The sequence below is a fragment of the Leptodactylus fuscus genome, chromosome 3, assembly GCF_031893055.1.
Source record: "Leptodactylus fuscus isolate aLepFus1 chromosome 3, aLepFus1.hap2, whole genome shotgun sequence".
In the NCBI taxonomy this organism is placed as follows: Eukaryota; Metazoa; Chordata; class Amphibia; order Anura; family Leptodactylidae; genus Leptodactylus; species Leptodactylus fuscus.
The window spans coordinates 142,768,771-142,890,666 of NC_134267.1; the positions used below are offsets into that span (position 1 = coordinate 142,768,771).

The following is a 121,896-nucleotide window of genomic DNA, read 5'->3' on the forward strand; positions in this document are numbered from 1 at the left end:
ATTAAACTACACCCCCCCCCCCCCCCCCGTTTTAAAATAATACCCTAAAAAAGAATGTGATCTACTTACGGATCGTGCACGCTGGGCGGGCATTCAGGGTGTCTTCTTCATCCACACCTCTTCTTCCTCCGATGTCCTCCGGTCCCGTCCTCCTCCGGCGCTCGCGAGCGGACACTGATATAAAAAAAATGGCCTGGGCACATGCGCAGTAGCATGCGGCTTCTACTACAGCTACTGCGCAGGCGCCCAGGCCATTTTTTTTTTATCAGTGTCAATTCGTGAGCGCCGGAGGAGGACGGGACCGGAGGACATCGGAGGAAGAAGAGGCGTGGATGAAGAAGACGGCGCACCCTGAATGCCAGCCCATCGTGCACAATGCGTAAGTAGATCACATTCTTTTTTAGTGTTTTATTTTAAAACGGGGGGTAGTTTAATATAACATTTACGGTGCCTGAATAGCCTTTTTAAAGGCTATGCACGCATATGTGGGGCTCTATCAGCATGATTTTGCTGATAGAGCCCCTTTAAAGAGGACCTTCCATCCTCATCAATGTGTGGTTTTATACATTGCTAGAAACCCAGCATTGCATTGAATTCAGCGCATGGTTGGCTTTCCGGGTATGTGCCTTGATGCTGGAGATATCAGTACTGTTAATTTCGGCAGTGATACAGTCCTATGAAAAAGTTTGGGCACCCCTATTAATCTTAATCATTTTTCGTTCTAAATATTTTGGTGTTTATAACAGCCATTTCAGTTTGATATATCTAATAACTGATGGACACAGTAATATTTCAGGATTGAAATGAGGTTTATTGTACTAACAGAAAATGTGCAATATGCATTAAACCAAAATTTGACCGGTGCAAAAGTATGGGCACCTCAACAGAAAAGTGACATTAATATTTAGTAGATCCTCCTTTTGCAAAGATAACAGCCTCTAGTCGCTTCCTGTAGCTTTTAATCAGTTCCTGGATCCTGGATAAAGGTATTTTGGACAAACAATTCAAGTTCAGTTAAGTTAGATGGTCGCCGAGCATGGACAGCCCGCTTCAAATCATCCCACAGATGTTCAATGATATTCAGGTCTGGGGACTGGGATGGCCATTCCAGAACATTGTAATTGTTCCTCTGCATGAATGCCTGAGGATTTGGAGCGGTGTTTTGGATCATTGTCTTGCTGAAATATCCATCCCCGACGTAACTTCAACTTCGTCACTGATTCTTGAACATTATTCTCAAGAATCTGCTGATACTGAGTGGAATCCATGCGACTCTCAACTTTAACAAGATTCCCGATGCCGGCATTGGTCACACAGCCCCAAAGCATGATGGAACCTCCACCAAATTTTACAGTGGGTAGCATGTGTTTTTCTTGGAATGCTGTTTCTTTTTGGACGCCATGCATAACGCCTTTTTTTATAACCAAACAACTCAATTTTTGTTTCCAAAATGAAGCTGCCTTGTCCAAATGTGCTTTTTCATACCTCAGGCAACTCTATTTGTGGCGTACGTGCAGAAACGGCTTCTTTCTCATCACTCTCCCATACAGCTTCTATTTGTGCAAAGTGCGCTGTATAGTTGACCGATGCACAGTGACACCATCTGCAGCAAGATGATGCTGCAGCTCTTTGGAGGTGGTCTGTGGATTGTCCTTGACTGTTCTCACCATTCTTCTTCTCTGTCTTTCTGATATTTTTCTTGGCCTGCCACTTCTGGGCTTAACAAGAACTGTCCCTGTGCTCTTCCATTTCCTTACTATGTTCCTCACAGTGGAAACTGACAGGTTAAATCTCTGAGACAACTTTTTGTATCCTTCCCCTGAACAACTATGTTGAACAATCTTTGTTTTCAGATCATTTGAGAGTTGTTTTGAGTAGCCCATGATGCCACTCTTCAGAGGAGATTCAAATAGGAGATCAACTTGCAATTGGCCACCTTAAATACCTTTTCTTATGATTGGATACATCTGGATATGAAGTTCAAAGCTCACTGAGGTTACAAAACCAATTTTGTGCTTCAGTAAGTCAGTAAAAAGTAGTTAGGGGAATTCAAATCAATAAAATGATAAGGGTGCCCATACTTTTGCACCGGTCAAATTTTGGTTTAATGCATATTGCACATTTTCTGTTAGTACAATAAACCTCATTTCAATCCTGAAATATTACTGTGTCCATCAGTTATTAGATATATCACTGAGATCACATAGATCACTGAGCAGTGCAAAAACATCACCTGGTTAGAAGAAGCCAGATTTCTGTTGCACCATACTGATGGTAGAGCAGTGGTTCTCAACCTTTCTAATGCTGTGACCCCACAATACAGTTCCTCATGTTGCGGTGACCCCATTCAGTTTGGAACACGCGTCCATAACGGCATGTGTTCCAGCTGAATAGCGCTGCTGCAGACAGTAGTGTGGCTTCTCAGTGGCTAAATACCACACCACCACATACCTCGCAAGCTGAGAATAATTAATAGCAAACACCAAACTACAACACAAACGTCTCAGCTGAACAATAAAGAACAAATATATAAAAATCAATAAATATTTATTAAATAACATCAAAATTGATTACAAACATGGACTAACTAACGACATTAGAGCAATAAAGCAATTGTGAAACACTGAAAAAGTATCAGGGAACAGATGATATGTGTCATAATAAACACTACAATAGTGATTCTGACATATCATACACAAGGTGAAACAAACCGCAATTAAACCATAACACCATGGTAAGGGCCTAATGAATAACAGGTATTCATATATTAGTCAAAAAGAAATAATTATGAAGACTGGCTAATGAATAGAATGACATAGAAGGCCCAAGGTTGTATACATATACACAGCCAGAGAGATAGCCACCATAAAGTTAAGTTAAAGTGATATACCTGTAGACATGGTGTATGGAACAGAGCCCAGTGTCCCTGGTACAGCCTCAGCGCGTTTCGCCGTGTAGGCTTCCTCAGGAGGCATAAAAAATGTATATGTGTATGATATATCAGAATCACTATTGTAGTGTTTATTATGACACATATCATCTGTTCCCTGATACTTTTTCAGTGTTTCACAATTGCTTTATTGCTCTAATGTCGTTAGTTAGTCCATGTTTGTAATCAATTTTGATGCTATTTAATAAATATTTATTGATTTTTATATATTTGTTCTTTATTGTTCAGCTGAGACGTTTGTGTTGTAGTTTCTCAGTGGCTAAAGCCATCGGACATATGTATTTTCTGATGGCTTTAGGCATACCTCCCAACTTTTGAAGATTAGAAAGAGGGAGAAAATATGTGGGGCACGCAGCGAATTTAGCTCCGCCCACTTTTATGTTGACTCCGCCAATTCTCATTAATTTTTCATGTGCTCCCACACAGAATAATCCTCCTACAGTCACCAGGACATTATATGTCCCCTCGCCATCTCTTCCCCAGTTTCATATAACCCCTTCATCTGCCCCCAGTTTCATGTCCCCCCATCTCTGCCCCCAGTTTCATGTCCCCCATCTCTTCCCCTGTTTCATGTCCCCCCATCTCTGCCCCCAGTGTCATGCTGTACCCCCCCTTCATCTGCCCACAGTTTCATGTCCCCCATCTCTGCCCCATTTCATGTCCCCCATCTCTTCCCCAGTTTCATGTCCCCCCATCTCTGCCCCCAGTGTCATGCCGTCCCCCCACTTCATCTGCCCAGAGTTTGATGTCCCTCCATCTCTGCCCTCAGTGTCATGCCGTCCCCTCTTTCACCTGCCCCTTCATTATGTTCCACCTTAATGTTTAAAACGAAAAAACCTCTTATACTCACCTTCCAACGCTCCCCTGCCGCCCGCTCAGTCTCGCTTACTCATATAGATGTGGCCGCGATGTGACGTCATCACATCACGGCTACACTGCAGAAGTCGCAGCGCAGCGTTTAAAGCAGGAGCTGGTTGTGACAGCTCCTGCTTTAATCACTTGTGTGTTCAACTCATCGGCGTCCTCCGGGCGCTGATCAGTTCAAACCGGGACATACCTCCCACCGACCGGGACGGTTGGGAGGTATGCTTTAGGCAACCCCTGTGTTTTGGTCGTTCGACCCCCGCCGGGGTCGCGACTCACAGGTTGGGAACCGCTGTGGTAGAGTCTGAATTTGACTCAAGTGTCATGAATCAATGACTCCTCCTGCTAGGTGAAAAACAGTTCATGGTAGTGGAGATGGACTAATGGTGTTTGGTAGAATATTTTCTAGTGATACTTTGGGTTCACACTGGCCCACAGAGGAGCTGGTAAATCCCCTGGGTGAGCCCCTGACCCAGGGGCTGAGTGGGCCCCTAGCCCACCAATTCCTGGATGAAGTAGAAAAAAATGCAGAAGCAGCACAGCATACAAACCGGGTGCAAAGCCAAACTAGAAGATGGCTAATCTTCAACTTTATATCGATGAGTGATGACTGGCACACTACACTTATTGCATTATATAGATATAGGCTATAGATATAGTTTTGGAAATCGTAGCATTTCTGCTGCAGGTATTTTTCTGCAATGTGTGGATGGGATTTGCTAGAATCCTATTGACTTTCAGGGACTGGGACTGTAAAACATTGCAGTTTTTGCTACATGGGGCTTCAGCCTCAAGCAACAATTCATATGTTTATATACGTTCATTATGCTAGTGGAATACATTTCCTTTTAGAACAGACAAATGCCAACAAAAAAGGAGGTGCCACCGCCCATAGTTGTTACTCTTATCATTTTGTAAACTATTTGACTCCAGGAACTACTGTTCAGTATTTTCTCTATGAAGCATTAATTATAGTGGAAGGAAAAGTTCACACCCTTCCTGCTGTTGTAGAAAGTGCAGGAATATATGCCAGGGAGTAGCACGGTACAAGTACATTTGGATGTGTGTATGGCACAAAGGTCTGGGGCTGGCAAGGTAAGTGACAAGGGTATGAGTAAAGTGGAGGATTGAGTGATGGCTGAATGACACATTCTCAGCACTTGTTGCGTTCTTGCGATTCCTGTTGGAATACAAAACTGATGACATTATTTTTCTCTTCTACAGAATAAAGAACAAGCATATTCACATCAGAATGACAACATGAAAAGCCAGAAGTGAGAACAGTACAGTTTTGACTTAAACATACTTGTAAGTGTCAGTGCTTAAATACCGTACATTCAATGTATTGCTGGCATATCTTGTCTGTTCCTTTTCCAATATCTTGATGCTTTGTATGTTTTTGTGCTTATAGGGATTTCCTAATCCTTAGGCTAGGTCATCAGTATAAGATTAGCAGGTGTCAACACTCCCAGTGCTCAGTTGATATCTGCACAGCATACAGAGCAGGAAGCAGATGCCTCTGTATACCGTGTAGTGGCCATTCACCTGGATGGCAACTGACGTGCAATAGCACAACACACCCACTTCATAGTGTACAGAGTTGTATACTTCTGGCTCTGTACACTGGGCTGATATCAGCTGATCGATGGGGTGACAGGTGTTAGATCTCATACTGAGGTCTTATCCTAAGGATAAAAATGTCATGACTATAACGTTGCAAAGAACATGGTTTGCAGATGTAAATCAACATATAATCCTATGAAACAGCCATGGTAATTGATCAGTGGATTATTTTTTGCACAACCATTATGACTCCCATTGACTTCAATGACATTTTACACGTGTATTTTGATGTGTATTTTGATGTGTATTTTGATGTGGTTTTTTTACACGTGTAAAAAAAATGTAATTGAAGTCAATGGGAGTCTTATTTTTACATGTGTATTTTTTAATTTTTTTAATGTAGATTGTGAGCCCCCACATAGAGCTCACAATGTACATTTTTCCCTATCAGTATGTCTTTGGAATATGGGATGGAAATCCATGCAAACATGGGGAGAACATACAAACTCCTTGCAGATGGTTTTTTGCCCTTGGTGGGATTTGAACACCAGGACTCCAGCGCTGCAAGGCTGCAATGCTAACCACTGAGCCACCGTGTGGCCCCCTTTGTGTATTTTTGCCAAAATAAATGCGTGTTTACTCCGTGTGAATGGGCCCTTAGTTATATTATTCTAAAGTAGGGAATATCAATGTAAAATATAGATAACTTGCACAAACTACAGCTGTGACTGGATTGTTTTTCCTCCTTGGTGCATTCACTATGATGAAGCACACTAATGTGTCACAAATGACTTCTTAAATCCCCAGTACCTACATTTAGGAAAATGCTTTAAAGGGAGTCTGTCAGAAGTAAATTTGTCACAGGACCTTGTAGAGTTGATTCTACAGTTTCCAACTATGCCTCTGTCATTCAACTTTGGAGCTCAATTTTCATGTAAATCAATATTTTATTAATATACAAATGAGGGGAACATGTGATAGGGACATGCCATATTTTATATGAGCTTTGGTCTCTGCTCTAGATTATTCCTCATGTGGATACAAATAAAACAACAATTGAATGAAAATGAGGCTCTGAAGCTGAATTACAGTATATTTGTAAACAGTAGGTTCACCTCCACAAAGTCCTGGGATTACATTTATAATGCATTTACTAATGACAGACTCCTTTTAAAATTGATGACTGGCAAACTTAATAAGGGCTAGTTCACACAGATTTTTGTGCAGGCAGATTTTGACACAGCATCCATCTCAAAATCTGGCTGCGAAGAAGGCTCCCTTTCATTTGAATGGGAGCCCTTCACTTTTTTTTCCCGCTAGCGATTTTTTTTTCCACTAGCGGGAAAAAGAGGCAACATGACCCTTCTTCCAGCAGATTCTGCGGCTAAGACAGTTGCGGCGTCTGCGGCTCGAGACTCAATCCCGATTAGGCCCATTCATTTGGGCCTAATCAGGAGTGGCATGCCGGTGCGCTACATCAGCATCCCGTCGCAGCTAGCCATGTGGGAGAGTTCACATGGTGGAAAAGGTTTCTGCCGTGTGAACATACCCTTAGTTTGTACCTTAAAGATAAATGTCAAGAGCATGTGACATGAATAAAACACAAGTAACTCGAAGTCATTGACCTGTGTTCTGGACTTTTGTCTTTCCCTGATGTTTCTTATATAATATGGAAATGTAGCATATTATATTATATTGTATTGCTTATATAATGATACGCTAGTTTTTGTTATTATGTTTTTACATTTTTATTGTTTCTTTCTGATTAAATGGTAGGCATTTAGCCAAATTATTATTATTGGGGAACCAATATTTACATTTTTTTTCAGGCTAGGTTTACTCTATCACTCAGTCTCCGCTCAGGAAATCCATTCCCTGTTCCGCTCAAAAAATACGGAGAGAAAAACCCTACAAGCAGGACTTTTCTCTCTGCATTTTTCTGCTCTTTTTGGGTGGAAACCTGGTAGACCCCATTATAGTCTATGGGTCCACAGGTTTCCGAGGTTAACCACTTTTTTTTAGCAGATTAGGTTTCTGTTTGGGGGTCACCAAGCAGACATTCCGAATTGAAATTTGAGAAGAGGTGTGAACCTAGCGTCAATGATATGTGATTTTTTTCCTAAGTGCGAAAGAAAAAATGTATGTAGAGTAAAAGAAGTTACCTCTGCGGTTACCATGCCCACAAGCTACAATTACAAGAGTATAAAAGCTAAAAGTAAGAAATGTTAATTTTTTTAGAGTCACACGTAAATATGCTGAAGACAAGCTATTGTTTTCCTCCATGTAATTCTATAATTAGTTGCATACATGTTCCAGGCACGGTAAAGAATTACTAGTCGTACGTACATTGGCGTATCACCACAAGGCTGCTGCTGCTTGCATTGCTGTAGTACAGTTTATCACCATGGTAAGTGCTTACAGTTATTACTAGATTCACTACGTCAATCTTTTTATCTGTAGTATTTGTGTTTTGTTTTTTTTTTTCTGTCATCTGGCTTTCTCCATCCTCTTAATCTAGCTGCACTCTTTTCTTCTTTACAAATTATCTATAGTCTGTTTTTCTTCTTCCCCCTCCCTGTAACATCTGATGCTCTCCTGTCCTTCCTGTTGAAGGATACAATAGGGTTTTGTCATGGTAACCAGAGCGTTCCCAGTTAGCAGCCCCAGCTTCACTCCCTCCCTCCTTCGCCCTGCCTCTCCCTCCCCCTCTCTCAGGCCTTATCTCCCTGCAGTTTGCCAAGGCTAGCTAGGATCTGTAGGGTGATCCGGGGATGGGCAGCGGGCACTGTATCCCTTGGCTCCTGCGCATGGCTCTGGATTTCTTGGCTTGGCTCATGTAGATGCTGCTCCATCATCACCAGGATGAACGTTGCGCTTCAGAATCTCAGCAACAGCGTGAGTGTCAAGGGAGATCTATATACACTGGATGCACACTAATTTATTTCTGATCATCCATATACACTGACGTACAAATGGAGGTGTCTACTAGCCCATATGTAACATGTACTGATGTAGGCGTGGATTTATGCATAATGTATAATAATAGCTTTCCTTTTCCTAGTGTTCACATAAAAATATACACATTTGCAACACGCATACATCAGTGAGATCATTTATTAATCTGTCTGTCTCATCTATTTATGTCATGCATTAATTCTTTGATAATATATATAGTAATCTTTATCTTTGGAAGACTATTGCGTCCATCTCACCTCCTCTTTGTAAAGTCTTCTTAGGATCAGTATCATCCTCTACACGGCCACAGGCCTGTAACATTTTCTTCTGTTTGAACTATGAGCTTTCTCTTGACAGTTTGAAAAGTTTCTTCATTTCGTCCATTCTTTTATATTTGTCTAGTACGTTCTACACATAATGTTATAATCTGGATTCTAAATGCTAAGTGTATGTATTGTTTTTATCCTATCTGTAGAACAAAATGTAAAGCCGACAAATAAAATGAAAATGTATTTTTAGTGAGTCACATTTACTTGTGAACACCTTCATACATTTTCTAAGGTAGTATTGTCAGCAGCTGGTCATGAAATATCATATGAGTATTATATGTGTCAGTCCATATTGTACACTATTTAAAAACCTATAGTGCATAATAGAATAAGCTCCAGTTCTTGTTTTAATGGCTTTAGAACCATGAAGCAATGTTGGCTGAGAATACAGGGACTGCTATGTCAGTTTTCTTTCTTCCAGCAATTGTTTTACTATTTTCTTTTCAGTTCATAAATATCTTTATTAAATGTTATACAATAACTGATATAAAGGTCATCATCCATTCACAACACCATCATAATATCAGCCAGGAGGAAGTCGTCACAATCTCCTGCTATAAAACACAGCAAAACAAAGTAACATGTATGGTGAGTGGTACCTGACAGCAGACCAGCCATCTTTGAGCCCAGTATGTGTGTTATTACTCATAGACTGTGGACAAAATATGACATATCTTCCCATTTGTTCACTCCCTGTATCCTTCAGGCAGCTCCGGCCAGGGCAGCCACCAGGCAATAGGCACCAGGCAATCCCCACCAAATACAAAAAAAAAAAAAATCAAGGAATCCCCAATAAAGAAATGCAGGGCAACAGCACAAGCTCCAGTAAGAGAAAGATTAAAATGTGACTAATAATTCATCTTGGATACTGGTTTTCTGATGAATTACCTATATATTAATATTATGTAGAATGCATAATTTTGATGAATATCAATATTTTTCCTATGTAAAATTTAGTTGTTTTTTTTTACAGCATCTTTGATAAGATGCCTAAATATCTTTACATTTTAATGTAGATAGGGTAAAGTATCAAACATTATATAGTCATACAAGTTACATTATTATGTGTGCAGAAATGAGGATCGGATAGTTTTCCTATAAATTGTGCTATTTTACCATTATTACACTCAGGGGCGTAGCTATAGGGGTATAAAAGTAGCAATCGCTACAGGGCCCGGGAGCCTAAGGGCCTCTCTATACTCTGATTACACTCTATATTTCTTTAAAATCTAGATGAAAGGGGTTGTCCAGTTTAAGCAAATAAATATTACACTTTATAGAATGAAAAATTACACAATTTTCCAATGTACTTTATGTATGTATGGTTGTCTAGATCTCGTCATGCTATGATTCATTGTTTACTACCAGTGTATAAAAGTCAGTCCATGGTCATGTGATATACGGTCCATGGTCATGTGATATACGGTCCATGGTCATGTGATATACGGTCCATGGTTATGTGATATACGGTCCGTGGTCATGTGACGGACGCACAGGTGCATAGCTCCTTACAGTCACAGCACAGTAATCAGACATCTGTCTTTTAACGAGCCGTAAACCTGTGTCCTCATTAGAGATGAGCGAACACTAAAATGTTCGAGGTTCGAAATTCGATTCGAACAGCCGCTCACTGTTCGAGTGTTCGAATGGGTTTCGAACCCCATTATAGTCTATGGGGAACATAAACTCGTTAAGGGGGAAACCCAAATTCGTGTCTGGAGGGTCACCAAGTCCACTATGACACCCCAGGAAATGATACCAACACCCTGGAATGACACTGGGACAGCAGGGGAAGCATGTCTGGGGGCATAAAAGTCACTTTATTTCATGGAAATCCCTGTCAGTTTGCGATTTTCGCAAGCTAACTTTTCCCCATAGAAATGCATTGGCCAGTGCTGATTGGCCAGAGTACGGAACTCGACCAATCAGCGCTGGCTCTGTTGGAGGAGGCGGAGTCTAAGATCGCTCCACACCAGTCTCCATTCAGGTCCGACCTTAGACTCCGCCTCCTCCGGCAGAGCCAGCGCTGATTGGCCGAAGGCTGGCCAATGCATTCCTATGCGAATGCAGAGACTTAGCAGTGCTGAGTCAGTTTTGCTCAACTACACATCTGATGCACACTCGGCACTGCTACATCAGATGTAGCAATCTGATGTAGCAGAGCCAAGGGTGCACTAGAACCCCTGTGCAAACTCAGTTCACGCTAATAGAATGCATTGGCCAGCGCTGATTGGTCAATGCATTCTATTAGCCCGATGAAGTAGAGCTGAATGTGTGTGCTAAGCACACACATTCAGCACTGCTTCATCACGCCAATACAATGCATTAGCCAGTGCTGATTGGCCAGAGTACGGAATTCGGCCAATCAGCGCTGGCTCTGCTGGAGGAGGCGGAGTCTAAGGTCGGACCTGAATGGAGACTGGTGTGGAGCGATCTTAGACTCCGCCTCCTCCAGCAGAGCCAGCGCTGATTGGTCGAGTTCCGTACTCTGGCCAATCAGCGCTGGCCAATGCATCCCTATGGGAAAAAGTTTATCTCACAAAAATCACAATTACACACCCGATAGAGCCCCAAAAAGTTATTTTTAATAACATTCCCCCCTAAATAAAGGTTATCCCTAGCTATCCCTGCCTGTACAGCTATCCCTGTCTCATAGTCACAAAGTTCGCATTCTCATATGACCCGGATTTGAAATCCACTATTCGTCTAAAATGGAGGTCACCTGATTTCGGCAGCCAATGACTTTTTCCAATTTTTTTCAATGCCCCCGGTGTCGTAGTTCCTGTCCCACCTCCCCTGCGCTGTTATTGGTGCAAAAAAGGCGCCAGGGAAGGTGGGAGGGGAATCGAATTTTGGCGCACTTTACCACGCGGTGTTCGATTCGATTCAAACATGGCGAACACCCTGATATCCGATCGAACATGTGTTCGATAGAACACTGTTCGCTCATCTCTAGTCCTCATCACATGACCATGGATTGCTTTTTATCCATTGGAAGAAACAAGAATGACAGAAAGCAAAGATCTAGAAGAGAAGAACAGCGAGGAAAACATACAGAAAGTATATAGGAAAATGCTGTAACTTTTCATTATACAAACAATACATTTTTTTTTATTTTTTTTCTGAAACTGGACAATCCCTGTAAATTAAAGTGCTAGTTCAGTATTAAAAATGTTGCAGCACTGTATATACCACAGTGTATACAACAATAACTGGTAACTATGTGTTTTGTGTCAATGTCTGTGGTCCATACTGGACAAGATAAGCAAATGGGTCTGTGCTATACAGCTGGTGACTAGTATCAGATTAGAGATTAGGCTAGTCAGCCTCCTACCAACCAGTATGTGTTAGCATTGTCTAGCAATATGGCATCATCACTTACTCTCATGGCAATACCCCTTTAACAGCTAAAATTAGACCAATTCCCTCAAATAGCAATACTTCATACAGTTGCATAGGTATAAAAGTATTTCAAATTAAGAAAAAGCTAAAAAATGTAAAATTCTGATTTCGATTTAGCCCAACTACATGATCAGCCATTATTTTCAAAGGTTAAGAAGTGGCTGTAAAAATCTAGGGCCAGACGCAAGTTCCTGGATAGCCATAGTTGGTTCCCAGGATTTTTCACAGGAATTAGCTGATTATTGGTTTTGTTAATAAAATGGTTGTCATGTTTTTTGCTACTATTGAGTTTTTACACTTAGCATACGTCTCTGTTAGACCTAAAATAAAATAAGTTTTGACTTGTTGGTCTGGTTGACCACTGCTTTCCCTAGAAATCATTGGACAACCATTCATTTGTTGGGTCTACACAATGGGACCCATATTCTTCTTACTCTCTGACTAAAATGTAGGAATCAGATTAACAAATATGTTGTTTCATAATCCTTTCATATTTGCTGCATTTGCCCTCACACTATGTACAAATGCTGCTCGACATTATAGTATGTATTCCTTTTGCAGATGTCCGACTACAAACGCGCCACATTTCATGATGAAGATGTTCCGGACCCTACAGGGGAGACAGCTTCATCTCCTGATACAGTAGAGGTAAGAGACAATGGACTATAATTATAAAGGCTGGCATTGAAAACGCCAGCGGTGGAAACCAAATTCCGCTGTGTGCACTGAGATGCCGATGCAGTGCACTGGGATTCAATCATGGTATTTCACTCCTGATTAAGCCTGAATGAATGGGCCTAATCAGGAGGGAGTCTCGTGCTGCAGACCCCGCAGTTGTCTCAGCCGCGGAATCCGCAGGAAGAAGGGGCATCTCGCTTATTTTTCCAGCTAGTGGAAAAAAACGCTAGTCGGGAAAAAAAGTGAGTGGCTCCCATTCAAATGAATGGGATCCTTTTTTGCAGGCGGATTTTGAGGCAGATTCCACGTCAAAATCTGCCTGCAAAAAACTTCATGTGAACTAGCCCTAAGGGTGTCCAAAAACTTCTCTACAACATAAGAAAACACCTGTATTATAGATAATACATGGTAAATGGGGACGCTGATACAAATTCTGTACTGGGACCCGAGGGCTTCACATTATGACTATGTTTAGTGGTGTAAATGATACTGACAAAACCTCACTATGCCCCTTTTACAGGAAAGTGGTGTGGACGCCGCAAAAACACCCTAGGTTTGCAACTGTTTAACAACAGAAAACTGGTGTAGAATAATAATTAATCTTTACTGTGTCCAGCTCAGTAAATGTGTGGAAGTGGACAGGCAGAATTCCACAGAGTAAGCAGAGGGATCCTTGGTAAAGTGAGACAACTGCCTCTGAAGTTGTTTCTAGTTTTTCTAAGTGTCAGAGGAGATACTACGCTATTAAATTATCCCATCTCCAACAAACCGAGTTAGCTGATGGTTACATTCAGTAAAGGTTGGAGGGAACTTGGTGCCATCAGTTTAATAGTTTATACCCTGTGGTTTGATATTTCATGGCTATAGAGGGCTTATGGGTGCAGATATTAGTATTATTAGGGTTTGAAATTTTAAAGAGGAATTTCATTTTGGTCCAGATTCATTACAGACCCGATGGAATGGGGGCTGAGGTCTATACATTTTTCCAGGGATAGAAGACAGGATAAAAAGTAGGAGACATGTAGAGACCAAGGACATAATGGGGGCAGGGTCAAGTATGACAAATAATTCAACATAGGACAGCCAGTGTTCTCCAGATTTGAAATGAAAGGTTTGATATGAACTAGCTATTGGCAAAGTTTAATTGGTCAGAGGACACACAAAAGTCTCTGGGAAATAGCTTCTTAGAGTGCATTCACATGGAGGAAAATGGTGAGGAATTTGGTGTGCAATTTTCCATGTGGAAAAAAAAAGCTAACAGAACCCATTGAAATGGGAGGCTTTTTTTCCACGTGGAAAATTCCTCACCATTTTCCTCCATGTGAATGGACCCTTACAGGCGTAGAGTTTTGGGTCTACAGTGGGATGAGATCTCAGCGCTAAAAGCGGCACAGAATTTATACACTGAATCAGATTTAGAGGAAAGGGTAAGAAAAGCTGTTATAATGATACCCTGTGTTTCAGAGTTCAATATCTACATGAAACCAGTGAGTTGGGTCTTAGAATTGTAAGTGATAGACTTGTTTGGTTTCCATTAAAAAAGAGCTAATGTACTATCTTAGCTGGCTTCAGGGCCGCCGATAGGCCAGTACTACTGGTACTGGCGTCAGGGGCCTGGCCAAATTGAAAAATGGGGGGGGGCCCGGTTTTGGCCCGCTACCGTGTGCCGGCCCCCTGGCGCCCGTAGCAGTCATTGTGTATGTCCTATTTCAACTCAGATCTGCATCCAGAGGACGCAAATCTGAGTTGAAGACATACGCGGCTGAAGCAAGGAGCTGACACAGGTCAGCTCCTCGCTTCGCTGCTGCGCGCCTCTCTCGCTGACACATATGCGGCTGAAGCGAGGAGCTGACCTGTGTCAGCTCCTTGCTTCGCCGCCGCCGCTGCTACTGGCTTGTAGACGCGATGTGATCACATCGCGTCTAAAAGCCAGTAGCCGGCGGCAGCAGCGAAGCGAGGAGCTGACACAGGTCAGCTCCTCGCTTCGCCGCCGACTACTGGCTTCTAGACGCGATGGCTGAAGGTCAGCTCCTTGCTTCACCGCTGTGCACCTCTCTCGCTGTCACATATGCGGCTGAAGCGAGGAGCTGACCTGTGTCAGCTCCTCGCTTCGCCGCCTCCGCTACTGGCTTGTAGACGCGATGTGATGACGTCACATCACGTCTATAACTGTGCGCCAGTGAGAGAGAGGCGCGCAGAGAGCTGCGAGGGAACGAAGGAGAAGGTAAGTCAGTCAGTGTAATGTGGAACGTGAAACTGGGGGCAGAGAGAGGGCGGCATGACACTGGGGGAAGAGATGGAGAGGACGGCATGACAATGGGGGCAGAGATGGAGGGACATGAATATGGGGCAGAGATGGAGAGGATGGCATGACAATGGGGGCAGAGATGGAGGGACATGAATATGGGGGCAGAGATGGAGGGGACATGAATATGGGGGCAGTGATGGAGAGGACGGCATGACAATGGGGGCAGAGATGGAGGGACATGAATATGGGAGCAGAGATGGAGGGGACATGAATCTGGGGGAAGAGATGGAGGGGACATGAATCTGGGGGCAGAGATGGAGGGGACATGAATATGGGGGCAGAGATGGAGGGGACATGAATATGGGGAAGAGATGGAGGGGACATGAATATGGGGGCAGAGATGGAGGGGACATGAATATGGAGGCAGAGATGGAGGGGACATGAATATGGGGGCAGAGATGGAGGGGACATGAATATGGGGGCAGAGATGGAGGGGACATGAATATGGGGGCAGAGATGGAGGGGACATGAATATGGGGCAGAGATGGAGGGGACAGGAATATGGGGGCAGAGATGGAGGGACATGAATCTGGGGGGCAGAGATGGAGGGCATGAATCTGGGGGTAGAGATGGGGGACATGAAACAGGACAGAGATGGAGGGGACATGAAACTGGGGGCAGAGATGGAGGGGACATGAAACTGGGGACAGAGATGGAGGGGGACATGAAACTGGTGGCAGAAATGGATGGGCGGACATGAATCTGGGGGCAGAGATTGGGTGGCAGACATGAAACTGGGGGCAGATGAAGGGTGTATATGAAGCTGTGGGAGAGACGGAGGGGGGACATATAATTTACGGGTGACTGTAGGAGGATTATACTGTATGCGGGCACATGAAAAATGAATGAGAATGGGTGGAGTCAACATAACAGTGGGTGGGGCTAAATTTGCCGGGCGCGCAAAGCGTGCCGCACATTTTGTCCCTCTTTTGGTTCTTCAAAAGTTGGGAGGTATGGGTACAGGGGGCAGTGGAAAGATGTTAGAAGGTGGACGGGGGGGGGGAAGGGGGATTGTTGGGGCATCGGGTGTGCAGCACTGCGGAGAGGGAACTGGGGCAATAATATATAATATATAAGTTTTTAGCTGGAGAACTACAAAGCACACAATAGCTCCAAAGGTATGTGTGCTTTGTATTAATAATGATGTAGGCTATGTTACTAGCATAGCAGCCTGTTTGGGGGTGGGACTTTCACTTTAAAGGAGTGTTCACATTGCGTTTTTGGCCTCCCTTGCCGGGATACATTGGTAACCAGTCACAATCAGCTCCCCACTTATCCCTGCACGGAGAACTGCAGGCCCCCCTTTTTTTTTAATGGCCAGTTCTTCGTGCAGGGATAAGTTGACAGCTGATTCTGACTGGTTACCAACGTATCCCGGCAAGGGAGGCCAAAAATGCAATGTGAATAAGCCCTGAGGATTTATTAAGAGAGCTCTTATAGATGGTGTTGGCTCTCTATAGGGGCTGTCACATGTAGCAGATTGTACCTGCAAATAGAATCTGATTAAGCCTTGTAAAGCTGCTAAATAAAGGGAAATGTAATACATAATGGGTATGTCGCAAATTAAAGTAGTTTTAAAATGGCGGGGGGGGGGGGGGCAGACACTTAGGCTGTATGGGGCCCCAAAATTCCTGATGGCGGCCCTGGCTGACTTGTTTGACCAGATAAATAAACTTAGATCTTTAAATAATAGTTTACAAATATGGCTGTATAGTATAATTTAAAAAAAAGTTAATGTCAAAGAGTTGTTTAGAAATTTACTGAAAAAAATAATGGCTCAAAAAACAACTGCAATTTAATTATTTTTATATTACATTTTATTGAAAAAAATATAAAAAAATTAGTAAATAACATGGACATATTTGGAACACACTGGAGAGGGAAGATTTATTAAGACTGCGCAAGATGCATCAGAATTATTTAAAGGCTTCAACAAAAGAAAGGAAATCCATGACAGTCCAGGACTGACAAATTTCAAGTATAATTCACTCCAATTTTCACCTCTGCACACCTTTTGCTGTCATTACCGTTCGCCATTGTTTTAGTAAATTTCTTCGGCCAAGGTATCCCTGGCCCGCCTTAATCTGCCCATTCCAACCACTATTGTAAAATGTGGGAGCGCCATCCAAAGAGCATAGTGGTGTATTTTTATCATAAAAATGGGCAAAGGGGCCATTTCTAGCCCATCCATACCAGTTTTCTGGCATAGCTGGAACAGTAAATGTCTTCCCACTAGTAATATTGAAAATGATCCAAAAATTTTTTTTTCTGCATTGAACCCATAATAAAAGTTAATAGAAATGAAATATCTACTTATATGTTTGGGAAAATAATACCTAAAAAAACCCTACAGCTCATTTCTTAAAAACAGGACATCATGATGCTGATGGGAAAATGTTTGAGGGTATAGCTATGCATGTGGAACAGCAAAAACTATTCAGGATGGCGAAAAATTTCAATCAGTAAAATGTCAAATTACTGTGGCATACAGTTATCTTTCTCTTTTTGATGGGATGTCCACAGATGCTAGTTTTTGTCATTGGTAGAACTAACAAGTAAATATATTAATTTAAAATGCAGGAAAAACTGTAACAACAATGTTAGTCCCAAAAGAGGGCAAAGTATAATGCAATTATAATACACAAAATGGAACACATTCAGGACCGTCACTGTATTGTCATAAGCTTTATTGGTGGACATGAAACCAACATAACCTCCTCAGACCCAGAAGTCTTATAATAGAGTTATTTTATGTTCAATGTAAAAATATAATAGAACAAGGCCAAGTAACATTATCTACAGTCTTGAAATTTAAAAAAAAATGTTCACATGGCCATGACTGTGCACCATAGTGCACCACAGTGCACAGTGGGTCCTACTCGGATAAAATTATCCACAACTAGCTGTTACCCGCGACTTCGTCAGCGTTGATTTGAGAATTGGGTGGATACAGATTTGTTAAATGTTTGCGTACTTGAAAAAGTGGAGCGGATAGCAAATTCTCCAGGTTATATTGAGTATGTAATGATACAGAGAATTGTTGGAGTGTTTTGTTGAAGTTCTTTATTATTTGAGCTGTTATATGTTAATTTTGAAATGTCCATAGTTTATTTTGGACAGACGTGTTTCAAGTGAATATACTTCGATAGACGACATTGTATGATTTGTTATTTTCGGCCAGGACGTGTAAGTTTTGGGCATTGGATACTCTGGAGCAAGCGCCATAAAGCTGACCATGTGTGAAAATGTATTCCTGCCACTGTTAGCGTTAGTCCTTGGGACTTATTAATGGTCATTGTAAATGCCAACTTGAGGGGAAAATGTATTGGGGCACATTTAGTAGTTGCATTTCGTGGAGGAAGTTAGGATATATTCAGGGTGTAGGTGCTAGTGGCTGGAGTAACTAAGTGAATGAAATGTGCCGTGCATCTGCGTTGAAAGGCTGTGGGAAGAGATGATGGGGGCTGCTTTGATGTAGAGTCACAGTTGACCAAACAGTGTTTGTTTTGCCACTGAACGCTGTCCCTACCTGTGCAGAGAGCCTGGAAAGCTGGAAGATAGTGCAATAAGTCACACTGTCAAAGTAAGTGCCGGGTGGGAGATGAGTGCATTAGAGGCTTGAATAGACGGCGCGTCCCAGATAACAGAGCGTAAGTAGGAAGTGTGCGTCTGGCACTTTTATTGCAGTGTAGTTGCTGTCCGTGGCCGAGTGGGGGCGAGGGGGGGGGGCGTATTGTGCTGGTCTTCGTCAAACATGCCATTCCTGGAGCGTGGGGGAGGTAGGCTGCTGCAGTATGTAACCCGAATCTCAGTCTGAAAGGTCTGTAAATATCAGTAAATGTCATTCAGTGAGGTTAGGGGCTACCTGAGAGGCGACAATACAGAGTTTGTGGGTGGAACTACTAAGAAGTGTGTGTTATTGTGGAGCTGCTGTAATCTGTCCTGGTTTTGTGACCCTCCTGGCAAGAAGCTATGTCCTTTAGCCTCCCGAAAAGTAGCCTATGTTTCAATCCTGACTATAAAGTATGTTTGTGGAAAATTTTAGCAAAATCCGTTCAGCCGTTTTAGCGTGATTGAGGAACAAACATCCAAACATCCAAACACTCAAACCCACACACATCCAAACACACAAACATTCACCTAAGTAGGATAGGATGAAATGATATCATTTAAAGCTGTTGTACACTACAGTGTACGTGAGGTCTGAGGAGGTCAAACAGTGTGTAAGAGCAAACCTTTAGTCATATTTCCAACTGTAAAAATGTTGTTTAAAAGAAACATACCTGATTGGGCTCACCCCTTCCTGTTTGCTCACAAACTGCCGCTGCCTTGTAGTGCCTAGGAAAAAAATTTTTAATTCCTGACCCGCTGGTATCAGTGCCCAAACTTCCTTCACAAGGTTTATCCCACTGTCTCTGATAATTGTTGGTGCTGTGGTTGCCACTGTGGGCTCTCTCTTCCACATTTGGTGGGAGTGCAGGGAGATCCAGACCTTTTGGTCCTCCGTGTTCTCTCTATACACAAAAGTCTGCCATGTGGTTCCCTCTCCCCAAATGGCTGTCCCCTCCCTCATCCCAAGTAAGATGTCCAAGGTTGAGGGAGATCTTCCATGTCACTTTCTCACAGCCGTCAGAACAGTTATTCCTCGACACTGGCGAAGCACTTCCACCCTCTCATTGGTGGAGTGGCTACAGGAGTTTCTTCTCATTAAGAGGATGGAGGTTTAGATCACAGAGGATTCTACAGCCTTCTCTAAGTTCGATGCCATCTGGCGGCTGTGGGTAGTGTTCCAGGAATCTTCGGAGTTTACCAATCTCTTTTCATAAGTGTTTCTGGTTTTGCAAGACCCATACTTCCTTGGCGATTTCTGCCTCCCGCCCCGACACACTCAACCCCCTCCCTCCTCTTGTCTCTGTTATGTCAGTCCAGGTAGCTGCAACGGGGCTAAGGGATTGCAGTAGGGAATCTCGCCCTGCACTACTCCCACTAGCTAACCCGGTCCCTGCCTCACGGGTGTAGGTCGGCTGTTCTCAGGCTAAACCTGACCCCGACAGCTCCTCTCTCACTGACACCGTAGGCCTAGAGGGAAGTGGGAGAAGGAATGCCCTATAAGATCTCTAGGGACTGGAGACTAAAGGGGGTCACCCCTAACGAACAAGTGAAGCTGCTACTGACAGGGACTGACAAGGGTGTGCGCTGACTAACAACACAAGCAGCACACAGGAAACATGTAGGAAAGGATTCCCCAAACCAATATGGGAAGGAACCGTACACTAGGAAACAAACACAGGGAAACTGAGTAGAAATCAAAGGATAAGGCAATTCACTCACACAGTCAATTATACACGGAGGGAGGATTGGTGAACACAGAAGGGAAAACACACAAACCAACTTGTTCACCCAAAACCTCCCAAAAACCAACCACGGAACTTCCTCTATCCAAGATAACCACCTACTCCTCCTGCTAAGGCCTAGCTCTGTAAAAGCGACACTCAGCACAGAACCATGGGAGGCATGGGTTTAAATACAGAGTAGAGACCACTCCTCCCAGGTGCAAATGGGAGGACAGACTAATGAACCAGGAAATCAAGCTGCCTACCAACAGTGCGTGCGAGCAAGTCAGAAGGTGTGCACCAATACCCACGACACAAAATACTCCTAACAGGATCCTCCCCTCAAGGAGAAGACTCCGGATTCTCTAGGAGCATCCTTCTTCGGGAACTCCTTGTAGAATTTCTCCACGAGTCTGGGGGCTGACATATCCGACTCCAGAACCCAAGAATTATCTTCAGGACCGTATCCCTTCCATGCCACCAGATACCGTAGCTTCCCCCGAACATATTTGCTATCCAGAACTCGGGATATCTCATACTCCCCGGACTCAGAAACTGGTGGAACTTTAACTGGAGACGTTCCCTTCTTGGCCTTCTTTAACAAGGAGACATGAAACACCCGGTTTATCTTCCACCTTTTAGGTAGTTGCAGCTGCGCCGCCACTTCATTTACCATCTTGATGATCTTAAAGGACCCACAAACCTGGGACTCAGCTTCTTGCTAGGAACCTTCAACCTGATATTCTTGGTGGACAACCAAACCATCTCACCAGGGAAGAACTGCAACTCCCCTCTCTTCCTATCCGCCTGGACCTTAGCCTGGTGCGACGCCCGCACCAGATTCTCTCGGATACGGGACCATACCCCTTGCAGCTTTTTAGAAAATAGCTCCTCCTCCGGAACTGGGGACGAAATGGAAGAAAATACTCCGAAAACAGGATGTCTACCACCGGAGCAAAAAAAAGGTGTGGTACCTGTGGCGTTGGAATCATGGTTGTTTAAGGAAAATTCTGCCAGGGGAAGAAAGTCAGCCCAATTATTCTGATTCTCTCGAACAAAACACCTCAAAAACTGTTCCACATCCTGATTCTTCCTCTCTGTTTGCCCGTTAGACTCCGGGTGAAACCCGGAGGAAAACGACAGTGTAACTCCCAACCTGCTGCAAAAAGCCCGCCAGAATTTAGCCACAAATTGCGGACCCCTGTCCGAAACGATCTCCTCAGGAAGACCATGCAACCTTACAATTTCTTTAATAAATGACCCTGATAGTGTCTTGGCACATGGCAGCCTGGAAAACGGGATCAAATGGCACATTTTCGTGAAGCGGTCAACGACTACCCAAATGACCGTGAAACCCTTAGACACTGGAAGGCCCGTGATGAAATCCATAGACAGATGAGTCCAAGGTGCCTTAGGAGGTTCTAACGGATGTAGAAGACCGTGGGGACGGGTATGCGACGCCTTGGCTCTTGCACAGACCGAACAATTTTGAACAAACTGCAAGACATCCTTACTCCACCCTGGCCACCAAAAATTCCTAGACACCAATCTCATGGTCTCTGAAACCCCCGGGTGACCAGCAAGAACCGACTCGTGACACTCCCTCAGTAGACTTTGTCGGAGAGTAGTTGGGACAAACAGCTTGTTTCTAGGTATCTTGGAAGGTGCAGCGTGTTGCGCTTCGATCAAGGCTTTCTCCAATTTCGTGCCCAATACTGCTACCACCACTCCATCCCCAGGAATAGTGGCCGGAGCCTCTCGTTCCTCCTCAGTCGACATATACCGGGATAAAGCATCAGCCTTAACATTCTTTGAACCCGGCACATAAGTCACGGTAAAATGGAACCGCGCAAAAAATAGAGCCCATCTGGCCTGCCGTGCATTTAATCTCTTCGCCGACCCAAGATAAACCAAATTCTTGTGATCGGTAAATACCTGGACTGGCCTTCTGGCCCCCTCCAGGAAATGACGCCAATGTTCGAACGCTAGTTTTATTGCCAGTAGTTCTCTATCTCCGATGTCATAATTCCGTTCAGAGGCAGAGAATTTCTTAGAAAAGAAGGCACAGGGATGCGTACCCTCCTCGAACTCCTGAGAAAGTACTGCACCCACCCCCACCGAGGAGGCATCCACCTCCACTCGGAAGGCCAACCTCTCATCCGGCTGTCTCAAAATGGGAGCGGAGGAGAATCGCTTCTTCAATTCTTCAAACGCGGCTAGCGCCTCTGGCGACCACTTAGCACAGTCAGCCCCCTTCTTAGTCAAGTCCGAGATGGGTTTCACAACCTCAGAAAATCCCTTAATAAACTGGCGATAATAGTTGGAGAATCCCAAGAACCGTTGGACCGCCTTTAGGTTCTCAGGTCGCGGCCACTCCAAGACTGCCCTGACCTTCTCAGGATCCATCTCGAACCCCTTGTCCGATAGGATATAGCCAAGGAAACATAATTTATTGACCGCGAACACACATTTCTCCAGCTTAGCACTTAATTGGTTAACCCTCAGGAGATTTAAAACCTCTCTCACTCTCTCCCAATGAGTCTCCAAATCCGGGGTGTAAATGAGTATATCGTCCAGATAGACCACAACCCCCCTCCCTATGACGGCACTTAGTACATCATTAATAAAATTCTGAAAAAACGCGGGCGCATTGGTTAGACCGAAAGGCATCACCAGATTCTCAAAGTGTCCTAGGGGTGTGTTAAACGCTGTTTTCCACTCATCCCCCTTCTTGATTCTCAGCAAGTTATACGCCCCACGTAAATCTATTTTACTAAACCAGCGAGCTCCCGTAATCTGGCTGAAAAGATCCGAGATCAACGGGATGGGATAGGGATTCCGCACCGTGATTTTATTAATCTCCCTAAAATCCAAACAAGGGCGCAACCCTCCATCTTTCTTCTTTACAAAGAAAAACCCCACTGCTACTGGGGACTTAGATGGGCGAATATGCCCCACCTCTAGACTCCCCTCAATATACTCTTTGAGCGCCTCCCTCTCCGGAATAGTGAGATTGTACAACCTTGTCTTGGGTAACACTGCATTAGGTATAAATTTAATCGAGCAATCATAGGTGCGATGTGGTGGTAATGTCTTGGCTGCCCTTTCCTCAAAGACCTCCCTGAACTCACATATTTCTTGAGGCAAATTGTCTATAGACAAAGACATCACGGATATGGGCAGACATCGACCATTACACCCATGCCCCCAAGAAACTACTGTCTCGGTCTCCCAGTTGATAATAGGGTTATGCTGCTTCAGCCAGGGCCACCCCAACACTACTTGTGCTGGTAATTTAGACAACAAGAACAAGTCAATCTCTTCCCTGTGGCCACCCACAATAAACTCCAGACCCTCCACCTGTTTGGAGATGACAGATTGCTGTAGAGGGGTCTTATCAATAGCCCACACCGGTATCTGAGACTTCAAGACCAAAGGACTCACCCTTAGTTGCTCGCAAAACTCTGAGTCAATAAGGTTGACTGCCGAACCACAATCAACCAAAATCCGGCACTTCTGCCCATTTACCCATCCATCAAGGGTCAACCCGGCAGTCTGAGTACAGGAAATATGCACACCTCCCTCCTTAGTAGGTTTTCTCCCCTTACTCTCAATAGACCTGGGGTTATTACCCTCCTTGGCGAACCATTCTCTGGAGGGGCACACCCTTGCTAAATGTCCCATTCCTCCACACACAAAACAGCGTACTGTGCGGGACCCTTCACTCTTGGGTCTAGCACTTCGCACAGTGGCCCCAATCTGCATGGGTTGGTCCCCCGGGTCCTCTCCAAAAACAGAGAATTGAGGAGGGCTAACCCCCCCAGGACTCTTGTCTCCACGCTCCCGGAGGCGCCGTCCAACTCTAATTGCCAGCTGCATGGCCTCATCTAGATCTCCCGGAACAGGGTGAGAAACTAGATGGTCTTTAACCTGGTCCGAGAGCCCTGTCTCAAACTGACTAAGTAGAGCGGGGTCATTCCAGTGTACTTCTGCTGCCCACCTACGAAACTCTGTGCAATATTTCTCTATAGCGTGATCCCCTTGCACCACACGTCGTAGGTTATACTCAGCCGTGCGTACCCTGTCTGGGTCGTCATACAGTAACCCCATTGTGGAGAAAAACGCCTCTACAGTTAGTAAGCAAGCTGAGTCGGCTGGTAACGAATGTGCCCAGATGAGGGGATCATCTCTCAATAAAGTAATAATAATCCCAACTCTCTGTACCTCAGAACCGGAGGAAAACGGCCGTAGCCGGAAATACAAAAGACAGTCCTTTTGAAATCGGAAAAAATCTGACCTCTTACCTCGGAAGGGTTCAGGTAAGCTGACTTTGGGCTCCAGAGGCCGACCCACAGGGGCGCTACTCACCTGCCTCTGTATGCCCTCCACCTGAGAGGCTGTGTGTTGAGCCAACTGCTGTACTTGAGATACGCCAGAAGCTTGGATGGCATCCATTCGTAGCTTGATCCCCTCCATCTCAGTGGAGATCTGCTGCACCGCCTGGTACAACTGTTTCAGGTCCGTCATAATGCAAACGAACCTTTCCTTTTTTTTTTTTTTTTTTTTTTTTTTTTACCGGCTGAGTGTACTGTTATGTCAGTCCAGGTAGCTGCAACGGGGCTAAGGGATTGCAGTAGGGAATCTCGCCCTGCACTACTCCCACTAGCTAACCCGGTCCCTGCCTCACGGGTGTAGGTCGGCTGTTCTCAGGCTAAACCTGACCCCGACAGCTCCTCTCTCACTGACACCGTAGGCCTAGAGGGAAGTGGGAGAAGGAATGCCCTATAAGATCTCTAGGGACTGGAGACTAAAGGGGGTCACCCCTAACGAACAAGTGAAGCTGCTACTGACAGGGACTGACAAGGGTGTGCGCTGACTAACAACACAAGCAGCACACAGGAAACATGTAGGAAAGGATTCCCCAAACCAATATGGGAAGGAACCGTACACTAGGAAACAAACACAGGGAAACTGAGTAGAAATCAAAGGATAAGGCAATTCACTCACACAGTCAATTATACACGGAGGGAGGATTGGTGAACACAGAAGGGAAAACACACAAACCAACTTGTTCACCCAAAACCTCCCAAAAACCAACCACGGAACTTCCTCTATCCAAGATAACCACCTACTCCTCCTGCTAAGGCCTAGCTCTGTAAAAGCGACACTCAGCACAGAACCATGGGAGGCATGGGTTTAAATACAGAGTAGAGACCACTCCTCCCAGGTGCAAATGGGAGGACAGACTAATGAACCAGGAAATCAAGCTGCCTACCAACAGTGCGTGCGAGCAAGTCAGAAGGTGTGCACCAATACCCACGACACAAAATACTCCTAACAGGATCCTCCCCTCAAGGAGAAGACTCCGGATTCTCTAGGAGCATCCTTCTTCGGGAACTCCTTGTAGAATTTCTCCACGAGTCTGGGGGCTGACATATCCGACTCCAGAACCCAAGAATTATCTTCAGGACCGTATCCCTTCCATGCCACCAGATACCGTAGCTTCCCCCGAACATATTTGCTATCCAGAACTCGGGATATCTCATACTCCCCGGACTCAGAAACTGGTGGAACTTTAACTGGAGACGTTCCCTTCTTGGCTTTCTTTAACAAGGAGACATGAAACACCCGGTTTATCTTCCACCTTTTAGGTAGTTGCAGCTGCGCCGCCACTTCATTTACCATCTTGATGATCTTAAAGGACCCACAAACCTGGGACTCAGCTTCTTGCTAGGAACCTTCAACCTGATATTCTTGGTGGACAACCAAACCATCTCACCAGGGAAGAACTGCAACTCCCCTCTCTTCCTATCCGCCTGGACCTTAGCCTGGTGCGACGCCCGCACCAGATTCTCTCGGATACGGGACCATACCCCTTGCAGCTTTTTAGAAAATAGCTCCTCCTCCGGAACTGGGGACGAAATGGAAGAAAATACTCCGAAAACAGGATGTCTACCACCGGAGCAAAAAAAAGGTGTGGTACCTGTGGCGTTGGAATCATGGTTGTTTAAGGAAAATTCTGCCAGGGGAAGAAAGTCAGCCCAATTATTCTGATTCTCTCGAACAAAACACCTCAAAAACTGTTCCACATCCTGATTCTTCCTCTCTGTTTGCCCGTTAGACTCCGGGTGAAACCCGGAGGAAAACGACAGTGTAACTCCCAACCTGCTGCAAAAAGCCCGCCAGAATTTAGCCACAAATTGCGGACCCCTGTCCGAAACGATCTCCTCAGGAAGACCATGCAACCTTACAATTTCTTTAATAAATGACCCTGATAGTGTCTTGGCACATGGCAGCCTGGAAAACGGGATCAAATGGCACATTTTCGTGAAGCGGTCAACGACTACCCAAATGACCGTGAAACCCTTAGACACTGGAAGGCCCGTGATGAAATCCATAGACAGATGAGTCCAAGGTGCCTTAGGAGGTTCTAACGGATGTAGAAGACCGTGGGGACGGGTATGCGACGCCTTGGCTCTTGCACAGACCGAACAATTTTGAACAAACTGCAAGACATCCTTACTCCACCCTGGCCACCAAAAATTCCTAGACACCAATCTCATGGTCTCTGAAACCCCCGGGTGACCAGCAAGAACCGACTCGTGACACTCCCTCAGTAGACTTTGTCGGAGAGTAGTTGGGACAAACAGCTTGTTTCTAGGTATCTTGGAAGGTGCAGCGTGTTGCGCTTCGATCAAGGCTTTCTCCAATTTCGTGCCCAATACTGCTACCACCACTCCATCCCCAAGAATAGTGGCCGGAGCCTCTCGTTCCTCCTCAGTCGACATATACCGGGATAAAGCATCAGCCTTAACATTCTTTGAACCCGGCACATAAGTCACGGTAAAATGGAACCGCGCAAAAAATAGAGCCCATCTGGCCTGCCGTGCATTTAATCTCTTCGCCGACCCAAGATAAACCAAATTCTTGTGATCGGTAAATACCTGGACTGGCCTTCTGGCCCCCTCCAGGAAATGACGCCAATGTTCGAACGCTAGTTTTATTGCCAGTAGTTCTCTATCTCCGATGTCATAATTCCGTTCAGAGGCAGAGAATTTCTTAGAAAAGAAGGCACAGGGATGCGTACCCTCCTCGAACTCCTGAGAAAGTACTGCACCCACCCCCACCGAGGAGGCATCCACCTCCACTCGGAAGGCCAACCTCTCATCCGGCTGTCTCAAAATGGGAGCGGAGGAGAATCGCTTCTTCAATTCTTCAAACGCGGCTAGCGCCTCTGGCGACCACTTAGCACAGTCAGCCCCCTTCTTAGTCAAGTCCGAGATGGGTTTCACAACCTCAGAAAATCCCTTAATAAACTGGCGATAATAGTTGGAGAATCCCAAGAACCGTTGGACCGCCTTTAGGTTCTCAGGTCGCGGCCACTCCAAGACTGCCCTGACCTTCTCAGGATCCATCTCGAACCCCTTGTCCGATAGGATATAGCCAAGGAAACATAATTTATTGACCGCGAACACACATTTCTCCAGCTTAGCACTTAATTGGTTAACCCTCAGGAGATTTAAAACCTCTCTCACTCTCTCCCAATGAGTCTCCAAATCCGGGGTGTAAATGAGTATATCGTCCAGATAGACCACAACCCCCCTCCCTATGACGGCACTTAGTACATCATTAATAAAATTCTGAAAAAACGCGGGCGCATTGGTTAGACCGAAAGGCATCACCAGATTCTCAAAGTGTCCTAGGGGTGTGTTAAACGCTGTTTTCCACTCATCCTCCTTCTTGATTCTCAGCAAGTTATACGCCCCACGTAAATCTATTTTACTAAACCAGCGAGCTCCCGTAATCTGGCTGAAAAGATCCGAGATCAACGGGATGGGATAGGGATTCCGCACCGTGATTTTATTAATCTCCCTAAAATCCAAACAAGGGCGCAACCCTCCATCTTTCTTCTTTACAAAGAAAAACCCCACTGCTACTGGGGACTTAGATGGGCGAATATGCCCCACCTCTAGACTCCCCTCAATATACTCTTTGAGCGCCTCCCTCTCCGGAATAGTGAGATTGTACAACCTTGTCTTGGGTAACACTGCATTAGGTATAAATTTAATCGAGCAATCATAGGTGCGATGTGGTGGTAATGTCTTGGCTGCCCTTTCCTCAAAGACCTCCCTGAACTCACATATTTCTTGAGGCAAATTGTCTATAGACAAAGACATCACGGATATGGGCAGACATCGACCATTACACCCATGCCCCCAAGAAACTACTGTCTCGGTCTCCCAGTTGATAATAGGGTTATGCTGCTTCAGCCAGGGCCACCCCAACACTACTTGTGCTGGTAATTTAGACAACAAGAACAAGTCAATCTCTTCCCTGTGGCCACCCACAATAAACTCCAGACCCTCCACCTGTTTGGAGATGACAGATTGCTGTAGAGGGGTCTTATCAATAGCCCACACCGGTATCTGAGACTTCAAGACCAAAGGACTCACCCTTAGTTGCTCGCAAAACTCTGAGTCAATAAGGTTGACTGCCGAACCACAATCAACCAAAATCCGGCACTTCTGCCCATTTACCCATCCATCAAGGGTCAACCCGGCAGTCTGAGTACAGGAAATATGCACACCTCCCTCCTTAGTAGGTTTTCTCCCCTTACTCTCAATAGACCTGGGGTTATTACCCTCCTTGGCGAACCATTCTCTGGAGGGGCACACCCTTGCTAAATGTCCCATTCCTCCACACACAAAACAGCGTACTGTGCGGGACCCTTCACTCTTGGGTCTAGCACTTCGCACAGTGGCCCCAATCTGCATGGGTTGGTCCCCCGGGTCCTCTCCAAAAACAGAGAATTGAGGAGGGCTAACCCCCCCAGGACTCTTGTCTCCACGCTCCCGGAGGCGCCGTCCAACTCTAATTGCCAGCTGCATGGCCTCATCTAGATCTCCCGGAACAGGGTGAGAAACTAGATGGTCTTTAACCTGGTCCGAGAGCCCTGTCTCAAACTGACTAAGTAGAGCGGGGTCATTCCAGTGTACTTCTGCTGCCCACCTACGAAACTCTGTGCAATATTTCTCTATAGCGTGATCCCCTTGCACCACACGTCGTAGGTTATACTCAGCCGTGCGTACCCTGTCTGGGTCGTCATACAGTAACCCCATTGTGGAGAAAAACGCCTCTACAGTTAGTAAGCAAGCTGAGTCGGCTGGTAACGAATGTGCCCAGATGAGGGGATCATCTCTCAATAAAGTAATAATAATCCCAACTCTCTGTACCTCAGAACCGGAGGAAAACGGCCGTAGCCGGAAATACAAAAGACAGTCCTTTTGAAATCGGAAAAAATCTGACCTCTTACCTCGGAAGGGTTCAGGTAAGCTGACTTTGGGCTCCAGAGGCCGACCCACAGGGGCGCTACTCACCTGCCTCTGTATGCCCTCCACCTGAGAGGCTGTGTGTTGAGCCAACTGCTGTAATTGAGATACGCCAGAAGCTTGGATGGCATCCATTCGTAGCTTGATCCCCTCCATCTCAGTGGAGATCTGCTGCACCGCCTGGTACAACTGTTTCAGGTCCGTCATAATGCAAACGAACCTTTCCTTTTTTTTTTTTTTTTTTTTTTTTTTTTACCGGCTGAGTGTACTGTTATGTCAGTCCAGGTAGCTGCAACGGGGCTAAGGGATTGCAGTAGGGAATCTCGCCCTGCACTACTCCCACTAGCTAACCCGGTCCCTGCCTCACGGGTGTAGGTCGGCTGTTCTCAGGCTAAACCTGACCCCGACAGCTCCTCTCTCACTGACACCGTAGGCCTAGAGGGAAGTGGGAGAAGGAATGCCCTATAAGATCTCTAGGGACTGGAGACTAAAGGGGGTCACCCCTAACGAACAAGTGAAGCTGCTACTGACAGGGACTGACAAGGGTGTGCGCTGACTAACAACACAAGCAGCACACAGGAAACATGTAGGAAAGGATTCCCCAAACCAATATGGGAAGGAACCGTACACTAGGAAACAAACACAGGGAAACTGAGTAGAAATCAAAGGATAAGGCAATTCACTCACACAGTCAATTATACACGGAGGGAGGATTGGTGAACACAGAAGGGAAAACACACAAACCAACTTGTTCACCCAAAACCTCCCAAAAACCAACCACGGAACTTCCTCTATCCAAGATAACCACCTACTCCTCCTGCTAAGGCCTAGCTCTGTAAAAGCGACACTCAGCACAGAACCATGGGAGGCATGGGTTTAAATACAGAGTAGAGACCACTCCTCCCAGGTGCAAATGGGAGGACAGACTAATGAACCAGGAAATCAAGCTGCCTACCAACAGTGCGTGCGAGCAAGTCAGAAGGTGTGCACCAATACCCACGACACAAAATACTCCTAACAGTCTCCCCCTTTCTTGTCTGTCCCCCTGGATGTCTTTGTTTTCCCAGATGCTATCTGTTCTACTTTCTACTGATCTTACTTCCTTACCCTTCTTCCGTGTTTTATGACTTTTGTTGAATTCTTTGATTCTTGTTAACCATGGGCAGGTTTTTGTTTTGCCGCCTTTCACTCTTCAAAACGCTTCCACTCACACACACACCTACAATCCACGAAGGGATAGATGCCTTATATTCCAAATGATACACATGATAATATAGGGTGTACAATGCTGGCTTACTCCCTATTAGTCACACCCATACTTTTTAGGCTAAGCCCCACTAGTACCAGCTCCTCAAACATAACAGGGCCTGGCTGCATCTAGAGTTAATAGTCATGACATCTTTGCTGATATTTTGGCGAAAATACGTAAGCTCGCAAATTGTGTCAAAGGTCCCCATTTTTTGCAAGTACCTATGATAAAATGAAAAGTAATTAACCGAACAAAACATCATCATCAATCCTATCACTGAAAAAAGGACTCATTCACCTGGTATTGAGTGACGCAATGGTTCACAGCAGGATGCAGACAGGCTTAAATAGTAATGGAGGAAATTGTACAGGTGCACCATACTGATAGCACATCCACTCAAACAATCCATGACAGGGGTGGTTGCCTAGTATTCCAGATTTGTAAAGATAAGGTCTCAATATTGAAATTACAACACTGCAAAGGAAAAGTATTTTAATTATGGAAATCACAGGATTGATAGACATTTTAATTATATGCAAATTATAAACAAAGGAATCAAAATATTCAAAACATCTCTCAAGTGTGAGCACCATACGCAGGCATACACATACTTACACTCCTTGGCACATGGTTATTAATACTTGTCTGAGGAATGTTATACTACACTGAACGCACTTGGGCACGCAAATCATGAAGATTGGCTGTTGGCAGCTCTCTTTGCAATTGCTGAACAATAATGATTCCAAATATGCTCAAATGGAGACATGTCCAGAAACGCTGAATGCTATAGTAGTACATTTAGGCCACACAGGTGCTGAGGTAGCACAAACAACATGCTTCATGGAGTTGTCCTGTTGAAACTGGGACACTCTGGATAAACGACTGTTCCACTGGTTCCATGACCAAATCAGTGTAATGTAATTGGCTAAGCTACAGGAGTCGATCAGTATGATCATCCCATATGAAGATTGCCAATGTCTCCAGATCAATCTATGGCTATAATTTCATCCAAGACAAAAGCGGGACACCTTCCTGAAGAATATAGACTTCCATTTCAGCTTCTGCTGCCATCTTGCTGTACACTATGATAGACTTTGAGAGCAGGAGAGTGAGGATAGTGGAAGACTGGTGGCTGAATGTCTGGCTTGTAGTCCTATATTGTACAAAAGCCTTCTGATGGTTTGTGTCAACACTGTTTGCAACCTTAGGTTTGGGAAGTGAAGTCTAAGGCCAGGTTCACACAATGTCTTTTGGCACGTAATGTGGTACGTAGACGCCGTGGGAGGTTTTGCGGGCCGTATACGCTCCCATTGTTTTCAATGGAAGCCGGTACCGTATACGCGGCGCTATTTTGCGGCCACGTATACGGTACCGGCTCCCATTGAAAACAATGGGAGCGTATACAGCCCGCAAAACCTCCCGCGGCATCTACATACCACATTACGTGCCAAAAGACATCATGTGAACGCGGCCTAAGGCCGGGTTTACATGCGGCATTTTGGACCGGAACCTAAGGCGGAGGCCAGCTCCTTCCGGTCCAAAATACGAGTAGCCGCGACTAGATGCTGGTGCTGGCGAATACGGCCTCAAAATCCTGACCAAAATACCCCGTGTGAATCTGCTATTTAAACCATGGTTCACACCATTCCAGATTTTTTTTCTTCAGTTCATGGGATAACCCCTTGAAATAGCAGCATGGAAATTTTTACAGTTGTCATGTAGTATCTTTTCAAACTGGATTATGCTATGTTGAATTTGATATGTATTAAATTCACAACTACCTAACAAGGCTCCTAGGATTAGTCAATCGATGCTATGGGAATTATAATAGTTCTAATAATTTACATGATTATGCTAAGCTTGAAGCATAGCTAAACTTTTGGACAACTTTTGATTTTCTGGCAGTATTTGTGTCATTAATGAATTTTGTCAAATATTTTATTAAGAAATTCCATCTCCTGCCTCTCACTGAATTTTCAAATGTACAAACTCATGTATCTGAATTATTTTCAGAAATATCACTAGTTAACCGTTTCTCGACATCTGCCATACTAGTATGGTGTACTATAATGTCTGAGATATGACTGTTTGAAATGACTCTCTCCTACCCTCACTTTCACATAGTCCTGTACTCCTATACACAGTAAGGCTGGGTTCACACAGAGTTTTTTGGACCAGATTTTGATGCGGAATCTGCCTCAGAATCCAGTCCAAAAAAAAACGCCTTCCATTGACTTCAGTGGCAGCCGTTCACTTCCTTTTTACGTGAGCGGTTTCTTCCCGTTCAGAAAAAAAAGACCTACCCTTTCTTGCTGCAGATTCCATGGCTGAATCAGCCGTGGGCGTCTGCTGCACGACACTCCCTCCCGACTAGGCCCATTCATTTGGGCCTAATCTGGAGTGGATTCCTGTGTCAAAATCCGGTCCAAAAACCCAGTGTAAACCCAGCCTAACATTCAGTGAGAGGCAGAAGAGCTCTCAATACAGAAACAAGGGATAGAATAATGAGATGCAGGGTTTCACGGAAAGTAGACAAAATTTGTTAATAAAGTACATTACAAAATTTATTAAGGAGCCAACATTTGTTAATAATAATTTTCCACCGTGTGAACCAGCCCTTACAGAAAATCGCTGGCACCTCGAGCCAGATCCAGATGCGGCATCCCATTACCATAACAGCTTGGAGCCTTTTGAAGTCTCCTAGGCTCTAAGCAGCCCGCAATAGAAGTGCCAGCAATTTGCCATGCATTGTAGGGGGTCTAATGAATGCAAAAATAAAAAATAAAGTAAAAAGAAATATAAATATATATATATATATATATATATATATATATATTAAAAATTCAAATCACCCCTTTCCCTAGAACACATACAAATCTATAAAAATATGTTTCCCATATGTTAAACACTGTAGCAGGAAAAAAACAAAAGTACCAAACCGAGGTTTTTTTTCACTGTTTCGCCTCTGATTAAAATTGATGAAAGTAATAGCAATTTCCCAAAATGGTATAACTAAAATTACACATGACGCCGCAAAAAAAAAAAAAGATGCCTTATGCATCCCCATACACAAAAGAATAAAAAAAGTTGTGGATGTCAGTTTTAGATTTATGTTAAGGGGTTGAAATAGAAACAAAACCTTATAAATTTGGTATCCCTAGAATTGAACTGAAACATAGAATACAGAGAACTTGTCATTTTGGCTGCAGAGTGAACGGCATTCACATGGAGCAAAATGGTGCAGATACCGCGTGTATTATGGCTCTTATCCGCGCGGTATCCGTGCGGGATCGGCGGCAGACTCCACACGGTAAAAAAGCCTTCCCATAGAGTACCATGCAGAATCTGCCACCGATCCCTCACAGATAATATGCGTGGTATCCGTACCATTTTGCTCCGTGTGAATGGCCCCTAAAAGAAGCTTGTAAGAAATTCGCAAAAATGCACTTTTTCTTCAAATCCTCCCTATTCTATTTTTCAGCTTCCCAGTACATTGTACAGAGTAATTAATGGTTGCATCATGAAGAACAATTTGTCCGGCAAACACTAAGCCTTCATATGCCTCTGAGAATGGAAAAATAAAAAAGTTATGGGGTTTGAAAGAGGAGGAGTCAAAAATGAAAAACTAAAATTGAAAAAAATCCTTCAATGGGAAGGGGTTAAAGTATAGACGGGCTTATTACTACCTGTCACTTTATTTCTATTAGCGGTAAATTAAGTTTAATAAATGCAACTACAGTATGTGGACTTGTGTGCTTGTTTTGAGGTGCTAAACAGTAGACCTGGTAGCGTGGGTCTTTGTAATCCAAGAGACAGCAATTAGCTGATACTTTGAACAACGTTTACACTATCTTGAGTGCTTATGGGATATCCACTGGATATGCTATAAATGCTTGATATATGTGGGACCACTGCCTCATAGTCCCTAATGCAAAGCAGCTATTTAAGATGCTTTGTGTATGATCTCAATACGCAATGAATACTCAATATTGGTATACCCCTTTAATCTCTATAATTAACTGGCCATATCTTATATGTAGTGAGTTTAATTATATATATATATGCTATACTGTGTAGTTATCAATTTGGTCTAGTTATGTTTTTTCGTTCCATGTTATAACCGAATTCTGCTTCAATGTTTCAGTAAGTCTGGCTGAACTGAGCGTTTCCTGAGTATAGTAATTCTAATTTGTATGGTAATTTCCCATACCATAACCCTTTCCACAGGATTCAGGTGATCAGTTGTGATTTCAGTGCAGCATGTGTCAAAAACATGGATGTCGTGCCTTCATAAGTGGCCCAAATTATTTGTCTGGGGAATGAAGTATAATTTCTTCATGTTTGGTATACCTGGACTTGTAAAAGTGTGTAGCATCACTTGACAGGTATATCATACCTATATGTGGTCTTGACAGGCATATTATACCTATATGTAGTAACCATTGAAATAAATGGCATGTTCCCAAAATGATCAGCCCGTTTAGTCACAGATGAGAAGTTCCAGTAAGGGGGCTGGGTGAGGGTCTTTTAAAAAGGATGATGTCAGAATACCTAATTGTCAGTTTGGAGACACAGCCTGGCATGTCATCTGTCCATTTCTTCTGCTGCTCTGCAACGACCAGACTGTAAGATGTCTGTTTTATTTTATTGTTTTTTTATATTGCATTGTTTGCACGTATATGTCTTTTTTAATGACATCTTTTCCTGTAAGCACTGTACTTTTTTGTATGTTTCTTGTAAGCACTGGACTTTTTTTGTGTATGTTTCCTGTAAGCACTATATTTTTCTTGTGCATATTAAATCTAAAATTTAATAAGGTTGTCCTTGGCTCTAAACATCCTCACAATTTTGAAGATAGTATATCATAAAGTGGCAGCAGCTGTTTGTGCGGATTTGTGCAAATGTGGATTTGTTTTAGGCTGCTTGCAAACGACCATGTTGCAACTGGCCTGCCATGAATTAAAAGCATGTGCTGCACATGGGGGACACAGGGATGTCCCCTGTGTGTCGCCCATGCATGGACCATGCTTCTGTGGCTCTTTTAATTAAATGAATAGGTGCCACAGAAGCATGGGTACAAAATAGGACAGGAATAGGATCTGGATTGTTAACCCAAATAGAGGACCGTGAAAATCACAGCCATGTGTAAGGGCCCATAGAATAGAATGGGCCAATGTGCTATCCGTGAAATACAGAGCTAGCACACTGACCCACACCACGGTCGTCTGCAAGGGGCCTTCCTCCCATGTAGCCTAGTGTGGAAGCATATTGTGCCTAGGTGGTGAATAGGGTATACGATCTGTGACTGAATTTATATACAACAAAATGGATATATTTTCTATTACAGCAATTCATCACGTAGGCTTTCTTATTTTGATTAACAATTACTATGAAATTGGACATTGTGATGGAAACTTTCTTTATTATGATATAAATGCAATGGTGGAACAAAGTTATCAGATAGTCAGGAGCCTGCCTCCTGGCATCCTAGACAATAAGCTGACTGATCATCTGGTCTTCCATTGAATTCATAAAGTGATACCTTTGCTTCATTGTTTAGGCACAGTTCTGTAGTTGTCCTGGTGGCTCTGTCTGGTACTACAGATCAATCCTCTTTACTTGAATGGAACAGGGCCCATCATAGTGCCATCCTGCCTTCATCATTCATTGGCCCTTTTTCTCAGTTTATCTCTGGTGGTTCCAGAAATTAGACTACTTATAATTCAAAGGATAGGTCATCAGTGTTATATCCTCCAAATAGTTGGCTGGAAGTCACCCTGGTTATACATCTTTGGTTTACTTACCGTATATGATATGAGTTTAACATCTGAAACACTTGGTTAATAGGAAAATAGGTTGGTCATTTTACAAATGTTTTCCAATGCCATGCATCTTATATATTTTGCATCTGTGATCTACTTGTTTTTCCAGGTTGGCTTTCGGAAGGGACGAGGGCATATCTTTAGTTCCCTTGGAGGTAGATCTCAGCCTGAAGTTTTTCTGGGAGCCCTAAGTGCAGTTCTAGGATTGTTACTCATTGGAAGTCTCATTGCTTTAGGAGTTCAGCAAGTCTCAGGTATCAAGATACTAGTTCTTTTTAATTTTGTATGACCTAAGCACTTGCATGTGATTTTGCATAATAATAATTGATTCTTGGCAACAATACTAACATATGTCCAGGGGTGTAGCTATAGGGGGTGTAGAGCTAGCTACCGGGCCCTAGAGTCTGAGGGTCCCCAAAGGTCTCTGCACAATTTACGAGGACACCAATAGCACATGGTAAGTGGGGGCCCTGTTACAGATCTGACATTGAAGCCCCAGACCTTCAAGTTACCCCTCTGCATATTGTATGTCTAAATTCTCATCAAATATAGAACAAGGATTAATCCTATAGAAGTAGTAGGAAAGCAAGAGTAAAGCATAGCAGTGATGAGTGACAGAATGGGAAATGTATAAAAGGATATCTCCATTGAAAAATAAGAACCTCTCAGTGCTTACAACCTTAAGTGTTGTACTTTTTTCCTTCAACGTATGAAGAATGATAGCTCACATTTCACTTGACACTCCTCTACTAGTTCACTCCTACAGAGTACTGAGAGTAGTTAGAATTACTTAGCAAATTCTGTCTACAGACATAGAAATAATTTGCAATTGCTTGGAAGTTATTTTAGCTAAAACTTTATTTGCCTATCTATTTCTGAAAGAAAGTGCCTATAAGTTCCCATATAATTAATGGACTGGTTAAAACATCCTGCGCCTTTAAGTACGGTAATGAACATCAACATTACAGCCCCCTTTTGAAGATTAATGTTTTGGTAAGAAACACTATTCCATACTGCCAAATTTAGTCATCTAAGAATAAGGCTCCATGCTCTATAGTTATTATTGTATTAACTATGTACCGCAGGAAATACACTTTTCTTAGATAACCGCTCCCATTAATATACTTTAGAGGGGACGACTGCTGAACACCCCATTGTTACCTGATTCTGTGAAAACTATTCTGTTTCTGAGCCAGAACTGAGTTTGTGACAAGTGAGGCCCCAGCAGGGTGGTAATGGGAGCAGGAATGTTCTTGTCACTCATTGTGTACTTTAAAATCACTTGTCTTCTAGAACATAGGGAAAGAAGGAATGAAGGATGGATAGATAGATAGATAGATAGATAGATAGATAGATAGATAGATAGATAGATCAGTAGATAGATAGATAGATAGATAGATATTAGATAGATCAGTAGATAGATATTAGATAGATCAATAGATAGATATCAAATAAAGATACTGTAGCTAGATAGATTGATTTGCCTCTGGGTCATTAAAAATAGCATTACCTTTTTCACTTTTATTATGGGAGTACTGTCTAATTTTTATTTTTATTCATTATTGGCACAAGTATGTTTGTTCCCTGGGGCTGCTACTCTGTTCCCTTGCCAGTGCAGTTTCTATATTTGGATAGAAACATAGCTGGAGTAGAAGACCCACGGCCAGATGGAGAAGGCTGGGGCCCTGCAGCATAATGGCAGCGGATGGGGAAAGCCTGATTCCCCAACCACTGTCTCCTATGTAAAGCTAATATACCTCCGGCAGCAGAGTCCTGTGGAGGTCACTGCTGAATTCTCCAGGCAGCAAAGATTATATCTGGTTTTTCCCGATCATCGAGCAGGGATCGCTCTAGAAGGGCATTGCTGTTACCTGTCATTGATGATCTAGCTTTAGGATAGATCATCCATAAGAGATCAGTAGGAATCCAACACCTGGGACCGCTTCTGATCAGCTGTTTTAAGGGACCACAACGCTTTTGAGAGCACTTCGACCCCTTCATTATTTATATTGTGCAGTGCTGCTCACTCACCATATTCTTGATAACAGCAGTCCTGGAACTTTATTGTATCCCTTTCAAGTCTCTGGGATACCTGCAGAACCCTTAACCACTGCTATCACAAATACGCTGTAGGGATGGGGCAGGGGAGCCCGCTCAAAGTTTGCATTGGGGACACAAGACTTTAATTATGCCATAGATTAGATCTATAGCTAGACAGATGTTAGATCAGTGAATAGATAGATGGATAGATAGATAGATAGTTTTTTGTTGATTGTACCAGCCTGAAGAAGGAGATATCATTACGATTTATTACTTGCATCAGCCCTTATTGGTATTTATCATTTTATTCAGCATTTTAGTGACATTTCTCTCCTTCATGGCAATCTTGTTTTTTTCAGTTCCTCTTATTTTCTAAACCTATAAGTAAAATACAGTATATAAGGGCCTCTAAAGGTGGATTTTCACTTTAAATACTTGTTGTTGATGATAAACCTTTCAATTCTATGTCTCTTGGTGAAAAAATCCACTTCAAACTGTTGGCTTTGCTTGTGGCTCCCTGCCCAGAGTTTGGTCTGCAGTAATGCAGAGACTAGGATGCAAACTGTGCCAGGTCCGCACTTATATGTAAAATATGTGTTTACTGCATGCATACGAATAAAACTAAAAATGCCAACACTAAACATGGAGGCACAGCCCATTTCCCCCTACGCCTAACAGCAGCACAACTGGGGTATTCCTGCCCCTATGAGCTGTTAGGACAGGTGGAATTTTTAATTACCTAACAGCTTTTGACCTCTATAAGAGGCCGGAAGACCTGCTCCTCCCTTGTGTTTTTTTCTGTCCTGTGGGACAGGACAGGTGGTCAGGGGGGGAGCAGATGTTCTGACCTCCTATAGGGGTCCACTACTCTCCCCCACCGGTACCTGACAGCAGAAGATCTTTTTCTGGACATCCTCTTTTTTCAGCAGAGGTCCCCTTCTCCCGGCGGGGACCCTGCCGGCTCGTGCACGCTCCTGTCTGACTGGGGCACCGGGTCGGGGCTTTCCCCTAGGAACGCTAGACCTAGGAACCTTTCTCAGGTTCCTCCGGTCCGCCGTCTAACAGGGTCCGCCGCGCAGTGCGCGGGTCTCGCGGCGGACGGGAAGAGAACAACCCCTAGACATGAGCATTGCACGGTAGTTCGGGAGGGGGGTCCCCCGGTCCTGGGGACCATACCTGGGTCAGATCCCCCTCCCCCTGTCTTCTCCCCTCCCCTTTTTTTTTTTTCATGAGATTCTGGCTCCGTTGTAGCCCCTACCCCTTGGGCGGGGCTCCAGGCAAAACCCCGCCCCTGGCCTATTTAAGTCCCCTTAGAGCTTCAGTTAGTGCTTGTCGCTCCGGTTGCAAGCACATCAGTTGGTGAAGCTCCCTGGTCAATTTCTGTGCTGGAGAACTGTCTTTATTGACTAAGGTTTGGTGGACATGGCCGGGGGGGGAGGAGGGAGGTTGGAGAGTTGCATCTCTGAGTGCAGTAAGTAGTTAGTGTATCCTTTTTCTTCTTCCTCAGAATGTCTTCTTCTTCCTCCACTGTTCCGCCTAGAAGGAAGGCTACTTCCAAAAGGAAGCATCTGGCGTGCGCTTCTTGTAGAGTGCCGCTGCCTGATGACTCCCAATATCGCTTCTGTCAGGGGTGCAGGGCCCCCTCTGTTGAAACAACTCCCATGCGAGAGATGGTGTCCTGGGTGAAGGGGTACGTCCAGGACTCCATGAAAAGAATGGAAGCCGTCTCCCTGGCCAAGAGGCCACGGCTGGATTGCGAATTGTCCCTGCCGCCTCTGGAAAAGCTGCGCCTCAGGGATGTGGAGTCGTCTTCTAGTACAGAGGAGGAGAAGGAGATTTTTCCCCTGGACAAAATGTCCAGAGTATTCAAGACCCTAAGAATCAGAGACCGGGAAGGCGGGGAAGGCTCTAGCCGTAGGTCTCGTACCTTCAGGCCCTCTTCGGAGATGCTCCGCCTGATGGAGGGCGAATGGAGGCACCCGGAGAGATCCTTTGCGCCATCCACACGCTTCAAGGCACTTTTTCCCGTCTCTGAGAGTCAACTAAAGGCGTGGGGTCCCCCGCCAAAGGTGGACGTCGCCGTGGCCAAGTTATCAAGGCGCTCCATCCTTCCATCAGAGGACGGCTCGGGCCTCAGGGACCCCATGGATCGCCGAGTCGAAGGATCTTTGAGGCGTGTATATTCGTCCGCCTCTGCCCAGGCCTCTTTGGGCATGGTCGCGAATGAGGTAGCAACTGGCTTACGCGCAGAACTGTCATCCCTGGCCAAGGACATCGATTCCGACGTGGATCGTGATGATCTCCTCGCGGCAGTGTCCGACATCACGCTGTTGGTGGATCACCTGACAGAAGCTACCCATTTTCAGACCCGTCTGGCGGCTAGATCCATGGCACTGGCTACTGTGGCTCGCCGACCCCTATGGCTGAAGCCCTGGAAGGCTGACCTTACTTCCAAAAATAGCCTCTGTGGTCTCCCCTTTGAGCCCGGACGGCTGTTCGGAAGGGAGCTCGACCACATCATGGAAGGCTGGGCCGACTCTAAGAGCAAGAACCTGCCACAGCCCCTTGAAGGTCGGAGTACCTCCTTTCGAGGAAGAGGCACTCGAAGAGGCACCAGAGGCCAGCGGCGATCCGGGAAAGGAAGAGGTCGGGGCTCATCTCGTGGCCGTAAGAATGCCCCCTTCTAATTCCCTCTCAGTACACACCCCCCTTCCTACTCCCCCCCCCCTCCCCTGGGGTGGGCGGTCGTCTTTCCCACTATGTGGAGGCCTGGCGGCAGAATATTCGGGACCCCTGGGTCATCCAGATGATCCAGGAAGGTTATAAAATTAATTTTGTTTCCCAGCCGCCAGAGAAGATGGTAAGAACCCGCCCTCTTCAGGGCCCCAAACAACTTCATCTGGAGAGATTGATTCAGGAGTACGTGGACAAGGCCGCGCTAGAGATGGTTCCTCGCGCAGAACAAGGCACAGGCGTCTACTCTCCAGTCTTCTTGGTCCCCAAGCCATCAGGCGAGTGGCGTATGATCATCGATCTCAGGTATCTGAATCACTTCATCCGCAGGCTGCGGTTTCGCATGGAAACCATAAGGTCAGTACTACGTTTCATGCACCCTGGAGATCACTTCGTCACTCTGGACTTGAAGGACGCCTACCTCCACGTACCCATCTTTCTGGCACACCGAAAGTTCCTAAGGATTGCCGTAGACATACAGGGGAAAGAGGCGCACTTCCAGTTCGCAGCCCTCCCGTTCGGCATATCCTCCGCCCCCCACACCTTCACAAAGGTCATAGCTCCGGTCGCTGCCGCCCTGCGCCTTCAAGGCATATTCATAGTCCCGTACCTGGACGACTGGCTTCTGAAGGCTCATTCAAAGGAGGTTCTTACCACGCAGGTGCAGACCGTCGTAGCTCTACTAGACAAGCTGGGGTGGCTAGTAAACTGGCAGAAGTCAGTGATGGTGCCATCAACACAAGTTCAGTTCCTGGGACTTATTCTAGACTCTCTCAACATGACGGTTTCTCTACCCTCTCCTCGCAAAAGGAAAATTGCTCGGGCGGCACATCATTTGTCTTTCACACGGAAGGTCACCATCAGGACAGCGATGAAGGTCCTCGGATTGATGTCCGCTGCCCTAGATGCAGTTCCTTGGGCCCTATGGCATATGCGCCCTCTACAGAACGAGATCTTGAGAGTCTGGAATCACAGTCCTTCAGGTTTACAGAAGCCAATCCAGTTAACCATCAGCACCCGGCAAACCTTGCCCTGGTGGACCCATCTGCGAGATGGGAAGTCCTCGGTCCAGCCCGCCTGGACCCTGTTGACTACAGATGCCTCCCTCACAGGCTGGGGAGCTCATCTGGGGGAGACCCCGGTTCAAGGTACATGGAATCAGCGGGAGAGGACGCACTCATCCAACTGGCGCGAGCTTACCGCAGTTCATCGAGCCCTTCTGTCATTTGCACCACTTCTACGAGGGAAAGCGGTCAAAGTAAGATCAGACAATCTGACGACAGTCCACTATATCAACAAGCAGGGAGGAACCAGGTCCCCCTCACTCATGCAAGTCACCAACCTGATCTTCTCCTGGGCAGAACGAAACCTCTCCCAGCTGGCCGCGGTACATATCCAGGGCCGCCTGAACATCCTAGCGGATCAACTCAGCAGAGGCCGGCCGACCGCAGGCGAATGGTCCCTGAATCAGGACATCTTCCACTACCTGACCAGGAGGTGGGGTCTCCCCGAGGTGGATCTGATGGCCACCCAACACAATGCCAAAGTAGAAAGGTTTTGCTCCCTGTACCGGGAAGACAACCCTTTGGCTGTGGATGCCCTGTCAATACCATGGAGGTTCGAACTGGCATACGTGTTCCCTCCCATCCCGATGATACCGAAGGTATTGGCGAAACTCAGGCAGGACCAGACTTCGGCAATAGTGATCATGCCGTTCTGGCCAAAAAGGGCATGGTTCACCGACCTTATCCTTATGAGTCGGGGGAACTACTGGAGGCTTCCACCAGTCAGGAACCTGGTGTCACTGAACAGTCGGCCGTGCCTGGGCCTAGACAAATTCAACCTTACTGCCTGGAGGCTAACCGCGCCATACGCTCAGACAGAGGATTGTCCCAGGGAGTGCTAAGTACCTTAGCCCATTCAAGAGCAGAGGCAACCAATCAGAGCTACCAAAGGATCGCCCGGATATTCCGAGATTGGTGTACAGGCAGCCACCGCGATCCAGACAGAGATGCAGTCCTAGAGTTCTTACAGAACGGCTTGGAGAGAGGACTAGCACCTGCCACCCTCAAGGTTCAAGTGTCAGCTCTATCTGCTCTCCTGGAGACACGGTTATCACAAGATCCTCTTGTCAAACAGTTCCTTAGGGGGGCTGCCAGGCTCCGCCCCCAGGTACGGCCCCCTGTCCCCAGGTGGGACCTGGCCGTGGTTCTACAAGGGCTATGTGCGCCCCCCTTCGAACCATTATCTGAAGTGGACTGGAAGTACCTGTCATTTAAAGTGACCTTTCTGTTGGCAATAACCTCCGCCAAGAGGGTTGGCGAATTGCAGGCTCTAGCAGCCTCCGAACCTTTCATAACTTTCTTTCCTGACAGAGTACAGCTAAGGTTCGTCCCAGGATTCTTGCCGAAGGTACCCACACTTCAGAACACCAATCAAGTGATCACCCTACCGGTCTTCTTTCCCTCCCCTGCCACTGAGCAGGAGGAGAAGCTACACACCCTGGATCTGGTAAGAGCACTACGTATCTACCTGGATCGTACAGCACCGTTCCGAAGATCAGAGAATCTTCTGGTTAATGTGTTTGGCCACAATAGAGGCGCTAAAGCATCAAAGGTAACCCTGTCTAGATGGATCAGAGAAGCTATCATCTGTTCCCTACGGGCTCAGAATCTTCCTGTTCCAGATTTCCTACGAGCCCATGCCACCCGATCAGTGGCGACATCATGGGCAGAGACACGGTTCCTCTCTCTAGAGCAGATATGTGCTGCAGCCTCTTGGAGCTCACAGCTGACTTTTGCCAAACACTACAGATTGGATTGGCGTACGGCCGATGCTACAGCATTTGGGCACTCCATCTTGGCATCAGCCTGCCAGGAGGTCCCGCCCTAGGGGAGATAATACTTGCTAAATCCCCAGTTGTGCTGCTGTTGGGCGTAGGGGGAAAGAAAGATTATGAATGATAATCTGTTTTCCCTTAGCCCAAACAGCAGCACAAGGCTCCCTCCCTAAGAGGTGCTATTGTACAGATTTTGTGTATGTGTGTGTAGCTCTTGGCATAGATTGCTCTGTATATCATACTTGTTACTAACACAAGGGAGGAGCAGGTCTTCCGGCCTCTTATAGAGGTCAAAAGCTGTTAGGTAATTAAAAATTCCACCTGTCCTAACAGCTCATAGGGGCAGGAATACCCCAGTTGTGCTGCTGTTTGGGCTAAGGGAAAACAGATTATCATTCATAATCTTTCTTTTATATATCTCTGCAATCGACAATGCAGTTTGTATAGTGACATTGCTCTCCATTTTCTATACCTCCTGCTCATTTTTCTGTAGTTCTTTTCCACATCCTCCTGATGCCTTTTTGATGTCAAGAGTTATATATAACATTAGGTGTAGTCTTTTTTTGCAATTATATCATTCTGTCCATGATACTGTGTTTTAATAAACATTACATTCTGTTGTGCTGTCTCATTGTCAGACAAGTCCCGATCACTGTGTCTCTCAGAGGCCTGCGTTTCTGTAGCTGGACGTATACTTGATTCTCTGGACAGAGATGTGGACCCGTGTCAAGACTTCTATCAGTACTCCTGTGGGGGTTGGATGAAAAGAAACCCATTGCCCGATGGTAGATCAAGATGGAATACTTTTAACAGTATATGGGATCAGAACCAGGCTGTACTGAAACATATACTTGGTGAGAATGCTAAAAAATGTTATTTCATAATTGTTGTAAAGAAAGGAATATACAACTTTGAAGCCCATATGCATGAATTAAAAATATCCTATCCTACCCTATCTATACAAACATAAGTATTATCAAGAATACAAAAAATGATTAAAAAAAAGAGAAAATCAAGGTCAAAATTTGTAGATCAATGGCTTCAAAAGTTAGTCTAGACAGTCTTATGATACCCCAGAATCAAGTTTACACCGTTTAACTATTAGTCCTGGGCCCCATGTGTTGTAAATTGCAGCGTTGTACAGGCCCTGCAAAGTGTCGAATATAGGGAGATAGTGCCTCAGTCATGCAGCCCACTAGGGGGCGCTATATGGTGGTCTCTCCCTAAGGAGTGACAATATCCCCTTAACCTGGTTTGAAGCCTCTCACCTCTGCCAAGTTAGTCTTCTCTGCGCCGGGCTGAAGAGATCCAATCAGATCGAAACAGCTGTCCTCAGCTGAGAGACTGACTTGGTAAAATCCCACATCATTGCAGCAAAGGCCTCTGGGAAGGTTGGACATGATGTTAAAGGGAGTGCCCTCTAGTGGCCTGCATGACTGAGGCACTGTATATTAACATCATGGGAGACAGATTTGCATATTCTTCCCAACATCAGTCAGTAATCAGTAATGGTGCCAAGAAAATCTTCTCACAGCCGTACATCAATAGAACAAAAATTCTGGCACGCAAATATAGCTTCCAAAATATCCAAAATTTATTTTATCCTATAAATACAAAACATTTCGGTCCATACCTGGACCTTCATCAGTTTATTGGATGAGGGAAATATAGGCAGGCATAGCATGGAAGCCATCAGGTATAGGCAGGAGTATGTGACATTTACTTGATGGCTTCCATTCTTATGCCTGCCTATATTACCCTCATCCGATAAACTGATGAAGGTCTGGGTATGGACCAAAATGTTTTGTATTTGTGGATGAAATACATTTTGGATAGAGGGTCAGAGCAAAAAAGCGCTGCGGAAAAACATGGTGATAGCATATCACGGTCTTTCCCATAGCACTTTTCACAGAAATCGATTTGATTGCTAGATTTGTGGGATTTAACCTTAGACAGTATTAGTAAATCCATCTACAATGTTTAAAATTTTCATGTACTAAGAAAAATGGTAAGGCAGGGTTCACACTAGCGTCAGTGTCCGACAGCTTGAAAAATCGGACATCTTTGTGAACGGATACTTAAGGACAGACACAGACTGTAAAGAACACACATGATGTCCCATTTAAATCAATGCAAAATGTAATGGACACAGCTAATGTCCAATGCTAATGCTAAAGATTTTGCGCGGACATTAGCATCGGACACTATCTGTCGGACACCGACACTAGTGTGAACGCCCCCTAACAAGATACATTTTGCATACGAATAGAAAACAGGGTAGCTGTAGAGGTGGTATCAGGTGGAAGACTGCATATGTAGATATATATTCTGTATCTTGGAGACCTCAATCTATCTTATGCCGAGTGTGCTAATAACAGACATTGCCTAATACTTAATTACTATATTTCTTCTTAATTCAGAGAATGCTACATTTAACTCTAGCAGTGAGGCGGAGATGAAGACACAGCGGTTTTATCTCTCCTGTCTAAAGGAGCAGAAAATTGAGGAGCTGAAAGAAAAACCTCTGACTGACCTCATAAAGAAGGTGACATGCTGGCTTTCACACATATACTCTGTGGACTTTTTTTTTTCTTACTTCTTTCTATAAAAACTAAAAAAAAGTCTTAAATAATTGCTGCTTTTACTGTCTTCAGTCCACAACCTTAAATGGGTTGTGCTGTAATGAACACCTATCTCCTATCCACAGGACAGGAGATAAGTGTCCAATCACCGGGGGACTGATTTCCAGATCCCCAGTAATCAGGAGAATGGGACTGAAAGTCCCCCTAAAGCCCCTCCTTGTGAATGGAGCACCAGTGCTCTTACGTGACGCACTCCATTCACTAATCTGGGACTGCTGGGACCGTAATCTCTGGCACTCGCAATCCATTCACAAGGAGGCTTTATGGGGAATTTCAGTCCGCCCCATCCTCTAAATCACTGAGGGACCCAGCAGTTGCACCCCCAGTGATCGGACACTTATCCTTTTCCTGTAGATAGGGAAAAAGTGTCCACAACAGCACAACCCTTTAAAGGAATTGTGCCATTATGGACCCTACAAAGTAAACAAACATGGCTGAAGAAAGCTTCTATCATTGTTTTTACTTTGCAGTGAATGGGAAATGCCGCCAGATACATGGGACCATATCTGTATCTGTCACTGTATTGCTGTTAATGTCCATTCATGTCATCTGAAGGACATGTATAATGGTAGTGTGAGCATCCCCTACAATATCTGCATGAGGAATATTATATATTGATAAAATATGTTTGTTTTTTTACTGCTGTTATGAAGCTGAAATGGTAACACTGAATCTTTTTTATTTGCCACTTAGTTTGCCTCTTTTACACCAATTGTTCTTTATTTGTAATGTCCAGGGTTTGTTAATGTCTTTTGTACATTAAGGTGGGCGGATGGAATGTCTCAGGAAACTGGCGGGGTGATAATTTTATGGCTGTGCTTAAGACTGTCTCAGGGACCTACAGAGCGACCCCATTCTTCAGTGTCTTTGTAAGCGCAGACTCAAAGAGCTCGAACAGCAACATAATCCAGGTAAACACAATATGGAAAGAGCGGAAAAGGTCAGCATTTCATAAATAGCTGGTCAGGGTGGTAAACTTTTTTGCTGTGGATTTCACCACAAATCCACCACAAAATTGTACATGCATTATGACGCATCAGCTATAGTAGCAGCATAATGTAAATCCTGCAGCATGGCCTCAAAATCTCTATTCATATATATGCTATTATATAATGCTGAAGATTTTCAGTTTGATCAATTCATCATTTACCACCTTTTCAGCCTGTGCTGTATATATAAGATATGTGTGGGAGGTTATTAACACAAACTGCTCTACAGGTATGATGCAGGAATAACATGAGCTCTGGAAGTAAACCCACACCATAAGCAAAAGCCTGGAATGGGCGACCGTGTAACCCTTTAGATGCTGCACAATTAATTACTAAATTACTAAAGTAATAAAAAATGATTAAATGTAATCATGTCAAATCAGAAGCATATGACAATACAAGTAAACAAGCACAGTAAATGCGGTACAAACTTGCAGATTTCAAATAACATAAACATATAATAAAGAATGTGTTTAAATGATTAATTTCTTCTCATTAAAGGCTTTCCTGCAATTACAAATTATGGCATATTAAAGGACATGCTATAATTTCCAGGTTAGGGGGATTTAACTGCTGGTATCCCCACTGTTCTTTAGAACGAAAACTCCACAGCAGAAATTTTCACTAAACAACAGTGCTCCATCCACCCAGTGTGCAGTAAACTGTAACATTCACATGCATTTCCATGATGTACCAGCCTGTTGAAGGGGCCTTAGCAGTCCCGAAAGCTTGCAATCTGTCATAATTTTTTGTTAGCCATTCAAAAAGTATCAATTACTGAGGAGTCAACTTCACATGCATTTCCCTGCACGCCAAATGTATTAGGATGCCACTGTGTAGGGAAGAAGCTGAAGAAACCTCGGTCCTTTCATTCCCAGGTTCGGAGGGATCCCTGAGGTCAGATCTTCATTGATTATAATGTTATCTCAAGTTATATGCTGAAACACACCTTTAAACATAGATAATATACGAGCCCTCCAGAAGGGGATGAGGTTATAAATGTATAGAGGAGCAAAAGATAGAGCAGATTATTTCTAGGAGACGCCATAAGATAGTCTATGATTAGTGTAGAACAGTATCATTGTCAGGATTATATAATTACTAAGGTAATCTCCAGAAAACTGCAGATGGCAGGGAGAGAAAATGGGCTTTGAGGATAAGAGAAATGTTGGAGTAGAAGTTTAAAGTATGAGGTTGGAAAGGTGGCAAAGTTTATATCATTAAGGCTGGGACTCAGCGAAAATGCCGTGGTATTCTGAGATTCTGGCTAATAGCATTCACATATTGCAGAAATATATCCACAGCGGAACTGCTGCGATTTCAAAAAACATTTCGTTTTTTGTAAATCGTGGCATGTTGATTATACCTATGTAAACGCTAGTGTTTTCCGTTTAGGTATAATAGGAACAGAAAGTTTGCAGAGGAAGACTGTGTGGACTTTCTGCGAAACGCGCTGCAGAAAAAAAAGCAATGCGTTTCTGCTGCAGTCTTTTCCACAGTGCTTTTTGGCTAAGGTTCAGTATGCGGGGCTTTAACCTAGAGGGTAACTGAGTTTTCATCAAATTTTAAATATGTGCAGGGTCTTGCTGGCTAGTCTGTTCTATGACTGTATAAGACTTCATACATGGTGTCCCATTAGTATTTGGAGCTAATGTCCCCATTTTGGCTGAAGCACATTTTGCATTTTACTTTGAGGCTGTGAGCATGTACAGTAAGTAGCAATTTGCCCCCTCCCCTCTCCATTTTAACTAATTTGGTTTGTTTACATTCAATTTTGCCAGGAGTAAATGTACAAGAACAAATAAACAGCTGAGAAAAACCCAAATGAGCATAATACAAGAGATCCAGGATCACTAAACTACAAAGATACCCACTACAGCCCCTCTTATCTGTATTCACTGTGTGAAGAGAGAACTCCTCCACTTCACCTCACTGTCTTTACGTCTTGCTCATCTAATGTATCTAGGGACGTACTTCCCTGGTAACAGAAGGAAGACAAATAGTGGCAGGAGCTTTTTTTTCAGGCAAAAAGCAGCATAATGTATAATTAAAGTACATTACATGATGTTCCAGAATCACATAAACTATGAAATGTGGCTAAGTTGTTGAAGAAGTTAGTAACCATGCAAGTTAAGGCTGAAAAGGTTGGATAGGGAATGTAATAGTAGAGAACCGGACTTGAAATTGAGATGGATGGAAAGAGTGGCAGTGATTCAATATGCAATGCAAAACTTAATAATATTAAGATGTTACATATAGCAGTCAAATATTTACTGGTAAATATTAGTACACAACATTGTTTTACCTTAGACACCTCTTTCTTCTCCAGGTAGATCAATCTGGGCTCTTTCTTCCATCAAGAGATTATTATCTAAACAGGACAGCTAATGGGAAGGTCAGTCACATGTCAATTATGCTTTTCATGTCTTCAAGCCAAGCTTATTCTCCATTGATATAACTGCAATGAATTATGATTTGTGATCCGGCATATATTTTCAGTATGTCTAGTATTTTATCATTTTGCACCCACTAATAGACAAACTAGTCACTTTTTCAGTAGTACAGCAGATGAATGATTTCTCTGTTCCCAGGTCCTTGCTGCATACCAGCAGTACATGGTAGATGTCGGGATGCTGCTTGGGGGCTATCCTGGCTCAGTTGAAATACAGATGACCCAGATTCTGGAGCTTGAAACCTTGTTAGCCAATCTCACAGTTCCACAAGATGAGCGTCGAGATGAAGAAAAGATCTATAATCGTATGACAGTGGCCGATCTGCAGGTGAGTTCTTGAAAGCTTGTGTTCTGAATGTCAATAAGAGGGATTTCCCTGTTCACATTATTGATGGCCTATTGACTGTCTAATATTTTTACAGTATCTTTCACCTGCATTTGACTGGATGGATTATTTGTCCTTTGCTCTCTCACCTTTGGAGATTAATGACACAGAACCTGTGGTGGTTTATGGCAAGGAATATCTACAGCAAGTGTCAGAGCTAGTAAACAACACCGACCCAGTGTAAGAGACTGTTACTATGTGCTATGTAATATAAAACCAGTTATGATTCAAAATTAAATTTCCATAAACGTCCAGTATTCTAAATTATGAAGAGGTTGTCATGGATTAAAAAAAAACAAAAAAAACTAAAAGGCTTATAATAAAAAAATAACTACCTGGTAAATCCCTGTCATTGCAATGGCTCCACTCCCGTAATCCCATGATTACATGTCATAAAGTCACATGGCTAATGCAGGCAAAAAGTGGTGATGTCAGCAGAACTCCACGGAGGCCAGTAATTGGTTGACATGATCAGTGGATGTACATGATATCATCGCTGCAGTACAAGTAAGATATGACCATCGGGAACCATTAAACTAGCAATGGTGGAGAAACCAGGGATATACCAGTAAAAATAATAAAAATAAACAGTTAATTCAAGTAATAACAAAGGGTTTTCCATCTTATAAAGAGATGTCATGTTGCTACATTATGCCATTACTTTCTGATTGGTCAGTGCTTCAGTTTCCAATGGCTATGTGCTTGGAAAACTTTAAAGTGTACACTGTGCAAAAGCAGCACTGTGGCACCTTCATTCTTTGGTTTGGTGCGGGTCCCCAAAGTCAAACCAGCCCCAATTCGAAGGTAATGGCATATTTAAGGCGGTTGGTGGATATGACCGAGATGCAAAACGGACGTGAAAAATATCCATTTATCACAGCTGTCTTGCAACAGATGGGCACCCGTCTTCATGGATCTCCATACATTTCATGCATGGAGGGATCCGTGAAAACATCCAAACATAAACCTGACTTACTATATATCTTGATAGTCTGTGACAATTGTCAAAATAACGCTCAAGAGAAAAGCCCCCATTCACTGACAGTGAAATTAATACTGCTGTGTGGTGTCCAATAAACAAACGGATGTCACAAGGCCAGTTTTCAGTGTCACGTGAATGGAGCCTTAAGCTGAGGTCCCACATTATGAAAAAGCTGCTTTTATTTTGTTGCAGATTTTGCTGCAGTTTTTGAGTCAAAGTCAAGAGTGGCTTGAAAAGGAATAGGAACTATAAATGAAGCACGTATACTTCCCTCTTTCTGTTAAATCTACTCCAGGCTTTGGATAACAAAAAAAGAGCAAATTCGTCAACCAAAAAGCAGCATTTACGCACATTGGGGCCTTAGCCTAAAACCTCTTTATTTCCTAAGGGAATCCTATTTTTTAATACACATTACATTAATGGCATAAGCTAAATTAGCAACAAAATAAAATAAAACTTTTAATCGAATTTGTTAAAAACAGCAATCTTCTAGAAACAGCCCTTTATGACACAGGTAATTACCACTGAATATAGGTTTGTCAGCGGCAAAGGGTAAGTGTCCATCACCTTCACAGTACTGGCATCCACCATCAAGGCGCCAGGAACTGCGGTTTTAACCGCAAGCTAGGGCATCTAGGCTTGCAAACTCTCATCATACTTACCTTGCTCTCCTGATGAATAGAGAAACGCCGCGTTAAGAGTCATACACCATTGAGGGTCCCACTACTGACTGCCGTCACGAGGGACCGGGAATTACAGAGGATCACCGTGCTCGACTGATTGCCAAATGGATAAACTTTATTTTCATTAAAAGCACACACTACGCGTTTCGGGCTGGGTGCCCTTTTTCAAGTGTAAAAGTTTGCTTTCGTCTTAGCTGGATGCATGTGTCACATGCTGTTTCTTGACTCGTGGCGGAACCCCCCCCATTTTGAAGTGGTTCAAAGCTATATACAATGGTTGTACATACAACCTCCTAAAGGTGAGAAGCTTTTTTCACTTACCTGTTCATTTATACATACGGTACTTCACCATATGCAGCTCGGTGCTGTTCTTTGTTTTTATCTTTAAACTACTGACTGCCGGTCTGGGCTCTGGGAACACCTCTTCCACCGGTGTTGTAATCCCTTTTATTTGCCCTTTTTTTTTTTTTCCGTGACTTTGTATTTTGGGGGAGACCCAGGATTTTTCTAGAGAGGTGATCCATTATTAATTTTATAGTCAAAGACAGCCTATTTTTTGCCCGACACTATCCCGGACGGGGCTTTGTCTGACACCTCATTGTTTCCACTCCCTGGGGGTTAGTACACTATACAAGTATATGGGTGTGAATATACCCAAACTATTTACTCCCTGGTTGTGGTAACACTTATCTGCTCACTTACCCTTTGCCGCTGACAAACCTACCTTGTTTCCCCGAAAATAAGACAGTGTCTTATATTAAATTCTCAGCCTAAATATAGGACATGTCTTATTTTCGGGGGGATGTCTTATGGAGCGGGGGACAACCCGCTCCATAAGAAATGCAGGAGGTTAGGGGAGGGGGGGGGGGAGGTAGGCTACTTACCTTCCCCAACTTCATAGCAGCGCTAGTGATTGCGGCGGTGGAAGTGGTAGGCAGGGCTTAGCGAGGATGCCGGCAGTTGCCGGAGAGCCTCACTTTGTGGGCATTGCAGCCAGCTGAATGCTGTGCACTGTGTTCCATGTGCACAGGAAAGCCGGCTGCTGCCTCTGCTGTGATACTGGCTGCTGTGGGATGAGCTGCGAGAGCCAAATCCCCGCAGCACAGGGGTCTCAAACTCAACTCAGCATGTGGGCCGCAGAGCAAGATCCCAGCCAGTCGGCGGGCCGCACCGCGGCAAATTTAGCTCCACCCACTTTTATGTTGACTCCGCCCATTCCTTTTTCATGTGCCCCCACACTGTATAATCCTCCTACAGTCAGCCGTAAACTATATGTCCCCCCTCCATCTTTCCCCCAGTTACATATACACCCTTCATCTGCCCCCAGATTCATGTCCCTCCATCTCTGCCCCCAGATTCATGTCCCCTCCATCTCTGCCCCCAGATTCATGTCCCTCCATCTCTTCCCCCAGATTCATGTCCCTCCATTTCTGCCCCAGTGTCATGCCGTTCTCCCCCCTCCCTTCGTCTGCCTCCAGTGTCATGGAGCCCCTTCATTCCACCTCAATGTTTAAAGAGGACCTTTCACTATTTTGCCCACAGGCAGTTCTATATACTGCCGAAAAGCTGACAGTGCGCTGAGTTCAGTGCACTGTCGGCTTTCCCGATGTGGGCCCAGTGTGAAGAGCTTACGGTCCGGTACCGTAGCTCTTCTATGGTCAGAAGGGTGTTTCTGACACTCAGTCAGAGACGTCCTTCTTCACAGCACAGCCAATCGCGCTGTATAGAGAGTCGGGAGGAACGCCCCCTCCCTCTGCTCGCAGTACTCGTCCATACAGGGAGGGAGGGGGGAGTTCCTCCCCGCTCCACAGTACAGCGCGAGTGTCAGAAACGCCCTTCTGACCATAGAAGAGCTACGGTACCGGACCGTAAGCTCTTCACACTGGGCCCACATCGGGAAAGCCGACAGTGCTCTGAACTGAGTTCACTGTCAGCTTTCCGGCAGTATATAGAACTGCCTGTGGGCAAAATGGTGAAAGGTCCTCTTTAACACACAAAAAAACACTTATACTCACCATCCAACGCTCCCCCGCCGCGCTCTGCAGTTTCACTAATAGACCTGTAGGCGCGATGTGATGATGTGACGTCATCACATCGCACCTATATGTCCACTAGCCGGAATGTAGCGGATAGTGGATATACTCATCTCGCAATATATTCAACTCGGATCTGGCGTCCCTAGGCTTGTGCGGGCCGCACAAAATTGTTCGGGGGGCCGCATGCGGCCCGCGGGCCGCGAGTTTGAGACCCCTGCCGCAGCATATGCACAGCAGCCATCTCACAGCATATCCTACAGCAGAAGGGACAGTGGATACATCCTACGGTATCACAGCAGAGGCAGCAGCCGGCTTTCCTGTGTACACAGAACATCGCACACAGTGTTGTGCTGCAATGGTTTTTGGGTGATGCCTTATTTTCAGGGGGTGCCTTATATTAGGCAATTAAATAGAAACCTCCCCCATGCCTTATTTGACCTATTTTCGGAGAAACACGGTGTATTCAGTGGTAATTACCTCTGTCATAAAGGGCTGTTTCTAGTAGATTGCTGTTTTTAACAAATTCTATTAAAAGTTATATTTTATTTTGTTGCTAATTTAGCTTATGCCCTTGTATATGTAGCAATTTATACCCAATTTTGAGACATTACATTAATGTTACCATGCTAGATTTCAGCATTCCCATTTTGTTTGAAGTTCATTGCCTTCGGTAAGGTTGATGGAACAGCTGATGGCTGAACAAATATTAATCTTACTGTTACCTTGTGCTGTACTATGCACTGCAAAATGAACACTATTTCTTTATCTATTGGGATAGGTTCACACAGCGGAATTTGTACAGTCTGAAAAATTGAGCGTCAAGAATTTAAAGCTGAATTTTCCTCCTTGACCAAATTCTGCTGTGGAATCCGTGGTGTAATTTGCTATTTTTGCATCAGTCAGGTAGAGTTTCAATGAGAGTTATTTGGCGATAGATTCAGTGGATAACCTGAAAAAAAAAAATCAGCATCTGCCTTCCATTGAAATGAATGGGAGACAGCTTTCAGATAAAATCTGGAGCTGATTTGGGGGTGGTATCTTCCTCAAATTCAGCTCCAAATTCAGCCATGTGAACATACTATCAGTAATTCATTATTTAATCTTCATTTCTCTTTCTTTTCATAAATCTACCTTTATAGTTGCCAGTGAGACCGATTCTCTTTCTCTTACAGTGTACTGAACAATTACTTGATTTGGAACCTTGTCCAGAAGATGTCGCCCAGTCTAGATTCTCGTTTTGAGAAAGCCCAGGACAAACTACTTGAGTCACTTTATGGGGCAAAAAAGGTGCTTTTCTACATTCTGTAATATTTTGTTGTGTTGTATATAGAAAAAATATAGAGAAAAGTTCACCAGCACACTTTCTCTATACAGAGATCAGGTATAATAATTTGTACCTGTTCTGTGTTTTGAACCCACTCCTAGTTTTGGCAAAAATGTGAAGGTGTGGACATTAATGTGAATGGTGACTTGATATCACACCAATAAAATATCAAGCTGAACTGCAACAGTACAGGGCAGTAAGACTTTATATGGGCACTACAGAGAACCTGGTAGGTATTGTGGCTGTGACCAAGCACTGAAGCTACTGTATAAATAATACGAGGGTAGTTTGAAAAGTTTCTGACCTCCACATGTAGATGGCAACACTCGTCAACCAAAATTGGGGAATGTGTTCGCACATGCGTTGGAATGTACTCACAAAAATTTCAGCCATTTTGCACCAGCAGTTTTTCTTTGACAGTCGTTATAGAGAGTTGATGCGAGTAATTTTGTGAAAATGGATAAAATCAAATATCGAGCTGTCATTAGATATTTGTTTTTGAAAGGCAATACGCCTTTGCAAATTAAAGACGAGTTGGACGCTGTGTACGGGGACTCTGCACCATCATGTACCAACGTCAAATTTTGGGCAGCTGAATTTAAACGTGGCCATACCAGCTTGGTTGACGATGAACGTTCGGGACGGCCAAAAACTGTAGCCATGAACGAAAATATTGCTCAGGGCTCGTTCACATCTGCGTTGTAGGGTCCTTATTGCAGGTTTCCGTTTCCTGCATAAAAAAGACGCAGGAGACGGAAGCCTGCAGGAGACTTTCTCACCCATTCATTTGAATGGGTGAGAAAGCTGTCCGGCCGTGCGCGGCAGTGAGCGTTTTGCGCTCTCCGCCGCGAAACCGGGTTTTATAATCCGGACACAGAGTCGGACATGCACTACTCTGTGTCCGGATAAAAAAAATCCGGTTTCGCGGCGGAGAGCCTAAAACGCTCACCGCCGCGCACGGCCGGACCCGGTCTATGGTTTCCGTCTTCTGCCATGCAGAAGACGGAAACCATAGAACGGAGACCCTGAACGCAGGTGTGAACCCAGCGTCAAGTTCACCAAATGGTGTTAGAGAACCATCGAATGAAGGCTAGAGAGATAGCAGAGGCTCTCTAGCACCATTTGGTGAACTTGAGCAATGGTTTCGTTCGTGGTTGCAGTTTTTGGCCGTCCCAAACATTCATTATCAACCAAGCTGGTACAGCCACGTTTAAATTCAGCTGCGTGAACACGTTCCCCAGCTTTGGTTGAGGAGTGTTGCCATCTACATGTGGAGGTCAGAAACTTTTCAGACTACCCTCGTAGGCTAATAAAGAATGAAATATTTCACGCAAGGTTTTTTTCTTCTTTTAGGGTAAATTCCCATGGCAGAAAATGAAGAGGAATTCCTCTTCATTTTCTGCCACCGTTTTTCGGCCGTGATCAACCCGCATCAGGATGCCGGTGCTGATCAGGCCCAGATGAATGGGCCATATCAGCAGGTTAGTCTCGAGCCACTGAATCTGCGGCTCAATCAGCCACTATGTACACAGCTAGATCAAGCAGGATGCTTAATATTTCAGCGTCCTGTTTTTATTTCTGCCTCCCATTGGTTTTAATGGGAGGCAGAAATTGAGTGGAATCTGCCGCGGATTCAAAGACTGAATCCGCAGCAAATTGATCCATGTGAACGTACCCTAAAGGTGTCATATCTTTATTGTTATAACCTAAGAAAATTCATTTTTAGGCCCCATTCACATCTGTAAACCTATACGCATTAAAAAGTGGTTACCTGGGAAACTCGCGGACTCCATAGTGCAAGCAGCACTTTTCTCTCCTCATGTTTCGTGCAGAAGTCGAGCGGAAACCACACAGACCTCATTATAGTCATTATAGTCTTTTGGGTCTGTGTGGTTTCCTTAGGTAACCGCTTTTTAATGCATGTGGGTTTCCGTTCGGGGGGTTCCCAAGCAGACTCCTAAAACGGAAACCCGAACGCAGATGTTAAATGGCACTTATAGTGGTTCCAGTTAGTAAACATTATCCTTATATTATTGGTTGCTCTTTATTTGTTACCTGAACATCTGTGTTTTTTATATATCTATGCTTTATACCATGCATACTATGCATCACTGTGTGCAATATATTCTAACCCTTTTTACCTCTAGACACTCATTGTTTTTTGTTTGCAGTCCTGTACACCTCGCTGGCAGACATGTCTATCTAATACAGATGATACACTTGGTTTTGCCCTGGGATCTCTGTTTGTTAAATCTACATTTGATAAGAACAGTAAAACAATTGTAAGTAAGATCAACCAGAAAGACCAATGTCATTATAACTGGCACATCATAAAAATTATGCGAATAAGATATTTTTGAATTTCACAATTTTTCAGGCAGAACAGATGATTTCTGAGATTCGGTCAGCTTTTGAGTACACGCTGGGAGGCTTAACATGGATGGATGAAAAGACAAGAAGAGCAGCAAAGGAGAAGGTGTTTTACTTAAAAAAAATATCCATTTAATAACAAATTGTTATTGTAACACTTAGGAATTTTACAGAATTTACAAAGATGTCAGCTCTGTACATTGGTTAAACTATTTACAAGGCTACATTATTGGCCAACACTTAAAGGGGTATTCCCATGTACATAATCATATTTATATTTGTAGATAATTAAAAGTTAAACATTTTTGCAAATATAAGTAATTAAAAATTCTACAGAGTTTTAAAGATTTTCTCTAAATATCTTAGTGGTGACAGTCTGTTGTCTTGATCGGTTGCCAATAGTTACGACCACTAATGCAGAAACTTTCTATGGTCTGGGTCTTGTCAGGAACCCAGCCATGATTTTCTAATTGTAGCTGGGTCTGGGTGATCAAGCAGGGACACTATATGTATCAAAAGATATCCCGGCCACAATAAGGAAATCTTAGCTGATTTTCTGACCTTAGAATGGTCCTGCATTCATGGTCATATCCACTGACAACCGATCAAGACAACAGACTGTGACCACAAGATATTTAGAGAAAATCTTTAAAACTCTGCAAAATGTTGAATTACTTATATTTGCAAAAAAGTTTAACTTTTAATTATCTACAAATTTAAAAATAATTATGTACATGGGAATACCCCTTTAATACCGATAACAATTAAGGAAATCACCAATCCAAAACTAGGCTACATCCATACAGTGATAAGATGTATAAAGTAAAGTGCATTTATAAAATACATAACTGTTGAAATAGAGCGGCTGTTAGTGGCAAAGCAAACATAACATTTTTGTACAGAAGTACAAGCTAGAAACAATTGTTTCAGCTCACTATGCAAAAGAACTGTTTGGTGCACCCTGGGCATGACCACATCTTTTGGAGCACTCCTATTCACCTGTGTAAACCATCCAGTTCCACCGTGTAACATAAACCACTCTGGCAAACGTGGCCACTACCCAGGTGCCCTGAACTGATGCTGTCAGTTTGCTTGGTGGCAGGATTGTATTTAGTTGAGATTATGGTGTTGGTAGACTCTCTAATCTTAATTATCTTTTGTACTCACTAATAATATATCTTAACATTTAGAGCAATGTAGGATAAAGTATTCTTTTTAACTATTCTGGATAGTTATGTCCCTATTGCGAAACGTGAAGCAAAGGAGTGCCATAGCTAGGTTTTCCTTAATCCAGGGCAAAAGTTCTATTCACTGTCCTTACTCTAAATGTTTCTTGTTGGCACCAACCCCTTCAACCAACACCTGGGCAAAGGAATATGGCTGAGGGCATCTGTAAAGATTTTTATGCATATAACCAAAAGAAAGTGTCTTTATTTTTTCTTTTTAGGCAGATGCTATATACGACATGATAGGATTTCCTGACTTTATCCTGGACACAAAGGAATTAGATGAAGTGTACGATGGGGTAAGAAACAATTAGTTAAGGAACATACTTTATATACATATAAGACGATATCAACATATATATTAAATTAACATTATTAAAGCTCAGTTATTTGCGTCTGTACATATATATATGTTCTAGCCAAGCAGCCAGATGGATACTTACGCTCCTCAACATTGCAACACCAAAAAGGACAAGGTTAAAGTTATGTAAATTGAGGTGGGGTGAAGATGCAATGTCACTTATTCGTTCATGTACCAGTTGGTCCCACTTGTTGAAAACTGAGAGGGACAGAATTCTTGAACTCAGAGAACTTGGTAGAACTAGGCAGACATGTCAGTTTTGTTCAACGATGTGGGTCCAAGTGGTTTGGGAAATAACAGTGAACTGCAATAACGAACCTTTGCACAGACAGATTAATTAGAAGAATGACACATAGTGATCCATACTGTATTTCAAATGAATTTGAGTGTCACATCCCAAACCTAAGGTGGCAAAGTGTCAACACAAACCCTCAGAAAGTGCTTGCACAACACTGGATAATGAGCAAGCCAGGGCCATTTTAACACATTGGTGGGCCCTGTGCAAAGATCTCATATCACCCCCCTATCACCACCACTTAGAAATACCTGACCTGCTCGAATTATAATGTTGCATCATAGTATAACACCCTTAGTAGCATAGTATAATGGCTCCCTAGTGGCCACATACAATATACCCCTTATAATGTCCCTCTCCAGGTTGCCCACCACAGATTCATGTCCTCCTCTAGATTGGCCCCTACAGATTCATGTCCTCACCCCAGGTTTCCCTCACATTATTACGTATCCCCCCCAGGTTGCCCCCCACAGATTCATGTCTCCCCCACCCCTAAGGTTGCCCTCATAGTATCATGTCCCTTCCCTCTATCATGTCCCTCCACCACCCAAGTTGCCCCCACAGTATCATGTGCTCACCCCAGGTTGCCCCCACAGTATCATGTATCCCTTTTCCTCAGGTTTCCCGCACACTGTCATTCCCCCACAACCCCCAGGTTGCCCCTACAGTATCATGTCTTCACTCAAGATTGCCCCCACAGTATCATGTCCACCCACAGATTCATGTCCCCCTCTAGGTTGCCCCCCACAGACTCATGTCCCCCCACCCCCCAGGGTGTTCCCACAGTATCATGATCCCCCACACCCTCAGGTTGCCCCCACGCTGTTATGTTCCCCTACCCTCCAGGTTGCCCCCACAGTATCATGTCCCCCTTAAGTTGCCTCCACAATTTTGTATTCCCCATTGTATATATCAAAGAAAAAAACAAACATTAATACTTTCCTAGTTCCCCTGTTCACTCCTCTATCTGCTCCTGGAGTCTTCTACGAGCAACAGGTACGATGTAAGTGACATCACTATATCGCGCCTCCTGTTCCCAGGACGCCGGGAGCAAAGAAAGCAGCCATGTGATGAGGTAGGGTGCTGTCTGCTCCCTGCTTCATCACTGTCTGCAACTCATCAGCGTACATAGAATGCCAATGAGTTGAGGTAGCCTGGACAGTGGGACAGCAAATGTCGGACTATCCTACTATTCAAAGGGGGCTCCACTCTCATAGTCTTTCATGGTGTACAGCAATGGAGGTGGGAATAGAGGTCTATTCTCTTCAGCAATGAGTTCTGCTTTTGTCTTGTTCACAATAATAGCAGACCACATGGGCAATGCCATGAAATGGTCTTCACTAGGGAACATCCCACTAGTTCTACTTTCAGGATTATGGTGTGGGGTGGCATAATGTAGTGCACCCCTCTAGTCTTCATTTCAGGTACATTAACAACTTAGCATTAAATTGACTTGGCGATAGAACCAGTGGTACAGCTATTTCTGCAAAGACACAATAATTACAAGTCTTCTTGTACCATGAGCAGTCTCCAAAGCCTAAACATGCTCTTGTGGCCTGCAATATCTCTCAACTTGTTTCCCATCAAGTACATATGAGACGTCATTGGGCAGCAATTGCAAAGGGATTTGTCAGCTGTCAGTCTAGATGAACTGAGTACCTAACAGCATTCAGCATATCAGTCCATTAATAACCTCACTGATAGCATGTCAAGGTGTGTAAGGGCATGAATAATATTAATATGTCTTTCAATCCACTGAGTTCTACAATTCCAAGGCTTTTTTTTTTTCTCTTGGTGTTGCATTCCAATGAGTGTAGATAGATAGATAGATAGATAGATAGATAGATAGATAGATAGATAGATAGATAGATAGATTATATCTGCTTCTCTTTTATCACAGTAAAAGCTTTCAAATGTCTTTTTATTATTTTAGTTTGAGGTGTCCGAGGATTCCTTCTTTCAGAACATGCTGAATTTCTACAATTTTTCAGCTAAACTTATGGCTGAGCAACTAAGAAAACCTCCGAACAGAGAGCAGTAAGTGGACAGTATGATTGTTCTCTTCCACAGAAACATGGGTAAACCTATGTACACAAGAATTAGGAGCCATCAGCACTGAGATGGTCAGCTGGCATTTGCCGGTAATAGGAAAGTGTTAATGCCGTGCTTGTCAATTATAATTTGTTCATTAATTATAATCTTGAATACACCAGGCTCTTGTCCCTTTTAGTAAATGTAAAGCCCACATATGATAATCAGCTGTTATAAACAGCTTGCCTTGGTTCAGTCACAAGTATAGCCTTCGTGCTGGAAATAAAATCCACTACCAGTTGCCTAATAGATTAGTGGCATTCATGAACCATATTTTTAATTAGGAGGTACATAAAGAACTAAGGAGAATTTTGCATATGTCTAATTTTCTCTGCAGATGGAGTATGACACCCCAGACAGTCAACGCTTATTATTTGCCAAACAAGAATGAAATTGTCTTCCCAGCAGGGATCCTCCAGGCTCCGTTCTATGCTCCCACACACCCAAAGTATGTGTGCTCAGCTTTCATACTTATCTCAAGCCAGAATATGGAAATGTTAAACAAATGTTTGCTTGCAAGCGGTTCAAATATGTGTAAAGAAACAAAGGCATTCATATCATAGAGGCAGCCATTGAAGCTGCTATGGGGTCCAAAAGAAGAGGTGGTTCCATCTGACTGAAGACTGAGCTGTCCTGCAGCAGAATAGAGTAGTGTAATTATTAATTGTGTTATTCATTTATTATAAAGGCAGAAAGTAGCACTGCTGGGGCACCATTTTGGCCTCCTACTGCTGCTGATTGACAGATTTCTCCCTAAGCATGTTAACAGGGGGAAAACTGTCAATCAGAATGGGAGGAGACTACATAAAACTACAACATATTCATACCTTATTAACACAATGTCTAAATTGTTTTCAGACAGGTTCTCTATAACTGGGTGTTCCCACCAACATAACCATATTTAAATTTATAGATAATTAAACATTTTAACATTTTTGCAAATATATCCCATCCTGATACCCTGTCCACAATAAGAAAATCGTGGCAGCGTTTCTGACATATATCAGATCATAGAGAGTTCCTGCATTTATGGTCGTATCCATGGCAACCGATCAAGACAAAATATTGTACTATTAAGATGATTCGAGAAAATCTTAAAAACCCAGAAAAATTTTAATTATGTGTATTTGTGAAAATGTTTTAACTTTTAATTGTCAACAAATATAAATATGGTATTGTTCTTTCACAAACTAATCTTTCAGAATAATGAAGTTCTACAAATGAGTATTCTACAATGCATAACATAGAGTCCTTCAATAAAGCACACAGGGATCGATTCATCAAGACCACTGTTTTATATGCTGGTATTGATGGTGCCTATAATGCTGGAGGGTTAGGTAGATTCATGACGAAGTGCAGGCCTTGTCATCAATCAGGTGCATTCTCCCCCGGGCCTTGGTCCTTGATGCAACTATATGCCAGCTCACAGTGTATAGCACAATAAATTAGGCCCAGATGATGAGCCATCCTTGACCTGTGTAAAGACGTTAATTGCGTCAATTATACTGGCAAGTGGCATTAAAAAGTTGCAAATGCCCGATTTCTGACTTTTTTCGCTGAAATAGTGGTGCACATTTTTAGTGAAACTGCTCCAAACTATATACAGTACATTCTACAAGGCCATATTTGTACAGGTTCTCCTAGTTGTACAATACCGTCAGGTATCATAGGTAAGTATAGCAAAAATATTCTTGTATCACTCCTGTAACCATTGTTTGTGGATTCCACATTTGTCATAGTCATTCTTTAAATATCTTTTCCTTTTTATTAATACCCTTTTCTTCTGTAGCATGTCTAATCTCACTCATACTGTTCTTCTCTGCTTTCTTCTTCAGGGCTCTAAATTTCGGGGGTATTGGGGTAGTGATGGGACATGAACTGACACATGCATTTGATGATCAAGGTTTGTTACATAGTTAGTGAAAAGCTTTACGTGACTGAGTAGAGTTTAGCTTAAATGGAATAAATATGTTCTTAACTGCTTAATATCTATCAACATGCACAATAACAAGACGTTGTATAAAATATATGTGTATTATTATTATAGATATACTGTATATTATAGACATTATATTTTTTTACATGGAATTAAAGTGTACCTCTCAATCTTTACCAATGTATGAATGTATAATATAGCGTGCATGAAATATTTTGCTTACTATGGGCCAGTGTCACATATGTTGTCATAAACTAAAATACAGAGAAACTATAGACTCACAGCCAAATATGGATTTTATCGACCCTATATATGGTATATTCCTTGTGTCTTGGGGAAGAATTAGGCGTAGACAGGTCCAAGTCTAATCCATCTGTCATTTTCTTCAGTGACAGATGTTGGGAGCGAGCAGTCAGTAGCCATAGCCATAAGACTATCTGATTCTGACTAAACATAAACGATTGACACAAATCTTAAACCTTTCACCAGGTTTTAGTACATACAAAAAAATGTAGAATATGGTGGTATGCAACTGAACAAATAACTGGAGATTCACTTACACGGAGTGCCAGAACTATTATAGTTTCAAACTATTGGGTATGTACAAACTGCTTGTCCACATGACAATGAAAAATGACCGTTGGGTCTATTCATTTGTCAGTTTTTTATGGACTGTTTTGACGGTCATCAAAAAAACCTGTTATGTTATATCTTTGTCTATAGCCATGTAAACAGACCCATTTACATGAATGGGTTTTAAAATGGCTGTGTTACGGGCTTTTGAAAAATTCCCATCACGCAACATTTATTCACTGTTGTGTGAACAAGCCCATTCAACATGCTTCAAAGAACTTACCTGGCTCTATTTCGCATATATTAGCTCCATGAAAAACGGCACTATCGTGTGAATAAGGCCTAATATTTTACAGCCTGATAACATATTTATAAAACAATTTCACTTTCATGGGAAATTGCAATTGATTTTAGACTGAGTGCTTAGAAATGACCTGCTCCTGCTTTTAGGCGGGGTTCACATGATGTATTATGGCACGTAAAGTGGTACGTAGACGGCGTGGGAGTTTTTGCGGGCCGTAAAAACTCCGTAAAATCGGCCGCGGCCGTAAAATCTCGGCCGCAAAGTAGCGCCGTATATACGGTACCGGCTTCCATTGAAAACAATGGGAGCGTATATGGCCCGCAAAAGCTCCTGCGCCGTCTACGTACCACATTACGTGCCATAATACATCGTGTGAACCCCGCCTTAGGAATCTTGTTATTTCCATTATACATGCCTTTCTTTGACCACAATGCAAATTAAAACACTAAAGAAAAAACTCCAAATGTGCAGACCATACAAGGCAAAATTAGTCTATCTGATGACAATGTTATTTTAGATACATTGTCATCCAACCTTGTTGAAGCCTTGTTTATGTGAATCAGAAGGTTGCTCTGGCTATTGTGTACCTAAATATGCTGCTCAAATATCATTTCTATTACAGGCCGGGAATATGATGAGGATGGAAACCTACGTCCTTGGTGGCAGAACTCATCCTTAGAGGCATTTAAAAATCGGACGGAGTGTATGGTTAGTCAATACAATGCTTACAGTGTGAACGGAGAGAAGGTCAATGGACGTCAAACACTTGGGGAGAATATAGCTGACAATGGTGGCCTAAAGGCAGCATACCATGTAAGTGCAAGAATGTAAACTATCTTTACTATGTAAAGTACATGACCAGTTGTAACTATTTTGCTGTCTGGAGCAAAAATAGTGAACGAGTAAGCCAATTCCCTCATTACTATATGATATTGCCATATAGTGACCATATAATACCTTCGTAAAGTGAACAAATACATCTATAATGAAAGGTTATACCTAGCGATAACGCTGCTGATTGTTTGTAGAGACATTCCAGTTTCCACTGGAAAATCACTGCAGCAAAAAGTACCATGTGGGTTTTTCCTGCAGATTTCACTGCATTCCCCACAGCTTTTAAACTTTTTCACTGCAAAGGTTGAAATTTGCAGGTAAAAGCTGGTAGAAAACGGTAATTGAGGTCCTATGGGTTTAAAGCCTGTAATGTAATACATTATGCACTACAGCTTTTTAAAGTAGCATGTGGATGGGATTTCTTTAAAAGCTGTGTAGGCCAGAGGCTTTCTGTCCAACCCTAGGACAGGCCATCAATATTACATTTATGGGGCTCTAACAGCCAGTACCCATGCAGATCAGCTGTTTCAGCACAGTAGTGCTACTGGTAATGTGTAGTTCTGGTCACTCGTTATACAATGTGTAGTGGTGGGTTTAGGTACTGCAGTAGTGCGCTTTGTACAGTACAGTGGGTGAGCAGCATGTTAACATTACTGGTAGCCATGCTGTCTTGGAACATCTGATTTGCAAGGTTCTGGCTGTTGGACATCTTAGATGAAATAATAATGGCCAATCTTAAAGATAGATCATCAGTATTAGAAAGGTGGATAACACATTTAACATACACGCCATAATTTATATTAAGGGACAGGGAATACTCTGGGTGATTGCAGGGAACTGAAGAGAGCTCTAAAACGGAGTGACTTTGTGTTAAAGGGGACATGGCTTGAAAATTTTCGCAGCACACTGTGCACACCTCCACTTCTGATGACGTACACTTAGGAAAGGTTATCCATATTAGATTAGTGGGGACCTTTTGTCTTCTGTGCTGAAATTATACAGAATACAGTGACAAAAGCAGAACGCTGCATACACTGTAGTTGGCTCCTGGAGTCCTGCACCTCTGCTCCCTTTCACTTGGAGTAACATCTGTCATTCTTCATCCAACTTCATATACTGCATAGTTCGAGCAGAGAAAGTAGCCAACAACAGGGGTGTTGGGCTGCCACCTACCTGGTCTTACTGACCTATCCTAAGATGGTGGTTATCTGGGAAGATTTTACAGAGCATTCACAGCATTAAACATCTTACTAACATTAAATGAAATATAAATTTGCACCTGGTCTGTGTTTTTGACTTTTGATCATGGTTTACACACACTGATACAACACTGATACCAAGCACTGACCAAAACACCGATGTGTGAATAAAGCCTAACAATGCCAACCCCTAATTCCATAATACAATATTCCTCTGGAAAGTATGGTGGTGACTTTATTATGTTATGTGCAGTGTTGCCAACCTGATGATATTTTTTATGAACAAATTGGAAAAACCTAATAAATACACATTTCAGAGGAGATTTATGAAACTGTCAGAAAGAAACGCTGTCTTTGTTGAGCGTACAACCAGGAATTGCATAGCCTTATTTTGCATTCCCAAAAACCATAACAACATTGGTTTACAAATGCCCTGTGTAAATAGTGTGATGATGCACATGCTAAGGATTTTCCATCAGTCTGATAAAAGTGTACAGATGGTGGCTACACATCACCATTCTGTTCACATGGGGCACTCTTTGTAAAAAACAAACACATGAAAATCTCCAGGGTGGTATAAGCATACTTATATAGATAGTGTATAAAACCTCCTCTATTCACTACTTTTCTTGTCTTTTAGGCATACAAATCCTGGTTACAGAAGCACGGTGAAGAGAAGCAATTGCCTGGAGTGGGACTATCCAACCATCAGCTCTTTTTTGTAGGATTTGCACAGGTAACATCCACAGACCTGAGCTGCTTGGATAGCACTGACAACGTCTTAATCCTTCTGCTCTAAAGCTAGCCATACATCTTTGAACAAAAATGTCCATGATCTAGCAGTGTAAATGGATTGGTGATAGGATCTTTTGTATGAATAAACAGCTAAACTGCCTGATCAGAAGGGACAGGAATCCGTGCAAATCGGCAAATAATCGGCAAAATTTTGCTAATCACGTCAAAAACTTTTTCAAAAACTTCCAACTTTTGGTTATTTTTTAGCAGATAAAATTTTGTTGTTGGCCATGATGAATGGTCATTCTTGGTATTTTTTTTCAATGATTGTCAGCCATTTCAGTCAACAATGTGTATGGCCACCTTTAGACTGGTCTTTTACAGTAACTAAGCTCCTTTACTCTTTCTTGCAGGTGTGGTGTTCTGTGCGGACCCCCGAGAGCAGCCATGAAGGGCTAGTTACAGACCCTCATAGTCCAGCCAAATTTAGAGTTATTGGGACCCTGTCAAATTCAAGGGACTTTGCTGAACATTTCAACTGTCCCAAAGGGACCCTTATGAACCCAGGAAAATACTGTGATGTATGGTGAAGAGGTGTATGTGCATCCTGCTTTGGCAATCTGTGATGGCTGTGTGGAATGATGAAGTATGTGAGAATGTGTATGAATGTGACTGAATGCAGTATGTATGTGTTGTGAGACTGACAGTCAATGTATGTGCATGAGTCCATGTAACTAACTTGTCTTTATTGAGATAGCGTAGCAAAGAATATTAACACAGCACTGCCAAAGACAGAAACAGCACTAGGTGGCCAGGGGTCAAAACCCTAATTCTCCATAGTATAAACAGAAATAACCTTCTATTCAACTAGATTATACCCCAAACTGTTGTAACATGGAAATAATGTAGTGTTATTCCATGGAAAGGTGGAAATGGACAGATTTTACCTCTGTGGGAGTAAGTGGCACCATAGTTGCTGCTTATCCCCACCTACCATATTTTAATAATCTGTACATTTGTCTGATAGCTGTGTTTGATTCCTTATTGTAATACCTTTTAGAACTGCTTTGCCTTTAGCTTTACAATGTCGAGCCTTTGCCACAAGTAAATATTCACTGTAGTATAAAGTTAATGTAATAAATCAGCAGGAGAGAATTCGTACTTTACAATAGGATAACATACCCCCTACTGTAAATTCCCAGAATAACAGCCATCACTGGAAAGTTTCCATGGCCATAACAAATTATGAGACCTCAGGTCAAGTGCATTTATACAGGCTGAGGAATTCTGCCATTAGTAAAATTCTTTATAATCTTTAGGAGTTACATTCCTTATAATATACAGCTCAGCTGCCGCAGAACCTCTTTTTGAAGAGCAAAGAGGAGCTTTCTATATACCATATAATAACTGATAGATATGAAACTCCCATATATATATATATACAGGGTGAGCCATAAGTATTGATACACCAAGATAAAATGGAAGTGGTTGCTGATATCACCTTACCGTTTGTGGCATATTAGTACATGGGAGGGGGGAAACATTTGAGACTGAGTGACGCCCATGGTGACCATCTGCAAAGCCATTATTTTGGATTCAACTTTACTTTTTTCAATGGGAAGGGGGTCACGTGACATATCAAACACATGGAGAATTGCACAAAAAAACAATGGTGTCACTGACATGTTTGTGACTTGGAGCAACGACAGTAACCCACTAAAGGATGTGCTCAAAGTGTTGCCCATTGTGTTGAATTGCCAACGCGATTCTCCTCTCCCACTCTTGACACACCAAGAGCAATATTATGGTCCACCCTGTGTGTGTATATATAAATAAATATACATATATATATATATATATATATATATATATATATATATGTATATTTATTTATAACCTATATATATATATATATATATATATATATATATATGTATATATATATATATATATGTATATTTATTTATAACCTATATATATATATATATATATATATATATATATATATATATATATATATATATATAGTTTCTACAGCTGCTAAAGAGCCTATTTTCGAGGGGAGAGGGAATGCTACCTGTCAGATGAAGAGAATCTGTCACCATGTGTATGTTGCTCTATATGAGAGCAGCATAAAGTAATGAATATATCTGTGTGTCACTTGTATTCTTGCAGCAGTTCTTAATACAATATACAATCATAGTTAGGCCTCATTCACTCTACCATAATAATGATTTTATTTATATAGCATTTATATAATCCGCAGCACTTTACAAATCAGAGGGTACATGAACAGATGGTATGTGACAATACAATGTGAAAAAATAATTAACATATCAAACAATAGAAGAGAGCCTTGCTCGCAAGAGCTTACAATCTATGAGGAAATACATTGACACAAGAGGTACCGTATTTTTCGGACTATAAGACACACTGGACTATAAGACGCACCAAGGTTTTAGAGGAGAAAAATAGGGAAAAAAAAATTTTCAGGCAAAAAATGGTAAAATACTTAATGTATGGGAGTTGTAGTTTTGGAACAGCTGCAAGGTCACATTGACAGGTGACCCTGCAGCTGTACGGGGATGTATAGGGCGTTTTTTTTGTGGGGCCAGGTGTACTTTTTAGTTATACCATTTTGGGAAATGTTTATTGCTTAGATCACCTATTATTTAATTCAGAGGCAAAACAGAGAGAAAAACCCAGCGGTTTAGCACTTTTGATTTTGACGTTCACTGTACATAAAACTATTAGTAGACCGGGCATTTTCAGACACAGGGATACCTAATGTGTATGTTTCACAGTAATGTTATACTTTTATATGTATTCTAGGGAAAGGAGGTGAACTTTTATTTATTTTATTTTTTATTATATTTTTTTTTTAAAGTGTTTTTTTTTTTTTTTACTATTTTATTATCCCCCGCCTAGGGGGCTTGAACCTGCAATCATTTGATTGCAAGTCCCATAGACGGCAATACATGGGAGATTCTATACATTACTATCGCGGAGTGTCATAGACCAGCTGCGATAGTAATATATAGCTATGACAGGCCTGGGAGCCTTCATTAGGCTCCCAGCTGTCATCGGAACAGGTCGGCTCCTGCGGCCTCGCCGTGCAGGAGCCGACCTGCATCACTAAAGGTATGGGGCCGGTGGGGACCGGCCCTGGGGCTAACTAACTGCCGGGACCTGCGGAGGAGGAGCGGATTTACAGCATGCCACCGCTGGTTTTCTTCAGCGGCAGGAGCGTGGCAATCTGCAGGCCCCGGCAGCTAAGACACTCCCCGGCATCTGCCGGTCTATTACAGCATCTATTACTGTCTTAACTGCCGGGGCCTGCAGATTGTCACGCTCCTGCCGCTGCAGAAAACCAGCGGTGGCAGTAGCACGGCCATGCTGCAAATCCGCTCCTCCTCCCACATTCGGACTATAAGACGCACCCTCATTTTCCTCCGAAATTTGGGGGGAAAAAAGTGCGTCTTATAGTCCGAAAAATACGGTAATTGGGCTTGTTGGGTACAATGGTCCAGCCATCTTTTAATAGATAAGGTCATATAACTGAGGCTGTATGAGCCAGTATCTGTGGATAAACAGATACTAAGTGCAAGGAATGCAGTATAACTTCTATATGGAGGGGTCAGGTTCTGTGGAATAGAGGAAGGATAGCTCAGGATAAGAAATGTTAGGGAAGTGTGTAGAGGTGTAGAACAATGTGATCTGGTTGTGTGATAAGCCTACCTAAACAGATGTGATTTTAGGGCATGTTTAAATCAGCCATAGCTGGGTATTAATCAAATGATCTGGGATAAAGTATTCCAGCCCAGCGGTGCAGCTTGAGAAAAGTCTTGGAGACAGGAGTCGGATGTTTGGATAACAGATAATGCAAGTGTAAGATCATTGGCAGACCATAGAGGACAATTAGGGTGGTAGACAGTGACGAGGAAAGTGATGTAGGGAGGAGCAGCCCTATTGAACATAATTTTTATCTACAGTTGCGGATAAAAGTATGGATCTATTCATTTCTAAGGGCCTAAACATACAGTCATAGTTTTTGCGGCCATGAGTCTGTGCTATATACAAGGGCTGCAAATTATGAAGCATGTCATATTATACCTGCTTTTGCAGCATAGACTAGTGTAGGGGCTCATACACGTCTTTTTGTGGATCTGTGGTTGTGGATGACACGTTGCCTTTCTTTGCAGATTGCAGATCTATATTTGGAGGCTGTAAAAATCACTACGGTCTTGTGCAGGAAGCCTTTATCAGGTGCATTGCTGGAGTTTTCCCAATGATGTGGAGTCCTCAACATTGTTAAGTTGCTGTTTACCTTAATCTACCACTTTTTCCTTAGGTACAGTGAGGATAAATTAACGCTGTGGAATTTGGCACTGATTTTGAGCTGGATTCCACCTCAAAATCAGCACCAAAATCTGCCCTGAATCTGCCTTTCATTGTATTCAATAGGAGTCAGAGATCATAGTAGAATGCTTGTAAAATAATCTTGTTGCGGATTTTGCAGCTGCATCAGCCACAGAACTCGTAGTGAAAGCTAGTTCATCTGAGTCTATTCAGGGACTGAAATGTGAAGAGGAACTTGAGGCAGTAGTCCTCTTCCATTTCCACCCTGTACTAAGGAGAAAACTGTTAGCCAAAGGTAGGAGAAAGAAGTGCTGCTCATGAATACGAGGACTCCTGGCTCACACAACGCTTAGCTCATACTGCATTCTAAAAACCATGATCTTAAGCAACCCACTGCAAGAGTACAAGTAGGTCAAACAAAACAGGTCACGTGTCACTACTATATGCTGACCTCAGTAATGGCAGGATAACCTTGGTGACAGATTCCCTTTAGTCAGTTCTTGGCACAGTAGAAGGAACTTCCTGCAAAAGTGATCTGTACCAGACTGCTTCCCCAGGTAGATATAAGTAGTGCCCACTCATAGCCGTACAACTGGGAGGTTCTGACATCAGTATGTGATGGTTATACAAATAGAATTCACAGATATATCAAATGAAAAAGGAGTGATTCCAATAAAAACCTCAAAGAAATAGCTAATAATAAAAAAAAGTGTCTGGAAAACAGAACTTGGCACTTTAATAACTTATGCTATGTTCACATCTGTGCCGGTTAATAATGGTGAATAGTGGACCCCAAAAATAGCAGACACAAACACAGCTCGAGGGACCTCATTGACTATGATGGGGTCTGTCAGGTGTCTAGCAAGTGTTTGTGTTTTCTAAGTGAAATCGCTGGACAAAAAAGTTGTCCTTACAGTACTTTATTGCCTGGTGATTTCTGCCAGATCTATACCTGTGTAGGTTTGAACATAACCTTAGTAAAGTAATGGGGCGATATGAAACAATAATATCCTTGCATCATACTACAGTAATGTAATGCTGCGCAAATTTTGCTCTGTGAGTTTTATGCTGTTTGCTGCTATTGTGTGACAAAGCCATATTTTAATAACTCATGAGTAAGTGATAATGGGTGAATTTAATCCCTTCATGAGTCCTTTCTAGCCTGTTGCCACAAGAGCAAATTTTATTTTTAGACTAGTTTTTTTCATTTTAGCTGCTATTTTACTGTAATTCTACGATATTAATGTTATCATTTTTAAATATTTCAGTTTGTACTGAGTTACTCATAAAATGATGGGTGACTTACTGGTATCTGGTGAGCTGATCATTGTTGGTAGAAATCTGTGCATTGGAAGATACAGGAAACACATGGGTTGTGTCTCTGTCCTGCAACATCAATGATAAAAGGGATATTTTTAGAAGGAATCTGGCCATACACGTTAGAATTTTGAACGGCCATGAAAGTTCGGCTCGCGGAAAAAACTCCTGAGTGGCTCCCATTGATTTCAATGGGAGCTGTCTTTTTGGTCAGGATTTTGAGGTGGATACGGCCTCAAAACCCTGACCAAAATTCTCCGTGTGAACTTACCCTTAAACAGGAACCATAGTTGTTAATTTTGATGATTGGATCGTTCATAAGACTGCAACTGCTATTTAAAAGTAAACTATCTTTAGGATAGGTCATCAATATCAGGGCAATGGGTGGTCTGACACCCCATTTGAAGAGTCAATGACTTCAGGCGACCACTGTTGCCTGGTCACTGATCACCAAGCAAGGTGCCATACATGACATAGTGGCTGTGCTTGGTATTACAGGTCAGCCTTATTCACATGAATAGGACTTAGCTGTACACAAGCCATGTGATGAATGAACATGTTCATACTTCATACTTACATACTACATACTTCAGGCAGCTGGTCGGATGGGGTCCTGGGTGTCAGACCCCACTAATCAGCTATTGATGACCTATCCTAAAGAAAGCATCAATATTTAACTCCTAGATAACCCTTTAGGGTCTGTATTTTGACAGTTTAGTATCCAGTAACTGGTTATATTGGTTATGTCTTACCGTAATGCCATTGTTACAATCCAAGAGATGTAGGATGTTCCAATAAGGCCAGAATATAGTGGCTACTTAGCATGGTATATTCTAGGATACTAGTATTAGACTGAAGCCCCATATTGTATAAACGTTGCATTTTACAGTATTGGCAAAGTGAATGAGATTCTGGCTAATCCCATCCACACATTGCAGAAAAAAATCTGCTGCAGAAAAGCTGCGTTTTCAAAAATGCCAGCGTTTTTGAAAATCGCCGCATGTCAATTATACTTGATATTGTTTTCCCTATAGGTATAATAAGTGCAGAAAGTCCGGAGAAGAGAACTCTGCGAAAAAGCAATGAAAAACGCTGCAGAAAAAAGGGATGCGTTACTGCCAAAAAAAATTCTCCAGCGTTTTTTGTTTTTTTTTTTGCTGCATTTTGCTACGTACAGTTTTATTTGGTAAAGTGGTTAAATAACACTCAGAATGCTAAGTGTGTGATATGTAGCATACAATGTGTAAAAGTAGCAGAAAGAAGTGTGAACTGCTTAACATGACTGATAAAACCATATTGTAAGAAAATAATGATATTGTTATGATACTTTGCTTGAGGAGTGCATGCTGCTTTGCTAAATGTATACAAATCATCTAAATAATACTGTATTATCATTAGCATACTAAAGATGGTATAATCCAAAGGAAAGGAAATTAGAAGAAATAACCCAAAGAATATGTATGCTTCAGCCTCAAACGCTCCTGTGCTCCTGAAATGAAATCTACGCCAGTCAGAAACTGGCATAGATTTCACATATAAGGTTGAGGCTTCATGTTGCCGAAATGCAGCTTATTTTGTTGCAGATTTTGCTGCATTTTTTTTTTTTTTTTAGCCAAAACAAGAATGACTACAAAAAGAATTGGAAATCTATAGGAAGTGTTTATACCTTCTACTCAATCCACTTCTGCAAAATCTGCAACAAAACCCCCCAGCATTTCCTCAATGTGGGGCCTCAGCCTTATGCCCGGTTCATACTAGCTTATGTGTTCCGTCCGCAAGGAGTCCGCATGAGGAGCCCCCCCCCTGGACAGAATACAAGTGCAACTGCAAGTGCTGTGCAGTTAAAGCGCACGGACCCCATAGACTATAACGGGTCTGTGTGCTTGCCGCGCACTGCCTACATGAATGATTCATGCGGGAAATGCGCGGCAAGCACACGGACCCCATTATAGTCTATGGGGTCCGTGCGCTTTAACTGCACAGCGCTTGCAGTTGTGTTTGTATTCCGTTCGGGGGGGTCCTCATACGGACTACTTGTGGACAGAACACATAAGCTAGTATGAACCAACCCTTATTCACATCACTTTTCTGGCGTGAGTTATAGTAAGTTTGTCAGGCTTAGGTGTCCCTGTCTCGGTCTCTGCGTCTTGCTCCACTATCATAAAAAGTGATAACCAGATTGCTGAAGGAACAGTGTAGCATTGATCGGTTAATAAATTCCTCCATTAGCGAAATAGTAGATATACTAAATACTGTATATATAATAGAAACAATGGAAAAGACAATAGTAGTGTGAACACTACCTAATAATCACTATTGCTCAGTTGTGTTGTTCTCAAATGTATATGTATGGGAAATTCACCTCCATTGGATGTTCTTTAGTAATATGAGAGCTACCTTCCTTGTGTAATGATTGAGATACAAGGATGAACTAAGTTATGTATGAACTGAGCTAGAAATACACGGTGTCTTCAGTTACATTGAAATTAAAGGAGCTCTCTCACAACCTACTTTTCAATGAATATATATATATTTAATATATATGTAAAAATCTATTTAATTCCCATCATTTTGCATCTACCATCTTTACAATGGCCTTGTATGGATAGATAATCATTGATTCTGCTGCTGCTTTTCATCACCTGAATTCATTGGATTCCAGCTTCATATAATGTTGTATACATGTAAAATGTTAGAATGGTGTGTGTATGAATAAGCTGTATGTGTAATGACTGCTTGAAAAGTGTGAGAGTCTTGAGTATCTTGAATGTGAGCAGACACATAGAAGAAATTTCATGCTCATAACGTTAGAAGATTGTGACATTTCTTGATTTTTGCAATTTTATGAAAAGTTGCTGAATGCGTGCCTAGAGCTACAAATATGCTGCATACGTGTATACTGATAAACTATGTTGTGTGCTGATATTGCTGATGCTGTAAATCTACAGAGTCAGCTTTACTTTACAACACACCTGACCGTCTGCTGTCATGGGGGTCCCTGTACTGGGAGGGGTCTAACTGCCCCATCAATCCTCCTTCTTTGCACTGTTTGGAACACATATCATGCTGGCATCTTGCTCCTGAGATTAGGAAGTGCTAACCTCACATGGCGTTCTGAAATGCTACACCAAGACACCGTACAATCGTTTTATGAAACTCACTATCTATTGTAACTCTGTTACATGTATGACAAGAAACAGGGTTTATGTAGAATTATAAAGTTCATGCATGAAGTATCTTTATTGTGACATTTTAGATGATCCAGCTATGATGGACCTCAACCTCCCAAAGACACATCAGGGAATCCATACAAGTAAAATAGGGGGCCCTAAAGGATAATAATAAAAACATTAAAATGCCTTAATTTACTGCACACATAATATAGAGATGTATATGACAAAGTTTAACTATAAAGTACCACAAAGCATGATTTTCGGCAGGAATCCCTTTGGATCTTAATGTTTTTTGACATGTGCATTACATAGTTTTAAGAGGTTGCTGGAGCTGTAGGAAGCTTGTTCCTTTTCTCCTATGGCATCACACTTAGGGTCCATTCACACAGAGTAAACGCACACTCATTTTGTCAAAATACACGTGTAAAAAATACATGTGTAAAAATAAGACTCCCATTGACTTCAATTACATTTTTTTTACACATGTGAAAAAACACGTCAAAATACACGTGTAAAATGTCATTGAAGTCAATAGGAGTCTTATTTTTACACGTGTATTCTTTCCACATGTATTTTGCCAAAATGAGCGCGTGTTTACTCTGTGTGAATGGACCCTTACAGCGAATGGGTGTTATTGTCAGCCATTGAGGGAAAAGGTATTGCTACAAGTTCACTCAAGGACTCAAAACACTTTGCGGGGAGTTAAGATTACTAAAATTGGCAGTTCATACACCTTTCTTAAATTGAGGTGCCCTGAAGTACAATGCATCAAATATATTAAGAGGTACCCCTCCCATCTTTGTGCATTTTATGTTTTCATAGCACGTGTAGATTTGCTGTATACTTTGCACCAATTTATGGGGCATGTTATAGTAAGTCAGTTGGCCTATTGGAGTCCCCAACCACTCCACTATACACTACTACTTTTTGTAAAAATTATGAAGTTTCAAGAGACTCTAAAAGATTCACATTTTTGCAAAAATGTGAATTTTTGTAGCCTCAAAATGTGTGTAAATAATTTGACAAATTCTCCACTAAGAGTTTTGAAAATGTTCAGTCCACCTACAGCTCACCATCTATTAAGTTACAACAATCTGCAGGCTCCATCATTGGGGTCATGCACTGAGTTGTAGTTCATCACATAGAGACAGAACTTGTTAAAGATCCTAAAAAAGCAGCCAGTACAAGCCAATTATTGGGAGGGATGTGGCAATGTGCTGTTATATTGATAAACTTTCTGTCCATTCCCTCCATACCTACCTCACACTGTGACATCAGCTGCTTGCCCATCATGTACAAGCTGTGTGCAGATATGATAGACCCAAGGAACTTACTCAGGAGGCAGGTTTACTAAAGTGACTTACTGGGAAGTAACACCAGCTTGAGTATTAAGCCAAACAAATGAGAACTACTGAAGGCTTCACACCTGTCCCATGAGACGTCTACCCTTGAAAACCACTGCTCATCCTATAATGCAATGCATAGTGGTAATTGTAGTCCTTGTGTTTCTTATTTGAGCACTGAAAGCATGAATTCTTCTGTAAAACATGAGATTCCTATATAGGTCTTATTGGAGCACATAGGTTATGTTCTTTAGTGGTTTCCTTAATACATAGGAAGCGAGTGTTTTTAACATTACCTGGCTATACTGGGTCTCACATTATTCTACTCAATGTCATGTAGTAGGATAGTGCACAATGATGCAAATTTGCATATAGAATCACTGTTACTATTCCTTAACATGTTGGATAGACGGGAACTGCACATCACCTCATTATATGGTGTTACTGTTACTGAATGCTTGTGGCTTCTCCATTACTGTGTATTTGTGAACAAAATGTTTTATTTTTTCATGTCTATTAAACCCAGCAGACTCTTGCTTGTCTTGCCTTGTGTGCAAAATTGTATTATATTATGACTGTTATATATAAGCAAACATATATAGCATCCAGGAATTAGTTGGTATGGATCATCGTTTACAGTGCGTCAGTATAAGTCTCATAAGAAGTCAGCAAGTCTTTTTTTTTAGAGAGAATTAGTGGTCCTTCATGTGACACTAGGTTCACACTAGTGTTTGGGTTCTCGTCTTTCGGGTCTGCTTGGGAACCCAAAAGATGGAAATCCTATCTCCTTAAAAAGTGGTTACACGCAGAAACCCACATAGCCTATAGACTAAAATGATGTCTGCCAGGTTTCCACCAATTTTGTACTGAAATTTTAAGCGGAATCTGGGATGGAGTGCCCAAACATTATTTAAACGCTAGTGTAAACTAGCATTAGATAGACAAGGCTTTCATCCCTAGTTTTTAGAAGATTTTCCAGATATTCTTATTAAGCAAAGGCCCCACACAGCACTTTTCACAGAAAGTCCACAGTTTTCCTCTGCAGACTTTCTGCTTCCATTATACCTATAGGGAAACCGCTGGCGTTTCCGTAGGTATAATTGACTTGCTGCGATTTCCAAAACTGCCACAGGTGGGTTTCCAATCTAAACCCCTAGGTTCTGGGTCAGATCATCCCACAAACATCACCGTAATAACAGCAGGTACCATTTAGTACTGCACAATGTGAACAGATCTCCAAAATGGTCTCAGTCACAGGGCTATTAGATGGATCTCTTCTACAGTCTCCTGCTAATTTAAGAGCCCGATCACACGGCGTAAATGAGCGTGTATTTTGGCAAAATACACGTGTAAAAAATACACGTGTAAAAATAAGACTCCCATTGACTTCAATTACATTTTTTTACACGTTTAAAAAAACACGTCAAAATACACATCAAAACACACATGTAAAATGTCATTGAAGTGAATGGGAGTCTTATTTTTACACGTGTATTTTTTACACGTGTATTTTGCCAAAATACACATGCGTTTACTCCGTGTGAACAGGCCCTAAAATGGCTGCCAAAGCAAAATAAAAAAATGACCAAATTGCTATGCAACACTTAGTAGAGAAAAAAAAGAAACCCACGGATCGCATATCCAAATATTATACCTTGATCTTATTCTTCTCACCAAAATCTACAAAAATTAACATGAGGCTCTTAGTATACACATTGATCAAGGTGTCTAAGTCCTCTCCTGGTGCTCCCACAGTGTATATAGTCCCCTCCTGGAGCCCTCAGGGTATTTATAGTCCCCCTCCTTGTGCCCACAGTGGATTAAACAAAAATAAAAACTAATACTCACCTCACCTCATTCCCCTGCTGGTCTCTCTCGTCTCTGCTCCTGGAGGCTTTCAGGGAGCAGCTAGTGCGATGTAGGGGATGTTACTACATCGTGTCTACTGCTTCTAACACAGGAGCAAGAGGCAGGTGCCAAATGGTAAAGCAGGAAGCCCCTACATCACACATCTACATCCTTCTCAGGAACATACTTCCCGCCATCAGTATGCATGCGCAGTAGCATGCTGCTACTACTACTGCTGCTACAGCGCATGCACCCGTGCCATTTTTTTTATCAATGGCAGTTCGCGAGCTCCGGAGGAAGACGGGACCCGAAGACATCGCTGGAAGAGGAGGCGTGGCTGAAGATGACGTCAGACCCTGAATGCCCGCCCACCGTGCACGATAGATAAGTTTAACATATTCTTTTTTACAATTTTAGTTTAAAACTGGGGGGGGGGATAGTTTAATATAACTTTAGCAGTGCCTGAATAGCCTTTTCAAAGGCTATTCACGCATATGTGGGGCTCTATCAGCATAATTTTGCTGATAGCGCCCCTTTAATGAAGAACATCTCTCAACCAAGAATGTTGTCCCAGACCCCACAGATCCCAGAAATACATTGTGATAATACATTTCATTCTCTAATTCAAATTTGTATTGAATTAAATTAAAATTTAACTTAAGGCAGTGAAACAGACCAAGCTTGGAGTAACATCACAAGTAAATGTCTCTGCTTTAGGAACTGTAATATTTTTTAGACTGATTGACATTTGGTCATTGTCTGCTGATTTAGTAGGGAAGGGTGAGCACAAGTTTAATTTTCACCAGTCCATTCCTTTATTTTCTTTAGATGAACAATACTGGGGATCGCTGCCAGATATATATATCTATATATTTGTATAGATAAAACATGCCCGTATGGACATGATGAATACTGGTGAAGAGAGCTCCAGCAGTGAATAATCCAGGGCAGTTGCCCCAGCTTTCAACCTTTGCATTTGGATGTATATATGGTCTATATGCAGTCTGCCAGATCAGAAGACACCATCTTCTAAAAGACCAGTAACGCTAACCAGTGGCGTAACTAGGAATGGCGGGGCCCCATGGCGAACTTTTGACATGGCCCCCCCCCGACCGACACCGATGCCGAAGACCTCGACCGACCCCCTCCTCCGCATTCCTGCGCGCTCTATTATGTCCCTTAGTAGCCCCTGCACACAGTATTATGTCCCTCAGTGGCCCCTGCACACAGTATTATGTCCCTCAGTGGCCCCTGCACACAATATTATGTCCCTTAGTGGCCCCTGCACACAGTATTATCCCCCATAGTGGCCCTTGCACACAGTATTATGCTCCACTGTGGACACCCATAAACAATTATTATACTCTGGGGTCTGGAATAAAAACATTAAAAAAAACACAGTTATTTACCTGTCCCCTGGCTCCTATGCTGCAGTCCTCCTCTGTCGGCCTTTTTCAATGACGTCGAACGTCACATGACCCGGGACGCAGGCCGGGGTCATATGACGACAGAGACTTTTGACAACTAGGCCTGAGCTCTGCCCGGATCATGGAGAGGTAAGTAACAGTGTTTTTTATGTTTCTTACCTCTCCCGGGCCTCCGATCATTATACTCGGGGGTCTGAAAAGACCCCCGAGTATAATGATAGTATTTATGGGGTCCACGGTGTCACTTACCGATCCAGGCCCAGATCGGTAAATAAATAGGGTCCATTACTGGGCTGGAGTAACTCCAGCCGGTAATGGCCTATTAAAAAAAACAAAAACGCAGCAGTAGCGGCTGTCACTGGGCCCCCTAATGTCCCGGGCCCTGTGGCAGCTGCCTCTGCTGCTATGGCGGTAGTTACGCCACTGACGCAAACCTGAGCAGTATCAGGCTTTCCTAAACCCAGGGATAAGCTTCAGTTTTCTACCTAGCCCTGGGGCAGTGTGTCCCTCTCTTCCTGTTACCTGACCTTCGCTTTTCTGTTCCACAGATAGCCCTAAAGCTCCAGGTGGGTGCACAGCTGAGGACATGGCTGAAGTTCTCCAAGGAACTGAGTTATGCTAGGTTCACCTGTGTTCACTTTTTTAAGTGGATTAGGTTTCTCTTCGGGGAGGGGCTGATATGGAATATTATACTGTCTAGAGGACACTTTGGGACATTACAGTGTGTGTAAATGAAGAGTTATACCATGTGGGAGCCAGGAAAGGGGGTGCTATGCCACATGGGGGTGGGGGGCCCAATTTAATAGTTTGATATCGGGTCCAGCCTTTAATATTTATGCCCCTGGTCAACAGTATGTGATCTGTGGTGATTTGACAACTAGACCACACACAGATCATCTGTTCCAGCAGCCTCTAGATGCTGGAAGCTGCTGCAGTGGATGGGGATCGTATGTAGACTGCTACTAATCAAGTGAGGTGGTGCAGTAATTTCAACCACTATACATGTAAAAGGGCTTCACTCAGTGGTGTAAGTAAAGTCTTGTGGGCCCCGGATAAAACCACACCCTTTCCTACAGAAAATTCTTGATAGTGGTGGTTACGGGGTCCCACACAGTATAACATTGCTCCACAATGGCCCCCACACAGCATAACATGCTCCACAGTGGCCCCCACACACTATAATATACTCCTCATAGCGCTCCCACACATTATAAAATGCTCTCCAGTGGCCCCACACAAGTTTAATATTCTTCCCACAGGAGCTCCCACACATTCTAATGTGCTCCCTACAGTGGCCCCCAAACAGTATTATATACTCCCCTTGGTGGCCCCCATACAGTATTATATGTTCCCCACAGTGGCCACCACACAGTATTATATACTCTACATAGTGGCCACCACACAGTATTATATACTCTACATAGTGGCCACCACACAGTATTATATGCTCCCCACAGTGGCTCCCACCCAGTATTATATGCTCCACAGTGGCACCCACACAGTATTATGTGCTCCACAGTAGCTCCCACCCAGTATTATATGCTCCACAGTGGCCCCCACACAGTATTATGCGCTCCACAGTAGCTCCCACCCAATATTATATACTCCACAGTAGCCCCATCCAGTATTATATACTCCACAGTGGCCCCCACCCAGTATTATATGCTCCACAGTGGCCCCCACCCAGTATTATATGCTCCACAGTGGCCCCTACCCAGTATTATATGCGCCACAGTGGCCCACACCCAGTATTATGTGCTCCACAGTAGCTCCCACCCAGTATTATATGCTCCGAACAGCCCCTTCTGGTGATTACAAATAACAAACACGTATACTCACCTTTCCTGAACATCCTCACTCCGTCCTGCTGTCTTCAGACGTCACTGCTGAAGCCTGTATCACATTGAAAGCAATAGGTAAAAAAGCCTCCCATTGACTTCAATGGGTAGCGCACGTAAGACCGAACCCATTGAACTCAATGGGATTCTGTTTTACGCCGCTCACTCTGAACGTGTTTACATGTCAGAATGCGCAGAGCGTTAACTCCTTGTGAAAGCACCCTAAGACTGTGCATAGATAGGTGTCACCCACTGATGCTAGCATCATACCTGTGTAAGGGGTTTCTGTTTGTCAGGTCCGCCTGGGAACCTGACGAACAAAAACCTAAACCACTTTCAGGACAATTGTCTCTGCATTTTTTTAAGTAGATTCGGGGACAGAAACTCTGAACGGAGTCCAGGTGCAAGTGTCAACCCAGCCTTAGGGTCAGTTCACATCGAGTTTTTTGGCACGGATTTTGACGCTGAATCCATCTTAAAATCCACCACCAAAAAAGCTTTCCAATAGAGTTCTATGTATTCCACTAGCTTTTTTTTCCGCTAGCGGATTTTTTTCCGCTATTGGAAAAAAGCGCAAAATGACGTTTCTTCAGGCATATTCCGCCTGAAAAAACCAACGCAAGTCAGTGGGAGGCGGAAAATCCACGTCTCGGTTTTGGACGTAGATTTTGACATGGATTTTGGCTAAATCCACGTCCAAAACCGCGAGGCGTTTTTCAGCTCATTTCCATGGCCACATCCCACAAGGGGTGGTCCGGTGTGGTTACTACAATATACTGACCACCACCGACATGACTAGTGGCATATGTCGGCGGCGGACAAGAATCGGCATTTCATTTTCCTCTTGGCTTGGTTGTGAAGATGATATGGCTGCGTTTTCTGCCATAATATCCAGCTGGGTGATGCAGTTAGCCATGACCACTCTCCACTCCAAGCTAAAATGGCTCCTGAAAAAATAAAAGGATGTGCTTTTTGGCCATGCCCAGTGGGCTGGCTAGTCTAATAACGGGCTGGAGGCAAAATTGCATGCGAAAAACCGTGTCATAAAATGCGTTGCCATAAAAAACGTGTCAAAAAACGCCAGACTTTTTTTCCGCACAGAATTTTTCAGGACCAAAATCCTCGCCAAAAAACTCTATGTGAACTAACCCTTATAGGACTACCTCCTTGAGTTTTCATCTTAAGCAGAAAGAAAGATTATGAATGATAATCTGTTTTCCCTTAGCCCAAACAGCAGCACAACTGGGGTATTCCTGCCCCTAATGAGCTGTTAGGTAATTAAAAATTCCATCTGTCCTAACAGCTTTGACCCCTATAAGAGGCCGGAAGACCTGCTCCTCCCTTGTGTTAGTATCAATTATAGTATATAAAGAGCAATTACAAAGAGGTACACACACATAAAGAATCTGTACAACAGTACCTCCTAGGGAGGGAGCCTTGTGCTGCTGTTTGGGCTATGGGAAAACAGATTATCATTCATAATCTTTCTTTCCTCCTACACCCAACAGCAGCACAACTGGGGATTTAGCAAGTATTGTTTCCCCTAGGGCGGGTCATCCTGGCATGCTGATGCCAAGACGGAGTGCCCAAATGCTGTAGCATCAGCCGTACGCGAGTCCAGTCTGTAATGTTTGGCAAAAGTCAATTGTGAGCTCCAAGAGGCTGCCGCACATATTTGCTCCAAGGAGAGGAACCGTGTCTCTGCCCAAGATGTCGCCACTGCTCGGGTGGCATGGGCTCGTAAAAAATTCTGGAACAGGAAGCTCTTGGGCCCGTAGGGAACAGCTAATAGCCTCTCTGATCCATCTTAACAGGGTTACCTTGGATGTTTTAGAGCCTCTATTGTGGCCAAACACATTGACTAGAAGATTCTCTGATCTTCGGAACGGAGCTGTACGGTCTAGGTAAATACGTAGTGCTCTTACCAGATCCAGTGTGTGTAGCTTCTCCTCCTGCTCCGAAGCAGGGGAGGGAAAGAAGGCTGGCAAGGCGATTACCTGGTTGGTATTCTGAAGTGTGGGTACCTTTGGCAAGAATCCTGGGACGAACCTCAGCTGCAGCCTGTCTGGAAAGAAGGTTATGAAGGGCTCAGAGGCCGCTAGGGCCTGTAGTTCACCAACTCTCTTAGCGGAGGATATTGCCAGCAGGAAAGTCACTTTGAATGACAGGTACTTCCAGTCCACTTCAGATAATGGTTCGAAGGGGGGCGCACAGAGCCCTTGTAGAACCGCGGCCAGGTCCCACCTTGGGACAGGGGGCCGTACCTGGGGGCGGAGCCTGGCAGCCCCCCTAAGGAACTGTTTGACAAGAGGATATTGAGATAACCGTGTCTCCAGGAGAGCAGATAGAGCTGACACTTGAACCTTGAGGGTGGCAGGTGCTAGTCCTCTCTCCAGGCCGTTCTGTAAGAACTCTAGGACTGCATCTCTGTCTGGATCGCGGTGGCTGCCTGTACACCAATCTCGGAAAATCCGGGCGATCCTGTGGTAGCTCTGATTGGTTGCCTCTGCTCTTGAATGGGTAAGGTACTTAGCACTCCCTGGGACAATCCTCTGTCTGCGCGTATGGCGCGGTTAACCTCCAGGCAGTGAGGTTGAATTTTTCTAGGCCCAGGCAAGGCCGACTGTTCAGTGACACCAGGTTCCTGACTGGTGGAAGCCTCCAGTAGTTCCCCCGACTCATAAGGATAAGGTCGGTGAACCATGCTCTTTTTGGCCAGAACGGCATGATCACTATAGCCGAAGTCTGGTCCTGCCTGAGTTTCGCCAATACCTTCGGGATCATCGGGATGGGAGGGAACATGTATGCCAGTTCGAACCTCCATGGTATTGACAGGGCATCCACAGCCAAAGGGTTGTCTTCCCGGTACAGGGAGCAAAACCTTTCTACTTTGGCATTGTGTTGGGTGGCCATCAGATCCACCTCCGGGAGACCCCACCTCCTGGTCAGGTAGTGGAAGATGTCCTGATTCAAGGACCATTCGCCTGCGGTCGGGCGGCCTCTGCTGAGTTGATCCGCTAGGATGTTCAGGCGGCCCTGGATGTGTACCGCGGCCAGCTGGGAGAGGTTCCGTTCTGCCTGTCCTGTCCCACAGGACAGAAAAAAACACAAGGGAGGAGCAGGTCTTCCGGCCTCTTATAGGGGTCAAAGCTGTTAGGTAATTAAAAATTCCACCTGTCCTAACAGCTCATTAGGGGCAGGAATACCCCAGTTGTGCTGCTGTTGGGCGTAGGGGGAAACTTCAATGGATAATGACAAGTTGTACTGAATTCTGCAAACCTATATATCAATCTGCAGAGTTCCTTCTGCTCTATAACAGGCTGTCTGCAGCCTGAACAGCATTTTCCATGTGACAAGTTTTTTTTAAGTAGTGAGTTTGAGGGTAAGTTCACACTAAGATTTTTGCAGTCAGATTTTATACTATAGATGAGTTTTTAAGCTAAAAGTAAAATAAAGCGTCAAGACTAGAGATGAGCGAACACTAAAATGTTCGAGGTTCGAAATTCGATTCGAACAGCCGCTCACTGTTCGAGTGTTCGAACGGGTTTCGAACCCCATTATAGTCTATGGGGAACATATACTCGTTAAGGGGGAAACCCAAATCCGTGTCTGGAGGGTCACCAAGTCCACTATGACACCCCAGGAAATGATACCAACACCCTGGAATGACACTGGGACAGCAGGGGAAGCATGTCTGGGGGCATAAAAGTCACTTTATTTCATGGAAATCCCTGTCAGCTTGCGATTTTCGCAAGCTAACTTTTCCCCATAGGAATGCATTGGCCAGCGCTGATTGGCCAGAGTACGGAATTCGACCAATCAGCGCTGGCTCTGCTGGAGGAGGCGGAGTCTAAGATCGCTCCACACCAGTCTCCATTCAGGTCCGACCTTAGACTCCGCCTCCTCCGGCAGAGCCAGCGCTGATTGGCTGAAGGCTGGCCAATGCATTCCTATTGGTAGCAGTGCTGAGCCAGTTCTGCTCAACTACACCGTGTGCCGGTCAGCCCATCTGATATAGCAGAGCCGAGTGTGCACACTCGGCTCTGCTACATCAGATGTAGCAGAGCCGAGTGTGCACAGTGTCCCATGCAGAGACTTAGCAGTGCTGAGCCAGTTCTGCTCAACTACACCGTGTGCCGGTCAGCCCATCTGATATAGCAGAGCCGAGTGTGCACACTCGGCTCTGCTACATCAGATGTGCCGGTCAGCCCATCTGATATAGCAGAGCTGAGTGTGTGATGTAGCAGAGCCGAGTGTGGATATAGGAATCCATAGGAATGCATTGGCCAGCGCTGATTGGCCAGAGTACGGAATTCGACCAATCAGCACTGGCTCTGCTGGAGGAGGCGGAGTCTAAGATTGCTCCACACCAGTCTCCATTCAGGTCCGACCTTAGACTCCGCCTCCTCCGGCAGAGCCAGCGCTGATTGGCCGAAGGCTGGCCAATGCATTCCTATTGGTAGCAGTGCTGAGCCAGTTCTGCTCAACTACACCGTGTGCCGGTCAGCCCATCTGATATAGCAGAGCCGAGTGTGCACACTCGGCTCTGCTACATCAGATGTAGCAGAGCCGAGTGTGCACACTCGGCTCTGCTACATCTGATGTGCCGGTCAGCCCATCTGATATAGCAGAGCCGAGTGTGCACACTCGTCTCTGCTACATCAGATGTAGCAGAGCCGAGTGTGCACACTCGGCTCTGCTACATCTGATGTAGGAGAGCCGAGTGTGCACACTCGGCTCTGCTATATCAGATGGGCTGACCGGCACACTCGGCTCTGCTACATCTGATGTAGCAGAGCCGAGTGTGCACACTCGGCTCTGCTATATCAGATGGGCTGACCGGCACACGGTGTAGTTGAGCAGAACTGGCTCAGCACTGCTAAGTCTCTGCATTCCCATAGGAATGCATTGGCCAGCCTTCGGCCAATCAGTGCTGGCTCTGCCGGAGGAGGCGGAGTCTAAGGTCGGACCTGAATGGAGACTGGTGTGGAGCGATCTTAGACTCCGCCTCCTCCAGCAGAGCCAGCGCTGATTGGTCGAATTCCGTACTCTGGCCAATCAGCGCCCAATCAGCGTCCAATGCATTCCTATGGGGAAAAGTTTATGTCACAAAAATCACAATTACACACCCGATAGAGCCCCAAAAAGTTATTTTTAATAACATTCCTACCTAAATAAAGGTTATCCCTAGCTATCCCTGCCTGTACAGCTATTCCTGTCTCTTAGTCACAAAGTTCACATTCTCATATGACCCGGATTTGAAATCCACTATTCGTCTAAAATGGAGGTCACCTGATTTCGGCAGCCAATGACTTTTTCCGTTTTTTTTCGATGCCTCCGGTGTCGTAGTTCCTGTCCCACCTCCCCTGCGCTGTTATTGGTGCAAAAAAAAAAGCGCCAGGGAAGGTGGGAGGGGAATCAAATTTTTTTGGAGTTTGCCACGTGATGTTCGATTCGAATCGAACACATCGAACAGCCTGATATCCGATCGAACATGTGTTCGATAGAACACTGTTCGCTCATCTCTAGTCAAGACCTATCTTCAGACAGATTCTGCCTTGCCAACTCCATCCTACAAGGTATTTTTCTCATGGCATTTTGTTGTCTTACCTTGATCTAACAGAATCTGTGTCTGCTGAAGGCTGCAGATTCAACTGAAACGTCACCGTTGTATATTAGTATGTGCACCACAATAAATCCTTTTTGTGATTAGACCTGAAACCATTGGAGTAGCAAGGTTTCTATACAGTACCTATCTTCAGGAAGATTCTACCTTGCAAATTCCATTGAAATTGATTGGGAGCCAGAAAAAAATGCTGGTATTTTTTGAAGAGGATTTTGCAAAACTGCTCAAAAACAACAAACAAACACCTATCACTTTTTTTTCTGCCTCCCATTCATTTCTATGGGGTTTGCAAGGAAGAATCTGCCTGAAGATAGTTAATGATGCTTCATTTTTCCTCTAGCTGAAAAATCAGCTAAAGGAAAAAAAATCTGCTGCAGACTCTCATTGAAAAGAATTGGAGCGTTGGGAAATGTTTTTTGAATAGGATCTTGCTTCAAAATCTGCCTGCAAAAAATTCCATGTAAACATAGTCCTAGTTATCCTCAGTGAGCCAGTTAGGGAGCCTTCACATGGAGTTACGCTCCGCTCATTCTGAAGGTTAAAACTCGTTCAGAATGAGCGCGTAAAAACCAGCTCCCATTGACTTGAATGGTTACCGGCATATGCGTGTATCACATTGAAAGCAATAGGGGAAAAAAGCCTCCCATTGATTTCAATGGGGAGCGTGTGTATGCCAGCACCCATTCAAGTCAATGGGAGCTGGTTTTTACGCACTCATTCTGAACGAGTTTTAATGTTCAGAATGAGCAGAGCGTAACTCTGTGTGAAGGCTCCCTTAGGGTGCATTCACACTGAGTAAGGGCTAGCTTATTTTGTAGAGTAAAATTACACTTGTAAATTTTGCTATCCCATTGACTTCAATGATATTTTTTTACAAGTGTAAAAATACGCCAGTAAAAAATACGCCTGTAAAAAATACGCCTGTAAAAAATACGCCTGTAAAAATACGCCTGTAAAATGTCATTGAAGTCAATGGGATAGCAAAATTTACAAGTGTAATTTTACTCTACAAAATAAGCTAGCGTTTACTCAGTGTGAATGCACCCTAAGGGTGTATTTTGCTAGCAGAAAAAGGAACTCATTGAAGTCAATGGGAGGCTTTTTCTCAGCGTTGAAATTCTACAACAAATTCTTCACTATTTTCCTCCGTGTGAATGGACCCTAACAGAGTGGTCTTGTAAGTGACTCATGTCCCTATAAAAACACAGCTCCTGCTTGAGCCCCTGGGTCTGTCAGCATACCTCCATTACTGAGAAGCCACAGATAACCACAGGAACTTTGATGGCTACATATAACGGTTAAAAGAATACCTTGGGGAACTAAAGAATATATCTAATCAAAGTGGCAGGAGCAGAGCAGTGTGAGCTCGCTACCATTCAGTGGCATCAGCACAGCAGTACCACCACCATCTGTCTGGTCCTGATGTCTGGAGAATCATACCTTTATTTCTTCTGAAAGGTTTTGGATACTGGCTTGGATAATGCAAAGTTATGCTATTTTTTAATCCTATGCCCAGCGGGGAAGATTTTTTTTTAAACTGGCTCAGAATTCAAACATCAAAGAAGCAATACTTACCTTGCTGATCCCCCACTTCTCCTGTTCTGATGCTGCCTCTTCAGCGAATCTCTAGCCACCGAGGAGACCCACCAATACTTAGGAAAATCTGCTATTCTGGCACTTTGTAAGTTAGGAATAAATTTGTTCTTGATATCTGACCATGTGTATTTTATTACTGTGCTTCTATCACAGGAAGGGATGAAGCCGCTAGTACTCCTCTCTCCTGCCCAAACCATCCACATCTCCTGGCTGTAATTCAAAAGAACCAGATGGTAGAACACCGTCTTTTCTGGAACAGCCTGACAAAAAGCTGGTGAGATGAAAACGCTCTGTTCAGTATTGGCAGGAGGACACTGTGTGTAGTGCATCGCGTGGAGTCTTCCAGGGATCATAAACATAACATTTTCTTTCAATAGTAAGAACACAACATGCATTTACCAGATTGGTCTGGAACAGTATGCTGAAATCCCTCATTAGGTTCTTAAAACCAAGGGTCATTGTAGAAGCTTTTCACTAAACAGATCCTTGAGTGCCACACTGCCGCCCCAACATGATCTCAGAATATCTTAGAATTCACTAGCAGGGCACTTGAAAATTGGGTATCATTCAGTAAATTGTTAGGGGCCCGTCAGAAAGAAATCCAAACTAGACAAACTATTTACCTATGGCATAGGTCTTAGAACTAACAATTAATACATGACAACACTACAGGTACTACAAAATGGTGTCAACATCAGTTTTTCCATGAGATGTTTGTAAGATTGTCTCTGACTGAGCTGGAAGGTGAATAATAATGCATACATATACACAAATATGTGCTGTGCAATCCTACTTATGGTCCTTGTGCCATTACTGTGTTATTTTACATCTTGGTGTTGAAACATAACTTTTTATTCAAAGTGAAGGGAGTGTTCCAGCTGAAGCTTGTTACAGCAAATAGCTAATATATACCATTGCTGGGACCCTCACCGATTGTCTGAGTGCACTGAATTTTTCCTTGACTAGAGCAGGAATGTGAACAGAAAATCGAGGGTTATGAATGATAACCTGTTTCCCTTAGTCCAAACAGCAGCACAACTGATGGGGTATTCCTGCCCCTGTGTGCGGTTTAGGACAGGTGGAATTTTAATTAGTCAAAATTAAATGCAGCCGTACTCCCTCTATAAGAGGGTAAGAGAACCTCCTCCCCTTGTGTTAATTATAAAGTAAAAATATCAGCAATATATAGGGAGGGAAAAAACTTGTGCTGCTGTTTGGACTAAGGGAAACAGGCTATCATTCATAACCCTCGATTTCACCACATCCAAACCGCAGCACAACAGATGGGGATGTAGCAAGATTACCCCTAGGGAGGGCCCCCTCGGCATACAGATGACAACACATTATGACCGAAGGTGGTAGCCTCTGATCTTTGCAGGTCCAGACGGTAATGTTTAACAAAGGTTAAATGAGACTGCCAGGTGGCAGCCATACATATATGCTCTAAGGAGACAGAGTGCCTCTCTGCCCAGGAAGTGGAAATTGCCCTAGTGGAATGGGCCCTTACAAAATCTGGGGGAGTAAGCCCCTGAGACACAAAAGACAATCTTATAGCCTCCTTAATCCATTTGGATAGTGTAGGTTTTGAAATTTTAGACCCCTTGGACTGCCCAGAAAAGGAAACAAATAAGTTTTCCTCCTTTCTAAACTCACTGGTGCGTTCTAAATAGATGCGTAAGCACCTTACCAAATCCAGCGAGTGCCATCTTTCCTCCTCAGGAGAGGAGGGAGAGGGAAAAAACACAGGTAATGAAATAACCTGATTCAGGTTACTATAGGAGGGAACCTTAGGTAAAAAAAACCTGGCAAAAACCTTAACTGCACCCGATCAGGGAAGAAGGTTGTATAAGGCTCATGTGCTGATAGAGCCTGCAGTTCCACCACGCGTTTGGCTGATGTAATCGCCAAGAGAAAAGCCAGTTTAACCGACATTAGTTTAAGGCTTGCCTCCTGCATGGGTTCAAATGGAGGGCTGCAAAGCCCTATCAAAACCGTTGAGAGGTCCCACTGCGGAACCGGAGGTCTTGTAGCAGGCCTTAGCCTGGTTGCACCTTTAAGGAACCTGGATATAAATATGTCCTGTGACAAGCGCTTGTTTAAACAAGCTGACAAGGCGGACACCTGCACTTTAAGTATAGCAGGAGTAAGGCCCTTGTCCAGACCGTCCTGCAAGAATTCCAGTAGGCTTTGTGTGGATGGATCAACATGTGATCTCTGCTTATCCATACACCAGGTTTTAAAGGTGTTGTAGACCCTGAGATAGGCCTGATTAGTAGCTGGAGCCCTGGAGTGGGCTATGGTGTTGCGGACAGCTAAGGACAATTCTTCTAGTCCTGGTAAGGACCGGTCAACTTCCAGGCTGTCAAGTTGAACCTCTTGAGATCTTGGCATACTCTGGCACCCTGAGTGACCAGGTTATGCACTGGGGGAAGCCTCCAAAACATCCCTCGACTCATCTGAATGAGCTGGGTAAACCAAGCCCTCTTTGGCCAGAATGGTATGATTGCTATCACGGACGCCTGTTCCTGTCTGACTTTCATCAATACCCTCGGTATCATGGAAAGTGGAGGGAAGATGTAGGCCAGCCTGAACCTCCATGGAATCGACAGGGCGTCTACTGCCAAGGGCTCGTCCTCCAGGTAGAGAGAGCAGAATTTTTCCACCTTGGCATTGTATTTGGTGGCCATCAGGTCCACCTCTGGAACTCCCCACATCTCGGAAATTTGGACAAAGATTTGCTTGTTCAGTGACCATTTGCCTGACACCGTCAGACCCCGGCTTAGTTGATCTGCCAATACATTCAGGGACCCCCTGATGTGGACTGCCATGATGTGGGTAAGGTTCCTCTCTGCCCAGGAGAAAATTAGATTTGTTTCCCTCAGGAGGGCAGGTGACCGGGTGCCTCCCTGCTTGTTAAGGTAGAGGGCTGCGGTGAGGTTGTCCGAACGTACCTTGACTGCCTTCCTCTGAAGGAAGGGGGCAAAATATAGAAGCGCCAGGTAGATGGCTCTGATCTCGCGCCAATTGGATGACTTGGCTTTCTCCAAGTAGCTCCATGTCCCTCTTGCGTGCATCTCCTCTAGATGGGCTCCCCAACCAGTGAGAGATGCAACCGTAGTCAACAGGGTCCAGACTGGCTGGACCGTGGACTTCCCGTCCTTTAGATGGGACCACCACCTGAGTGACAGACGGGTATTGAGGGACAGGCGGATTGGTGCATCCAAACTTAGAGGGCTGCGGTTCCACTTCTGAAGGACCTCGCTCTGGAGCGGGCGCATGTGCCAAAGGGCCCAAGGGACTGCGTCCGCAGCCGCTGACATGAGACCAAGGACTTTCATGGCAGTTCGGACTGACACTCGGCTGTTCTGGCGGAGATGGTTGACCGCTGCTCTGATTTTCTCCTTCCTCTGGGAAGGAAGAGAGACCGTCATTTGGATGGAATCCAGGATGTAACCCAGAAAGGTTTTCCTTGTGGAGGGTACAATGTCTGACTTGTCCCAGTTGATGATCCATCCGAGTTTCTGGAGGAAGGAAGTGGTCAACCGCATCTGGCTTACCAGTAGCTCTTCTGAGCGTGCTTTCAGCAGCCAGTCTTCTAGGTAGGGCACCACAAATATGCCTTGTAACCTGAGATAAGCAGTAATGGGAGCTATGACCTTCATGAATACGTAAGGTGCTGAGGTGATGCCGAAAGGCAGAGCTGCAAACTGTAGATGGCGTAACCGGCCGTCTAAAAGAACGGCTATCCTCTGGTATTTCCTGTGAGCTGGACAAATCGGGATGTGAAGATAAGCATCTCTGAGGTCCAGAGTGGCGAGAGCGTTGCCAGGTTGCAGGAAGGCGACCACCGACTTGATGTTTTCCATCCGGAAGTGTAGTTTGCGGATGAACTGGTTTAAGTAACGGAGATCGATTATCATCCTCCAGCCTCCTGATACTTTGGGCACCAGGAAGACTGGAGAGTATACGCCCAAGCCCTCTTCGGCCGGTGGCACAGGCTCTAAGGCCGCTTTTTCCAGATATTCTTGGATCATTCCTTCCAGCCACACCTGCTTTTGATTAAAAGAGCGGTTTGCGATATATTTGTCGCGAGGTGGAGACACGAAATCTATGCGGTATCCGTGTTGAATTAGTTGGAGGACCCAGGGGTCCTGGATGTTTTGTTGCCAAGCTGGAAGGTATTTCGTTAAGCGACCTCCGACAGGTAGCGGGCTGTCCACCGACGAGCTGCAGTAGTTGTCAAAAAGACTTTTTGGGCTCTTCTTTAGAAAAGTGACGGCCAGATCCTCTGGCCTGACCCCCAGATCTTCTGGAATACTGCCCTCTAGATGAAGACTGGCGGTATGACCCTCTACCACGAGACGAAGTCCCGGGTCTATTCTTGTATGGCTGTGGAAGGGATTTCCCCTTACTGTCAGCAAGTCCCTCCATAATCTCATCCAGACGCTTGCCAAACAACCGGTCAGGCTCAAAAGGCAGGGCACAAATATTATATTTGGAGGCGTTGTCTGCCTTCCATGGCTTAAGCCAGAGGGGTCTTCTGGCAGCAGCAGATAAGGCCATGCCCTTGGCGGCCGCTTTTACTTGGTATGTAGAAGCTTCCGTCAGGAAGTCTGTTGCCAAGAGGAGAGATGAGAAGGATGCCAGCAGGTCATCACGAGGAACCCCATCATCTATGTCACGCTGAAGTCTCGCCAGGTCTGACCATAGCTTGTTGGAGACTTCGGAGGAGGCCACTCCGATGGAGGCTTGAGATGCAGCAGCCGAATGAATACGTCTAAGAACGCACTCTGTACGCCTATCCATAGGGTCAGATAAATTAGAACCATCCTCTGATGGCACGACAATACGCCTTGAAAGTTTGGCCACAGCAAAATCCACTTTTGGAGGAGTCATCCATCCAATTCGTTCACCCCCTTCCAAGGGGAACATCAGTTTAAATTTTTTGGATTGGAAAAAAGCCTTCTCAGGGCGTTTCCATTCGGCTTCCATAGCCTTGGCCAGGGCTGGATCCACTTGGAAGGCCCTAGACCTTCTATAGGTGGAATACAAGGCTTCCCCCTCGTCAACATCACGCCCGCCTGGACAGATGGACTTAATCAATTTCTGCATTCTTTCAACCGGAAATGCGGACCCAGCAGACTCCGGATCTTCATCAGAGGAGGAGACATCCATATTATAAGATCCTTCTTCCGAGGGATATACTGAAGGCCGCGAATGTGTACGAGGTCTTTTAGCGGTCTGTGAAAAAGACTCCTTCATCTCATGGACGGTATCCGAGACAAGTTCCTTGACCCAGGCGATCATGTCGCGCATAGCGGGTTCTTCCGGGGGAGGAGCCCGGCACTGACGGCACCTATTAAATTCATAGCCGTCGGGAAGAGGAATATCGCATCCTCTGCAAGCGAGATGCCTACGCTTGGCCGTCCCTTTCCGTCTCGGCGGTTCAACATCCTTAGGAGAGGAAGACATCTGTTGAAAACAGAGACAACAAATCAGTATTTAAAGACATGGAAACCATAGCCTAGCTAGGTTAAACCCAGTACCGTGGATGACCACAATCACACGTCAAGCAGCAAGGATTCAGCAATGCACTCAATGTGTGGAGCTTGATCCAGCTACAGAGCAAGCACTGAGGCTCTGCTCAGGGGAGCTTAAGAACTCCAAGGGGAGGGAGGAGACCTTAGCTCCTCCCATGCCCCATACACAGAAACTTTTTCTCCTTTTTTTTTTTTTTTTTTTTTAAATATCCTGAACATCATTAGGGGGAGCCTGGACCTACCCAGGAACCCCCCCCCCCCTTCCCCTAATTCTGAAAAACGAGGGCTATAGTGCCCCTAATACAAGTTGATAGGGGGAGGGACACTAGAGACGCATGACCCGTCTCTCCTCCCCCGTCCTGCTGAGAGCCGGCATCCGACTCCGGCCGGGAGAATGCGCATGCGCAGAACGGCCGATGCGCAGGAGAGACGCGCGCCGGCTCGCACAGCAACAGCCAGCTCCCGTAAGTGCAGAAATACACTGGGAGCCAACAAGCGTGGACCGGGCGGCGGACTCAGGAGCTCCAGGCCAGGTAAGGCCAGGGGAAGGAAAAATCAATCTGTAAGGAGGTAACAGAACCTCCTTCCACCTGTCCTGCACAGGACAGAAAAAAACACAAGGGGAGGAGGTTCTCTTACCCTCTTATAGAGGGGGTACGGCTGCATTTAATTTTGACTAATTAAAATTCCACCTGTCCTAAACCGCACACAGGGGCAGGAATACCCCATCTGTTGTGCTGCAGTTTGGACGTGGGGGAATGGTTGTTCTCCCTATGGACCATGGTGATCGGTAATTTATGGCTTCTAAAATCCATACATGAATATAGTAAACACAAGATATGCATTACATGTATGATAGATGCCTATGCCTCTTGGTTCCTGTAATGGCTACACTCTCCATTTGAGTCTTAGGCCTCGTTCACATCTGCATTTGTAATCCGTTTAGGGGACCCCCCCCGAACGGACTACCGAACGCATTGGCAAGCGGTGTGCAGTGAGAGCACATGGACCCCATAGACTATAATGGGATCCGTGTGCTTTCACTGAAGCCCTTAGTGTGAAAGTGCTTGTAGAAAGGTAAGCAGCAGTAAAGTAAGCTCTCTTCAAAAAGGAAGAAAGCTGTCTGTCTAGCGTCACATAATGAAGACAGCCATCTTGTAAGTCTGTGTCCGACCTATTAACAAGTATTGCAACCTAACAAAGGAATGAAGCCAAACCACCGTCCTCTCCAGAAGGAAAAGAGATCCATCTGTAGACAGTTGTTAAGGGGTTCTAGTCCCTCATCTGTATAGAAAAAGAGATCAAGTAAAGCCCCAAATGTGCCCACCACACCAAACATGCTGGAGAGCCCTGCTTTAGATGAAAACAACCAAAACAGCAAATTACCTTGTAGAGATGAGCGAACAGTGAAATGTTCGAAGTTCAATTCGAGTAGCCGCTCAATACTCGACTGTTTGATCGAACATCGAACCCCATTATAGTCTATGAGGAATAAATACTTGTTTAGGGGGAAACCACTATTCGACTCAGGAGGGTCACCAAGTCCACTATGACACCCCAGGAAATGATGCCAACACCCTGGAATGCAACTGGGACAGCAGGGGAAGCATGTCTGGGGGCATCTAACACGCCCAGGTCACTGTATTATGTCAGAATCCCTGTCAGCTTGCGATATGCGGGAGCTGACTTTTTCCCATAGGAATGCATTGACCAGCGTTGATTGGCCGAATGCTGTACAGAGTACAGCATTCGGCCAATCAACGATGGTTCTGCCGGAGGCTTGTCTGTGAGGAGGCGGAGTCTAAGATCGGACCAGAATGGAGACTGCTGTGGACCAATCTTAGACTCCGCCTCCTCCGGCATTCTGCCAATCAACGCTGGTCAAGGCATTCCTATGCTGAAATGTAGCAGTACTGGTCGTGCGCTCAGCTTGGCTACACCGGAGATGCAGCTGAGCTGAGTGCACGGCCAGCACTGCTACACCGAGGATGTGAACCCTGCTGCACACTCAGCTCTGCTGCATCAGAGATGTAGAAGAGCTGAGTGTGCGCTGAACCCTGCTGCACACTCAGCTCTGCTGCATTAGAGATGCGCTGAATTCTGCTGCACACTCAGCTCTGCTGCATCAGAGATGTAGCAGAGCTGAATGTGCGCTGAACCCTGCTGCACACTCAGCTCTGCTGCATCTCGGCATAGTAATGCATTGACCAGCGTTGATTGGCTGAATGCCGTACAGAGTACAGCATTCGGCCAATCAACGCTGGTTCTGCCAGAGGAGGCGGAGTCTAAGATCGGTCCACAGCAGTCTCCATTCTGGTCCGATCTTAGACTCCGCCTCGTCACAGATGAGCCTCCGGCAGAACCAGCGTTGATTGGCCGAATGCTGTACTCTGTATGGCATTCGGACAATTAACACTGGTCAATGCATTCCTATGGGAAAAAGTCAGCTTGCGCATATCGCAAGCTGACAGGGATCCCGACCAGATAGAGCCCCAAAGAGCTGTGTGAGTGACATTCCCACCTAAATAAAGGTAATCCCTAGCTAACCCTGCTAGTACATCTGTCCCTGTCTCACAGTCACATAGTTCACAGTCTCATATGACCCGGATATTAAATCCACTATTCGTATAAATTGGAGGTCACCTGATTTAGCCAGCCAATTACTTTTTCCGATTTTTTTTCGATGCCTCCTTTGTCATAGTTCCTGTACCACCTCCCCTGCGCAGTTATTGGTGCAAAAAAAGCGCCAGGGAAGGTGGGAGGGGAGTCAAATTTTTAGTGAGTTTGCCACCTGGTGTTCGACTTGAATCGAACATCTCGAACAGCCTGATATCAGATTGAACATGTACTCCATCGAACGCTGTTCGCTCATCTCTGTTACCTTTTCACAGAATTGCAGTCTTTTCTTGTACAGGTAATAGACATTAAGGATTTCTCTGACATACAATCAAAACAGTGATTCATGATATGCAAATGTGAAGCCATTGTTTACTGCCTAGGAAGATTTTCATCTACTAGAAAACCACACCACATATATCTGACTTGAACAAAAAGAAAAAAAAAATACCATATATACTCGAGTATAAGCCGAATTTTTCAGCACAGTTTTTGTGCCCAAAAAGCCCCCCTTGGCTTATACTCGAGTCAGCGGAAAGAAAATTTTTTTTTTTTTTTTTGGGGTGGGGGTGGGGGGTGAAGCTTTAAAAAAAATAAAAAAAATTAAAAGTTCTAAATCACTCCTTTCCCTAGAATAGATACAAAAGTAGAAAATTACTGTGAAACACAAACACATTAGGTATCCATGTGTCTGAAAGTGCCCGGTGTACTGAATATAGGGTATCTGCAGTGCTCCTGTTCCATCGGAAGGGGTTAATAGGAGCACTGCAGATACCCTATACCAGACCTGCACAGACCAGTTCAGCAATTGTTTGACATTATTGAAGGTGCCTTTCCTATCCAAGTACTTTTCAAGAGTGTGAAGTCAGTCCCCTTCTATTTGCATCCTCTGGAGGACGGTGATGAGTCTGTGCTTGTATGTGACCCATACAATGCAACTGGCCTAACTTCGGAAAGTGTGTATGAACACTTTCATCCTACTTCTCTCAGCTTTGGAGAGCTTTTAGGACATTACCTGAGTGGAGAAAAGTACACTTGCTTCTTGGAAACAGAGATATTCTTCCAATGGGAGCAGTACTTACTGGACTAACCAAAGATGGCGTAATTACTTTACAACCTCCCCAATAAGGTTGTAAATATTTCTTCTCCCTTGCAGGATATGAGGATACATTACAGGGTCAAGAATCTTTAGCATTCCTTTGGAGAAAAGTGGCATTGCTCTATGGAGCTCTTGTCCTCTGCATTGTATTGTATCGGGCCTATCAAAGACATAAATGAAAAACAGTAGACAGGAATTTTCTGATGAAGTGCAAATGGACCACCACTTACATGATGAGACGTCTTCTGAAACACGGTGTGTAATCTGCATTTAAAGACTACGGAATTGTGTCATACTGCCTTGTGGTCTGCTGCTGTTTTCTATGTTATCAGGCCCTACCAAATAATCTTTGTCCTATCTGTATGTTGTTTTGCCACTAGATAGTTGCCAGGCCGTGGCACTCCACTGATACCAGGGCCGTTTAATGTAATGAGGGCCCTGTGCAAACACCCCTAACTTAATTTCCCCTGCCCCCTCAACTACAAAAAAAAAAAAAAATTAATACTCACAGAAACACGTTTTGCTTTCTTGCCGCAGATATTATCCTAAGGACACAGGAAGAGGTGAAATCACTGCCTGCTGCCTGGAAGAGCGGGACATCACCCGAAATTTTGGACTGTCCCACTCGATCTGGGGCGACTTAGAGGGCCCCCCGCAACCATAGGGCCCATGTGGCTGCACTGTTACACCTATGGTTAAAGCGGCCTTGATTTTTTTTGTCATTTCACATCTATTTACTTTTGTGTGTTTTTTAACCATGTCGGAAAAGTTATTTTTTAACTTACCTGGTCGAGCGGATCCCACTATCCTTTTCTATATGCTTCAACTACAAAGTGCCTTAGTCAGAGGCCAGGATCGTGCACCCAGGAATTATAAGGACTTATCAAGCTAACTGGAGGTGGTGAGCTATATGCTTATTTTTCTTATCTATTTAACCCCTTAAGGACCAGGCCATTTTTTGGTTTCGCATTTTCGTTTTTCCCTCCTCACATTTCAAGAGCCATAACTTTTTCATTTTTCAGTTCACAGAGTCACATGATAGCTTATTGTTTGCGGGACAAATTGTACTTTGTAATGGCATCATTCAATATGCTGTGCAATGTACTGGGAAGCTGGAAAAAAATTCAGAATGAGGCGCAATTGGAGAAAAAATGCATTTGCGCCATTTTCTTATGGGTTTAATTTTTACAGCATTCACTGTTTGGTACAAATGACATGTTACCTGTGTTCTACGTGTCAGTACAAACGCGGTGATACCAAATTTATATAGTATTTGAAATTTTTTGATACTTTTAAAAAAATGATAAACTTTGCAAAATAGAAAAAAAAATTTGTGTCATCATGTTCTAACACCTGTAACTTTTTCATATTTCCATGTATGGAGCTGGTTGTGGTGTCTTTTTATGCGGGACAAGATGACGTTTCTATTGATACCATTTGGGGAAAGATCCGATGGTTTGATCACTTTTTATTCAATTTTTTATAGGAGGCAAAGTGTTGAAAAAAACGCTTTTTGGCTGTTTTTATTTTTTTTGCCGCTACACCGTTCGCAGTACGGGATAAATGTTTTAATATTCTAATAGTTCAGGCATTTTGGAGCGCAGGGATACCTAATATGTTTATGTTTAATGTTCTTTAATTACTTTTATAGCTGATCTAGGGAAAGGGGGGTGATTTGAACTTTTATATTTTTTTTATTTTTTTAATACTTTTAAAAACTTTTTTTTTTCTTCTGTTACATTTATGATCAGACCCCTTAGGTACCTTGAAACCTAGGGAGTCTGATCGCTCATACTATTCACTGCAATACTACAGTACTGCAGTGAATAGCAGAATCCCAGCACTTCTATTAGACGATGCCTCTGGCATCGTCTAATAGATCTAGTGCAGAGACAAGCCTGGAAGCCTTCAATAGGCTTCCGGCTGTCATAGCAACCGATCACCGCCCTCTTGTGACGTTCAGGAGGGCGGCGATCGGCAAAACATGGCGGCGCCCATGCCGCCGGCGCCGTTTACACACTGCGGTCACGTTTGACCGCAGTGTGTAAAGGGTTAACAGCAGCGATCGGCTCGGGCACCGACCGCTGCTGTTAGTGGCAGGTCCTGGCTGTATTATACAGCCGGCATCTGCCGTGTATGGAGCGAGCTCAGCGTGTGAGCTCGCTCCATACATCCCCATGCGACCCATGACGTACAGTTACGTCAAGGGTCGCTAAGGGGTTAATGTACTGGCATATAGAGATATATCTTTATATTCCAGTACATTATGCAAAATCCTGTTAAGGGTTTTTACACAGGTGAGGAGAATTCCTTCCATGTGCTAGAGTTTCTGTCTTCCGTATGAAGGGTTGTTGGCTTGAAATCCAGAGCAAGTGAATAAAAGCTAAATAGAGAATAAAAGTTAGATTGGAAAGTGAAGTCTTTACTTTGTAGTAGCCTCTGTTCAGCTCTAAGGAGTCCTGGCTGAGCCAGAGGGAGTCCTGCAGTTGGGGTGACGGCTTATCTCTGCTCTGTAGGAGTCCTTGCTATGCTATATTGTGTTCTCATAACAAATCCTCAGCTGCATCTGTCACTATAATGCTAGTATGAACAGCTCATAATCTGGCATGAATATTATTGTAACGTAATTGCCAGTTGTGCAATTTCCTAGCGCTGCTGTTGGAACAGCGGAAGAAGGGAAAGACAGACAGTGAGCCCTAAACTCAACCCAAGCCATCCCTACCTAATTGCCACACTGTCCTAATGACAGAAACAACTGGATGGCGATCCCTACTCTGAAATAAGTGTCACACAGAACAAGACAGGACAAAACAACACAGAAGCGAAGTCAGCGAGCAAGAGTCAAACACAGAGAGCTGAGCGGTACAAAATCATAATCCAAAAGAGTAGTCATAAGGGAAGCCAAAGATCAGAGGTCAGTAATACAATAGAATAGGCAGCTCAGTGGCTCAGTAGTTAGCACTGGGGTCCTGGGTTCAAATCCTGCTAAAGACAGCATCTGCAAGGAGTTTGTATGTCCTCCCTGTGTTTGCGTGGGTTTCCTCCCACACTCCAAAGACATACTGATAGGGGGAAAAAAAGTAATACAATAGAAAGAGCAAGTATGAAGCTAGCGAGGACAAAGTCACAGGACAGAGTTAAAATAGCCAGCAAACCTACACTCACCGGCCACTTTATTAGGTACACCATGCTAGTAACGGGTTGGACCCCCTTTTGCCTTCAGAACTGCCTCAATTCTTCGTGGCATAGATTCAACAAGGTGCTGGAAGCATTCCTCAGAGATTTTGGTCCATATTGACATGATGGCATCACACAGTTGCCGCAGATTTGTCGGCTGCACATCCATGATGCGAATCTCCTGTTCCACCACATCCCAAAGATGCTCTCTTGGATTGAGATCTGGTGACTGTGGAGGCCATTGGAGTACAGTGAACTCATTGTCATGTTCAAGAAACCAGTCTGAGATGATTCCAGCTTTATGACATGGCGCATTATCCTGCTGAAAGTAGCCATCAGATGTTGGGTACATTGTGGTCATAAAGGGATGGACATGGTCAGCAACAATACTCAGGTAGGCTTTGGCGTTGCAACGATGCCCAATTGGTACCAAGGGGCCCAAAGAGTGCCAAGAAAATATTCCCCACATCATGACACCACCACCACCAGCCTGAACCGTTGATACAAGGCAGGATGGATCCATGCTTTCATGTTGTTGACACCAAATTCTGACCCTACCATCCGAATGTCGCAGCAGAAATCGAGACTCATCAGACCAGGCAACGTTTTTCCAATCTTCAATAGTCCAATTTCGATAAGCTTGTGCAAATTGTAGCCTCAGTTTCCTGTTCTTAGCTGAAAGGAGTGGCACCCGGTGTGGTCTTCTGCTGCTGTAGCCCATCTGCCTCAAAGTTCGACGTACTGTGCGTTCAGAGATGCTCTTCTGGCTATCTTGGTTGTAACGGGTGGCTATTTGAGTCACTGTTGCCTTTCTATCAGCTCGAACCAGTCTGGCCATTCTCCTCTGACCTCTGGCATCAACAACGCATTTCCGCCCACAGAACTGCCGCTCACTGGATGTTTTTTCTTTTTCGGACCATTCTCTGTAAACCCTAGAGATGGTTGTGCGTGAAAATCCCAGTAGATCAGCAGTTTCTCAAATACTCAGACCAGCCCTTCTGGCACCAACAACCATGCCACGTTCAAAGGCACTCAAATCACCTTTCTTCCCCATACTGATGCTCGGTTTGAACTGCAGGAGATTGTCTTGACCATGTCTACATGCCTAAATGCACTGAGTTGCCGTCATGTGCTTGGCTGATTAGAAATTAAGTGTTAACGAGCAGTTGGACAGGTGTACCTAATAATGTGGCCGGTGAGTGTATATGCAAACCTATGTGGGCTGATGATCTATATATAGGAAGCCCAGGATCTTCCCCCGACTTGATTGGTAGACGAAGGCTCCATTCACACGGAGCAAATGCGCGCTCATTTTGGCAAAATACACGTGTAAAAATAAGACTCCCATTGACTTCAATGACATTTTTTTACATATGAAAAAAAACCACGTCAAAATACACGTGTAAAATGTCATTGAAGTCAATGGGAGTCTTATTTTTACACGTGTATTTTTTACACATGTATTTTGCCAAAATGAGCGCGGGTTTACTCTGTGTGAATGGACCCTTACTGTTAATCACAGAGGTAAGGCTAAGATTAACAATTTGATGGAAAGAGGAAAAGAAGGTGCAGGAGATGGGTGTGGTGGAAATTCATTTACAGAGGAAAGGTAATAGAGCAGTGTTCAGAAAGAGCAACAAAAAACGCTAAGGATAAGTTCACATGGAGATTTTTGGTCAGGATTTTGAGGCCATATCCGCCTCAAAATCCTGACCAAAATGACGGCTCCCATTGAAATCAATGGGAGCCGCTCAGGCCTGAAGAGACTCCCTCCTCTGGACTAGGCCCATTCATTGGGCCTAATCCGTAGCGGAGTACACGGCTGGATGCTGGTGCACTGCATCGGATTTCAGTTGCGGCTACCTGGCTTTTGGTCCGGAACCTGAGGCGGCCTAGCCTCAGGTTCCGGACCAAAAAACTCTGTATGAACTTAGCCTAAGCTAGGAATCAAACTGAACACACCTCCTGCGTCGCAGTGTGCGAGAGGAGGGTGGCACAGAGACCCAAACAGACAGAGATGTTGCAATTATTCTTTTAAAGAAAGGATAGGAAGACAGCATGTGCTGCTCTATTCATTTCAGTGGGGCTCCCGCAGATAGTGGGGTGCAGAACCCCATTGGAATGAAAAGAATCTAGTCAGTTGAACCCATACCATTAGGCAAGTTATCCACGTCCCTTGTATTAAGGTAATTTTTGCTGACTGGTATACCCTTTAAAGTGAGGCAAGTGGAAATATCTTCAAATGTCTTATATTTGTGGTTACATTCCTCAAATTCTTGGGGCAGAAATGTGGCCAAACACCATATATACTGTATAGCTGTCTCCTGAACACCTGCTTGGCAGAGAACTATTCCTCTAAAATTCCGTATACATATTCTAGATTTACTTGGCTGAAAATGCATGTGCTCTCAATGGTGGAAGGGGGCTAAGCTGCTGCTAGACACCTCTGGTGGCAGCTTATCTCTGGTTAGAACAAAGGATTGGCCATGGCGAAAGCCAGCTATTGGGTCTTCTTTTCCCCAGCATCTGCCATTGTGGAGAGTCAAGAGACGCCCATATGCATTGGAAATTACCCCTTGTTCACATCTGCGTTGGTATACCGTCCAGGGGAGTCTGCATGGGGACCCCCCCGGAAGGAATACCAAACGCAATTGCAAGCGCTCTGCAGTAAACGCACACTGACCCTATAGACTATAATGTCTAGATTGTGACCTACTTTCCTGTCTGCATGTTCTGTGCGGAGATCTGGCAGCAAGCACACGGACCCCATTATAGTCTATGGGGATCCTTGTGCTTTTACTGCACAGCGCTTGCAATTGCGTTTGGTATTGTTTGGGGGGGTCCCCATGCAGACTCCCCTGGACGGAATACAAATGCAGATGTGTACCAACCCTTAGTCTTTTGGCCAACGCTCACTTAAAATGTATCAGCATCCTTTTATAATGTGAAGTGAGTGTCCTCCTACCTTATTCCTTTGGAGGATGCTGATGCGTCTGTGCTTGTCTGAGATATTTTGGTTGCAGCTGATCATTCTTAAAGAGGCTGTCTTCTTCAAACTACTTTTGAATACCTTATTAGGAAATTCTGAGATAGAGCTAGGTCCCACATTTAGAATCCTTGTCTGTTAGGTAGTGCATCACTGTTACTGGGGGAACAGCACGTTCATTAGTGTTGTAAACCAGCGTATGCAAACCTGTTACTTGAAGGAACCCATTGAAGTCAAAGTGAGGCTTTTTTTTCAGCGCTGAAATTCCACACCAAATTCCTCACCATTTTCCTCCATGTGAATGAACCCTCAGTTCTGCTACAAATTACTACTGATCAGTGTTCTTATTAATGGCTGACATCTGCTTATCATAGGCAAAAGGAGATTTTCTAAAGTCTTTACAACACTCTCAAACTATCAATAGTTCTGTACCTTTCATAGGAGCAGAAACGTTCTACTGTGACCACAAACAATGTGGAAGTAATCTTTTTTAGGCCGGGTCCCCACATTGTGAAAATGCCTCAGCAAAAAACACAACTTTTTGCATTACTTGCAGAGTGGGTGGGATTTTGACTAATTTTGCAGAAAAAAAATCTGGTTTTGAATCACATTTTTGAAAGTCGCAACATGTCAAATACATCAACAGAAAGCCTGACATTTTCTGTATGGGTATAATAGGTGCATACAATCCTTAGAAGAAAACTCTCTAGACTTTCAAAACACTAAGGGAAAAAAATGTGATGCGTTGACGCCGCAATCTTTACTGCCGCGTTTTTTTTGCAGTGATACACAGCGTGAGGATTCATTATTATAATGGGTTTGCACAGCACTTTTTTCCTGAAGAACTGCCTATAGATTTTAATTGCGTAATACCTAGCATATGTTACCATAGTAATAGCGATTAAAGGGAGGCTGTCAGCAGGAAACTCTGTATCAAACTAGTGACAGTACATTGTACAGTGGCCTCTGCACTTTCTAAAGATGCCTTCCTTGCTCTGCATTGCAGCCTCATTTTCAAGGAAATCAGTATTTTAGACTGATTGGACTAAAGCGAAACCCGACCATCCCAAAACAGATAAAGCCCTTTACCTGAAATAACGACATGACAACTAGAGATGAGCGAGTACTGTTCAGATCAGCCGATCCGAACAGCACGCTCCATAGAAATGAATGGATGCTCCTCGTACTTCCGCTTTGACGGCGGCCAGCCTCTTAACCCCCCCCACGTGCCGGCTACGTCCATTCATTTCTATGCGAGCGTGCTGTTCGGACCGGCTGATCCAAACAGTACTCGCTCATCTCTAATGACAACTGATTCAAAACTCAACTTGGCGGACTGGGTCGACCACAACTTTTATTTTATTTTTCACTTAACTCACTTTAACTTTAAAGAGGACCTTTCACCATATCTGGGCACAGGCAGTGTTATATACTGCCAGAAAGCTGACAGTGCGCTGAATTCAGTGCACTGTCGGCTTTCCCGATCCGTGCCCGGTGTAAAGCGCTATCGGTCCCGGTACCGTAGCGCTTTACAGTCAGAAGGGCGTTTCTGACCATTAGCCAGAGACGTCCTTCTGCCTCGTGGCGCCAATCGCGCTGTGCTGTGGAGCCGGGAGGAACCCCCCTCCCTCTCCTGATAATGCTAGTCTACGGACAAGCTGTGCGAGCAGAGGGAGGGGGCGTTCCTCCCGGCTCCACAGCACAGCGCGATTGGCGCCGCGAGGCAGAAGGACGTCTCTGGCTAATGGTCAGAAACGCCCTTCTGACCATAGAAGAGCTACTGTACCGGGCCGTAAGCTCTTCACACCGGGCACAGATCGGGAAAGCCGACAGTGCGCTGAATTCAGCGCACTGTCAGCTTTCTGGCAGTATATAACACTGCATGTGCCCGGATATGGTGAAAGGTCCTCTTTAACCGGAAGTGCTAAGCACGACCATAACCAACAGTAATAATACCGTATGGGCGTGGCGTGGTATGCCAGCCGCGAGACTCCCCACGGGTATGTCACCTCCACTTCCCTCTCATTAACATTACACTGCCAGCTGTGACTTTTCAAAGAAAATAATCCAAGGGCTCTAGAAAAGAGACAAGTATGAATACACAACATCACATCCAGTCTGCATGGCAACAAAAGGGGCCCATTCATTTGAGCCTACTTCGGAGGGGTCTCCACTTCACAATCAGGAACAAAATACGCCATACCGCCCCCCATGTGAACTAGCCCTTATAGTTTTCTTCTCAGAAACGAGTTGTTCCATACCGATTACTGTATGGAACAGTAAGGGCTTGTTCACATCTGCGTTGTAGGGTCCTTATTGCAGGTTTCCGTTTCCTGCATAAAACAGATGCAGGAGACGGAAGCCTGCAGGAGACTTTCTCACCCATTCATTTGAATGGGTGAGAAAGCTGTCCGGGCGTGCGCGGCAGTGAGCGTTTTGCGCTCTCCGCCGCGAAACCGGGTTTTATAATCCGGACACAGAGTCGGACATGCACTACTCTGTGTCCGGATAAAAAAATCCGGTTTCGCGGCGGAGAGCCTAAAACGCTCACCGCCGCGCACGGCCGGACCCGGTCTATGGTTTCCGTCTTCTGCCATGCAGAAGACGGAAACCATAGTACGGAGACCCTGAACGCAGGTGTGAAACCAGCGTAAGTTGCTGGGTTCAGGGACTCCTAGCATTATAGATGACTAAGCTAATAGATTGTTCTAGGGGTACTTTAGCTGGTTCTGTAATGGAGCCTTGATCACAGAGTATACAATGAGAGGATCTCAATGACAAGCCTGGTATGTGACCATAAAGGCTAGTGAGTCTTGTCCGAATACACTGAGGGAATAGTGCTGCCGGGACGACTACTCCAAGGTCCATTGTTTAAAGCCTAAAACCAGATATATGGCTGCACGGCTTGGCAGAGGATTTACTAACATGTGTGAAAACTAGGGCACTGGAAAACACTGGTGACTGGGGCAAACTACCATATTTATAGCAGGAGACTGAGAACTAGAGAAGAATTGTTACGATGAGAGCAAGTCTTTCTTTGCATACATGATGGCGGGTGAATGTTACATGTAAGTGATAAGACCGGGGTGCGGCTTCCTTTTAGCTATCCTCACATAGACATTATCAGGACGTAGGAATTGTGTTTATACATTTGGGAATACTGCTGTTGCTGTGCCTGTGAATTGCTTGAGGTGGAAGTGTCATGATGGAGGATACTAGAGAAATATTGACAGAACTGTAGAGAAGCTGTAATGCGATCCCCTAACTCTCCGGATAACTCCCCCACTTTTTCAGACTTTTTATAATTTTATGCAGACAAATATAAATCTGGGAAAGTTTTTCTGTTTCCATGGTAATGTAAGGCTGATGTGTGAGAGAGCGAAGTAGAAGTTGCTATGGAAACTAGGCAGAGATTCATTCTGAACACCCTTCCCCCAAACAGTGTTACACCGCTAACCCTCAGACTCCACACATCACCCGTGTGATCCAGCTTATCACTGTATGATGTCACCGCTGCTGTCTGCAGTCCTATGACCCCACTGCCCCAATCTCTGCCGCCACCGCATGTGGAATGTGCTGCCAGTGCCACCTTTACACATTAACACCGCCACCTCCACTGATGGTGCTATTGACACGCCTCCAGTCCACCCACACACCCAGTCACACTGTCACCCTCCTCTTGCAGTCTGTTATCACATACACCAGCACCTCACATCGAGCATTTTACAATGCTTCCCGTTCCCTACAATAACCTCTAGATCCAGGCAGACGCCGGCAGAAATCAGAGAGCTGCCACAGGTATCTGCCCTCTCAATGTCATGCAATTTGGTAAAAAGAGGCCATTATATTTCATGGTCTCCATATATTTCATGATATCGAAAAGGTTTATGGGCACCGATTACTGCTGCAAGGATTAACCATGTCTTGCCAAGAAGCGAGACGGGTTTTATTGACACTTAAATCCGCTCTTACATGAGCATCCACATCATTATATACATCCAGTTCTAGGGAATTCAGCTATTACCATCACTGACCCTCTACGTGTTCCCTTGCCAGTAAGTGGGGCATTAGACTGCAGGCTCCACTGGGAAAGGACACATGAATGGATGTGCAAAGGCTGATAATGAAACAGCATATGATAACAATATTCTCCATCTCTCCCTTCATTGTTCCCTTCATACATTCCCACTTTGTATTCCATTTCCAAGCCCTCCTCCTTACGACTCACCTTCTCTCATCTCACTCCTTTCCATCTTCCCCCTTTCTGAGAACGCCCACGCTTTTCCATTCCAATAGTTTGCTCTGCCCTCCATCTTATTTCCCCATACCTTTCTGCATCTTCTATAATATGTTTTCAGATTTTTATATTTTCCCTCACCGGCTCCTATCCTATGTCCTTCCACTAATACATTGCTAGCTGTTTACTGTACATGAACAAAACTTGCAATTGACAAAAAATAAGACTTGTAAAAAAAAAAAAGCTCCCATATGAGCAGTACTACATATGTTCTCCATACATGGAGTGATGGTACGGGTATTATTATAGGCAGTTTACTGTCTTGGTACATACAGTTTTCTGCATTATAAGCAGCCTCTGCAGTATGCAGTGAGGGTGGAGGGAAAAGAAGGCTGAAGGAAAGACTAGATAGGAAGGAGGGAACACAGAGGTGCTGCTCTCTGATAACATAATTAGTCAATGACCAATCTCCATGACAGGCAATGTGGACATGTGTAATGCATTGTAGTATGTGTACGTCCTTACAAACAATGCACCAGTGACACACGGTGACGCAGACACAAGTCAGACAGATACAACATAATATAGACTGCAAATAATAGACTGCTTTCTACAAGGCAGATTAGGACTTTACCCACTTGTACACACATTACCGTTGTAATGAAGAGTTTATTACGTTTCTACTGTAATGTACAGAATTCTATTCATATGTAACATATACTTTTTATCAGTACATTGCGTGTTGGGTTGTATGAAATAGTAATGGTCGCTTCCTATGTATGTGATTGCATAGGATATATTGTACAGTGCTGCGGAATATGATGGCGATATATAAATATTTTTTATTATTATTATTTTATTAATGTACATGTGAATAGACGTGATGTCATCCTTTTTTCTATTGGTGTGCTCTAACAAGTTATATATTCAATGGAAAACACACATTGAGGGAGATTCATCAAAACTACTGCAAGGGGAAAGTGCTGCAAAGGGAACAAAAAAGACAAAGCGCCAGCACTCTCTCAGGTAGCACAGAAAGACCAATGACAGCTCACCTTGTGTAGTTGTGTCATAAGGCATGACTACCAGAATACCAAGTCCATCACATTGGCTAAGAGCCTCTACTATAAATACTTCAAAATGGATCCTGGATGGGTCACCAAATGTAGTACATTCAGGAGTGTTACTACCGCAGTAGAGGCTGCCACAGGGCCCGGGACATTAAGGGGCCTGGAAGACAGCCACTACCGCTGTGTTTTTTACATTTTTTAACTCCAGCCGGTAACAGGCCCTATATACTTAAATCTCCTGGCTCCTGGATTGGAATAGCCTTTACAAAGGTTTTTCTACTCCTACCTTCCATTCTCTTCTTGTTCCTGCTGTTTCTGTAAAAATTAGTTTTTTGCGATATGCAAATTATGCTTACAGAGCACAGGGGACGTTCCCCCTTAGCTCCGAGCACCCCCATGTCATAACCTCTCGCCACCCCTTAGTTAATTCTGTTCACATTCCTTCTCATATTCTTCTGATCTTTTGCTGCGCTATACATCGACTAGGCATGCTCTGCCGCCATTTTGCAATGGTCTCTTTCACGAGCGTGTATTAGACCACCACAAAATGGCGGCAGAGCATGAACAGTAGGTGTATAGCATAGGCCTTCAATGCTGCGCTCCGGCGGTGAGGAGAAGAAGGGAGTGGAAGGTAGGAGTAGAATAGCTTTTTTTTAAAGGATATTCCCATGTACCATTAATTCAAAAGGTGATTTTCTAATGATAGACTCCCTTTAAGACAGATCTGAACATTGTACGGCCCGCAGGCCACATCCAGCCCTCTGTCTCTGACCGGCCCACATAGGGTGTAGAATAAAGGTAGACATACCTCCCAACTTTTGAAGAACCGAAAGAGGGACAAAATATGTGATTTAGCCCCGCCCACTTTGTGTTGACTCCGCCCATTCTCATTGATTTTTCATGTGCCCGCACACAGTATAATCCTCCTACAGTCACCCATAAATTATATGTCCCCCCTCTATCTCTCCCCAGTTTCATATACACCCTTCATCTGCCCCCAGTTTCATGTCCCCCCTCCATCTCTGCCCTCAGTTTCATGTCCCCTCCATCTCTGCCCCAGTTTCATGTCCCCTCCATCTCTGTCCCCAGATTCATGTCCCCTCCATCTCTGCCCCCAGATTCATGTCCCCTCCATCTCTGCCCCCAGATTCATGCCCCCTCCATCTCTGCCCCCAGATTCATGTCCCCCCATCTCTGCCTCCAGATTCATGCCCCCATCTCTGCCCCCAGATTCATGCCCCCCATCTCTGCCCCAGATTCATGTCCCCTATCTCTGCCCCCAGATACATGTCCCCCCATCTCTGCCTCAAGATTCATGTCCTCTCCATCTTTGCCCCCAGATTCATGTCCTCCATCTCTGCCCCCAGATTCATGTTCTCCATCTCTGCCCCCAGATTCATGTCCCCCATCTCTGCCCCCAGATTCATGTCCCCTCCTTCTCTGCCCCCAGATTCATGTCCTCTCCATCTCTGCCCCCAGATTCATGTCCTCTCCATCTCTGCCCCCAGATTCATGTCCCTCCATCTCTGCCCCCAGATTCATGTCCCCCCATCTCTGCCCCCAGATTCATGTCTTCTCCATCTCTGCCCCCAGACTCATGTCCCCTCCATCTCTGCCCCCAGATTCATGTCCCCTCCATCTCTGCCCCCAGATTCATGTCCTCTCCATCTCTGCCCCCAGATTCATGTCCTCTCCATCTCTGCCTCCAGATTCATGTCCCTCCATCTCTGCCCCCAGTGTCATGCCGTCCTCTCCTTCATCTGCCCCCAGTTTCACGTTCCACTTCCACATTACACTTACCTTCTCCTCGTTCCCCCGCTGCACTCTGCGCGCCTCTCTCTCTCACTGGCGCACAGTTGTAGATGCGATGTGACGTCATCACATCGCGTCTACAAGCCAGTAGCCGGCGGCAGCGGCGAAGCATGGAGCTGACCTGTGTCAGCTCCTTGCTTCAGCCGCGGATGTGTTCAACTCAGATCTGCGCAAGAGAGGGGAACCTGGGGCAGATGTAGGGGGCAGTTAAACTGAAGGCAGTTGGAGGGAGGACATTAAACTAGGGGGCAGCTGGAGGGTGACATTAACATACCTCCCAACTTTTGAACAACAGAAAGAGGGACAAAATGTGCGGCGCGCATAGCGCGCAGCAACAGGTTTAGCTCCGCCCACTTTTATGTTAACTCCGCCCATTCTCATTCATTTTTCATGTGCCCCCACACAGTATAATTCTCCTACAGTCACCAGTACATTGTAATGTTCCCTTCCAACTGCCCCACATTATTAAGTCCCTCTCCTGGTGCCCCAGTTTAAACATGAAACTGGGGCAGCTGGAGGGGGACATTAGCAATGGGGGTAGTTGGAGGGGGACAATAAATTAATGGCAGATGAAGTGGGACATTAAATGGGGGGCATCTAGAGGGGGACATTAAACTCGGGCAGCTAGAAGCAGACATTAAACCGTAGGTGTAGCTGGAGGGGGACATTACACTGGGGGGCAACTAGAGGCAGACAGATCCCCCTCCAGCTATTCCCAGGGTTTAATGCTCCCCTCCAGTTGTCCCCAGTTTAAGTGCCCCTCTTCATCTGCCCTATTTCATGTCCTCTCCTCAATCTCTGCCCCCGGTTTCATCTCCCCCCCTCCATTTCTCCCTCAGTTTATATATATCCCCTTTCATCTGCCCCCAGTTTCATGTCCCCTTTCATCTGCTGCCAGTTTCATGTCCCCCCTCCATCTCTGCCCCCAGTTTCATGTCCCCCCTCCATCTCTGCCCCCAGTATAATGACACATACACACAGACAGACACAGACACACAGACAGACACACACACACACTCACACACTCTCACGTGATCGTGTGATGTCACACAAGGTCCTTGCACCATAGTGAAGCATTTCTCCAATCACCAGAGCCTTTTATCTGTTATAAGAGCAGGCAGTGATCAGAAGAATGATTGTTCAGTAAAACATTAAAGGGACCTAGCTGGACATGTAAGGAGCTGCGTGAGACCGCGGGACAGTAGTATGAAAGCAGGACTATCCCGCCAAATGCAGGACACTTGGGAGGTATGCATTAAACTGGGGTCAACTGGAGGAGGACATTAAACCGTGCCCCCAATTTAATGTCCTCCTCCAACTACCCCCACTGTTTGATGTCCCCCTCCAGCTGCCCCAGTTTAATGTCCCCCTCTAGTTTCTGCTAGTTTAAACTGGGGCGCGAGAAGAGGGACTTAATACTGTGGGACATTTGGAGGAGAACATTATAATGTGGAGACATATAATGTTAGGGTGAGTGTAGGAGCATTATACTGTGTGGAGGCAATGCAGAGTCAATGTAGAACTGGGTGGAGCTTAATTTGGGAAAATTAATTGCCCACCCCTGCTTTAAGCTATCTCCTGCATTCAAACTGGGATGTAAAACACACCAGTTCTCGTCATTATGGGGTTCTCAGTGGTTGGACCACAATGATCAGCAACTTTTCCCCATCCTGTGGTTAACCCATTTATGCCAAAGGTTATATATTTTTCAGTTCCAATAATGGAACGCTAGGCATAAATGGGTTAGCCTGATGATGTAGCCCGAATACACTTTTAAGAGTGTGTCCAGACGCTCTGGCTACCACGACCTGAACTCCTGATAGCCAGTAACAATAAAAATAAGCGTGTGTGTGTGTGTGGTGGGGTTTTGACAACACGCAGGAGTGTGTCTATGTACTCAATGCCACAGGTCGTGGTGATTGCTGATAACAAGTTCAAGAGTGGGCTGGATGACTATCGCAGGTTACTAGAATTTTGGGGGTAGAAATAAAAAATTCCATATTTGTAGTTGAGAAGGAATTTGTTTTCCTGAGATGGCAAAATTGACCTCCTCATGGGTTTTTTGCCTTACACTGGATTCATAAAAAAACCAGTTTCGCTGCAGAGAGCATAAAATGCTCACCGGCGCTCACAGCTGGACATTTTTCAAACCCATTCAAATGAATGGTTTTGAAAGATACCAGCAGGTTTCCATCTCCTGCCTGTTTTGTGCAGGAAACGGAAACCTGCAGAACGGAGTCCCGGGCGCAGATGTGAACGAGCCCTTACTCTGTAGCTATTTGATAGGTTTAAAGGTTGGACTTTATCTGACCTTATAAACTATATTACTGTGATGGTGCATTATATATGATTAAGACATATATTATTGAATTTGTGTTGTATTTGATCTTTTTGTATATTGCCCAACTCCTGTCTGCCACAACCAGGAAGAGAGGACACTTGGGGTAGGGAGGTGTAGATAATTCAGTGTGCATAGTTTGCCTTGATCTTAGGTACATGGTGTAGGTGCCACTTGATAAACCCCTTTGGAGACTGGAGTAAGGAGGCCTTAACACTTCTGGGCTTCACATTTGTGACCACTACGCTTCTCCGTATGCAATTGATGCACCCTGCAGGGTATCCTTCTCTGTTCAAGGGAGAACTATAAATTGTCCCAACTCCCCCCTCCCCCCTTCCAATGAAGGATATAAGGAGTTGACTTGATGAGGTATAGAGATAGTCCTCAATGTAGTCCTAAATGGGAACTCATACTGATGCCAATACCATTAGAATTTATGGGCACAACTGAATATGTAGCTTGAGGGTGTCCGAATGCCTCATTCCATTCCAATATTTTACAGGACCTGCTCTATAAATATCAAAACACATTTGAGTTGCATCAGAACACACTTGGGCTGCACACAGATGGACAACCTTTGAAAAAGATGGACAAATACTTGAACAGAGATTAAAGACAGCACCCTTTTACCATGGGGGCATTTTGAGTTTAAAGATAATTTTTATAAAAACATGTATTGTTTACCATTGTGCTTGCAGCCATCGTGTTATAGAGGAGGAGAGGCTGAGCAGACTGATATACAGTTTTGTAGGAAAAGATTTAGTATAGCTTTTCATTTATTCCATTTTCCTACCTTTTCCAGAGGGCAGTCCTCCTTGATGTCTGACAGTATTCTGTGTATAGGTGTACATAAAAAGATAGCAAAATTAGGAAGAAAGTCCAGAACACCTTAGACTAGTAAAAGCTGTAGGTAATTAAAACCATGTACACACTAGAACACTGACGTATTTTGGGCAAACACTGCCTATACTACTATGACTAATGGCAGAGTTTGCCTGAAATGCGTTGGTGGTCCTGCGTGTACATGGTTTGAATTGCCTCAAATAAATGTTTGGATTATATGGGGTCAAAGATGTGCTGGACTTTTTCTAGTATTGCAGGTCTCTTTGCTGCTGGCACTTGCTTGTACCGTGGGACCCTGTTTGCTGATTATAGCTTCTGCATGTTGGATGGGAGTGACACTGTATGTACTACACACAAAGATAGTTGGCAGTCCTCGAGCTGGACACACATAACTGGATTTTATTACTGCATGTGATTCTATTGATGACACTCTTACGGCGGGGGCAGGGAGGGGAGTCACTTTATTATCATTGCTGTCCATGTTATTGATTGAAATTTTTTTTATCGGCCTAAGATTGAGCATCCCTAATTCATTTTTTATGATTTCTGAAACATTTACTGGAATTTCTGGGGAAAGATGAGATATAGAAATTCTGTCCTTCCTTTTCCTGATATACAACTGCCATACAAAAAAACGCATCATAGCAGATGCTCAAAATGAACTTCTCATCATTATATTGATTCACTTGAAATCCTTAGGCTCACACGGTGGTGGGTCCTGCCAGGCAAAATACACCCCAGAAATCTTTCCTGCTTCCATTCACTTCAATGATAATATCAAGCAGGACACTTCTTTTTTAGCAGAAAATGAAGCATCTGCCTCCCATTAAAATGAATGAGAGGCAGATTTTTGCAGAGGATTTCATTGCAAAAAAAATTGCCCAATGAAACTGACTTTGCTGTCATCATCTGACTCCATAAACAGGCTGAAGAATATCTGGTGAAAAATGTATTAATTTAATGAATATGTAAAGATAGAATATTGTTTTATACTTTATTGGATCCTAAGGACCCTGGTCTAACCAGCGTATTGATGTTTTTTAAACTCAGTATATGCATATAGATGATCAGCTTCTTACGTGAAGCAATATCCATGCAGACTTTTGCATGCTGCAGGGCACCTACACCTTAAAATAACTCACTCTCAGCTGGAAATACAAGTTGCCTGTAACACTGATTAATATTCATATAACAGTATTTGCACTTAATGTAGACGTGTAGATCTTCTGTAGATAGTTGATGTCCTCTGTGAAGGTGGTTGTTTTTTGGTTGGTTGGGTATTCTTCATTTAAGGGTGCATTCACACGGAGTAACGTGCTGCGTGACCTGGCACATATACGCCGTGTGACATTTTGAGCGCCGTATACGCTCTCATTGATTTCAATGGGAGCCTGGATCGTATACGCCATGTTATTTTGCAGCCGTGATTTTGCGGCCGTAAGATCACGGCTGCAAAATAACGTGGCGTATACGAGACTGACTACCATTGAAATCAATGGGAGTGTATACGGCGCTCAAAATCTCACACGGTGTATACGTGCCAGGTCACGCGGCACGTTACTCTGTGTGAATGCACCCTAATATGGTTGTCCCATTTGAAAGCCCTATTCAAAAGTTTAAAAAAACTACTCAACTATTAATCTTTCGATCGATGGGTTCCCACTGCAGAAGAAATTGATCCCATGGCACCCAGTTATACTAAATGGCATGTACAGTTGTGTTAAAAAGTTTACATACCACGTCAGAGTTTTTGTTTTTTTCATAGAATATGAATGATAACGCAAAAACTTTTTCTCCACTCATGGTTAGTGGTTGATTGAAATCATTTATTGTCAAACTTCTGTATTCTCTTTTTTAATCATAATGACAACCAATAACCTGAACCCTCACTGCCTGCCCCTCCATTATTGGTACAGCAATATGTGCTAAATCTTAAAGGGAAACTGAAAAAACAAACATTTTCCATTATTTCCCTTGAGGAATTTTATGTGTTAGTCTTTTGTCTGTTCTTTTTTATTGCGTCCTTGTGTGTAAGATTTGAGCATTACATAGGAAAAGTCTGAAATAGGTTTCAGATCCATGCTTTTTCTAATTGAGTCTAAAGGGACCTTTGTATCACCAGGACTTGCAGAATTTGGCATTTGGCATTTACTGCATTGAAAATGTAGACCAAATGTAAAAGTTGTATATCCAGTTTCTACATAGTGCCCCTTTAAATCTGTCCCAGTAATGCATTCATGTCAGTGCAGGCTAAACATATCAAGATGAGTCAGTCACCTTATACAAGCAGCTTGTTATTATAATAAACTATGTTGATGAAAATATAATGAACTCATTTTTAAATCTAGTAACTCATGTTGGTAGCTTTCTGCAGCTAGTACCATCTGTCAGTGGGAGTTCTATTGCTTCGTGTTATGCCTACGACTGGGCACCAAGTAGAATCTGACTTGAACGATGCATAATCTAGTACCATAATGCCTACCAGAAGTTCAGAGTAATTGTGTCTATAATTCTGGGCAGTAAGAGCTAGAATATCATTTTTTTTCAGATGCTAACCATATAGGGTCAGGCCCGGTCCATTGTGGACTCTGGGACTCTGTTAGCCCAGTAACTTTCTATGACTGTGACAGCTCACCTCTCCTTCTTAAAGGACTAGTGTAAATGTATCTAGTGTAGACACATAGAAATGTCTATGACTCCAGCCAATCATCTTATGTGCTGAGGGTTCTTCCAACACCAATCTGGGCCCAAAAAAAGGTCCATTTGGTTGTGGTCTAGTTCTATGTGTATTCCTGTTGCTTTTGGTTTCAGCTCAGCTTGTTTTTCTGGCCACTTTCTAATATCTGCTACCTGTCCTAACCTCTGCTCTGCTGAACTATGGCAGTCTCAACCCTTTCTTCATCTGACCATGATTCTGTCCATGTATATCAATTTGGAAACTCCAGATCATCAGTATGTCAGTTGTTGCTAACAGAAACTACTCTAGGTTTAGTAACCTGGCAATTCTCTTTGGAAAGTCCAATCCACCTTGAAGGGAGTAATGTTGAAGAATACTCAATTCCTTAGACTCCCCATTTTTGCCCTTAGTCAAATTAATGATGAATTCATTTCTCAGTAGGCCGATGTTCATTTCTCAGTAGGCCGATGCCCTGCTCCCCTTCCTGATGTTTGTGGGATCCTCGTATTGTAAAACCAGGTATTTTCAGGCATGTGCAGAAGCTTTGTCTCAATCTGTAACTGTGGTACCTCCTCCAATTCAAGGCCTTTCTTCTGATACTCTTTGGAACTGTCCAGGTTTTCATCTGCCAACACTTTCACCACATACAGTAATGGCAACCCCAAGATTGTAGGGTTTCTTAACCAGTACGCTATTTAATTTCAAGTTCTCTGTCCATTATTTCTCCCTAGATCATGCAAAGGTTTCTGGGAAAGAAATAAACCACTGATGACCAATCTTTAACATATTTTTTAACGTATATTTTTAGAAAGGCCTTTGAAGAACCTGGGATGAGCTTCCTCAACTAATTCATCCATGCCTTGTTTGTATCACTGTACCTCCACTTTGGGTCAGTATCACATCCAGTTTGGTACTTTGGGACAATGAAGCTCTGATGGCAACTTTTTGGGAGGCTTGGGAAACCTTTATTAAAGATGAATTGGCTGGTGGAAATTTGTTTCAATTACTGGACAAATGCAGGGGTGCTACTAAAGACTCATGGGCCCTACTGCAAAAGGTGAATTGCAACAAAATTTCAACAAATTCCTGTAACAGTAACATACAAACAAAACCGGGGGGGCGGAGTCTGACCGTCATCGCGTATGGAGTGCTAGGCCTGCAGCTCCTCCGTACAAGCAGCCAGAAATCGGTCACTTACCTCTCCAGCATTCGCAGAGATGGGCAAAACTAACAGGGAAAGGAGTGGAGACCCCCCGGGTACCCCGCAAACTAAAATTAACACCGGAGAAGTACATAAATTCTTTCGCAGAAAGAACATGCAATCTCCCCAGCCGACACGCAAGATGGCGCCCGGAGACACAGACACCAGAGATGGCGCGGACGACTCCGATGATTACTACTTGATTACTAAATCATTCTTGAAGAAAGCCCTGTCCCAAGCAATGGCACCAGTCTTAGCAGAGATAGCAGACATGAGGGCAGACCTTAACAGCATGAACAGGAGAGTTGAGACCTTAGAGGAAGGCTGCAGCGCCATTTCTAATCATGCAGCAGCTTCCTCACAACACTTAACTTTGCACCATGGACACATTAACAGGGCTTATGATCTTATAGAAGATCTTGAAAACAGAAATAGAAGGCGCAATGTGCGCATAAAAGGACTTCCAGAGACTTATGCTCCTGAATCCTTGAGAGAGGTTGCCATGGCGATATTCACTTCTCTGTTAGGTCAAGATAGAGCTGCTACTGTACAAATAGAGCGCATCCATAGGGCGGTTAGGCCGAAACCCAAAGATGATGAACCACCGCGTGATATAATATGTGGCCTCTTAACCTCGGTTGACACGTCTGCGATCTTACTAGCTGCAAGGGAGCAGAGGCCCTTGCGCTATGAAGAACATGACTTTCAACTATATCAAGATGTGGCGCCCTCCACACTGGCGAAAAGGCACGCTTTGCGCCCTCTCTTAGAGGCCCTCAAAGATAAAGGCTTGCCATATGCATGGTTATTCCCTTTCGGCCTATCTGTGCTCAAGCAAGGCCGCCGCATCATTATCCGCACGCCCGAAGATCTCGCATCTGCATGGCCCTTACTGGGTATTCCACCAATCCAGATTTCTTCATGGCTTGCGATACCTGAGGATATCTCGGCATTACCCCCGTTGCCATGTCCGGAGACTTTTCAAAGATTGGATAACACTAGATCCCCAAAGATAAAGAAAGTCGCTGGCAAGCAACGGGAACAAGAGCTGGACTAAACTCCTACAACGTATGAGATCTCGATCTGGACAAGCATTAAACTGTAAGTTCTACTCCATGTTTTGAGGAAAAGAGCCACGCTTTATTATACCACTTTATTACATCCACACCCTGCTAGATGGCATTACCACTCCATTATAGGCCTTCTGGCCCTCACATGGATTCCGGGGACACCTCATGTTTATGGTTCACAGCTGTCCATCTCAGGACTCGTGACTTCCACCAGCATCTACAACTTGGTATACTGGTTAATATATATCTCTGATCTTACTAAGAGAAAGTTCTTTAAATGTTATTCACCGTTTATTTCTATTGTATTCGCTAAGTTATACAAGGCTTTTCCTAGCACTCGCTTATTGAACGGTGTCTAAACTACGTATTATTGATACTGCTCCTCACTGGTTTCCATTTTTTACTTTTATTGGTTTTCCTCCTCTTTCCCGTTCAAATAGAGATGGATCTCCCTCTGGTACCCTGGACTCCACAATTAGTGACTCCGGGACACCAGACGCACACTAAGCTTCCTCTGGGAAAAGAGGTCCACAGAATTTGTATATCTCACGTTTTGTATGTCATGGACCTACTAGTCATGATTGTTATAAGTCCCCGACTAAATTTGTTACTGCTTTGTATACCTAGGGGGGCGCTTGCCCCCGGGCCCTCGGGGCTCTGGGCCGTGATGCCCTGTGGGTCCCATGGTTTCGGGGGGCTGTCGCCTCCTGGACCCTCCATGAGAGGGGACCCCTCAGAGGGACCTGCTATTGTAATATGTCTCAACTTCCTACTTCTTTCTTGTCATACGCTGGGACTTATTCATTGAGACGGATTTCCCCGTTTATTGTCACTTTATCCCTCCCCTATCTACAACCCCTCCCCCTCCCTTCTCTCTCCTCCAACGTCCCTT

General features: G+C 44.1%; 1 protein-coding gene and 1 pseudogene across 1 annotated transcript; both read left to right on the forward strand.

The window, feature by feature from the left end:
- The first annotated feature begins 8,093 nt into the window (after positions 1 to 8,093).
- On the forward strand, positions 8,094 to 69,232 carry ECE2 (endothelin converting enzyme 2). The gene is made up of 19 exons (XM_075268453.1): positions 8,094 to 8,272; positions 12,625 to 12,711; positions 36,892 to 37,036; positions 45,033 to 45,248; positions 46,815 to 46,939; positions 47,801 to 47,947; positions 50,355 to 50,420; positions 50,617 to 50,805; positions 50,900 to 51,042; positions 55,736 to 55,850; positions 58,059 to 58,169; positions 58,265 to 58,363; positions 59,705 to 59,782; positions 62,073 to 62,176; positions 62,568 to 62,678; positions 64,066 to 64,133; positions 65,666 to 65,856; positions 67,717 to 67,812; positions 68,225 to 69,232. Exons 1-19 carry the CDS (start codon positions 8,240 to 8,242, stop codon positions 68,399 to 68,401), a joined length of 2,301 nt encoding a protein of 766 aa, XP_075124554.1. The 5' UTR covers positions 8,094 to 8,239; the 3' UTR covers positions 68,402 to 69,232.
- On the forward strand, positions 68,730 to 119,502 carry LOC142196901 (uncharacterized; annotated as a pseudogene).
- The last annotated feature ends 2,394 nt before the right edge of the window (positions 119,503 to 121,896 follow it).

Coding starts and splice junctions, on each gene's coding strand:
- ECE2 (XM_075268453.1), top strand. CDS start 8,240: ATGAACGTTGCGCTTCAGAATCTCAGCAACAGC. Junction 50,421..50,616: donor ACAGGACAGCTAATGGGAAG/GTCAGTCACATG, acceptor CTCTGTTCCCAG/GTCCTTGCTGCATACCAGCA. Junction 51,043..55,735: donor GTAAACAACACCGACCCAGT/GTAAGAGACTGT, acceptor TTTCTCTTACAG/TGTACTGAACAATTACTTGA.